General features: G+C 43.3%; 9 protein-coding genes across 11 annotated transcripts; 7 read left to right on the top strand and 2 right to left on the bottom strand.

Moving 5' to 3' along the window:
* The first annotated feature begins 55450 nt into the window (after positions 1–55450).
* On the top strand, positions 55451–57613 carry LOC127327684 (iron-sulfur cluster assembly protein 1-like). The gene is made up of 3 exons (XM_051354466.2): positions 55451–55928; positions 57121–57175; positions 57286–57613. The coding sequence occupies exons 1-3, from the start codon at positions 55601–55603 to the stop codon at positions 57413–57415; spliced, it is 513 nt and encodes a 170-aa protein (XP_051210426.1). The 5' UTR covers positions 55451–55600; the 3' UTR covers positions 57416–57613.
* Positions 57614–60683: 3070 nt separating this feature from the next.
* Positions 60684–62595, top strand: LOC127327683 (iron-sulfur cluster assembly protein 1-like). Its single transcript, XM_051354465.2, has 3 exons — positions 60684–61141; positions 62048–62102; positions 62205–62595. The coding sequence occupies exons 1-3, from the start codon at positions 60811–60813 to the stop codon at positions 62332–62334; spliced, it is 516 nt and encodes a 171-aa protein (XP_051210425.1). The 5' UTR covers positions 60684–60810; the 3' UTR covers positions 62335–62595.
* Positions 62596–71688: 9093 nt separating this feature from the next.
* On the top strand, positions 71689–72658 carry LOC127327502 (pterocarpan synthase 1-like). The gene is made up of 2 exons (XM_051354277.2): positions 71689–71892; positions 71974–72658. Exons 1-2 carry the CDS (start codon positions 71732–71734, stop codon positions 72323–72325), a joined length of 513 nt encoding a protein of 170 aa, XP_051210237.2. The 5' UTR covers positions 71689–71731; the 3' UTR covers positions 72326–72658.
* Positions 72659–75937: 3279 nt separating this feature from the next.
* LOC127327685 (large ribosomal subunit protein bL12c) lies at positions 75938–76684 on the bottom strand. Its single transcript, XM_051354468.2, has one exon. It carries the CDS (start codon positions 76601–76603, stop codon positions 76073–76075), a length of 531 nt encoding a protein of 176 aa, XP_051210428.1. The 5' UTR covers positions 76604–76684; the 3' UTR covers positions 75938–76072.
* Positions 76685–82060: 5376 nt separating this feature from the next.
* On the top strand, positions 82061–84541 carry LOC127327688 (protein AE7). 2 transcript variants are annotated; one of them, XM_051354473.2, is made up of 6 exons: positions 82061–82215; positions 83189–83379; positions 83473–83576; positions 83670–83769; positions 84105–84150; positions 84249–84541. In XM_051354473.2, the coding sequence occupies exons 2-6, from the start codon at positions 83233–83235 to the stop codon at positions 84347–84349; spliced, it is 498 nt and encodes a 165-aa protein (XP_051210433.1). In that variant the 5' UTR covers positions 82061–82215; positions 83189–83232; the 3' UTR covers positions 84350–84541. The 2 variants fall into 2 exon arrangements, with proteins under 2 accessions (XP_051210433.1, XP_051210434.1); XM_051354474.2 differs by having other exon boundaries at positions 83189–83356; positions 83471–83576.
* Positions 84542–84696: 155 nt separating this feature from the next.
* On the top strand, positions 84697–90372 carry LOC127327686 (FBD-associated F-box protein At5g56370). Of its 2 annotated transcripts, none has more exons than XM_051354469.2 (7): positions 84697–84851; positions 85851–85907; positions 86007–87360; positions 87454–89211; positions 89294–89428; positions 89541–89575; positions 89751–90372. In XM_051354469.2, exons 4-7 carry the CDS (start codon positions 88033–88035, stop codon positions 90079–90081), a joined length of 1680 nt encoding a protein of 559 aa, XP_051210429.2. In that variant the 5' UTR covers positions 84697–84851; positions 85851–85907; positions 86007–87360; positions 87454–88032; the 3' UTR covers positions 90082–90372. The 2 variants fall into 2 exon arrangements, with proteins under 2 accessions (XP_051210429.2, XP_051210430.2); XM_051354470.2 differs by having other exon boundaries at positions 85861–85907.
* Positions 90373–94057: 3685 nt separating this feature from the next.
* LOC127327687 (FBD-associated F-box protein At4g10400-like) lies at positions 94058–95254 on the top strand. Its single transcript, XM_051354472.2, has one exon. The coding sequence runs from the start codon at positions 94073–94075 to the stop codon at positions 94994–94996; it is 924 nt and encodes a 307-aa protein (XP_051210432.1). The 5' UTR covers positions 94058–94072; the 3' UTR covers positions 94997–95254.
* Positions 95255–97162: 1908 nt separating this feature from the next.
* Positions 97163–101207, top strand: LOC139829723 (FBD-associated F-box protein At4g10400-like). Its single transcript, XM_071824990.1, has 6 exons — positions 97163–97278; positions 98265–98360; positions 98454–100003; positions 100086–100220; positions 100334–100368; positions 100543–101207. Exons 3-6 carry the CDS (start codon positions 99119–99121, stop codon positions 100871–100873), a joined length of 1386 nt encoding a protein of 461 aa, XP_071681091.1. The 5' UTR covers positions 97163–97278; positions 98265–98360; positions 98454–99118; the 3' UTR covers positions 100874–101207.
* A 14640-nt stretch (positions 101208–115847) lies between these two features.
* Positions 115848–119716, bottom strand: LOC127327689 (uncharacterized). Its single transcript, XM_051354476.2, has 6 exons — positions 119200–119716; positions 117936–118022; positions 117441–117812; positions 117008–117109; positions 116184–116465; positions 115848–116068 (listed from the first exon to the last, which is right to left on the bottom strand). The coding sequence occupies exons 1-6, from the start codon at positions 119512–119514 to the stop codon at positions 116012–116014; spliced, it is 1215 nt and encodes a 404-aa protein (XP_051210436.1). The 5' UTR covers positions 119515–119716; the 3' UTR covers positions 115848–116011.
* Positions 119717–144179: the final 24463 nt, after the last annotated feature.

The following is a 144179-nucleotide window of genomic DNA, read 5'->3' on the forward strand; positions in this document are numbered from 1 at the left end:
CTCCTCATGGGAGACAGCAGCGTTGATGGAGATGGCGGTGGTGTCGATGGAGGAGCCTTCCGGGGGCACTTCCCCGTGCCGGCGGCGTGCCGGAACAGAGACTCCTGTCCCCCAGATCTTGGCTTCGCGATGGCGGCGGCTCTGGAAGGTTTCTCGTACCGTGGCTTTTTCGTATCGAGGTTTTAGGTCGAGGGGCTTCTTATAGGCGAAGAGGCGGCGTCAGAAGGTCAACGAGGCGACGACACGCTAGGGGGGCGCGGGCCACCCCCAGGCCGCGCCGGCCTACCATCTGGTGGGCCTGTGGCCCCCCTCTGGCGACTCTCGGGTGTTCTGGATGCTTCCGGGGATTCTAATATGCTGGGCGTTGATTTCGTCCGATTCCGAGAATATTTCCTTGCTAGGATTTCCGAAACCAAAAACAGCAGAAAACAGCAACTGGCCCTTCGGCATCTCGTCAATAGATTAGTTCCGGAAAACACATAAATATGACATAAAGTATGCATAAAACATGTAGATATCATCAATAATGTGGCATGGAACATAAGAAATTATCGATACGTCGGAGACGTATCAGCATCCCCAAGCTTAGTTTCTGCTCGTCCCGAGCAGGTAAACGATAACAAAGATAATTTCTGGAGTGACATGCCATCATAACCTTGATCATACTATTGTAAGCACATGTAATGAATGCAGCGATCAAAACAATGTAAATGACATGAGTAAACAAATGAATCATATAGCAAAGACTTTTTATGAATAGTACTTTCAAGACAAGCATCAATAAGTCTTGCATAAGAGTTCACTCATAAAGCAATAATCTCAAAGTAAAGGTATTGAAGCAACACAAAGGAAGATTAAGTTTCAGCGGTTGCTTTCAACTTGTAACATGTATATCTCATGGATATTGTCAACATAGAGTAATATAACAAATGCAATATGCAAGTATGTAGGAATCAATGCACAGTTCAAACAAGTGTTTGCTTCTTGAGGTGGAGAGAGATAGGTGAACTGACTCAACAATAAAGGTAAAAGAAAGGCCCTTCGCAGAGGGAAGCAGGGATTGCTATATTTGTGCTAGAGCTTTGGTTTTGAAAACATAAAGAGAGCATAAAAGTAGAATTTTGAGAGGTGTTTGTTGTTGTCAACGAACGGTAGTGGGCACTCTAACCCCCTTGCCAGACAAACCTTCAAAGAGCGGCTCCCATGAATTATTTTTATTTTTGGGTGGCACTCCTTCCAACCTTTCTTTCACAAACCATGGCTAACCGAATCCTCGGGTGCCTGCCAACAATCTCATACCATGAAGGTGTGCCTTTTTATTTTAGTTTTATTATGATGACACTCCTCCCCACCTTTGCTTTCTCAAGCCATGGCTAACCGAATCCTTCGGGTGCTGATGGCGTGTAACTCACACGTTCGTTGGGAACCCCAAGAGGAAGGTATGATGCGCACAGCAGCAAGTTTTCCCTCAGAAAGAAACCAAGGTTTATCGAACCAGGAGGAGCCAAGAAGCACGTTGAAGGTTGATGGCGGCGGGATGTAGTGCGGCGCAACACCAGGGATTCCGGCGCCAACGTGGAACCTGCACAACACAACCAAAGTACTTTGCCCCAACGAAACAGTGAGGTTGTCAATCTCACCGGCTTGCTGTAACAAAGGATTAACCGTATTGTGTGGAAGATGATTGTTTGCAGAAAACAGTAGAACAAGTATTGCAGTAGATTGTATTTCAGTAAAGAGAATTGGACCGGGGTCCACAGTTCACTAGAGGTGTCTCTCCCATAAGACAAACATCATGTTGGGTGAACAAATTACAGTTGGGCAATTGACAAATAAAGAGAGCATGACCATGCACATACATATCATGATGAGTATAGTGAGATTTAATTGGGCATTACGACAAAGTACATAGACCGCCATCCAACTGCATCTATGCCTAAAAAGTCCACCTTCAGGTTATCATCCGAACCCCCTCCAGTATTAAGTTGCAAAGCAACAGACAATTGCATTAAGTATGGTGCGTAATGTAATCAACAACTACATCCTTAGACATAGCATCAATGTTTTATCCCTAGTGGCAACAGCACAACACAACCTTAGAACTTTCTCACATCGTCCTGTGTCAATGCAGGCATGAACCCACTATCGAGCATAAGTACTCCCTCTTGGAGTTACAAGCATCTACTTGGCCAGAGCATCTACTAGTAACGGAAAGCATGCAAGATCATAAACAACACGTAGATATAACTTTGATAATCAACATAACAAGTATTCTCTATTCATCGGATCCCAACAAACGCAACATATAGAATTACAGATAGATGATCTTGATCATGTTAGGCAGCTCACAAGATCCGACAATGATAGCACAATGGGGAGAAGACAACCATCTAGCTACTGCTATGGACCCATAGTCCAGGGGTAGACTACTCACACATCACACCGGAGGCGACCATGGCGGCGTAGAGTCCTCCGGGAGATGATTCCCCTCTCCGGCAGGGTGCCGGAGGCGATCTTCTGGATCCCCCGAGATGGGATCGGCGTTGGCGGCGTCTCTGGAAGGTTTTCCGTATCGTGGCTCTCGGTACTGGGGGTTTCGTCACGGAGGCTTTAAGTAGGCGGAAGGGCAAGTCAAGAGGGGGCACAGGGGCCCCAGACCACAGGCCGGCGCGGCCAGGGGGTGGGCCGCGCCGCCCTAGGGTTTGGGCTCCCTGTGGCCCCACTTCGTTTCGTCTTCGGACTTCTGGAAGCTTCGTGGAAAAATAGGCCCCTGGGCGTTGATTTCGTCCAATTCCGAGAATATTTCCTTACTAGGATTTCTGAAACCAAAAACAGAAAACAAAGAATCGGCACTTCGGCATCTTGTTAATAGGTTAGTTCCAGAAAATGCACGAATATGACATAAAGTGTGCATAAAACATGTAGATAACATCAATAATGTGGCATGGAACATAAGAAATTATCGATACGTCGGAGACGTATCAGCATCCCCAAGCTTAGTTCTGCTCGTCCCGAGCGAGGTAAAACGATAACACGTATAATTTACGGAGTGACATGCCATCATAATCTTGATCATACTATTTGTAAAGCATATGTAGTGAATGCAGCGATCAAAACAATGTATATGACATGAGTAAACAAGTGAATCATAAAGCAAAGACTTTTCATGAATAGCACTTCAAGACAAGCATCAATTAAGTCTTGCATAAGAGTTAACTCATAAAGCAATAATTCAAAGTAAAGGCATTGAAGCAACACAAAAGAAGATTAAGTTTCAGCGGTTGCTTTCAACTTGTAACATGTATATCTCATGGATATTGTCAACATAGAGTAATATAATAAGTGCAATAAGCAAGTATGTAGGAATCAATGCACAGTTCAAACAAGTGTTTGCTTCTTGAGGTGGAGAGAAATAGGTGAACTGACTCAACATTGAAAGTAAAAGAATGGTCCTCCATAGAGGAAAAACATCGATTGCTATATTTGTGCTAGAGCTTTGATTTTGAAAACATGAAACAATTTTGTCAACGGTAGTAATAAAGCATATGTATCATGTAAATTATATCTTATAAGTTGCAAGCCTCATGCATAGTGTACTAATAGTGCCCGCACCTTGTCCTAATTAGCTTGGACTACCGGATCATCACAATGCACTGTTTTAACCAAGTGTCACAAAGGGGTACCTCTATGCCGCCTGTACAAAGGTCTAAGGAGAAAGCTCGCATTGGATTTCTCGCTATTGATTATTCTTCAACTTAGACATCCATACCGGGACAACATAGACAACAGATAATGGACTTCTCTTTTATGCATAAGCATGTAACAACAATTAATAATTTTCTCATATGAGATTTGAGGATATATGTCCAAAACTGAAACTTCCACCATGGATCATGGCTTTAGTTAGCGGCCCAATGTTCTTCTCTAACAATATGCATGCTTAACCATAAGGTGGTAGATCTCTCTTACTTCAGACAAGACGGACATGCATAGCAACTCACATGAAATTCAACAATGAATAGTTGATGGCGTCCCCAGTGAACATGGTTATCGCATAACAAGCAACTTAATAAGAGATAAAGTGCATAATTACATATTCAATACCACAATAGTTTTTAAGCTATTTGTCCCATGAGCTATATATTGCAAAGGTGAATGATGGAATTTTAAAGGTAGCACTCAAGCAATTTACTTTGGAATGGCGGAAAATACCATGTAGTAGGTAGGTATGGTGGACACAAATGGCATAGTGGTTGGCTCAAGTATTTTGGATGCATGAGAAGTATTCCCTCTCGATACAAGGTTTAGGCTAGCAAGGTTTATTTGAAACAAACACAAGGATGAACCGGTGCAGCAAAACTCACATAAAAGACATATTGAAAACATTATAAGACTCTACACCGTCTTCCTTGTTGTTCAAACTCAATACTAGAAATTATCTAGACCTTAGAGAAACCAAATATGCAAACCAAATTTTAGCATGCTCTATGTATTTCTTCATTAATGGGTGCAAAGCATATGATGCAAGAGCTTAATCATGAGCACAACAATTGCGAAGTATCACATTACCCAAGACATTTATAGCAATTACTACATGTATCATTTTCCAATTCCAACCATATAACAATTTAACGAAGGAGAAACTTCGCCATGAATACTATGAGTAGAAACCAAGGACATACTTGTCCATATGCTACAGCGGAGCGTGTCTCTCTCCCATAAAGTGAATGCTAGGATCCATTTTATTCAAACAAAACAAAAAAACAAAAACAAACCGACGCTCCAAGCAAAGCACATAAGATGTGATGGAATAAAAATATAGTTTCAGGGGAGGAACCTGATAATGTTGTCGATGAAGAAGGGGATGCCTTGGGCATCCCCAAGCTTAGACGCTTGAGTCTTCTTGATATATGCAGGGGTGAACCACCGGGGCATCCCCAAGCTTAGAGCTTTCACTCTCCTTGATCATGTTGCATCATACTCCTCTCTTGATCCTTGAAAACTTCCTCCACACCAAACTCGAAACAACTCATTAGAGGGTTAGTGCACAATAAAAATTAACATATTCAGAGGTGACACAATCATTCTTAACACTTCTGGATATTGCATAATGCTACTGGACATTAGTGGATCAAAAAAATTCATCCAACATAGCAAAAGAGGCAATGCGAAATAAAAGGCAGAATCTGTCAAAACAGAACAGTTCGTATTGACGAATTTTAAAATGGCACCAGACTTGCTCAAATGAAAATGCTCAAATTTAATGGAAGTTGCGTACATATCTGAGGATCATGCACGTAAATTGGCTTAATTTTCTGAGCTACCTACAGGGAGGTGGACCCAGATTCGTGACAGCAAAGAAATCTGGAACTGCGCAGTAATCCAAATCTAGTACTTACTTTACTATCAAAGACTTTACTTGGCACAACAAAACACAAAACTAAGATAAGGAGAGGTTGCTACAGTAGTAAACAACTTCCAAGACACAAAATAAAAACAAAGTACTGTAGGTAAAAACATGGGTTGTCTCCCATAAGCGCTTTTCTTTAACGCCTTTCAGCTAGGCGCAGAAAGTGTGTATCAAGTATTATCAAGAGACGAAGTGTCAACATCATAATTTGTTCTCATAATAGAATCAAAAGGTAACTTCATTCTCTTTCTAGGGAAGTGTTCCATACCTTTCTTGAGAGGAAATTGATATTTTATATTACCTTCCTTCATATCAATGATAGCACCAACAGTTCGAAGAAAAGGTCTTCCCAATATAATGGGACAAGATGCATTGCATTCAATATCCAAGACAACAAAATCAACGGGGACAAGGTTATTGTTAACGGTAATACGAACATTATCAACTTTACCCAAAGGTTTCTTTGTAGAATGATCAGCAAGATTAACATCCAAATAACAATTTTTCACGTGGCAAGTCAAGCATATTATAAATTTTCTTAGGCATAACAGAAATACTTGCACCAAGATCACATAAAGCATTACAATCAAAATCTTTAACCTTCATCTTAATGATGGGCTCCCAACCATCCTCTAGCTTTTTAGGAATAGAGGCTTCGCGCTCTAGTTTCTCTTCTCTAGCTTTTATGAGAGCATTTGTAATATGATGCGTGAAAGCCAAATTTATAGCACTAGCATTAGGACTTTTAGCAAGTTTTTGCAAGAACTTTATAACTTCAGAGATGTGGCAATCATCAAAATTCAAACCATTATAATCTAAAGCAATGGGATCATCATCCCCAATGTTGGAAAAAATTTCAGCAGCTTTATCACAGTGCGGTTTAGCAGCTTTAGCAAGCTTCGTGCAGTTTCGCGCTTTGTATTAGAAGTGGAAACATTGCTAACACCAATTCTTTTATTAGTATTAGTAGGAGGTGCAGCAACATGTGTAGCATTAGCATTACTAGTGGTGGTAATAGTCCAAACTTTAGCTACATTCTTCTCTTTAGCTAGTTTTTCATTTTCTTCTCTATCCCACCTAGCACGCAGCTTCAGCCATTAATCTTATATTCTCATTAATTCTAACTTGGATGGCATTTGCTGTAGTAACAATTTTATTATGATGATTTTCATTAGGCAAAACTTTCGATTTCAAAAGATCAACATCAGCAGCAAGACTATCGACTTTAGAAGCAAGTATATCAATTTTCCCAAGCTTTTCTTCAACAGATTTGTTAAAAGCAGTTTGCGTACTAATAAATTCTTTAAGCATGGCTTCAAGTCCAGGGGGTGAATTCCTATTATTATTGTAAGAATTCCCATAAGAATTACCATAGCCGTTGCCATTATTATAAGGATATGGCCTATAGTTGTTACTAGAATTGTTCCGGTAAGCATTGTTGTTGAAATTATTATTTTTAATGAAGTTCACATCAACATGTTCTTCTTGTGCAACCAATGAAGCTAATGGAACATTATTAGGATCAATATTAGTCCTATCATTCACAAGCATAGACATAATAGCATCAATCTTATCACTCAAGGAAGAGGTTTCTTCGACAGAATTTACCTTCTTACCTTGTGGAGCTCTTTCCGTGTGCCATTCAGAGTAGTTGATCATCATATTATCAAGAAGCTTTGTTGCTTCACCAAGAGTGATGGACATAAAGATACCTCCAGCAGCTGAATCCAATAAATTCCGTGAAGAAAAATTTAGTCCTGCATAGAAGGTTTGGATGATCATCCAAGTAGTCAGTCCATGGGTTGGGCAATTTTTAACCAGAGATTTCATTCTTTCCCAAGCTTGAGCAACATGTTCAGTATCTAATTGTTTAAAATTCATTATGCTACTCCTCAAAGATATAATTTTAGCAGGGGGATAATATCTACCAATAAAAGCATCCTTGCATTTAGTCCATGAATCAATACTATTCTTAGGCAGAGATAGCAACCAATCTTTAGCTCTTCCTCTTAATGAGAAAGGGAACAATTTTAGTTTAATAATATCACCATCTACATCTTTATATTTTTGCATTTCACATAGTTAAACAAAATTATTAAGATGGGCAGCAGCATCATCAGAACTAACACCAGAAAATTGCTCTCGCATAACAAGATTCAGTAAAGCAGGTTTAATTTCAAAGAATTCTGCTGTAGTAGCAGGTGGAGCAATAGGTGTGCATAAGAAATCATTATTATTTGTGGTTGTGAAGTCACACAACTTAGTATTTTCAGCGTTGGCCATTTTAGCAACAGTAAATAAAGCAAACTAGATAAAGTAAATGCAAGTAACTAATTTTTTTGTGTTTTTGATATAGCAAACAAGATAGCAAGTAAAGTAAAACTAGCAACTAATTTTTTTGTATTTTGATTTAGTGCAGCAAACAAAGTAGTAAATAACTAAGCAAGACAAAACAAAGTAAAGAGATTGAGAAGTGGAGACTCCCCTTGCAGCGTGTCTTGATCTCCCCGGCAACGGCGCCAGAAAATATGCTTGATGGCGTGTAACTCACACGTTCGTTGGGAACCCCAAGAGGAAGGTATGATGCGCACAGCAGCAAGTTTTCCCTCAGAAAGAAACCCAGGTGTATCGAACCAGGAGGAGCCAAGAAGCACGTTGAAGGTTGATGGCGGCGGGATGTAGTGCGGCGCAACACCAGGGATTCCGGCGCCAACGTGGAACCTGCACAACACAACCAAAGTACTTTGCCCCAACGAAACAGTGAGGTTGTCAATCTCACCGGCTTGCTGTAACAAAGGATTAACCGTATTGTGTGGAAGATGATTGTTTGCAGAAAACAGTAGAACAAATATTGCAGTAGATTGTATTTCAGTAAAGAGAATTGGACCGGGGTCCACAGTTCACTAGAGGTGTCTCTCCCATAAGACAATCAGCATGTTGGGTGAACAAATTACAGTTGGGCAATTGACAAATAAAGAGAGCATGACCATGCACATACATATCATGATGAGTATAGTGAGATTTAATTGGGCATTACGACAAAGTACATAGACCGCCATCCAACTGCATCTATGCCTAAAAAGTCCACCTTCAGGTTATCATCCGAACCCCTCCGGTATTAAGTTGCAAAGCAACAGAGACAATTGCATTAAGTATGGTGCGTAATGTAATCAACAACTACATCCTTAGACATAGCATCAATGTTTTATCCCTAGTGGCAACAGCACAACACAACCTTAGAACTTTCTGTCATCGTCCTGTGTGTCAATGCAGGCATGAATCCACTATCGAGCATAAGTACTCCCTCTTGGAGTTACAAGCATCTACTTGGCCAGAGCATCTACTAGTAACGGAAAGCATGCAAGATCATAAACAACACGTAGATATAACTTTGATAATCAACATAACAAGTATTCTCTATTCATTGGATCCCAACAAACGCAACATATAGAATTACAGATAGATGATCTTGATCATGTTAGGCAGCTCACAAGATCCGACAATGATAGCACAATGGGGAGAAGACAACCATCTAGCTACTGCTATGGACCCATAGTCCAGGGGTAGACTACTCACACATCACACCGGAGGCGACCATGGCGGCGTAGAGTCCTCCGGGAGATGATTCCCCTCTCCGGCAGGGTGCCGGAGGCGATCTCCTGGATCCCCCGAGATGGGATCGGCGTTGGCGGCGTCTCTGGAAGGTTTTCCGTATCGTGGCTCTCGGTACTGGGGGTTTCATCACGGAGGCTTTAAGTAGGCGGAAGGGCAAGTCAAGAGGGGGCACAGGGGCCCCAGACCACAGGCCGGCGCGGCCAGGGGGTGGGCCGCGCCGCCCTAGGGTTTGGGCTCCCTGTGGCCCCACTTCGTTTCGTCTTCGGACTTCTGGAAGCTTCGTGGAAAAATAGGCCCCTGGGCGTTGATTTCGTCCAATTCCGAGAATATTTCCTTACTAGGATTTCTGAAACCAAAAACAGCAAAAACAAAGAATCGGCACTTCGGCATCTTGTTAATAGGTTAGTTCCAGAAAATGCACGAATATGACATAAAGTGTGCATAAAACATGTAGATAACATCAATAATGTGGCATGGAACATAAGAAATTATCGATACGTCGGAGACGTATCAGGTGCCGTCCAACAATCACATACCATGGAGGAGTGTCTATTTTTGTTAATTAATTTGGGATTGGGAATCCCATTGCCAGCTCTTTTTGCAAAATTATTGGATAAGCGGATGAAGCCACTAGTCCATTGGTGAAAGTTGCCCAACAAGATTGAAAGATAAACACCACATACTTCCTCATGAGCTATAAAACATTGACACAAATCAGAGGTGATAAATTTTGAATTGTTTAAAGGTAGCACTCAAGCAATTTACTTTGGAATGGCGGAGGAATACCATGTAGTAGGTAGGTATGGTGGACACAAATGGCATAGTGGTTGGCTCAAGTATTTTGGATGCATGAGAAGTATTCCCTCTCAATACAAGGCTTAGGCTAGCAAGGTTGTTTGAAACAAACACAAGGATGAACCGGTGCAGCAAGACTCACATAAAAGACATATTGTAAACATTATAAGACTCTACACCGTCTTCCTTGTTGTTCAAATTCAATACTAGAAATTATCTAGACCTTAGAGAGACCAATTATGCAAACCAAATTTTAGCAAGCTCTATGTATTTCTTCATTAATAGGTGCAAAGTATATGATGCAAGAGCTTAAACATGAGCACAACAATTGCCAAGTATCACATTATCCAGAACATTTTACCAATTACTACATGTAGCATTTCCCGATTCCAACCATATAACAATTAACGAAGCAGTTTCAACCTTCGCCATGAACATTAAAAGCTAAGAACACATGTGTTCCTATGAACCAGCGGAGCGTGTCTCTCTCCCACACAATCATTTATTCAAACAAAAACAAAAACATACAGGCGCTCCAAGTAAAGTACATAAGATGTGACCGAATAAAAATATAGTTTCAAGAGAAGGAACCTGATAATTTGTCGATGAAGAAGGGGATGCCTTGGGCATCCCCAAGCTTAGATGCTTGAGTCTTCTTGAAATATGCAGGGATGGACCACCGGGGCATCCCCAAGCTTAGACTTTTCACTCTTCTTGATCGTATTGTATCATCCTCCTCTCTTGACCCTTGAAAACTTCCTTCACACCAAACTCGAAATAAACTCATTAGAGGGTTAGTGCATAATCAAAAACTCACATGTTCAGAGGTGACACAATCATTCTTAACACTTCTGGACATTGCTCAAAGCTACTGGAAGTCAATGGAACAAAGGAATCCGTCCCACATAGCAAAAGAGGCAATGCGAAATAAAAGGCAGAATCTGTCAAAACAGAACAGTCCGTAAAGACGAATTTTATTGAGGCACCAGACTTGCTCAAATGAAAATACTCAAATTGAATGAAAGTTGCGTACATATCTGAGGATCACTCACGTAAATTGGCATAATTTTCTGAGTTACCTACAGAGAATTAGGCCCAGATTCGTGACAGCAAGAAATCTGTTTCTCCGCAGTAATCCAAATCTAGTATGAACCTTACTATCAAAGACTTTACTTGGCACAACAATGCAATAAAACTAAGATAAGGAGAGGTTGCTACAGTAGTAACAACTTCCAAGACATAAATATAAAACAAAATTACTGTAGCAAAATAAACACATGGGTTATCTCCCAAGAAGTTCTTTCTTTATAGCCATTAAGATGGGCTCAGCAGTTTTAATGATGCACTCGCAAGAAGTAGTATTTGAAGCAAAAAAGAGAGCATCAAGAGGCAAATTCAAAACACATTTAAGTCTAACATGCTTCCTATGCAAAGGAATCTTGTAAATAAACAAGTTCATGAAGAGCAAAGTAACAAGCATAGGAAGATAGAACAAGTGTAGCTTCAAAAATTTCAGCACATAGAGAGGTGTTTTAGTAACATGAAAATTTCGACAACCATATTTTCCTCTCTCATAATAGCTTTCAGTAGCATCATGAGCAAACTCAACAATATAACTATCAAATGAAACGTTCTTATCATGAGTCTCATGCATAAAATTATTACTCTCCACATAAGCATAATCAATTTTATTAGTAATAGTGGGAGCAAATTCAACAAAGTAGCTATCATCAAATATAGGAGGCATATTGTAATCATAATCAAATTTACTCTTCATAGTAGGTGGCACCAAAAGGCTACTATCATTATAATCATCAAAAATAGGAGGCAAAGTATCATCAAAGTAAATTTTCTCCTCCATGCCCGGGGGACTAAAAAGATCATGCTCATTAAAGCCAGCTTCCCCAAGCTTAGAATTTTCCATATCATTAGCAACAATGGTGTTCAAAGTGTTCATACTAATATGTTCCATGGGTTTTTTAATTTTCGGATCAAACCATCCATGTCTTAAATCAGGAAATAGAATAAGAAGCTCATTGTTGTCCATTATGCCTAACTAGTGTAAACAAGAAACAAAATGATGCAATTGCAGGATCTAAAGGAAATAGCTTCGAGCACAAACACAACGGCGCCAGAAAAGTACTGTTACCTGGAACCGGAGTATGAGTGCCTTTTACCTTTCCTCCCCGGCAACGGCGCCAGAAAAGTGCTTGATGTCTACGGGAGCTTCTATTCTTGTAGACAGTGTTGGGCCTCCAAGAGCAGAGGTTTGTAGAACAGCAGCAAGTTTCCCTTAAGTGGATCACCCAAGGTTTATCGATCTCAGGGAGGAAGAGGTCAAAGATATCCCTCTCATGCAACCCTGCAACCACAAAGCAAGAAGTCTCTTGTGTCCCCAACACACCTAATAGGTGCACTAGTTCGGCGAAGAGATAGTGAAATACAGGTGGTATGAATATATATGAGCAGTAGTAACAGTGCCAGAAAAGTGCTTTGCCCAGGACTGGCGTGTGGTTGATGGTGGTAATATTGCGGACAGTACAAATGCAGTAAAATAGTAAACAAGCAGCGATAGCAGTATTGGAAACAAGGCCTAGGGATCATACTTTCACTAGTGGACACTCTCAACATTGATCACATAAATAAATAGATAGATGCTAGACTCTACACCCTCTTGTTGGATGATGAACACCACTAATTGTGTAGGATTACACGAACCCTCAATGCCGGAGTTAACAAGCTCCACAATATTCGATATTCATGTTTAAATAACCTTAGAGTGCACGACAGATCAACATAACCAAACCAAGTACTAACATAGCATGCACACTGTGACCATCACACTATGAAAGGAGGAATAGATCACATCAATACCATCATAGTAATAGTTAACTTCATAATCTACAAGAGATCACAATCATAAACTACGCCAAGTACTACATGATGCACACACTGTCCACATTACATCATGCAGGAGGAATAGAGTATTTTAATAACATCACTAGAGTAGCACATAGATGAATAGTGATACAAAACTCATATAAATCTCAATCATGTAAGGCAGCTCATGAGATCATTGTATTGAAGTACATAGGAGAGAGATTAACCACATAGCTACCGGTACAGCCCCGAGCCTCGATGGAGAACTACTCCCTCCTCATGGGAGACAGCAGCGTTGATGGAGATGGCGGTGGTGTCGATGGAGGAGCCTTCCGGGGGCACTTCCCCGTCCCGGCGGCGTGCTGGAACAGAGACTCCTGTCCCCCAGATCTTGGCTTCGCGATGGCGGTGGCTCTGGAAGGTTTCTCGTACCGTGGCTTTTTCGTATCGAGGTTTTAGGTCGAGGGGCTTCTTATAGGCGAAGAGGCGGCGTCAGAAGGTCAACGAGGCGACGACACGCTAGGGGGGCGCGGGCCACCCCCAGGCCGCGCCGGCCTACCATCTGGTGGGCCTGTGGCCCCCTCCGGCGACTCTCGGGGGTTCCGGACGCATCCGGGGCTGCGAAGAAGCTGCGCGTTGATTTCGTCCGATTCCGAGAATATTTCCTTACTAGGATTTCTGAAACCAAAAACAGCAGAATGAAAGAATCGGCCCTTCGGCATCTCGTCAATAGGTTAGTTCCGGAAAACGCATAAATATGACATAAAGTATGCATAAAACATGTAGATATCATCAATAATGTGGCATGGAACATAAGAAATTATCGATACGTCGGAGACGTATCATTGATCAAGTCTTGCCACCAAATAAATTTTACATAGCATAAGAAGAAATAGACCTCAAATCAATCATGTTACCTTGAATTGTATTGATATGGATCCAATCTTAATATTTTGATACCCTTCTTTAGGCTCATATATAGGACAATCAATAGCTCCCACTTTGATAGTTTTCACATTAGAAATTGTATTAACTCCACATACTTTATCAATCCCCTTGGAAAAATAAACAGTATGCTCCTTGTCATCAACATTGAAAGTAACTTTTCCTTTATTGCAATCAATAACAGCCCCTGTGGTGTTAAGAAAAGGTCTCCCAAGAATAATAGACATATTATCATCTTCAGGCATTTCCAACACAACAAAATCAGTTAATATCAAGCAGTTATTTGTAACTTGAACAGGAACATCCTCACATATACCAACAGGAATAGCAGTAGATTTATCAGCCATTTGCAAAGATATATCAGTCGGTATCAACTTATCTAAATAAAGTCTCTTGTAAAGAGAAAAAGACATAACACTAACACCTGCTCCCAAATCACATAGAGCAGTTCGAACATAATTATTCTTGATGGAACAAGGAATAGTCGGTATACCTGGGTCACCCAACTTCTTTGGAACTTTGCCATTGAAAGAGTAATTAGCAAGCATAGTGGAAATCTCCTCATTAGGAATTTTCCTTTTGTTAGAGACAATATCTTTCATATACTTTGAATAAGGAGGCAATTTAATAGCATCAGTCAAAGGGATTTGCAAGAATAAAGGTTTCATCCAATCGCAAAATTTATTATAGTGTTCTTCTTCCTTTTGATTTTAGTTTCTTAGCAGGAAAAGGCATTTGCTTTTGAACCCAAGGTTCCCTTTCGTTACCATGTTTCTTAGCAATAAAATCTTCTTTAGTATACTTTTTATTTCTAGCATGCTTTTCAAGTTCATCTTCAACCTCTTCTTTATCAGAAGCATCATTCTTATCATTATCTTTATCATGTTCATTACCACATTCAATTTCAGCATCAGAAATAGAAATACTATTAGGATCATTAACAGGCTCAGAGGATTCTACAACATTTTTATGCTTCTTTTTCTTTTTCTTAGAAGGAGCACTAGGTTCAATTCGTTGAGAATCTTGTTCAACTCTTTTGGGGTGCCCTCCAGGATATAGAGGATCCTGAGTATAAACACCACCTCTAGTTGTTACTTCATAAGCATGTTTTTCTTTAAAACTATTTTTTAACAAGTCATTTTGCACTTTAGTGAGTTGATCAATTTGAGTTTGAACCATATGAAAATGTTTAACAAGCATCTTAACATCATTGGAGGTTCTCTCCACAATATCATGCAAATTACTAATAGCTTGAGAATTTTCCATTAAATGATTCTCTACTCTCATATTAAAATTTTCTTGCTTAACAATATAATTATCAAACTCATCTAAGCATTGAGCATGAGGTTTTGAATATGGAATATCTTCCCTAGTAAAGCGTTGAAGAGAGTTTACCTCAATCATGGATGAAGGGGGAATTATCTTGCATAAATCTTCTATGGGAGGTAAATTCTTCACATCTTCAGATTTAATACCTTTCTCCTTAAGAGATTTCTTGGCTTCCCTCATATCTTCATCATTTAATTTAATCAAACCCCTCTTCTTCAATATCGGCGTCGGGGCTGGTTCAGGTGTAGTCCAATCATCATGATTCCGGCCTATTTTAGCCAATAATTCTTCAGCTTCGTCCGGAGTTCTTTTCCTGAAAACACAACCAGCACAACTATCCAAGTATGCTCTAGACTCAATGGTTAGTCCACTATAAAATATATCAAGTAAATCATGCTTTTCTAGATCATGTCCAGGTCGAGCTCTGATAAGAGAGCAAAATCTTGCCCAAGCTTCAGGCAATTTCTCTCCATCTTCCTGGTCAAAACTATAAATTTTCTGCAAAGCAATATGTTGAGCACTAGCAGGAAAGTATTTTCGAAAGAATACATCAAGCAAACCACTTGGACTATCAACAGAATCAGGAGGCAAACTATTATACCAAGTTTTAGCATCATCCTTTAATGAGAAAGGAAAAAATTTAGCAACAAAATAAGTACGCATCTTGATATCATCAGAAAACAAGCTACTCAAAGTAGAAAGTTCATTCATGTGTTCTACATCACTTTCTTTTTCAGTACCACAAAAGGGTGTTTTCTCAACAATAGCTATATCAGATAGATCAAGACGAAAATCATAATCCTTATCCTTAATGTTTATAGGAGATGTGGCAAATTTAGGATCAGGAGACAGTTTATATCTAACAGTATGTTGTGCAAGAAACTTTTTAATTTTACTTGCATCAGTAGTAGCATTGCATTTATCAATAAAATCATCATCAAGTTCCACATAATCTTCATCAGGATCATCACTAGAGTATTCAACAGACTCAGGTGAATTAACAAGTGTAGCAGTATTTTCATTAGGAGTTTCAGTATTTTCAATTTGTCTAGACCTAGCAATTGTAGCATCTAGAAAAGATCCCAATGAACCACTATCATCAAGCACAGCAGAAGCATCATCAAAATTATAAGAGTTTTCAGATTCAGCAGAAGTACCAGCATATGAAGCTTGTGGTGGTGAAACAAGTTGACTTATCACAGATGGTGAATCAAGAGCAGCAGAGGTACTCAGAGTTGTACCTTTTCTTGTAGTGGATGGTAATATGGCGACTTTAGGATCGCGAGATTTACCCATGATGGAGAATTTGCAGCGAACAATATCAATCCAAGTGAACTTCCAAATAAAGCTATGCTCCCCGGCAACGGCGCCAGAAAATAGTCTTGATGACCCACAAGTATAGGGGATCGCAACAGTCTTCGCGGGAAGTAAAACCCAATTTATTGTTTCGACACAAGGGGAGCCAAAGAATACTTGAAAGCCTTAACAGCGGAGTTGTCAATTCAGCTGCACCTGGAAACAGACTTGCTCGCAAGAGTTTATCAGTAGTAACAGTTTTATAGCAGTAGCAGTAGTGAAATATCAGCAGCAGTGTAACAAAGACACAGTAGTGATTATAGTAAACAACAGGATTAAAATACTGTAGGCATAGGGATGGATGAACGGGCGTTGCATGGATGAGAGAAACTCATGTAATAATCAAGCAGGGCATTTGCAGATAGTAATAAAACGGTATCCAGGTACTAAACAATCCATAGGCATGTGTTCCATATTTAGTCGTACGTGCTCGCAATGAGAAACTTGCACAACATCTTTTGTCCTACCAGCCGGTGGCAGCCGGGCCTCTAGGGAATCTACTGGAAATTAAGGTACTCCTTTTAGTAGAGCACCGGAGCAAAGCATTAACACTCCGTGAACACATGTGATCCTCACATCACCGCCTTCCCCTCCGGTTATCCCAATTTCTGTCCCTTTGGGGCCTCGGGTTCCGGACATCGACATGTGTATACAACTTGCAAGTAAGATCATAAAACAATGAATATCATCATGAAACAATAACATGTTCAGATCTGAGATCATGGCACTCGGGCCCTAGTGACAAGCATTAAGCATAACAAGTTGCAACAATATCATCAAAGTACCAATTACGGACACTAGGCACTATGCCCTAACAATCTTATGCTATTACATGACCAATCTCATCCAATCCCTACCATCCCCTTCAGCCTACAGCGGGGGAATTACTCACACATGGATGGGGGAAACATGGCTGGTAGATGGAGAGGCGTCGGTGGTGATGATGGCGATGATCTCCTCCAATTCCCCGTCCCGACGGAGTGCCAGAACGGAGTTTCTGGTCTCGAGACGGAGTTTCGCGATGGTGGCGGCGTTCTGGATGGCTTCTGGCGATTTCGACTTCCCGTCTCGCGTTTTTAGATCGAAACCCTTAAATAGTCCAGAGGGGGCGTCAGAGGCTGGCCGAGGCGGCCTCACCATAGGGCGGCGCGCCCCCCTCCTAGGCCGCGCCGGCCCATGGTGTGGAGGCCGTGGGCCCCCCTGGCCTGCCCTTCTGGCTCCGTGAATCTTCTGGGAAAATAAGCTCTTTGACATTAATTCTGGGGGATTTTCCTGAAAGTTGAATTTCTGCACAAAAACGAGACACCAGAGCAATTCTGGTGAAAACAGCGTTAGTCCGTGTTAGTTGTATCCAAAATACACAAATTAGAGGCAAAACAATAGCAAAAGTGTTCGGGAAAGTAGATACGTTTTGGACGTATCAGTATGTTGATTCTTACAGATGTTCGAGAAAATTGTTTCAATTGATGGCCCAGCAGCAGCTCACACAAGAAGGCGAGGCAATGATGTTGGCCACACATGGTGCGAGATGTGTAGGAATTGGTAGCATAGAAAACAAAAAATCCTACGAAACAACGAATAATCGCCAAGATCTAATCTAGAAGATGCATGTAATGACGCGGTAGCATGTAACAATGTGATACTTTGATTTGCGTACCATTGCAAATCGGGTGCAAAAAGCTTCAAGGTTGGTGTCGATGTAGACAATCACGATATGTTCAATCTTGGCGATCCAACTCGATCAACTCCATCGCTTGTGCGGTGGCTCCAAGGTGACGCACATGTACGGCTTGACGATATCGGCTCCTTCTTGTTCCAGCAAGTTGGAGTCCAGGTAGAGAGATTGCTCTGGTATCACGATGGTGTGACGGCAAACTTGGCGCAAATTCGGCAGGGCTTCGCTTGGACTATCTTTTTGGAGTTCGTCGGAATTAGGGTTCCGGTGAGATTCCGACAATCACCGGTGGAGGTCTGTGTACCAACGGAGGTAAACAGAGGAGGATAGAGGAGGACTCGGCGAGGATGGACGACGGCCGGAAGTCGGTGGTGGAGGGTGGCCAACAACAGCTTGGCATGGGGAGCTCTGGATAGTGTGGCTATTGTGGACTTGTAATGTTGTGGCCTGCCCCGGGGCTCCCGTATATAAAGGCTCGGACCCGAGAGACCGTAGGATCTCTGAATCCTAATTGGACTATCGGTCAAACCTTGCCAAACTCATATTGGAACCAAATAATGTGAAGTCCTCAAGTGAATCAGGATAGGAAGAGGAGAGAGCTCCTCCCTCCCACTCCCACAACGAGTGAGGGAGGGCTCTCCCTCTCCCACTCGGCCACAACGGCCAGCCGGCCTACTTGGTATGTGGGTGGGGCCCACCCGGCCCTAGGTGACGAGGGAATACCCCGGCAATGCCTACGTATTGTAGACTAGGGTTTTCGGGAAGAGCGACGATGAAGATTCCGGGGTCGAGATTAGGCACACGATGTACCCAGCTTCGGGTCCCCTCGGTGGAGGATCCCTACGTGCTGCTAGCAATCCAGTATATGATTATAGATGTGTTTACAGGGTGCCACCGTAGGTGGAGCTATGCTATCTATATTCTGTCTATCTGTTGTCCTCCTTATTTCGGGTGCCCTGGCTAGCTTTATATATGCAACTAGCCTAGGGTTTTACAAGAGTCCTAGTTGACTACTTCTTCGGGTTGCCTTGTTGGACCTTCTCCATATTGGGCCTTCTCCATATTGGGCCGAGCCAGGTATACTAATAATGGGTATCCGAAGGGTATGCCCATATCAGTAGCCCCCGAGTTTCTAGGGAAGTCGAAGACTTGCGTAGAAACTCCAAGCATAACCATCTCTGAAGTTGAAGAAAATATAAGGCGAGGTCCATGTCGTAGATCATGTGTAGCGTAGATGATGTCGATGATTCTTGAAATTATTTTTCTATCGGGTGCGCGGCAGCGCTCCCGATGAGAGTAGCCCCCGAGTTTCTGGGCAAGTGTTTGCACTTGGGCATAGACTCAAGTTGTACTACTCGATAAAGAACTTAACTATATTTCTCGAGGATTTGATGAAATCCATGTGCTCCCGATGGGAGTAGGCTCCACTCGAGTCGTAGAATCGAGGTGAGTCTACAAACCTTGATTGTCATAAATGTTGTTGAAGTTATTTTTCTATCGGGTGCGCGACCAGCGCTCCCGATGGGAGTAGCCCCCGAGTCTACAGCCAAGTGTTTGCACTTGGGTGTAGGCTCAACTTGCTTTTAATCGACTCCACAATTTTTCCTCTTTCTTTTATCTTATCAGGAGGGTGAACAATACTCTCGATAAGAGTAGCCCCCGAGCCTATGGGCAGGTGCTTGCACCTAGGCATAGGCTCGAGTTGTACTACTCGATAAAGAACTTGGCGCAGCCCCTCTTTTTATGGACTCCAGGCCGTTGCTATTTTTATTTGACATCCATATCTATATTGTACAGGGATAATGGTAATTGGGGCTAGTTCATCTGATGGATCAGGTACTAGTTAACTGCTCTAGTGGCAATCCGCAAAAACCTACTTCAAGATCACGTCCCTGGACATGATCTCGGGATACTGGTGCTAACTCGACAGGTGCCGCTTAAGGTCTTACCATCTGTCGAGCCCCAGTCATGTTTTATCGGGTCCACAGCGCGTCCGCTGGGATATTTCTTCACATCTGTTGATGTGGAAAAAACTAGCAGAGCGCAGTCTTTGGCGATGCCACGCCACACAGGACGGACCCGGGGTCTTACCTTCGCAGAGTTTTGTGGCATTTAGAGATTATTCGCGACTTTGGCGCTCTGAGAATATTTTGTCAAGTGCCTTGTTCGGCTGATGCGACGACCCATTTTGCGGGTTCTTCTATATTTTTCTCCGGCGTGATGAGAAAGCCGAATATATTGGGCTCTTCTATATTGTTGTCAGGCACATCGCTGATGCTCTTGCTCGGAACAAATGACGAGTCAATGGACCCGAAGATTTGTCTATCCTCTTCTCTCTTTTTTTTTGGCTCTTCTTTGTTGATAATTTCGTCGAGTTCCTCCTTCAGGAAAATTTCTTCGGGTCCTCTTTGAGGACAATTCTTCGGGTCCTCCCCGAGGACAATTCTTCGGGTCCTCCGTGAGGATAATTCTTCGGGTCCTCCTTGAGGATATTTTTTCGGGTCCTCCTAGAGGATAATTCTTTGGGTTCTCTCTTGAAGAAAATTTATTCGGGTTGTCTCACAGTTTCTCTTTTGTCAACCTGAGATGTATAGTAAAGAAGTATGGCGCTGCCCCCGAATGTCGGGTACGGCGAAAGTAAATGATAATTAACTTTATGTAAAACAATGGAACACTTAGCTTATTGGGAACGATGGAGTCGATACGATGAAGTCTTCGAGTGCCGAGAAGAAGTCGAGCTGAAGTAGAAAACACCAAATAGCGAAAATAAATGCCGCCATTTTATTGATGAAGAAATAGCCGAGTCCCCGAGCACTGCTGGGGTGATGTCATGATTGTTGCTTAGACGCCGTGTCATAGTTGTTACTCGAGGCGAAATCGTTGTCGAGCCCCCGAGCGTTAGGCCTGACGTCGAAATAAGTTGATGGAGTCACGGCGTCATATTTGGTGAAGCCATTTAAGATGAAGCCATAGACAATAATATACGAAGATGAATCCCAGATGAAGTATTTGAAATGAATCCATATTGAAGATTACACAATTAAATATGAATCATATATTGAAGATGAATTCGCCAATATCATAGAATATGAAGCCATTGACCCGAAGAATCCAGAAATAACCATATAAAATGAATCCGCTGATATCATAGAGGATGAATACATTGATCCGAAGAAAATAGTTCCAGTAATAACCATAGAAGATGAATCCATTGACCCGGAAGCGCATCGGGTAATATTGTATAAGTGAACCAATAATAGCCCAATGAAAACCAATCCAGTAATGCGAAGAAAATAAATCCACTGAGCCGGAGAAGATAAAGCCACTAAGTCGAAGAAAATAATTCCACTGAGCCGAAGAAGATAATTTCACTGAGCCGAAGAAGATAATTCCATTGAACCAGAGAAGATATTTCCACCGCAGCCCCAACTGTCGGGTGTTTTTAGTGTAATATTGTAATGGTGCAGCCCTGAGTATTGGATGTGACAAAAGTAAACAAATGATTGAATCTTGGAGGAAGAAGAAAACTTAGCTTTTTATCGGGTGCGGTGATACGTCCAAAACGTATCTACTTTCCCGAACACTTTTGCTATTGTTTGCCTCTAATTTGTGTATTTTGGATGCAACTAACACGGACTAACGCTGTTTTCAGCAGAACTGTTCTGGTGTCTCGTTTTTGTGCAGAAATCCAACTTTCGGTAAAATCCTCGGAATTTATGCAGAAGGTCCTATTTTCCCAGAATACTGACGGAGCCAGAAGGACAATTAAGGTGGAGGCCCGAGGGCCCCACACCATAAGGCGGCGCGGCCTAGGGGGGGCCCGCGCGGCCCTATGGTGTGGCCCCCTCGGCCGGCCCCCGACGCCCTCCTTCGGACTACTTATTGGCCTCGACCTAAAAACGCACGGAGAGAAGTCGAAGTCGCCAGAAACCCTCCAGAACGCCGCCACATCGTGAAACTCCGTCTCGGGAGCCAGAAGTCTCCGTTCTGGCACTCCGCCGGGACGGGGAATTGGAGGAGATCATCGCCATCATCACCGCCAACGCCTCTACATCAACCAGCCATGTTTCCCCCATCCATGTGTGAGTAATTCCCCCGCTGTAGGCCGAAGGGGATGGTAGGGACTGGATGAGATTGGTCATGTAATAGCATAAGATTGTTAGGGCATAGTGCCTAGTGTCCGTAATTGGTACTTTGATGATATTGTTGCAACTTGTTATGCTTAATGCTTGTCACTAGGGCCCGAGTGCCATGATCTCAGATCTGAACATGTTATTGTTTCATCATGATATTCATTGTTTATTGATCTTACCTGCAAGTTGTATACACATGTCGCTGTCCGGAACCGATGGCCCCGAAGTGACAGAAATCGGGACAACCGGAGGGAATGGTAGCGATGTGAGGATCACATGTGTTCACGGAGTGTTAATGCTTTGCTCCGGTACTCTATTAAAAGGAGTACCTTAATATCCAGTAGTTTCCCTTGAGGCCCGGCTGCCACCGGCTGGTAGGACAAAAGATGTTGTGCAAGTTTCTCATTGCGAGCACGTACGACTATAATTGGAACACATGCCTATTGATTGCTTTGTACTTGGACACCGTTTTATTATTATCTGCAAATGCCCTGCTATGATTGTTACATGAGTTTCTCTCATCCATGCAACGCCCGTTCATCCGTCCCCGTGCCTACAGTATTTTAATCCTGCTGTTTACTATAATCACTACTGCTGTCTTTGTTACTCTGCTTCTTGTTATTCCACTATTGCATACTGCTATAAAACTGTTACTATCGATAAACCCTTGCGAGCAAGTCTGTTTCAGTGCAGCTGAATTGACAACTCCGCTGTTAAGGCTTCCAAGTGTTCTTTGTCTCCCCTTGTGTCGAATCAATAAATTGGGTTTTACTTCCCTCGAAGATTGTTGCGATCCCCTATACTTGTGGGTCATCAAGACTATTTTCTGGCGCCGTTGCCGGGGAGCATAGCTTTATTTGGAAGTTCACTTGGATTAATATTGTTCGCTGCAAATTCTCCATCATGGGTAAACCTCGCGATTCTAAAGTCGCCATATTACCATCTACTACAAGAAAAGGTACAATTCTGAGTACCTCCACTACACTTGATTCACCGTCGGTGATAAGTCAACTTGTTTCACCGCCACAAGCTGGTACGTCTGCTGAATCTGAAAACTCTCATAATATTGATAATATTTCTGCTGTGCTTGATGATAGTGGTTCATTGGGATCTTTTCTAGATGCTACAATTGCTAGGTCTAGACAAATTGAAAATACTGAAACTCCTAATGAAAATGCTACTACACCTGTTAATTCACCTGAACTTGATTATTTCAGTGATGATCCTGATGAAGATTATGTGGAGCTTAATGATGATTTTATTGAAAAATGCAATGCTACTACTGATGCAAGAAAAATTAAAAAGTTGCTTGCAGAACATGCTGTTAGATATAAACTGTCTCCTGATCCTAAGTTTGCCACATCTCCTATAAACATTAAGGATAAAGATTATGATTTTTCTCTTGATCTATCTCATATAGCTATTGTTGAGAAAACACCCTTTTGTGGTACTGAAAAAGAAAGTGCTGTTGAACACATGATTGAGTTATCTACTCTAAGTAGCTTGTTTTCTGATGATGTCAAGATGCGTACTTACTTTGTTGCTAAAATCTTTCCATTCTCATTAAAGGATGACGCTAAAACTTGGTATAATAGTTTGCCACCTGATTCTATTAAAAGTCCAAAAGAATTGCTTGATGTTTTCTTCCGTAAATACTTTCCTGCTAGTGCTCAACATATTGCTTTGCAGAGAATTTATAATTTTGACCAGGTAGATGGAGAGAAATTGCCTGAGGCTTGGGCGAGATTTTGTTCTCTTATTAGAGCTCGGCCTGATCATGATTTGGAAAAGCATGATTTACTTGATATATTTTATAGTGGACTAACCATTGAGTCTAGGGCATACCTGGATAGTTGTGTTGGTTGTGTTTTCAGGAAAAGAACTCCAGACGACGCTGAAGAATTATTGGCTAAAATAGGACGGAATCATGATGATTGGACTACGCCTGAACCAACTCCAACGCCAATATTAAAGAAGAGGGGTTTAATTAAATTGAATGATGAAGATATGAGGGAAGCCAAGAAGTCTCTAAAGGAGAAAGGTATTAAATCTGAAGATGTGAAGAATCTTCCTCCCATAGAAGATATATGTGAGATAATTCCCCCTTCATCCATGATTGAGGTAAACTCCCTTCAACGCTTTACTAGGGAAGATATTCCGTATTCGAAACCTCCTGCACAATGCTTAGATGAGTTTGATATATATATTTTTAAGCAAGAAAAATTTAATATGAGAGTAGAGAATCATTTAATGGAAAATTCTTGAGCTATTAGTGAATTGCATGATATTGTAGAGAGAACCTCCAATGATGTTAAGATGCTTGTTAAACATTTTCATATGGTTCAAACTCAAATTGATCAACTCACTAAAGTGCAAAATGACTTGTTAGGGAATAATTCTAAAGAGAAACATGCTTATGAAGTAACAACTAGAGGTGGTGTCTCTACCCAGGATCCTCTATATCCTGAAGGGCATCCCAAAAGAATTGAACAAGATTCTCAACGCATTGAACCTAGTGCTCCTTCTAAGAAGAAAAAGAAGAAGAAACATAAAAATGTTGTAGAATCCTCTGAACCTGCTAATGATCCTAATAGTATTTCTATTTCTGATGCTGAAACTGAAAGTGGTAATGAACATGATAAAGATAATGATAAGAAGGATGCTTCTGATAAAGAAGAGGTTGAAGAAGAACCTGAAAAGCATGCTAAAAATAAAAAGTATACTAAAGAAGATTTTATTGCTGAGAAACATGGTAATGAAAGAGAACCTTGGGTGCAAAAGCAAATGCCTTTTCCTGCTAAGAAACTAAAATCAAAGGAAGAAGAACACTATAATAAATTTTGTGATTGGATGAAACCTTTATTCTTGCAAATCCCTTTGACTGATGCTATTAAATTGCCTCCTTATTCAAAGTGTATGAAAGATATTGTTACTAACAAAAGGAAAATCCCCAATGAGGAAATTTCTACTATGATTGCTAATTACTCTTTCAATGGCAAAGTTCCAACGAAGTTGGGCGATCCAGGTATACCTACTATTCCTTGTTCTATTAAGAATAATTATGTTAAAACTGCTCTATGTGACTTGGGAGCCGATGTTAGTGTTATGCCTTTTTCTCTTTATAAGAGACTTTACTTAGATAAGTTGATACCTACTGATATATCTTTGCAAATGGCTGATAAATCTACTGCTATTCCTGTTGGTATATGTGAGGATGTTCCTGTTCAAGTTACTAATAAGCTTGATATTAACTGATTTTGTTGTGTTGGAAATGCCTGAAGATGATAATATGTCTATTATTCTTGGGAGACCTTTTCTTAACACCGCAGGGGCTGTTATTGATTGCAATAAAGGAAAGGTTACTTTCAATGTTGATGATAGGGAGCATACCGTTTATTTTCCCAAGAGGATTGAGAAAGCGTGTGGAGTTAATACTATTTCTAATGTGAGAACTATCAAAGTGGGAACTATTGATTGTCCTATATATGAGCCTAAAGAAGAATATCAAACTCTCGTGATTGGATCCATATCAATACAATTCAAGGTAACATGATTGATTTGAGGTTTATTTCTTCTTATGCTATGTAAAATTTATTTGGTGGCAAGACTTGATCAACCTTGTTAACAAATACTTTTTATATGCATAGAGGAGGTAAACAACATCTCTTTCTTCCTCCACTTGCTCTAGTTGCTGTAGCACTTTTAATTTGCAAAGTTCCTTAGTTAATTGGAGATTTCAAAAATTTTCCTGGCCAGTAATAATAAACTTAATACCCAGAAATGTGCATTTTTCAAAGTTTTCAAAAATTCACAAAAATTATACCGTTGGTCCTATTTTTCGACGAGGCACCTGGGAGCACCAGAGGATGACCTGTGGGGCACCACAGGGTGCCACACCACAGGCCGGCGTGGCCAAGGAGGGGGGGCGCGCCACCCTGTGGTGTGGGCCCCTCCTTGACCCACTACTTCATCTCTTTCTCCCAGCATCTTCTCTCTCCCGAAAAAACTCGAACCAGCTTTCTCTCACTCGCGTTTTTGCTCAAGAGCTCAGGATTTTTCGATCTCTTTGCTCAGCCCAGATTTCTGTCTGAAATTTGGCACATTTGGTCTCCGGTATGTGACTCCTCCACCTATCCAAGTAGAATTTTGTTTGGTTGAGTATATCTTGAATATTTTGCTGCTGTAGGTAACATGTTTAGTGAGCTTGCATGCTTGTTCTAAGTTGTATAAACTAGTTTTGATGCATGATTAGTACTCTAGCAAGTTCCTATAGTAGTTCCCCTTGATTATATGTCACCAAATCAAATTTTATATTGTTTGTTGAAAATTTCAGAAAATGGAGTGGAGTAGATATCAACTTAACCAACAAGAATTGGAGGTCCAACAAGTTATGAGAGTGAATCGTGAAGAGGGAGTATACCCCTCTTACTACCCGTGCGCGGATTTCATGAGAAGCGCGGGAATATTGGAAGATGTTCGGAGTCTAATTTCTCGAGCAGGGCTGAGTGATTTTGTTGAAGGAGAGCCAAGACAATATGCAAAATTAACTATGTCTTTTGTGCAGGACTTTAAGTTCAATTGGTCGCGATCTAACCCCACGGTTCAGTATAAAATTTACAATAAAGCTGTCAACTTGCCATTCAGTGATTTTTGTGCAGCAATTAGAGTACCGCAATGGGGATCATGCGAGAAGATAAGGGGATCGCCGCAAGAACTCTTAAGCCTCTTCAAGATGATTTGCTATGGAAGGAGTTTCTCAGAGGATAGTGGTAAAATCACTAGCATTTAGCTCCCGGCTATCCGCTACTTTGCCTATTTCATTACTAAATGCGTTCTTGCTAGAAAGATTGGTGGTAAACTTTCTATCCCGGATTTAGCTTTTCTAGCTGCGGCACTGCAAAGTAGTAGGACTTATAATTTGGGGGCATTGATAGCTTATAGACTCGGTACTAACCGTGAGAAAGGTGGAATTTGTGGAGGTCTCATCGCCTCTCGTTTACTAGCTTTTCATAATGTAGAACCTCATAATTTTGATATTCCATTCTCCATAGAAAAACTTGACATAGCCTCTATGATTAAACATGAATTTGTTTCTGATTCCTCCAACTTGGGTAACCTGTTTTACAAGATAACATTTTATAAGAAAGTCTGGAGAATAACTAAGAAAACTGAGAAACTAGTAAGATTGCCTGCGCCTGTTCTGTCTAACCTTGATTCCAGGGAAGATTGGTCGGTCACAGAAGGTGCACTGGGTGCACACATAGAGGGAGGAGGCCATCATGCAAGAGACGACACGGAGACCGAGGAACACCTCGACTCATCGTCCAATGCAGCAAGTTCCTCGCATCAACATGTTGGGCATGTGGAGCCTCCACGCTTTTCTTCTGCACAGGAACTCTACTATGACTACGCCATGAATTATCCACCAGCGAGGAACAGCGACCCTCGTTGGGGTTGAACTCTACTTAGGCCAAAAGCCTAAGCTTGGGGGGAGGTATACCGGCATCACTCATTCTTTGCATATTATGATTGCTGGATACTTGTACATACTTGTTTAGTCTCTTTGAGTGGTTTTCTAATCAGAGGGAGATGATATTTGGGGAAGTGCTGCCTGAAAACAGATTCTGGACTGTTACTAGAAAAATTCGTGCGCACAGCCAGAACGTTATTTTGAGCTGCCAATTTTTGTGCAGGTTCCCCAGGTTGTTATCTAACTTTCATTTGTTGAACACTTTTCGAGCTGAGCAACGTAAGATTTTTGTAAAAATCGATTTCTGTACTGCTGTCAGGTTTTGGCAGATTTCTGCCATCTCGCTTTTCTGTGTTTCTTCTAGTTTGCTATTTCTTGTTTTTGCTTTGTTTCCTTTCCAAAACACAAAAAGACCAAAAATATTTCTGTTGTTTCTCTTCATAATTTGTTTGCTTTGGTTTCTTGCATTTGTTTCGCTTTATTTGCTATTGCTAGTTTGCTACAAGAAAACCCAAAAAGATTTTGCTTTGTTTGCTTGTTTCCTTTTGTTCTTGTTTCTAATTCGAAAACACCAAAAATATTTGCTGTTCTTATTTGGTTTGTAAAGTTCATTATGAGTTCAATGGTCTTCGGTGGCTGGAGCGTGGTTTTCATTTCATATTATCCAAGCTACACAAGTGAAAGGCAATAATGATGATCTACGACAATTGGATTGTGGTGAGAGGCTGGTATGAACTCTATTTGTTTTCATTTTTGTACATATACTCATCCATGTGAGCATGCTTAGTTGGTTCATGTGAAGTATATGTTATTTGAGAAAGTCTAGTAGTTTATGATCTCTCATGTTTAACTCCAATTTATTAATATGAGTAGCATGTCATGGATGTTTGCTTGCATTGTTTTATTCATAAGTAGGTATGGCATTGTGGTATCCTCCTCTGAATAATTCATTTATATCGACTTGGCACATGCTCACGCATGCATATGACTGAACCAAAGTCAATTAAGCCTCGATGATTTATATTGCTTCAGAGTTCTTGTATCACTTTTATGCCTCCGTTAATTTATTTTGCCGCAAGCATGATTATGACAGCTGCTCTCTTGATTTGTCGCTTCCTAGTCTATTGCTAGCCTTCACTTGTACTGAGCGGGAACGCTGCTCGTGCTTCCAAACACATGAAAACCAAGTTATTCCAAAGTGTCCACCATAAATACCTATGCATGGCATTTCAAACCATTCCAAGTAAATTCTCATGCGCTACCTTTAAAACCTTCAAAATGCTTCTCAATTTGTGTTTATGTTTCATAGCTCATGAGGAAGTATGTGGTGTTTAGCTTTCAACCTTGTCATTTACTTTTGACGGACTCTCATATGGACTAGTGGCACATCCGCTTATCCAATAATTTTGCAAAAAGAGCTGGCAACGGGATTCCCAGTCCCAAATTAATTAACTTAAATAGACACTCCTCCATGGTTTGTGATTGATGGACGGCACCCGAAGGATTCGGTTAGCCATGGCTTGTGTAAGCAAAGGTTGGGGGGAGTGTCATCATCATAATAAAACTAAAATAAAAAAGGCACTCCTTCATGGCATGTGATTGTTGGCAGGCACCCAAGGATTCGGTTAGCCATGGTTTGTGAAAGAAAGGTTGGAAGGAGTGCCACATAAGTATGCAAATAATTCATGGGAGCCGCTCTTGGGAGTCCGGTTGGCGAGGTAGTTAGTGTACCCATTACCATTCGTTGACAACGACAAACACCTCTCAAAATGATTTTACTCTTGATTTCAAAAATGAAAAGCTCTAGCGCATGTTAATCCCGGCTTCCCTCTGCGAAGGGTCAATCTTTTACTTCTATGTTGTGTCTCCATTATTTCTTTGAGCACTATCTTGAGAGCACAACTGTCATTCTTAGTATAATATGCTTGTCTCAAAATATGATTGATTGTGGTATAACTTTGATGCTTTTATCTTTGACAATCACTACTTCTAGTCTTTCTATGAACTCCAGAGGTGTCTGGGCATTTATATTTTGCCGATCAAATACGGGCAAGCGAGATACCACTTTATCATACTCTCTTATGAACATTGCAATCCTGCTTACGTACATGATTCATGATGCTTATTATTAATTGTTGGTACCTCTCCATGATTGACATAGCTGTTAGATGATCCTATTTGCATATATCTCATTATGAACTGCTTAAGTATTAGCCATAGCATGAGAATATATACATCATATGAGCAAATGTGTTCGTGAAAGTTCTTTTATCGCTCAGTTGTTAACTGAATTGCTTGAGGACAAGCAATAAGCTAAGCTTGGGGGGAGTTGATACGTCCAAAACGTATCTACTTTCCCGAACACTTTTGCTATTGTTTTGCCTCTAATTTGTGTATTTTGGATGCAACTAACACGGACTAACGCTGTTTTCAGCAGAACTGTTCTGGTGTCTCGTTTTTGTGCAGAAATCCAACTTTCGGTAAAATCCTCGGAATTTATGCAGAAGGTCCTATTTTCCCAGAATACTGACGCAGCCAGAAGGACAATTAAGGTGGAGGCCCGAGGGCCCCACACCATAAGGCGGCGCGGCCTAGGGGGGGCGCGGCCCTATGGTGTGGCCCCCTCGGCCGGCCTCCGACGCCCTCCTTCGGACTACTTATTGGCCTCGACCTAAAAACGCACGGAGAGAAGTCGAAGTCGCCAGAAACCCTCCAGAACGCCGCCACATCGCGAAACTCCGTCTCGGGAGCCAGAAGTCTCCGTTCTGGCACTCCGCCGGGACGGGGAATTGGAGGAGATCATCGCCATCATCACCGCCAACGCCTCTACATCGACCAGCCATGTTTCCCCCATCCATGTGTGAGTAATTCCCCCGCTGTAGGCCGAAGGGGATGGTAGGGATTGGATGAGATTGGTCATGTAATAGCATAAGATTGTTAGGGCATAGTGCCTAGTGTCCGTAATTGGTACTTTGATGATATTGTTGCAACTTGTTATGCTTAATGCTTGTCACTAGGGCCCGAGGGCCATGATCTCAGATCTGAACATGTTATTGTTTCATCATGATATTCATTGTTTATTGATCTTACCTGCAAGTTGTATACACATGTCGCTGTCCGGAACCGATGGCCCCGAAGTGACAGAAATCGGGACAACCGGAGGGAATGGTAGCGATGTGAGGATCACATGTGTTCACGGAGTGTTAATGCTTTGCTCCGGTACTCTATTAAAAGGAGTACCTTAATATCCAGTTGAAGGAGATATGCCCTAGAGGCAATAATAAAGTGGTTATTATTTATATCTTTATGTTTATGATAAATGTTTATATATCATGCTAGAATTGTATTAACCGGAACATTAGTACATGTGTGATATATAGACAAACAAGAAGTCCCTAGTATGCCTCTTAAACTAGCTTGTTGATTAATGGATGATTAGTTTCATAATCATGAACATTGGATGTTATTAATAACAAGGTTATATCATTATATGAATGATGTAATGGACACACCCAAATTAAGCGTAGCATAAGATCTCGTCATTAAGTTATTTGCTATAAGCTTTCGATACATAGTTACCTAGTCCTTATGACCATGAGATCATGTAAATCACTTATACCGGAAAGGTACTTTGATTACACCAAACACCACTGCGTAAATGGGTGGCTATAAAGGTGGGATTAAGTATCCGGAAAGTATGAGTTGAGGCATATGGATCAACAGTGGGATTTGTCCATCCCGATGACGGATAGATATACTCTGGGCCCTCTCGGTGGAATGTCGTCTAATGTCTTGCAAGCATATGAATGAGTTCATAAGAGACCACATACCACGGTACGAGTAAAGAGTACTTGTCAGGAGACGAGGTTGAACAAGGTATAGAGTGATACCTAAGATCAAACCTCGGACAAGTAAAATATCGCGAGACAAAGGGAATTGGTAATATATGTGTATGGTTCATTCGATCACTAAAGTCATCGTTGAATATGTGGGAGCCATTATGGATCTCCAGATCCCGCTATTGGTTATTGGTCGGAGTGAGTACTCAACCATGTCCACATAGTTCTCGAACCGTAGGGTGACACACTTAAAGTTGGATGTTGAAATGGTAGCACTTGAATTATGGAATGGAGTTCGAATATTTGTTCGGAGTCCCGGATGAGATCCCGGACATCACGAGGAGTTCCGGAATGGTCCGGAGAATAAGATTCATATATAGGATGTCATTTTATGTGAAATAAAATGTCGCGGAAGGTTCTATGGAAGGTTCTAGAAGGTTCTAGAAAAGTCCGGAAGAAACCACCAAGGAAGGTGGAGTCCACAAGGGACTCCACCTCCATGGCCGGCCAGCCCTAGATGGGGTGGAGTCCCAAGTGGACTCCACCATAGGGGGCCGGCCACCCCCCACATGGGAGGTGGAAATCCCACCTTTGGGTGGGAGTCCTAGTTGGGCTAGGTTTCCCCTCTTATGGAAGGTTTTTGGTTCGGGTCTTATTCGAAGACTTGGACACCAACACTTGGGGATCCACCTATATAATGAGGGGCCAAGGGAGGGGGCCGGCCACCCCAAGACCACAAGCTGGCCGCCCCCCTTGAGTGGCCGGCCACCCCCTCCCAAACCCTAGCCGCCCCCTCTCCTCCATAACTCCCGCGTAGCTTTAGCGAAGCTCCGCCGGACTTCTCCACCACCACCAACACCACGCCGTCGTGCTGTCGGATTCAAGAGGAGCTACTACTTCCGCTGCCCGCTGGAACGGGGAGGTGGACGTCGTCTTCATCAACAACCGAACGTGTGACCGAGTACGGAGGTGCTGCCCGTTCGTGGCGCCGGAACCGATCGTGATCAAGATCTTCTACGCGCTTTTGCAAGCGGCAAGTGATCGTCTACCGCAGCAAAAAGAGCCTCCTCTTGTAGGCTTTGGAATCTCTTCAAGGGTGAGACTCGATACCCCCTCGTTGCTACCGTCTTCTAGATTGCATCTTGGCTTGGATTGCGTGTTCGCGGTAGGAAAATTTTTGTTTTCTATGCAACGTTATCCTACAGTGGTATCAGAGCCGTGTCTATGCATAGATGGTTGCACGAGTAGAACACAATGTTTTTGTGGGCGTTGATGCTCTTGTTATCTTTAGTTTGAGTACTTTGCATCTTTGTGGCATAGTGGGATGAAGCGGCTCGGACTAACTTTACATGACCGCGTTCATGAGACTTGTTCCTCGTTCGACATGCAACTTGTATTGCATAAGAGGCTTTGCGGGTGTCTGTCTCTCCTACTATAGTGAAGATTCAATTTACTCTTCTATTGACAACATTAGTATCACCGTTGTGGTTCATGTTCGTAGGTAGATTAGATCTCTCTCGAAAACCCTAAACCACGTAAAATATGCAAACCAAATTAGAGACGTCTAACTTGTTTTTGCAGGGTTTGGTGATGTGATATGGCCATAATGTGATGATGAATATGTATGAGATGATCATTATTGTATTGTGGCAACCGGCAGGAGCCTTATGGTTGTCTTTAATTTTCATGTTGAGTAGTATTTCAAAGTAGTTGTAATAGTTGCTACATGAGGTGAACAACCATGAAGACGGCGCCATGAACCTTGACGCTACGCCGACAATGATGGAGATCATGCCCGAAGATGATGGAGATCATGTCCGTGCTTTGGAGATGAAGATCAAAGGCGCAAAGACAAAAGGGCCATATCATATCACATATGAATTGCATGTGATGTTAATCCTTTATGCATCTTATTTTGCTTAGATTGCGACGGTAGCATTATAAGATGATCCCTCACATTAATATCAAGATAATAAAGTGTTCTCCCCTCGTATGCACCGTTGTAACAGTTCGTCGTTTCAAAGCATCTCGTGATGATCGGATGTGATAGATTCAACGATTCATATACAACGGGTGTAAGCCATGTTGCACACGCGGAATACTTGGGTTTGCTTGACGAGCCTAGCATGTACGTACATGGCCTCGGGACAACGGAAACCGAAAGGTTGAACATGAGTCATATGGATGATATGATCAACATGTTGATGTTCACCATTGAAGCTACATCATCTCACGTGATGATCGGTTTTTGGTGTAGTGAATTTGGATCGTGTACTACTTAACAACTATGAGGGATGTTGTATTAAGTGGGAGTTCATTAGTAATTAGATTAAAACATGAACTAATTATCATAAACATAGTCTGAGTAGTATTTTGAATTAATTTTGTAGTATTGGCATCCGTTTACTACTATGCGCTAGTCTTATAATTGAGATAGAAATACTGTTAAAATCTGACAAGAAACTTTACGGATTGGTACCGTATTGTTAAAGAATCAAGAATTTATTAAGTCCTATTGCAAACTTTTAGTAAACCTCACATTGTTGATTCAAAGAGCTAAGGTTTCAATTAGTACCTAAAGTTATCTTGTCTCCGTCAAACTTGAAGTTCAAATTTGTTTGAAAAGTAAGGAGCTGAAAAATTTGGTTTTCAGAAATAATCAAGGTATGAGATATATGTGATATCTAAGACCTTATTGCAAGATGATAGAATATATATTTGGTGAGACTACATAAACTCATAAGTTTTATGAGAATGTATGAAGATTGAAGACGCCAGACGTCACAGTCCTCCAACTATTGGGGCACTAATAATATTCACATATCCATGAAGTTATCATCCTTAGTATGCACCGTTGCTAAGACTCGTCGTATCGAAGCATCACGTGATGATCGGGTGTTATAGATTCTACGTGTGCTTACAACGGGTGCAAACCAGATTTGCACATGCGAATACTAAGGTTAAACTTTATGAGCCTAGCATGTACAGACATGGTCTCAAAAAGTTGTCATGAATTGATGGATAAAAATATGAGTGAAATTGTTCATCATATTACAAAGTTACTAATAAGTGAAATCTAGAACACTTGTCATATGATGATCAACTTCAAAGTAAGAACCTCAAGGTTATTGGTATTTGACCAACAAACCTAGAAGTCATTGATGTTAAAGTGTTTTTCTGAATAATGAGGAAAGCTAAAAGAGAAACTGCAAAAGATATTTTGGCAAAAAGAAAGAAAAGACTAGAAAGTCTAGCTCAGGTGTATATAAATGATATACATGTTATGGTTGTATTCCTAGTTAGGTCACACAATGAAATTCTTAGGTATTTGTACCATATTGGTTGGTATGAAGTGTCATACAAAACAACGCAATACAAGAATACAATGGCCTACGTGACTGACAAGGAATATGATAAGAATGCACGTCTGGAACAAAAATAAAGTGTTATTATGTTCGTCGTTGGCATTCTATCTAGCCCTTAGAATTTATAATAAAGAACTTAATAATTGTTATTTTGCTCTGGTCAAATTAAAACAATGAGTTGTTCAAATTATGACATTACTCCATGTACGATGGATAAGTTATTATAAATCTTAATGGTGAAACACACATACATAACACTGACGCTAAAATGCCATAAGGCAAATGATTTGAATTCCACTTATTTGTGGAACCGCCATTTAGGTCATGTTAGAAAGGAACGCATGAAGGAACTCCATGCAAATGGATTTTTGGAGTCATTTGATTTTTGAATCGTTTGGCGCTTGCAAATCTTTTCTAAAGAGAATGATTAAAATACCGTTCATAGGCCAAAAGTTGAACGGGCAACTAACTTAGTGGAAAAATACATGATGATGTATGTGGTTCACTGGGCATGGTTGTGTGCGGGAGATTCTTCTACTTCATGAAAACTTTCAACAATGAATTGAGTATATATATGTGGATATATTCAATAAGAAAGAAGTTTGAAACATTTGAATGGTTTCAAATAAATTTCAGCATGAAGTGGAAATCATCGTAATAGAAAAGTCAAATATCTATGATTGGATCATGGTGAAAATATTTGAATTACGAGTTTTAGCGAACATCTACGAGAGTTATGAAATTGTTCTACAACTCACGTTTCTTGGAGTATCATAGTGATGATGAAGTATCCAAGAGATATATCCAAACTTTGTTGGATCAATGATGAGATAAAATATTAATGCCATTATATTTTTGTGGATTATGCTTTAGTGACTACCGCTTTTACACTGAATAGAGCATCATCATGATCCGTTGAAATGACACCATACGAGTTATGGCATGGGTATGAAACACGATAGTCTTTTCTTAAATTTTGGTATGCATAGCATAAGTAAATAAGTTTACAACCAAAATCGGATGAATGTCTTTGTTGGTTATCCCAGAGAATTGATTGGGAATTCTTCCCACTATGGAGACAAAAACAAAAGTGTTTGTCAATGTTTCTTATTTCCAAGAAATTGTTTCTAGTGAAGTTTTTGAGTGGGAGGACAATATAATTTGATAAGGTTTATGAACCTGAGCATAATGATCAGAGTAGCGCAGCATCAGAATTTGTTTCGGAAGCGGCCACGACGATCATGGCTCCCATGACTACAAAGTGTTTTAGCCATGGAGATCGAAGTACATATTGAACCTTGTAGGTATGGTTTATTTTGTGATCAAATAAATGATTTGTGAACAAAGGATTGATTTTGAACAATGATAAACCAACTACAAACAAAGAAGTTATGATGGGCCCTGACTCCGTTAAAATGGCTATATGCCATGAAATCCAAGATAGATGAATACTTTATGAAAGTAAATGGATCTATGAAATTAATAGACTTGGATGAAATATCCTTGAAGAAAGCTTGACTTGTCGAAAAATTGTTTACGACAAAGTTCAAAGAGTTGAATACGATAAGATTAGATCTTCCGTAGCAATGCTTATAGTCTATGTGGATTATTCTAGTAATCACTACATATTTCTTTTATGAGATATGCTAGTAGGATGGCAAAATACACTACTTAACAGAAGTATGTATACAAGATACAACCAAGAGTTTTGCTGGTCCGTGGAATACTAGATAGCTATACAAGCTTCAATTGCATGAAGTAAGTATCACGGAGTTGGAATCTTCACCAGATGAAATAGTCAAAGAGTTTTTGATTTCATCAGAGACGATGAAGAGGCTTGCATTTGCAAGAAATTAAGTGGGAGCGCTAAGACACATTTATAATACTTTATGTAGGTGACATATAGTTGGTTATAAATGATGTAATTATATACTTGATTAAAAGGTTTCATTGAGAATTAACTTCAATGAAAGGATATGGACTGAAACAAATTTAGTGTCAAGATCTATGAAGATAGATTGAAACACATAAATAAGTTTAAGTCGAAGTACATATGATGGATATTGAAGTAGTTCAATATAGAAATATTAAGAAAATGTTCTTGTCATGTGAAGGTTTAACAAGACTTGAGTGTATCTGACACTCAATGAGTAAAAACACATGAGTGATTATAGATCACGAATAATATGTACACAATCAGATATCATGTGCTATAAAATGTTATGAGCATATACCAGAATGATTCATATGATGATCATTGGACGACAGTAAGAATATCCTTGAGTACTTTAGAAGAACTAAAGATATATATATATTTTTGTATGAAGAAATGACAAACAAATCGCTGTAAGGTGTTACACCGATATTGGTTTTGTCACATATAAAATATAATTTCAATCTCAAATTAGACTAAGTGTTGTTTAAAAAGTAGCACAATGAGCTAGAAGTTGTCTATGCTAGATTTAGAAGAGTTCTAAATATTGTGACGGATTCTACAAAAGAAGGCAGAGTATGTCATTGTTTTGACAATGACAAAGGATGTTAAGTCAAGAGGTTCTTTGAGAACTTGGTGTAGTTCCGACGAGTCGTAACTTTGAAGCTATATTGTGTGTGACAATATAAGTGACATATTTCAGACAGCGGAATTAAGGTTCCACCAGAAGATCAAACATATATAATGCCAACTCATTTGGAAATGAGTGATGCGTTGAGACGCAAATGAATTACAAAATACATACGTTTCTGAGCGTGTCAGATCCGTTGACTAAAAACCTCTCCCGTGAGCAATACATGATAAAGCACCATAAGGCCAAGGTGTTATATCTTTACAAATGTAAACTAGATTATTGACTCTAGTGCAAGTGGGAGACTGAAGGAGATATGCCCTAGAGGCAATAATAAAGTGGTTATTATTTATATCTTTATGTTTATGATAAATGTTTATATATCATGCTAGAATTGTATTAACCGAAACATTAGTACATGTGTGATATATAGACAAACAAGAAGTCCCTAGTATGCCTCTTAAACTAGCTTGTTGATTAATGGATGATTAGTTTCATAATCATGAACATTGGATGTTATTAATAACAAGGTTATATCATTATATGAATGATGTAATGGACACACCCAAATTAAGCGTAGCATAAGATCTCGTCATTAAGTTATTTGCTATAAGCTTTCGATACATAGTTACCTAGTCCTTATGACCATGAGATCATGTAAATCACTTATACCGGAAAGGTACTTTGATTACACCAAACACCACTGCGTAAATGGGTGGCTATAAAGGTGGGATTAAGTATCCGGAAAGTATGAGTTGAGGCATATGGATCAACAGTGGGATTTGTCCATCCCGATGACGGATAGATATACTACGGGCCCTCTCGGTGGAATGTCGTCTAATGTCTTGCAAGCATATGAATGAGTTCATAAGAGACCACATACCACGGCATGAGTAAAGAGTACTTGTCGGGGAGACGAGGTTGAACAAGGTATAGAGTGATACCTAAGATCAAACCTCGGACAAGTAAAATATCGCGAGACAAAGGGAATTGGTAATATATGTGTATGGTTCATTCGATCACTAAAGTCATCGTTGAATATGTGGGAGCCATTATGGATCTCCAGATCCCGCTATTGGTTATTGGTCGGAGTGAGTACTCAACCATGTCCACATAGTTCTCGAACCGTAGGGTGACACACTTAAAGTTGGATGTTGAAATGGTAGCACTTGAATTATGGAATGGAGTTCGAATATTTGTTCGGAGTCCCGGATGAGATCCCGGACATCACGAGGAGTTCCGGAATGGTCCGAGAATAAGATTCATATATAGGATGTCATTTTATGTGAAATAAAATGTCGCGGAAGGTTCTATGGAAGGTTCTAGAAGGTTCTAGAAAAGTCCGGAAGAAACCACCAAGGAAGGTGGAGTCCACAAGGGACTCCACCTCCATGGCCGGCCAGCCCTAGATGGGGTGGAGTCCCAAGTGGACTCCACCATAGGGGCCGACCACCCCCACATGGGAGGTGGAAATCCCACCTTTGGGTGGGAGTCCTAGTTGGGCTAGGTTTCCCCTCTTATGGAAGGTTTTTGGTTCGGGTCTTATTCGAAGACTTGGACACCAACACTTGGGGATCCACCTATATAATGAGGGGCCAAGGGAGGGGGCCGGCCACCCCAAGACCACAAGCTGGCCGCCCCCCTTGAGTGGCCGGCCACCCCCTCCCAAACCCTAGCCGCCCCCTCTCCTCCATAACTCCCGCGTAGCTTTAGCGAAGCTCCGCCGGACTTCTCCACCACCACCAACACCACGCCGTCGTGCTGTCGGATTCAAGAGGAGCTACTACTTCCGCTGCCCGCTGGAACGGGGAGGTGGACGTCGTCTTCATCAACAACCGAACGTGTGACCGAGTACGGAGGTGCTGCCCGTTCGTGGCGCCGGAACCGATCGTGATCAAGATCTTCTACGCGCTTTTGCAAGCGGCAAGTGATCGTCTACCGCAGCAACAAGAGCCTCCTCTTGTAGGCTTTGGAATCTCTTCAAGGGTGAGACTCGATACCCCCTCGTTGCTACCGTCTTCTAGATTGCATCTTGGCTTGGATTGCGTGTTCGCGGTAGGAAAATTTTTGTTTTCTATGCAACGTTATCCTACACCAGTAGTTTCCCTTGAGGCCCGGCTGCCACCGGCTGGTAGGACAAAAGATGTTGTGCAAGTTTCTCATTGCGAGCACGTACGACTATAATTGGAACACATGCCTATTGATTGCTTTGTACTTGGACACCGTTTTATTATTATCTGCAAATGCCCTGCTATGATTGTTACATGAGTTTCTCTCATCCATGCAACGTCCGTTCATCCGTCCCCGTGCCTACAGTATTTTAATCCTGATGTTTACTATAATCACTACTGCTGTCTTTGTTACTCTGCTGCTGTTATTCCACTACTGCTACTGCTATAAAACTGTTACTACTGATAAACCCTTGCGAGCAAGTCTGTTTCCAGGTGGAGCTGAATTGACAACTCCGCTGTTAAGACTTCCAAGTGTTCTTTGTCTCCCCTTGTGTCGAATCAATAAATTGGGTTTTACTTCCCTCGAAGACTATTGCGATCCCCTATACTTGTGGGTCATCATGCGGCGAAGCCGATGTGGACGCAAGTCGCGCCTCGGATGCAGTCTGTAGTTACGCGGCGTCTAGCCGGAAGTAGTAGATGTGGCCGACATAGTCGATGAAGAAAACGCAACCGATGAAACAGAGACATGCCGGGTTTTAGCCGAAAGTTTTTGACCCGGCGGAACACAGTCGATGAAGTGGATCCGCGACGGGTAAGCCCCAAATATATCGAGTTCGCGATGCTACAAGCGAGCCCCCGAGTGTGGCGACTGTACACTGCGAAACAGTCGAAGTTTGTTCCGATTCAGTTATATTATGGCGCAAAAAACTGTACGCAAATAACAACACGAACCAAAAATATTTGGCCAAATAAATTTTGTGAATAGCAATTTAATTAGAAATATAGCACCTGGTTATTTTTGCCGGATGACGATCTCGCGACGACGAGTCCACGTTGTTCCTTCGTGAACTTCTTGCGGCTAGCTTGGTTGAATTCACGTGAAGAAGTAAGGACTAGTCCTTGTCCACCACGATCAAAACACGAGCAGGCATGCTCGCGTAAAAACAATGTCCCGCGGAAGGATCCGCTTTTGCTTGGCCTATTTTTTCTTCTCTCAGTACTTGATGCCTGCACATGCCTGCTGTAATGGAGACACAAATCACCGCGATCGCATCTCGGCTCCAGCGCTTGCTTTCGATTCTTTTTTTTTCTTTGCAGCACGCGGAGTGGAACGCCTGGATTGGAAATCATATGATGTACGTAGACGGATCAGCCGATTCTTCGACTCGGCCACCGCTCTGCGCGAAAAATTCTGGCCGGCCGCCACATGAGGTTGCCGATGAGAAACTCGATGATGTGAACGTTGATGATGATGATGATGATGGATCCCGCCCGGATAACGAAATCCATCCGCCGTGATTCCCACAGACGACGCCAATTGACGAGGGAATACCCCGATACCTACGTGTTGTAGACTAGGGTTTTCGGGAAGAGCGACGATGAAGATTCCGGGGTCGAGATTAGGCACACGATGTACCCAGCTTCGGGTCCCCTCGGTGGAGGATCCCTACGTGCTGCTAGCAATCCAGTATATGATTATAGATGTGTTTACAGGGTGCCACCGTAGGCGGAGCTATGCTATCTATATTCTGTCTATCTGTTGTCCTCCTTATTTCGGGTGCCCTGGCTAGCTTTATATATGCAACCAGCCTAGGGTTTTACAAGAGTCCTAGTTGACTACTTCTTCGGGTTGCCTTGTTGGACCTTCTCCATATTGGGCCTTCTCCATATTGGGCCGAGCCAGGTATACTAATAATGGGTATCCGAAGGGTATGCCCATGTCACTAGGCTAGGTGGTTTCCCCCTTCTAGAACTTTCCGGTACAGCCGAAAAATCCGGAACATTTTGGAACCATTCTGATACTTTCCCATATATGTTCCTATAGATTTATAGCCCTTCTGAATCCATCCGTGATATCCCCGAATCTATTCGGGACACCGAAAACACTGCACTTTATATCTCTTTATCCCTAGTGGCGTTGAACCTCAAGTGTGTAAACCTACGGGTTCATGATTATGGAGACGTACATGACTATGTCCATAGCCAATGGTTAATAGAGGGATCTGGAGATCCATATTAACCCCCACATATTCAACGATGATCTTATCGAGTGAACCACTTACTAGATATAGAGGTGCGCCTTGACGCACGATCCCGTTAAAATGCGTCGATAGATATGTCACTATGTGAAATCTTATTGGTTTGATTTTTCGAAAGCAACCAATACACAAAAACAATGTAAAGATCAAAGCAATGTCGGTCATTAAAAAGAAGTAACAAACGTAGAGAAATCGGTCCACATGTAGGGAATTAATCCACCATATATGTAGAGAAACGATATAAAAATTGATGCCCCATATTTAACACTTGTGATGCACTTGATAATTAGTTGAGAAAAATATTAGCAACCTATATACAAATCGTTAAATTTTTGGTTAGGTCAACCAAATGTGGGTACTAAGCGGTATTCATAGACAGCAAAAACATTTGATACAGGTATATCTCATACAATATGAATCCATTACCCAAAGATAAAAAGTCAACTTCAAAGAATAATTTTGGGTGAGACTGGAAGTATCTATGTAATCTATTTTCTTTGAATCAGTGTACAATTGTAATATGGATCTTGTCCAGTACAGTAGAGACCGGAAGTATCTAAATAATCTATTTTCTATGAATCAGTGTACAGTTGTAATATGGATCTTGTTCAGTACCGTAGTTATCCTAATTTGCACCCCCGAATATATACATACAACGGTAATATGGATTTTAGTGCATGCCTTGGCACGTGACCCCCTTGTTTTCTCTCGTCGCTCACCAGGTGGCGACAACATCGAGCAATCCAGCTGCATCAACCACTGATCAGGAAAAACAATGATTGGCCATCTAATACTAAAATGGATGCTGAAGCACAAAATATATCTGTAATTAGTCATTTGCTAAGTAGATGTAGAGTAAATTATGCTGTGCGGGTTGGGTAATACAGCCAATCAGGTAAATAACAAAAGAAATCGTTTTTGCAAATAGTGACGCCCAACGATTAGGCAGCGAGGTTATATTTACCTACACTTCTATCCCGTGTATAGAAAATAAGAAAACTTAAAGTATGTAGAGGCCACTAAGGGTGACTTATGGAGGCGACCGCAGGCGGTGGTTTCATCCCTTCCATGTAGGCTCGTAGTCCCGAGGCCACCGTATTTTCACCCAATAGAAGCAGTACCCATGGGACCTAGATGCTACGTTCCTCATACTTTCCCCATCTTTCTCACATTGTCTTCTTGCTGGTTCAGACCTTGGATTGATCCACGCCCGGAAGAACCAAAAACCAGATCATAGCCGCTCAAATCACTCATTCACACATCAAGCTGCTCAAGTCGCCAAGATCAGTCGCTACCGGCCATGGCAGTATTTCTCAAGCTCGCTACCTCCGCCCTGTCCAGCAACAAGCTCTCGCTTGCTGGATTTCGGTCGCCATGGCTGCGAGCCAACCTTCTCCGTCCTCGACCCGTCCTTCCTCTTTCAGCTTTGGCCGCTTCTCCGGCCTCACAACGTTCCCAAGCTCGAGCTAATTATGGCATTGATGTGTTCGAGATAGAGGAGGTACCCTCTGTTAGAAGAATATGCGTGTGTATTACCAGAGGGCCAAATGCCACAATATATAGTACATGTACAGGTGCAAATATGCAGGAAGCCCCCTAACATATGGGGAAACTACAATATACAGATATATACTCTAACACCCCCCCGCAAACTCATGGTGGATCCACAACACTGAGTTTGGAGAGTAAAAAGTCATGCTGCGCTCGAGTTTGTGCCTTTGTAAAGAAATCCGCTAACTGCAAATCTGAAGGCACATAATGAACCGCAACAACCTCATCCTGCACCTAAGCACGTGTATAAAAAGCATCAACACCAATATGCTTGGTCAGCTCATGCTTGACCGGATCACGTGCAATACTGATAGCACCTGTACTGTCAGACAAAAGTGGAGTGGGTGTCGTAACAGAGACCCCAAAATCTGCAAGCAACCACCGTAACCAGGTCACCTCAGCAATCAACAAAGCCATAGCCCGCAGCTCAGCCTCAACACTCGAACGAGAAACCGCTACCTGTTTCTTCGTCTTCCAAGCAACAAGCGAACCACCAAGAAACACACATGGCGAGAAAGTGAACGACGATCCGTAGGATCACTCGCCCACGTAGCATCCGAGTAGCACTGGAGCTGGAGAGAGCTAGAACGAGGAAAGAAAAGGCGACGAGTGATCGTGCCACGAAGGTAACGAAGAACACGGAGGAGATGACTGTAGTGAACAGTGGTAGGAGCTGAGACAAACTAACTCAGAATATGAACAGGATAAGAAATATCAGGACGAGTAACAGCAAGATAAACAAGACTCCCAACAAGATGACGATAACGTGTGGGATCAGGAAGAGGATCACCATCAGTAGGACGAAGCTTAACATTAAGCTCCATAGGAGTATCAACCGTGCGCTCATCCCCAAGAGCAGCACGAGCAAGAAGATCCTGAATGTACTTCTCTGAGAGATAGAAAAGCCATCGAAGTGGAGGAAACCTCAATCCCAAGAAAATAGCGAAGAGGACCAAGATCAGTCATGAGCGATCACGAAGACGAGCCTTTACAAAGGCAATATACTCAGGATCATCACCAGTAATGATCATATCATCAACATAGAGAAGGAGAAGGGTGCGTCCACGAGGAGAAGTGTGAACGAAAAGTGCTGGATCATGAAGACTAGGAGAGAAACCAGCAGCAGTCACCACAGAGGCAAAGCGCTCAAACCAGGCACGAGGGGCCTGTTTGAGACCATAGAGAGAACGTCGAAGACGACAAACCATCCCATCGGGAACAGAATACCCAGGAGGAGGCTGCATGTAAACCTCCTCACTCAACTCGCCATTAAGAAAAGCATTCTGAACATCAAGCTGGGAGACAGACCAGCGGCGAACGAGGCAACGGCAAGAAGGGTACGCACAGTAGTCATATGAGCCACAGGGGCAAAAGTCTCATCATAGTCACGGCCGTGCTCCTGCTGAAAACCACGAGCCACAAGACGCGCTTTATAGCGCTCAAGAGATCCATCAGAGCGAGTCTTAATTTTATAGACCCACTTACACGTGATGGGACGAACACCAGAAGGGGGAGAAACAAGATCCCAAGTGCCAGTGCGCTCAAGCGCAGCGATCTCCTCAGCCATGGCAAGCTGCCATTCAGGATGACGCTCGGCATCCCGATAAGAAGTCGGCTCGGAAACGACAGAGAGACCATACTGACTAGGAGAGTAACGAACTGGAGCACGACGCTGACGAACAGGCCGAGAAGGGGGAAGGTCATCTGCAGAAGACAAGTCATCAGAAGAAGAGGAAGAAGGGACAGAATCGGAAGGAGCCGAAGCCGGAGAACGAGGAGTACTAGGTGGACTAGACGAACGAGAGGATGGTGTCGAAGGGGGCGCATCAGAAGTAGGAGGGAGGGGAGGAGGGACAGCAGGGGGTGCATCCGGAAAAAGAAGAAAAGAGATATCATCCACCGGGTAAGTACCCGAGGTGGGGCGAGGATAGAAGGGACGCGTCTCATCAAATGTGACATCACGAGAGATGCGCATCCGACGACCAACAGGGTCCCAACAGCGATAGCCCTTATGCTCATCACTGTATCCGAGAAAAACACACTCAACAGACTGAGCAGTCAGTTTGGTGCGTTCGCGAGGAGGCAGAAGGACATAGCAGACGCAACCAAATAAACGAAGAGTCGAGTAGTCTGGAGAAACACCAGAGAGACGCTCGAGAGGAATGCCACCCTGTAGAGCAGCGGAAGGCTGAATGTTAATAAGGTGGGCCGATGTAGCGACAGCCTCAGCCCAGAAATGTGGCGGAAGAGAAGAGGCAATCATCATAGCACGGGTGGTCTCAAGAAGATGACGATGCTTACGCTCGGCGACGCCATTTTGAGCATGCGCGCCGGGACAAGAAAACTGAGCGAGGGTGCCCTCCTCAGCAAGGACACCACGAAGGTGCTGAGAGATATACTCACCAGCAGAATCAGCACGGAACACGCGAATGGGTGAGGAATACTGAGTGCGGACCATGGCCGCAAAACGCTTATAAATAGAGAGCACCTCACTGCGAGAGTGCATGAAAAACACCCAGGTGTACCGTGAAAAATCATCAATGAATAAGATATAGTATCGATGGCCCCCTTTCGAAGCGAAGGGAGCCGGACCCCAAACATCTGAATGGACTAAATCGAACGGTCGCTGAGAGATAGACACACTAGTAGGATAGGGAAGCTGAATCTGTTTGCCTAACCTACAACCCTGACAGTGTAACGACCCATCTCCAGAGACAGACCCCAGAAGGCCACGATGAACCAAAGACGACAGGCGAGAGTCACAAAGGTGACCAAGACGATGATGCCACTGCTGAAAAGAGCCGGTGACAGAAGCAACAACCGGAGGAGAACTGGCAGATGAAGTGGCAGTGGAAGAAACACGAAGCCAGTCTAACTCCCAAAGCCCCGGAGACTGACGGCTACGAGGGCCAGCTCCAACCAGGGCCTGTGTGCGACGATCCTGAACCACACAAGACTCAGCGTCAAGAATGACGCGACAACCAGAATCGGTGAGCTGGCTAGCAGAGAAAAGGTTCATCTGAAGGCGAGGAACATAAGAAACATCAGGGACAGAGAAAGAGGGAGTAGAAAGGGTGCCTGTACTAGAAACGGGAATAGATGTACCATCAGCCGTGACAACACGGACAGGAGAAATAAGAGACCGAAGAGCAGACAGGATAGAAGACTCAGAGGTCATATGAAAGGAAGCTCCAGAATCCAGATACCACGGGGACGTACCTGACTGTGTAGAAAGTGGTGGTCGCGCAGTGCCAGAAGAGCCGATCCACAGAACCAGCGGCGCCGGCGAGGAAGAATGCGGAGTAGCGAGCGGACCACGAAGATCCCTGAGAATGTCCTGATCAGAGAGTGCAACTGCAGAAGATCCTGAAGAGCCAGCCTGCTGACGATCCTGGAACTGCTGACGTAAACTGGGATCCCGCGTCCAGCAGGTGGAGGAAGTGTGGCCAACCTTGCCACAGTAGGTGCAATGAGGACGAGGGCGGAGACTCGGACCGCGAGGCTGCTGACGTAAACTGAAATCCCAAGCATCAAGCAGGCAGTGAAGCTGCGCTATCTCATGCGCAGAGAGGGGCGCGACTGGAGAGGTCGAAGTATAGTCAGGTGCCGACGAGGAGCTATCATCCACACGCACAGAGGCCACCAAAGGGGGTGACGGAGAGCAACACGCCGATGAAGACAGAGTCGGCAAAGCGCGGTCATAACCACGTGAAGAGGCCGCGAAAGTCGATGTAGAGCGGCAGGCCGATATAGAGGAAGTCGGCGAAGCGCGGACAGAGCCGCGTGAAGAGGCCGCAAAAGTCGATGTAGAGCGGCAGGCCGACATAGACGAAGTCGGCGAAGCGCGGCCAGAGCCGCGGGAAGAGGCCGCGAAAGTCGGTGAAGAGCGGCGAGCCGATGTAGACGGAGTCGGTGAAGCGCGGGCAGAGCCGCGTGAAGAGGCCGCGAAAGTCGGTGAAGAGCGGCGAGCCGACGTAGACGGAGTCGGTGAAGCGCGGGCAGAGCCGCGTGAAGAGGCCGCAAAAGTCGATGTAGAGCGGCAGGCCGACATAGACGAAGTCGGCGAAGCGCGGGCAGAGCCGCGTGAAGAGGCCGCAAAAGGCGACGAAGAATAGCTAGCAGTCATGCACGGAGGCAGCGGACAAATACCAAGTACCGAAGGTGGGCCCAAAGAAGGGACGGGATCAGCGGAAGACATAGCTCTTTTTTTTTTTGCTTTTTTTTTTTTTTTTTTTTTTTAGATCCAAGTCAACTTAGAAAGAACGACCAGGGGAGATGTGATGTGGTGCCTGGCGACGGGAAATCAGCAGCCGGGAGGAGATCAACCAGGGGAGATGGGATTTGGTGCCTGGCGACGCGAAATCAGCAGCCGGGAGGAGATCGGCCGAGCGGGTCGGCCAAATCGATCAGCAGCCAGCCGGCGGATCGGGGAGAACAGCAGGCGCAGCACGGAGCGGAGCGGATCGGCCGGCGAAGCAGAGATCGGGCGGGGCGGGCGGCCAGGGAAGAGAACGCGCGCGCCCGGAAAGAAGAGAAGGCTGGCACGGAGCGAATCGGCCGGCGAAGATGGCCGGACGGAGAGCGGCGGCCGGCGGCGGACGAAGAGCGGCAACTACGGCCGGGACAACGTACAAACTAGGATCAAGTTTTGCTCTGATACCATGTTAGAAGAATATGCGTGTGTATTACCAGAGGGCCAAAGGCCACAATATATAGTATATGTACAGGTGCAAATATGCAGGAAGCCCCCTAACATATGGGGAAACTACAATATACAGATATATACTCTAACACCCTCAACTCTTCCGCGCCCTCTCTCTCTCTATCTCTTTTTCTCTCTCTCGCTTTCTACTCCTTTTCCGCCTTTTTCGCTCAAAGAGGCAAACCCTCGTGCAGGAATTATACAAACGTAGAAACCGACAGCACACATGCAGTTCTGTGATTTCTTTCAAAAAAAAGGTCTGGGTTCTCTCTCTCATAGTCACATGTACCTCAAGTACACCAGATCCTGACTTTGGCCCGACAGCCAGCTCCCGCTCCTTCCAAATTCAGCAATCGCCAGGGGCTGATCGATGCGGGGTCGCGGACACTATTTTCCTTTACTACACCCTAACGATTTTGGAGGAGGCTGAAGCAGCCATGCTAGGACTGGCAGTCAAAGTTCAAGAATCAAACGGCGACGGGCATGCCCAGATTACTCCCGGGATGCCATCACATGATCAGGTCTGCCATGAGACTCGCCGAAGTTGTCAGCAGCAAAAATGGTACTAAAGGTGGCCTCTTTTTATGGCATACTCAAAATAGTATATTTTTTGAGATGGAGAACTACTTATGCCATACTCAGAACAATATATTTAGGGTAATCACGCTAACAAAAACTATAGGGTAAATTAAGAACTGGATACATAACTGTACATGTTCGGATTATTATTAAAAAATTGTTCTTGATGTTGCTTAGTAAGGTTAGCAAGTAGTGCAGACATGAGAGTCTGGACTCTAAATTAGTGGCCATCCGATTGGTGACAAATCACTATCTTGCAAACCAGTTTATACAATTAAAGAACAAAACAGTTTTCTTCTCCAATGTTACTTTTGTAGGAGCCTAGAAATAAAGAGCATTTGTCTGATGCATAAACTAAACAAATAAAATGCATTTTCTTCTTCATTGATTCTTAGAGGTAAACGTAGGCAAACAGTACTGTACAAACAAATTAATAAAAGAGAGTATTTAGGGATGCGAAAAAAGAGGCAAAAAGATAAAAGGATACCTATATCTTGCTATCTAGGTTTGTAGGTCATCGTGCACTTTTCCTCTTGCTCTATACAAGAGCTTGAGAATCAACTCCTCAAGGATTCTCATGCATCTATAAATACTTGCTTCAGTGTGAATAAACAGAGTCATTTCTGCAGCAGAAGCAAACACCCCACCGTTGCAATAGTTTGCATAGGAAAGGGATAACCGAATGTTACTACTGCAAACATAATATGTAGCTCTGAAATCAGAACACAGATATCTCCAATAGTGAAACTAACATACAAAGAATTAATGAACCTTTTTTTTTATCTTGAGTGCATTTCACAAGACAATTGCATAATCTTCCAAAAAGACATGTACTGCAGCATGTCTATCATATTAATGGCTTAATTAACTGTTATTGTTTTAATATATGTGTGGGCTCCATTGAAATAAACGTAAAACAACCTTGCAAGATAAAAGCATCAACGTGGGATAAACAAGTAAACCTTAAGAGGCGAAATATTAAAACTGGTAGCATAAACGGATCTATTATACTATAACTACGACAAAGTGTGGTTTTTACTCCCAATTACGCTATTTCAACTAAAAAATATAATAGAGAAAAATAGACATACAAAATAACTACATGTCTCCTGAAATATTCCAGTATTTATACAATGCACTGTATTGCATACACTAAATACGAGTAAATCACATGGTAACATAAATATGAATTGCATATGAGAATTACTCACACAAAAAACTGTCCTAACCTGTATGAATTGCATAGTAGAAAGACATTCAGTTTCAAAAATATTTGAGGCACTCCAACCATTCTGCAGCACTAATGTGGTCTTACATGTTCTCATTTCAGCCACTCCAAAACAGATTTATCGTTCTCTGAATTTAAGAGCATGTAAAAGCACAACACTACAATACAGCAACAGTAAAGATATCGACTAACTTTCATCTGAATCATATCGATTACCTTTACATCAATAAGATCAACCAAGTTATCTTTAAGTAAGCTCTGAAACACTCCTTTGTAGGGTGGTAATGGTCACTCTGAGGCCAAATAACCTGTCAACAACAAAGTTCAGAAGGTGTCAGCATGTTGGATGATTAAACTGGATGCAAAAGCATTTTGCAGTATTAGCATTACAGACCTTCAGAGTTCTCCTTTAAAAAAACCTTCAGAGTTCCATTTTCAGCAACCAATCGCCCAACATCATGTTAGATGATAAATTGGATGCACAAGCTTTTTCTAGTGAAAAGTTGAACTACCACAGAAGCATGTTTTCACACTCAACTCCTCGACGAAGTGATGCAATATGAGCTTCTCCGGCTTGTCATCCTGAAGAAAAAGCACAGCTAGATTTGCTAATTTCAGATGAGACAGCCGGCCAGATTTTCCTGGACAGTTTATCACACAATGTCCAACGCCAGAAATAAAGATAGTTTAGCATATTTAGATTGAAGGAAAAAATAGTACAAGCTCACTTCCTCATTTTACTTGGAAATCAAAATCTTCTGACATATAAACTACCATCGCTTCAGCTTTAAAATTTTACATGCTTAGTTCCTGATTTTATTTATGTATCACGCCTTTCTATCACAAAGGTAGCCTCCTCAGGTGCAGTACAACAAGGGATCATATGAAACTCCTCTACAGCTAAACCAATGGCATAACTCTAGAACATATATACAGAACAAAGACCCAATCCTTCCGGGTGAAGGCTATCGTGGATGCGCAGCCAGGGCTCCGTGAGGGGCCACAACACTATCATATCAACATGGATAAGAAAATGGTGAGCTAGAACAAACTACATACTAAAGAAACTAAGCAGAAGAGCAAGCTGGCAACCAAATTAATACAAAATTTTGTCAAAGCCTAAAGCTTACCAAGGATGGATCAAGAATGACCAAGAATTAGAGGACACCAACCTTAATGAGAATATCTAAGCTCTGATCCCCTCAAGTAAAACCCCAAATCTGCAGGTACCAAGACATTCCTAAACATTAGTGATGCTTATGAAATCGAGAAGCTGAGAGACTTACCTACAGGTCATGAATTCTCACTGCCTCCAGATCCTATATACAAAGAGTGGTCGCGGATTTTCATAGGAGAGGCATCAAGATGAAACACCGGTCTTCTTCATCCCAATAGTAGATATCCATGAAATTTCCAAAAAGGAATGTATACGCTGCCCTTTTCTCCCATTGACCTTACATTACCATGTCGCTGCCATCGACCACAAAGAAGAATAATCCGAGCACAATAACTCATGATAGTCACTCACTTTCTTCACATTATGGACCAAAGGGATTCGTACATTTTAGAAATCATTTCTTCAGATAAAATGTGGAACCAACAAAATTATTGGCCGAATATATATCTTTGAGGTCGTTGTCTTTCATCTAACTCAATGCAGTCATATCAACCTGAACACACAGTAAATACAAAGAAAAACAGTGAATTTACTAATCCAGTAACCTTACATGGTATAGAACAATGCCATACAACTCCAGAGAAAATGTTAATTATGGAAGGCATAACCAGAAGCCTTGTATGCTTAGATATAAGCAAACAATCAATGTGAGCACGTACCTGAAAATTATTTAATCTCTGATTGCACCCATGATTCCCAATTTGGAGTAATGAGAAGCACACACAGTTTATCAGTTTTGTATCAAAAGATAAACCCCATTATTTATCTAGACGCGAAGAGAGGCAATTTAAGCATGAACGAACTGCTTTTCAACTCCGATGAAGATCCATCAACCGGTGAGTGAGAGAAACATTCCACTCAAAAGAAGAACTCATATCTCATCAATAAAACCGGAGCCTTCCATATAATGAAATACCTGATGCAAAACAACAGAATTATTAAAATGATACATAGTAGATTGGAAGAACATTTTATGTATATTGGTGAATAAAACCATGAACCTTTACTTGAATCGGACCTTTAAGGTTAAATAGAGTATACCCATGCCAAGTACCAAAAAATCCATCATCATGATCCTTTAATGGAAATCTCGCATTGCATTTTAAGAGTAAAATATCTAATTACTGGGAAGTGCATATACTATTGGGCAATTATGATTTTAGTGGACATCATGAAAAGAACATCTGAGACTATAGACAATATGAGATGCTTTGCATATCTAATAGTGTACCAACTATCTCTAGATAGTGCAAGACGTTTTTCCCGAGGCCATGGATAATAACATGAATATAGACCTCCAAAACCCATTGCATCTTCTTAAGCACAAATCTGTTCTGAAACACATATCTAGACCAGCCAAATCTTTTCAGAAACACACATTCATATTACTTAAGAACCCACAAGCAAGACCAATCAAATTAGCAATCTTTGCACTTGATCAAGGGGCATATTCCACCAACTTTGGTGATCATATGATCCAAAGAACACCAAATCACTTACCCAGAAGTATGATGCAACACTCTAACATGTTCATAAATTCTATTATAACCTGTATATCAAGAAATCCATCTCCAAACATCAAAATCTTGCAAAAAAAAAAGGTACAAAGAACATATATGACAGCAACTAAAGCAATACCATATCATGTATTCCATGCATTGGTCCACATATCTGATCCAACAGTAATTTATATGGATTCCTTTATGTTCTAGCATACCTAGAAAAACACCAAATTTGAACCAGGTTGTTGTTGGGCTTGTTCTTGCTCACCAGCCCAGTCCTCAAGTCCCTGTCGATTTCCATAGGAAAAGCAACGAATTAAACACAACAATCTAGGTAATATCTAAGAAAAAATCATCATTAGAACCTAAATAAAAGGCAACACATTATTACCAAGAAAACCACCTCAGTAGTCCTACTTCCTAAGCTGCTGCATCAAGATGGGGATCCCGTGAGAGAGAGAGAGAAGAGGAGGCAGGGGAAAGTGAGAGGAGGGCAAACCTGCAGGTCCCCTTCAAATAAGAGGTGAAGGAGGGTATTTTCCTACGATGGTGGTCGTCGTCCTTGGCGACGGTGAAAGGCGGAGGGAGCTCCTCCACCACCGCCGCCGAGCTACTCTAGGCCGTCTCTCCGCCACCGGCTGCGCAATGCCGAGCTCGGCCTCCACGTCCCCCCGCGACCTATCGCCCTCCGCCCTGGCTGCCTCTTGCGTGCCCGTCGCCGGATCCTCCCTGAGCGCCCTGTCCGCGCAACCTCCTCCCGCGCCGCACCTCATCTCCCTCCGCCCCGGCCATCCGCTCGAGCCCGGCCGCGCGCTGGTCCGCCGGGCGACGCCCCTATGCCACCCAGGCCATGGAGAAGGAGAGACGCGCGGCAGCGGGGACGAGAAGAGGAGCGCACCGGCGCGGATGAGGAGAGACGTGTGGCGGCGGCGATTGGAGGGCGCGAGGGGAGAGGAGAAGGCCAGAGGCGAGACTGGATAGGGTTTGGCTGGTCGTGGCTGCCTTTTCCTCTCTTCTCCTGATATTTTTCTCTTCCTTTTACGGATCCAATCACAACGCGACACGTGGCCCAATCAGTGAGGCGGAGCGGGGTGAGCGCCCTTTCCTCGCGCGACTGGTGGCCTGTCGTGGATGGCCTGGGAAGGCTCCATGAGCTTGCGGCAATTATACTTTTAGATGTCATTCATATATAATTCCCATGTCATGCGATATCTTAGTTACCTGAGATTTGGTCGTTGGTTCCTTCATACCTAGTTCATATCTCGTTACCGGCAAGTACTCTTTTCTCATTATAATAGCGCACCCTCATGTGACCTAGTCACGGGCTTGCAACCGATTCGATGCGTATTACCGGGAGAACCCAGAGAATATCTTTCCTTTACTTGGATGGACAAATCCCACTCACGATAACATACAACCCAACATTATCTTATAGAATACATGCGAGATAGCTTTATGATCACCTAATAACGAAGAAAGTTATGCATTCTTCCAATATCGAGGAGTTGTATAATCTCATGGTCAAAGGAAGTATAAATGACAACGGGAAAGCTTCTCGATTGAAACTATGTAACGCGATCAATTGCTACGCTTTGATTAAGTCAAGTCCATCATATTATTCTCCTTAATAATATGACATCGCTAATAAGTGACACTATGTCCATGGCAATGAAAACCAATAACCAACACTTATTTCACGAACTAGTATATAGGCATACTAGGGACACATTTTGTTCATATTACACACATGTATTATGTTTTCGAATAATACAATAAGCATGGTATATAAACATTATCATGAACATGGATTGGTGATAATAAATATTTCTTTATTATTACCTCTTGGGCACCTAGTAGATGAAAGATTTGCAAAGAGACTCTCTGGGTGGAAGGGCAATATGTTATCTATTGGAGACATGGTAACATTGGCTAATGCTTGCTTGAGTAGCATTGCATTGTACATGTTATCCTTCCTGGAGGCACCCAAAAAAATTTATTAAGAAAGTTGATGTTTATAGAAAGAGGATGGTGTGGCAGGAATTAGATGGTAAGAAAACAATATGCTTACCTAAAGATTGTGGTGGCTTAAGGTGTGCTTGATCTCACTACCATGAATAAGAGTTTGCTATGCAAGTGGCTTTGGAAGCTTGAAAATTCGGCAGCAGTTAATTTCAAGGAAGTATCTGCATAGCCAGGGTCTCTCTCAAGCGGTTGTTGTTTCTAGAAGCTCACATTTTGGAAGAGTCTGATGAGCGTTAATCATATCTTCCAGCATTTCTTTGTTAGGGTTTTGAATAATGGAGAGAAAACCTTGTTCTGGGAAGATGCATGGGTTAATATTATACCCTTGAAGAATCAGTTCCCGAGACTTTTTCATCTGGTTTTTGATAAAATAGTAAGATCAAGAAGGAAGGTTGTGGCGGCGTGAGATTTAGGAGATTGATATATGGTGACACCCTAAGGCAATGGAACGAGATGGAAAGTTTAGTAGACAATGTTCAGCTAAATGGTGCTCCTGATGGCGTGAGATGGAAGATAGGAAGCTCTAGAAAGTTCTGCCAAGGATCTGTACTTACAATTAAGGTTAGAGAGTAATTTGAACATAAATTCATGTGAAAAATTTAAATTGCATTGAAGACAAAGATTTGCTTGTGGTTATTACTGAAAAATAGTACTTCGTATCTTTTCGGTTGCTTTCTCTTTTCTTGTGGTTATTCCTTCATTTCTTTTCTGTTTCTTACTCTTTTCCAAATTTTGTAGAACTTGTGGCGGTTGTCTTCAATGAAAATCGACGGGGGTTGTCTATTTGGTAAACCCAATTTCCACATCATTTGATTTGCAACATGATTCATGCTAATCATGAGTTGGAACTAAAATTTAATGATATCATGTGACTGAAAACGAAGTTAGTTCCCAATAGATTGAGAAATAATCACTCCCAAAAAAAAACCTACAAGTCAAGGTAATACCTTAAACACAAAAGTAAAACATGGGCAAGAGTTGTTGTCCCAGTGACATGAAAGGCCATATTTCCTCCAGGTGTCCTAACAGTCGTAGGCCATGAAGGAACCGCCATTCTCCTCTCATTGTTACACGCACACCCCGCGCAGAACAGCGTGACACCCGCCGGAACCACCCGCTGCTACCAAAGCTGCTCTGTTCTCTCCTCTCATCACCCTCTGTCTCCGCGACACGACGACACCAGAAGCGAAACAGAGCAGGAGAAAAACCCGGAGACGCCTCCTCGACCGACCGACTTCATCTCGCTCACCATGCTGCGAGCGGCGGGGAACAGGCTGCTGATCGGCGCGGCGGGGACCCGCCCGTTCGCCGGCGCCGGAGGTTCCTCCTCCTCCTCCGCGGCGGCTGCCGCGGGAACGAGGGGCTACCACGAGCGGGTGGTGGACCACTACAGCAACCCGCGCAACGTGGGGGCGTTCGACAAGGAGGACGCGGACGTCGGCACGGGCCTCGTCGGCGCGCCGGCGTGCGGGGATGTCATGAAGATGCAGATCCGCGTCGACCAGGCCTCCGGCACCATCGTCGACGCATGCTTCAAGACCTTCGGCTGCGGCTCCGCCATCGCATCATCCTCGGTCGGTAAGTCAGCGCCCCTACCCTACTCCATCGTGTCCGTCGTGGCGATTGAATCCGTAAATTGTGGTCCCAATACTGTCGACTGTGATCGTTCGTAACTAACTTCCTGAACATATCCCGTATCAGATAGATTAAAAAAAATGAAACCGTGTCTAGGAGGAACTAGACACTTTTTTTGATATAGTAGAAGCGAAACTCCGGTCGTTGGGGTGCACCACTGCGACCCCAACCACTGGGCTAAGCCCACGTCGTCTTATCAGATAGATTTTATTGTTCGGTGAATTTTTGTTTTATCGACCTACTCAGCGAATGTGCCAATTTTGTGACCATGGTTTCTAAACTCATGTTTATCTTACAAGGGTAAATTTTTTGTTTTATCGACCTACTCAGCGAATGTGCCAATTTTGTGACCATGGTTTCTAAACTCATGTTTATCTTACAAGGGTAAATTTACGGATACGTATGAGTCTAGCTAAGGCAATTGTGATTTATCTTTACTTCTTGCTGAAACTTCAGTTTCCAAGTAAGATCACAGGAAATTAGTAATTGGGATAATTGCTCACATACTCCATACAACTGTTATAAATCTAGCTATCTGTATTGGTTTTGCATGAAATCGAATATGAATTCAGATGTTGACAAGCAAATTTAGGTGCTAAAGCGATTTTTTTTAACATAGGTACTCCTGAACCCGATTAAACTTACTCCACTAATAAGTTACATAGTTATCCGGCAATCAAGTTAGAAATGTCGGGAGTTAGACTGTTCATTTGAAACTTCTGATTTTTGCCTAAGCTACATACTTTTTAATTTGGGTATAAAAATTGGCACTGACATACATAGGTGCGTCCTCTACATGCAAAAAAGAAATTGTTTGTAATTTTTGGAGACATAGAAACACCGACTTTTGACCTCCACTTTATCAGGTTCAGCAACACCTATGTTCCACCACGTACTTTGGTGCTGCTGAAGGCATTAAAGATCCAAATTCTTACATGTGCAGGAGAAAATTGTGTAGTCAAGTTTGCTGTCCTATGATTGTCCACATGGTTTTATCCTGCCATTTTCTATTTCTGTTTGGTGGATAATATGCACGTTATTTAACTCATAAAATTGGCTTACCTGCTTTGCATATGCTGAATCTCAGTATAAGATTGTCTCTATGATGATGTCTAATCAATTTTTGCACTCGCAGCCACTGAGTGGGTGAAGGGAAAGCAGATGGACGAAGTGATAGCGATCAAGAACACGTGAGTGAGCTAGCTGTTTAATTTGTTGGATACTATTGCTCTATGTCACGCTCTTGTCCTCGCAGGCTTTTGAAGCTTTTGCTGACCAGAATGTTTTGTTCGTTTTTCAGAGAGATCGCCAAGCATCTGTCGCTGCCACCGGTGAAGCTCCACTGCAGCATGCTCGCCGAGGACGCCATCAAGGCCGCCGTGAAGGACTACGAGGCCAAGAAGGCAAAACCGGCGAATGCAGATGAGTAGGCGACGTACGTGCAGCTCGTGCCATCTGAAACCCGGACTAGCTACAATAAAAATCCAGAAGCTACATAGCTCACTCTGACAGTCTGACGGATGAATATCATCAGACGCATGTGGAGCAACATAGCATGTACATATTATAAACTGCATAAACAGAGTGATGTTTGTGATGATCCCTGGTGCTGATAATGTTTTTCTTCATCCCGTCGGAATAACGAGCAATAAGGATTTTACGGTGTACTGTATGTTGTAATCAGTTGTGTTTGGCTTGGGCATGTCTTCCCCTCGGTGGCGCTGAGCTATCTACCCTGCATGCCTGGGGATTGTTTTTCATGAAGACACTACCACGCTTCCTCTGACGGTGGGAACGGTGGAGGCGGTGAGGGGTGGTGGCGACGGCGATCTGGTGGGGATGCGAAGACAAAGGGCGAAATGGGGTTTTTCTTGGAGCTATCTCACCGGCTGGCCATAAGTTTTCCTTTTTTGAAAGTTAAACACAAAAACAATTACTATTGGGCTACCTGTCAAGATGAGTCTAGCTTTGGTGTCATGAATAGTTCTTTTTTTTTTATATCAGGAATTGGTCAAAATTAATAAAGTTTGACTAAGAGTGTCTAAACGTACACTTATTTTTGAACATAAGAAGTACATAATACTTATGTCTAACATGTAAAAATAACCTAAATCTGAAAACATTATTTGAAGAACAAAAGAAATTTCATATCATTGGGAATAATGCTTCAAACTGAAAGCCCAATATACATTTGGTATTATTCGTTGCTTAGCTTTCATTATATCAACGTGGATTACCTCTAGAGAAAGCAATAAAAGCCGAATTTGTCAGTTTTTTCTCGGCTGAATTCGGATTTGAAGTTTTGCAATGTGATAGATACAAGCATAATTTATTTCATACATTTATTTTTTAAAAAGTATCTAGAGGTGCCAGCATGAACAAGCTGCTACTCACTACATCACATGGATGTGATGGTTGAGTAAGCCGTAACGAACAGACTTGTGCCTGAACATCTGGAGATTGGATTTCCATTTTCTTCTCCTTCCTCCATTCTCGCGAGCGCCGTTCATCGCATGGAGTTTTGATTTTGGTGTACTTCCTCCATGGATGGGACATCTTGAGGGATGTACCTGACCACACACAACATATCATAGTCAAGTAGTACACCATCCAAGGGTGTACCGAAGTTACATGTCGAGACTAGCGGATTTACCTCCTCGTGTACGTATGTGTTTGGCGCGTGCTCGAGTCAGGATTCCAGTTGAGGGACTTGGTGGTTTGATGGCAGTGGTGTTCGAAACCAATCCCGTATCATATGCTCTAGAAATATCTATTTGCTTATACCAAATCATGAACTTAAAACTATAATCATGATATTTTTTAGACCATAAGCATTAGATTGTCTCTATCTTGATATTTACCATACAATATAATTCATGCAAATGCTAAATTAACCCATGGATACACGCAATTTTTTCCATTTTTTTATCATGCTCACATTTCTAGGTATTTAATTCAAAGATATGTCCAATGTGTCAAAATGTAAAAAAAAAAAACTATAACCGATTGAACAAAATAAGGTTTTATATTACCATAGAGTGAGTGGATGACTCTATGAGAAATGAATTATTGTAACCCTGGAACATTATAATTAATATTTGGCAACGTCATTATTTGGATAATTATGCGATCCGGGTAATAAAATATATTCCAATTAAGATGATTGTTATAAAACAATTAGCTATAAGTAATTATACGAGTTTAGTATAAATATCATTTATTTCAAATACAATTTCAACTATTGCGCTGACTCCTAACACTAAGGGTTTCTCCTACTTTGATGATGTGTAAGCCAAGACAGTATATCACCCCTTGCAATTGTTGGTCAATGCATTTCCAAGAGCATATTTTAAGTGTAGTTCATTATTCGGTTTTGGTGGGGTAGATAACTCACGTTTGTTCAATTCTAAGAAACACGAAAATTAATAATTTGGGATAGTTTAGATGATTTGATATTTTTTATTTTTAAAAACTTAATACTTTGTTGGACCTTTTAGAAAAATGAAGATATCAAAAATTTGAATATCTTTATTTCATCTAAAATTATTTTAAAAGTTTCCGGCTGGTTCTCATTATAGCAAAACTATGGGGTCAAACTTCTCTAAGACTTAGTCATTTTGGAATATTATATACTACCTATTGCAGAAACAACAAGCAGCTAAGCAAACCAAATAAAGTAGAACAAGAGCTAAAATACCACTCAACTCGCCTAGTATAACTTTAACCTTCAAACGAAAAATCAAATTCACATCAACAAGTCACTGAAAGCATACTACAACTGGGCAACATGAGTGAAAAGTATCCAAATTAGGGGTCTTAACTCATGGAGATGATGTTACCGCTCGTCCTCATGGATCCCTTCTCGGAATCTGCTAAAGATTGAAAAAAGAGGCTTAAGAAAAAAATTGTCACGAGAAAGAAAAATAAACAAATTTCTCCAAATAAACTAAAGAAGAATTGTAAGGTGGTTTGACTAAGAAGGAAAAGAAAAATCAAGAAGCAAAATAAATTGTTTGAACGGGTCCAACGCGAGAATGAATCGAGCCTGCGACAATGACGACATAACATGTTGCGATGGTGCAGCCACATAAGAGAAGGAAACTTAGAAGATTGTAGGTGTAGGTACGTTGGTTCTTACATATGTTCGAGAAAATTGTTTCGGTTGATGGGTCAACAGCTGCTCACAAGAAGGCGGGGCAATGACGCTGGCCAAAGGTGGTGCTAGATGTCGGTTAGGGCCAGTGCTAGGTGGTGGTTCGACAAGTAAGCAAGCTGATGAAGTGGTCAACAAGGAAGGATGTCCCCGAATCTAGCAACTTCTTCGCACGTCTTTTCCCTGCTTGTCGTCTATGACCATGGCATGCTAGCCCATATGCTAGAAGGGGTGTGCAGCGCCACCAATAGTGGTCGCAGTGGGTGGGATAATAGGATTCGCCTTGTCAGCCTTTCTTTTAGCTTTCTTGCCTAAATTCTAATTCCTCTATAATAAGTATCGTGATTTAGATTTAAATTTAAATTAAATTCACAACACCTACAGTTCGAGGTAATACCATAAAACCCATATGTAGAAAGAACATGGGCAACAGTTTTGGGTCCATTGACATGAAGGCCATTACACGCACACCCCGCGCATCCACCACGTGGTAGCCCGCGGAACCATTGATATAAGCCCACCCGCTGCTAGCAAGCTACTCTGTTCTCTCCTCTCATCACCCTCTGCCTCCGCGACACGACGAGCCTGATCCCCGTCCGCACCAGAAGCGAAACAGAGCAAGAGAAAAACCCGGAGACGCCTCCTCGATCGACCGACTTCATCTCTCACACCATGCTGCGTGCGGCCGGGAAGAGGCTGCTGATCGGCGCCGCGGGGACCCGCCCGTTCGCCGGCGCCGGAGGTTCATCCTCCTCCGCGGCGGCGCCCGCTGTAGCGGCGAGGCGGGGGTACCACGAGCGGGTGGTGGACCACTACAGCAACCCGCGCAACGTGGGGGCGTTCGACAAGGACGACACGGACGTCGGCACGGGCCTCGTCGGCGCGCCCGCCTGCGGGGACGTCATGAAGATGCAGATCCGCGTCGACCAGGCCTCCGGCACCATCGTCGACGCATGCTTCAAGACCTTCGGCTGCGGCTCCGCCATCGCATCATCCTCCGTCGGTGAGTGACCACCCGTACTCCATCGTGTCCTTCGTCCTGGCTGAATCCGTAAATACTGTTGGGTACACTCTAGGTTCTGATCGGAATTAACTCCTATAAATATGCCGTACCTGATGTCCTGATTGGATTTTTACTGTCCGGGATTTTTTGTTTTTGTTTTATCGACTTACTCAGCGAAGATGTCAATTTCCTGACCGTAGTTTCTAAACTCATGTTTATTTTCAAGATTCAGTTTCATTTGCATTCATTTGTTCATTTTCTTCTCAATCTGATATGTACGTAAGTCTGTTAACGGAATTGTGATTTATCTTTACTTCAGTTTCTAAGAAAGATCACACGATATTACTCTTCAGGATAATTGTTCACAACTTCACATACAAATGTTCATAAAACCTGTTATCTTGTAAGAACTTCTATTAAGCTTGTTTTTTTTTGCAAAACACTAGCAGTAGGCGGCGCTTTCCTTTTATTTGTTGCACCTGCCTTGGATGCTTTTGGCCTATTGGTCTGTATTTCGTTATCTTTGAGGTAATGAAATTCGATCCCCAGTTGGATCGATTGGAAAAAAATAAATCTAGCTATATGTATGGTTTTGCATGAAATCGAGTATGAATTCAGAGGTTGACAAACAAATTATATGCTACTGAATGCATTAAGCATCTGTACAGCCAAAATTTTACATGTGGAGGAGCAATTGTGTAGCAAGTTTCCCTGTCCTATGATTGTCCTCACGGTTTTGGTCCTATCATTTTCTATTTCTGTTTGGTGGATAATATGCATGTTATTAACTCCTAAGGTGGCTTACCTGCTTCACACATGCAGAATCTCATTAAGCTTGTCTCTATTTTTTTGCGAATGAGTAAACCTGTCTCTGTTATGATGTTTGATCAAAAATTTCACTTGCAGCTACCGAGTGGGTGAAGGGGAAGCAAATGGACGAAGTGGTAGCGATCAAGAACACGTGAGTGAGCTAGCTGTTTAATTTGTTGTGTAACTCTGTACGTCAAGCCCTTGTCCTCGCGCGCTTTGAAGCTCTGCTGACTGGGTCATGTTCGTTTTTCAGAGAGATCGCGAAGCATCTGTCGCTGCCACCGGTGAAGCTCCACTGCAGCATGCTCGCTGAGGACGCCATCAAGGCCGCGGTGAAGGATTACGAGGCTAAGAAGGCGAAGCCGGCGAAGGCAGACGAGTAGGCCTCAGGCAGCTCGTGCCGTCTGAAGTCCGACCTGAAGCTACAATAAAAATCCAGAAGCTGTGCAGCTCACTCCCATGGATAAATCACCAGACAGCATGTAGAGCAACACAGCATGTACATATTATATGGTACTGCATAAACAGAGTGAAGGTGGTGATGATCCCTGTTGATGATGATGTTCTCTCTTCATCCCGTCGGAATAACGAGCAATAAGGATTTTACGGTGTACTATATGTTGTAATCAATCGTGTTTGGCTTAGCCATGTCTTCCCCTCCGTTAGTGCTGAGCTATCTGCCGCACATGCTTGGTAATTGTTTTTCATCAATACCCTCGCGTTTTTCTAAAATGGGACCTCAGCATTGACCGCTGCATCTAATGGATGCATTAGATCAAGGATCATTTAACATGAATCAACAAAGAACATGAAAACACCTTGTAGATGTGTTCAGAATGGAACCAACAATCCTGGTTAAATATAGCCCCAACACCCGCCATTAGTCGATTGCATTGTAAACTGTAAACCGTATTGTTTCGGGCGCAGCTCTTTAATCTAAAAAATATATCCTGGTTAAATATAGCCTGAACACCCGCTAGCAGTCGATTGCATCTAGAATCCGTCGATCCAGGGATGAAGATAAGGGGGAACTAGCCTCTCCTATGCTAGTGATTTTCATAGGAAAATTAGCCATGTAAGATCCTTGTTTAAACTAATTTAGCTAGTTTAGACCCTCACTACTAAGAAAACTAATTTAGCTAATAGCGCTTTTTTTCTCAAGAGTTGGTCAAAACTAGTAAAGTTTAACTAAGACGCGACTAAACATACACTTATTTGTGCACATAAGAAATAGATAATACTAACGTCTAACATGTAAAAGAAAACCTAAATTTGAATACATTATTTGAAGAACAAAAGAAATTTCGTATCATTGGGAATAATGCTTCAAACTGAAAGCCCAACATTTGGTATTATTCGTTGCTTAGCTTTCATTATATCAACGTGGATTACCTCTAGAGAAAGCAATAAAAGCCGAATTTGTCAGTTTTTTCTCGGCTGAATTTCGATTTGAAGTTTTGCAATGTGATAGATACAAGCATAATTTATTTCATACATGTATTTTTAAAAAAAATATCTAGAGGTGCCAGCATGAACAAGCTGCTACTCACTACATCACATTAATGCGATGGTTGAGTAAGCCGTAACGAACAGACTTGTGCCTGATCATCTGGAGATTGGATTTCCATTTTCTTCTCCTTCGTCCATTCTCGCGAGCGCCGTTCATCACATGGAGTTTTGGTTTTTGTGTACTTCCTCCATTATCTTGGCGAACCACCTCGACGCCAGTTAGCACAGTCTGATCGTATACAAAACGGTCGATGTCTTTATCCTCGATGCAAAAGGTTTGGGCGACGCAAAACTTACCCGCCCCCATGTAGGCCACGCTGATACTCGTCAGCATCCAGTGGCGCCAGTCGGGCTTGTCCCAGACCAGCCATTGATGCCGAAGCTTGGGCTGACGACCGCTGTCGGCGTCGTCCATGGAGATCGAGGAGAAGTCGACGGCGCAGAGGTGGCTGGGCGAGCGACCCGTGACGCCGAAGCAGAGGCCGTCGAGCTCAGGGACGACGTGGGCTCTGCCGCAGAACGGTAGCTTCCAGCGGCCAGCCTTGGTCCACCGTTCGCCCACCGTGTCGAAGCAGTAGGTGCCGAGCTTGTCCGCCATGGACGAGACGCAGATGGTGCCGTCCGGCAGCAGCGCGTAAGACGCGATGCAGGTATGGGAAGGTTCCCTGACAAACAGCGGCATTGGGAGCTGGCGCCACCGCCACACGAACGCGTCGGGGCAATTCCGCCCTATACGAGATGGAGAGGGGCTGCCGTAGACGAGGGCCTCGAAGCTGCCGCTTTTCTGGTCCATGACGTAGAGCGCGTCGTGGGCGTCGGGAAGCGCGCGACGGAGAGGGCTACTGGCAGGAGATATGAAACGCTCCCCATGGGCTCGCGGAGGCGGGGCAGCGTCTCCAGGGTGACGGCGCCGGCGTCGTAGAGGACGGCCTGGCCCGCGGCGTCGACGCAGACGATGTTGCTGCTCTCGTTCGCCACGCCGTAGAACGGCCAGAAGTCCATCCTGCCGTCGACCGGACGGGACTGCTTGAATTTGATCCGCGGCTTCGGCAGACGGGACCGGGGCAGCACCTTGGTGGACGGATCCGTGGCCGCCATGGCTTCTTGCTCTGCTTCCATTAGAACCGCTTCTTCCGTGGATCCATAGAAGAGGTCACTGGCCTCGACACGGCGCAGCGAATACGAACCGAGGACACGGCGGCGCGAATACAAATCGCCGTTGCACTTCTCCGTAACCACGTTGACGAACTGCCGCGCCTTCATTCCCACGTTCATCGTTGAAGAAGTTGCACAAGAGTCAGGAGAGACGGCGGCGGCAGATGTGGTGAGATCTATGTCTCATGTCTCGCGGGAGCTCCTCTTCCACGGCTTCCGCGTCAAATAAGGCCTCCCTGCATCAAACATGTATGTATGGACTGCATTTGGTACGGCCCATATAAATCAGGTACATGTTACTATTTCCTCACATCAAAATCAAGTCACCCTAGAAAATCAATATTAACTGTCACTGAGATATTTAGTATGGTTAGAGGGAGTACTAATCTGTTTATTAATATAGAGAAATGACCATTTTGTTGTAAACATGAAATGTTTATGAGTGTCACGGTAAATGTTTATGTATAAAGTGTGTGCATAATAGATTAGCAGTAAAAAGTATCAATTAATTAAAACCAGGAGCATAATAACATTAAAAAGTTTGGGGCAAAGAGATAAAATACAAATCCAAGGAAAAAACTTAAAGTACAAAAAATATAATAAAATAGAAAACAAAAAATAAAATAAAACAAAGGAAATAAAAAAAAGAAAATTAGACGCGAACAAAAAGAGGAACTCACCCTGTTTGGTGGGCCTACCTACGGTCTTCCACTAGTGCACTGAAGATATCCAACAATGCTTGCGATGGGGGTCAGGAAAGCATGATTTGGGCAGGGTGCCTGCAATCGCTCTCTCAGGGCATGTTCAATGTTGGTCACTTATTTAGATCGCTTGACCGAGAAAGCAGTATTTTGGCGGGGTGCCTTCAATCATTGTCTTAGAGCAGTTTGGGCAAAAATGGAAGATACAATTCTCACGATGTTGTTACTTACCATCGCCAGATCCACAGTTCAATGTAACTTAACACTTCATGAATTTTGCTAGGTCGCCTCGGTATATTATAGTTACATATCAATGATATGGCATGTCTTTAAGACTAAGAAGAAACATTAGCGAAATCTTTTTGTTGTACAAACATTACACTTAGATCACAAACATTTAAATCATTTTAGTTAAAGTTGAACCAAAATTATGGTGAACCTTAGGTTTTGAAAAAGTTATGCATGATTACTTGTAAGAGACTAATGGGGAAGCTATGACGGATCTCAAACTCAAAGTGTTGGATGGTGGATCTCGGCGCTGCTTTTCGCAAAAAAAAAAAAAAAAAAAAAAAAAAAAAAAAAAATCCTTTGGAAAGACACTTATGGAAGTATCACTTTGCTTTTTCAAGATAATTGGAATAGTGCTAGCGGATGTCAAGCTTTTGATATATATATTAGAAATTCAGGTAGGATTGAAAATTAGTTTTGACTAAAGCGAGCTTCTAATGGAATTAGAGGACAATGCTAGAAAGTTTTGCTAATGTTTTTAGTTATCAAATGCAAAGCTGATCTATTATTAGGGAATGTATACAAACCCTAGACACTATTAGGCTCTTAAGAAAAAATAAAATTAGCATGAAACTAGATTATATTTTTTTGACAACTGTACCGTAGGAAAATCCCCCACTGTGTAATTTCATATTAAGATAAAATATCTATACAAAGTTGCATAATGCAAGCAAAACAAAATTTTAATGGCCCATGTTTCAAGGACATGTGATTGCTTGTCCAGCTTGGTATATTTGAAAGGTGAGAAATGATCTTATTTTTCAGGATTACTTGGGTTTCTAATATGTATTAGAAATGCCCATGTCAAGCTGATCTTATTTTGATATATATCCCTCTTCATTCACTTGTTGGAAATTGCATTTTCAAGGCGACCTCGTGCTCCATCAATTCAAAATTAGATTATATCATAAGTGTCATAACTCGCAATGGCTGACGCTTATTTGGGTTGCGTCTGTTAGCCGTTTACCGCTCCCGCTTTTCCATGCCATGACTCTAAAAAATGCGGATCGCCTAGCGTAAACTCATGCGTAGACATTGTAATTAAGATTGGGATTGAGATTAATAAATATCAATTAGTGTCGTACCTATAAAGCATTCAAGTGGGGGGTGCAGGGAAAAATTGGGCCATTCACGCCCCCCCCCCACACCCCCCCCCCCCCCACCCCCAACATTGGCCCAAACACCCCCCCCCCCCCCCACCCCCACACACACACACACGGAAACGAGCCAAGCTCCGCCTGTACTTTCGATAGTCTTGGATTCTGATCCTTGAATTCGCTTTTAATTAAGCGCCCCTTTTACTTGTTTGTGTCTCTAGATTACTTGTAATCCCTCCGTTTTTATTTACTTCGCGTTTTGGCTTTAGTCAAAATCAAAGTTTGCAAATTTTGATCAATATTATAAGAAAAAATTATCAATATTTATAATACCAAATATATATAATATGAAAGTACACTTTATGATGATTCTAATACAATAAATTTTATTTTATAGATGTTTAAAAAAAGTGTAAACATATTTGATCAGAAGTTTATAGAGTTTGACTTTAGCTAAACCGAGAACGCGATGTATTTGCGAATGGAGGAAGTAAGAGCATGTCTAACAGGCCCCTTATAACCCGCCCACTCCGTAAAATTCCGGCGGGATACGGGGCAGCCGCGGTTTGGGCCGTCTAGCAGGCCCCGTATTCGGGCCGGCCCGTTTCGACGGAATACGGGGCCCAGGAAATCCGCAGCGCCGCCCCCTACTTATACTGGGCGAAGGTGCGAGTGAGGGGTTAACCCCTCACTCGCAACCCTTGCTCCGCCGTGCGCCGCCGCCTCCTCCATCCTGATCCGGCGAGCAATCCCCCACCTCTCGCGTCCGCATTCAAGCCGCCGCGCGCCATGTCCGTCGCCGAAGCCGCTGCGCGTGTACGGCGAGCAGATCGAAGCGATCCCGCTCGCCGGACACCGTCGAGGAGGCGTGGCGGCGCCAATGCAAGCGCTCCGCCGCGGGGAGTCGCTGTGCGGCGTGCCGTTACGCCGGCGCGCTTTACGTGCTGGAGTCGCTTCGGGAGTTCGCCGCGGGTGGGCGGTGGTACCTAGAAGATCCGCCGCTCAAGCCGATGAGCGGCGGCGAGTGGCGCGCCGACTGGGAGCATGAGCGCCCGTCAAAGGCGGCATGGGCGGCGCGCATCGGCAGCACCAGCGGCGGGGGAAGCGGAGGCGATCCGCGTGCCGGCGAGGAGGAAGCGGAGGAGGCAGAGGAGGAGGCGGCGTTCCTGCAGGCGGAGGCCGCCGAGAAGGCTCGGGCGGAGGCAGAGGAGGAGGCGGCGTCCATCGCCGCCGTGGCGGAGTTCGAGGCGCAGGAGGCTGCCGCCAGGGGCCGTTCGTGCCATTCGTCATCCTCGACGATTAGATAGGATCGCAGTGTAGAATCCGCTATGTATATATGATTCAGCGTATGATCCATGAAGATGAACTATGATTTTAATTTTCCCGGGGTTTTAATTTTTAAAAATACGGGACGAAATACGGGGTCGGCTAGACGGAATGGTTCAGCTAGACGCACTTTTTTGATACGGAGCGAAAAACTCGCGTTATACGGGGCAGAGAAATAAGGGACTTGTTAGACATGCTCTAAGAGAGTAGAGGCATGTGGAAGAGAAATACTACTTAAAATGGCCTGATGGTTGGTAGGGGCACCATTGTCATCTCTTTTAATCATTCCATTTATCATATGTCCATATATAAACTGTTATTAAGGGAAAATGCTTATACAAGAAAGTGGGGTTTTCTCTCGTTTGGCGTAGTATAGGAGTATTTGCTTAGATCACACACCGGATGGCATCTTTGAGCAAGCCGTAACTAACAGACTTGTGCCTGATCATCCGGAGTTTGGATTTGGAGGTTGTTCCTCCATTTTCGCGAACCACCTCCACGCCGTTGAGCACGGTAGCAACGTCAAAGGTTTTGGCGATGCAAAACCTGCCAGCCCCCATGTACGCCATGCTGACATTCTGCAGCCGCCAGCCCCTGGGCTTGTCCATGTCTGGCCAGTGGTGCCGCAGCCTCGGAGGAGGAGCCCCACCCCCACCGTCGCCGTCCATGGAGGAGGAGAGTTCGAGCGCGCACAGGTGGTGGGGCCTGATGTCTTGGATGCCGAAGCAGAGGTTGTCGAGCTCGGGGACGGCGTAGGCTCTCCCGTAGAACGGCAGGATCCAGCTGCCGGCCTTGGTCCACTGCCCTGTGGCCGTGTTGAAGAAGTAGGTGCCGAACCTGTCCTCGGCGCCGGAGGAGACGCAGATGGTGTCGCCGTCCAGCAGCGCGTAAGACCGGACGGTGCCAGGGCCATTGGCGTACGGCGGCGGGGGGAGCCGGAGCCAGTGCCACACGAACATGTCGGCGCAACGCGCCAGACGGTACTGGTACGGGGACGGCGGGGTGGGGTCGCCGTAGACGAGGGCCTCGAAGCTGCCGCGGATCCTGTCCAGGACGTAGAGCGCGTCGGGCCGCGCGGGGTCGTGGGCGCCGCCGGGGCGCGCGACGGATAGGGCCACGGGGCCGCTCGCCTTGCGCTTGTGGAGGCAGGGTAATGTCTCCACGGTGGCGGCGGAGCCGGCGTCGTAGAGGACGGCCCGCCCGGCGGCGTCGACGTAGAGGATCTTGTTGCCGTCGTCGTCGTTGCCGCCGTAGAAAGGCAGGAAGTCCATACTGCCGTCTGCCGGACGGGCAGTGTTGAACTGGATTCGTGGCTTCGGTAGAGGAGACAGGGTCATCTTCTTCGTGCGCCGATCCGTCGCCATGCGATTCTTGGCTTCCTGCTCTGCTTCTTGCGTGGATCCGTAGAAGAGGTCGCTGGCCTTGATACGGCACAGTGAACACAAACCGTCCATGTAATGCTCCGTGACCACATTCACGAACTTCCGCATCTTCATTCCCACGTTCGACATTGATGTGATTCCTTTGGATCTGTCTCCAAGGTCAGTAGCGGCTGGGCAACACGAATCAGTTGGAGAAGGATGGGGAGAGACTAGAGGGGCGGCGGCGAGGGGCCGATGAACGGAGTAGTTTCTGTTAGAAAGTTATTATACCGCTACCGATGTGTTTGGAGTTTCGACCTTGGGTTGGGCCAGAAATGCAGTCCATCTACTGCATAGTTTTTTTTTTCTGGTTTAGGGCCTTTTTCATTTTAATTTTCTAAATGGATTTTTGGGAACAGAGTACAACACGACACTCACCCTATAAACACGAACACACGCATATGCTATTCTCAGTGCATCTCCAGCAAGGCGACCTATTCAATCCTGGCCTATCCGAAACGGTTCGCACGGATAGGCAAACACCCTTGTCCCACCGGTCGCTGACCACTACCACCGCCGCCTCAGCTCCAGCACCAGCATTGACATTGATGGTGCTGGAAGCTGCGCGGGCATGGAAGGCCAACACTACTTAAATGACCAGATGCGCGACTGTCGCCGCCCACAACCAACGCCACCGCCTGCAAACTAGTGTCGCCACTCTCGCCGGCGATGAAGATGCCCATATTTCTCAATCAGACCGCCAACAATCACCGGGCGAGGTCGTCATCCCGCCGCCTCGGAGCAACCTTGCGCGCACCCGACATCTGCCGCAGCACCCACGTCGGCATATTTTGTCGGGCCTCAAGCCGCAACGTCACCAGCACTCAAGCAGCCTCCACAACAACTTGGCCGTAAAAGGCACTACGAGCCCTTGCATGAGTCCCTCCCCAAAGGATGGCAACTCAACAAGGACAGGATCCCCATGCCACGTGCGATTATGGATGGGCTAACACTTCATGAGGAGATGTGCCTCCACATCCAGCGGCTACCGCTAGCTCTACTGTACGACCACACCTACCCGCACGAGAATTTCTGCCGCGCATTTCTGGTGTGGGAGCACCAGGCACAGCGGGCGATCCGTGATGCGCTGGACTTCCAGGCCAGCGAGGAGTACGGTGTCATCGCCGCCGCTGCCAGCAGGGACGAGGAGGAAGAGGAATAGGACAATGACGACGAGGACATGGAGGATGAGGCGCCTCCCGCCAGTGTGAAACTAGAGGCCATTGTCACCGACGACTATGACAAGGATGCGGCCACTGCCACCGCTATGGAGTTGTCCAGGGCCGAGGAGGAGGCCAAGTGGTCCTGGCCCGGACTGGACGAGATCGTCCAGCTAACTGCCATGGTGGCGGACCACGTCGCATATCTACCACCACCACCACTTCCACCGCACGCGCCTCCGCATGCCTCGTGGGAAGGCCAGATGGTGCCGCCTCCTAGGCAGTACGTGCCACCAGCCACTCCGCAACTATACATTTGTTTGTATGCGGCCAGCGGGCCATGTGGCGAGCGCAGACACAATTGCCGGACCACGGTCCAAATATTGTCCGCGGACCGATCCAAATGGATAGAATCATACCATTTGGGTCGCTGGTTTGGGTCGGCTCGCTAGAGATGTCCTTATGAGCACCTCCGTGAGACTGAGCCAGCAGATCTTAAGGTTGATAAAGTCACCACATGCGCCACCTCGTTGTAGACTGACATGTCACCTACAACTAAAAATATATCCTGAAATAAATCTAGGTAATACAAACAGCCATTTAAAGTCTACGACTTGAACCTGGATGGGATGGTTCCACCATAACTTAACCATTAGAGCTAAGCTCAGTTTGCTTTTTAATGGAGTTTTGTTGAGGTTTTTTCTTATTATTAATCTAACTCACTGGTACTTGGTTGTCAAAATTTTAACAAATCTCAGACAATCGTCGTGGAACGGAAGGAGTACAAAACTATAGAGCTCGAGATAAGAAGGCTTCCTCATGTGAAAGCTTTTCCAACAATATGTGCTAGCTAGCGACTAGTGCCGAGGCCGGTTTACATAATGTAAATGCCCCCACATCCATAAATTATCTATTTTTTCGACGTATTTGCGTCAAATCATCGTTCAGGACAAGGAATACGTCCATGAGTTGTAGTGTCATCAACTGAAATACGATGAACACTCCAACCACCTCAACCTACTACCCATTGACGATTGACCGTTGTCTTGTTGGACTGCGGTATATCATCACCGCGCAAGAGCAAGGGAAGAAGCCACCAGCTGAGAGCTTGAGAGTTGAGACCATGGCCGTTGCTCGCGGCGTCTTCCTTCTTCTCTCATCCTCTCTACTGATCTGCGGCCCTGCGTCCGCCGCCGATGTAGATGTCACCCATCTCCGGTTTTACGTCCACGAGGTCGAGGTCGGCACCAACGCCACCGTCGTCAACGTCGCCAGCCCGCACAGGTAAACATCAGCAACACATACACCCAGTAGCATGCTCTGCTCTGCTCACATGGATCACTGGACATGCATATATATACGCAGGAACTCATCAAAGTTCGGTGACGTGAACGTGTTCGACAACATGGTGCGGGAGGGGCCGGACCCGACGTCGCGGCTGATCGGCAGGGCGCAGGGCTTGGCGGTGCACGCGTCGGTCGACGGCCGGAGCGGCCTCGTGGCCATCAACTTCGTCTTCTCTGATTACGACGGGTACAGCGGCAGCGGGCTCACGACGCAGGGACCCATGGGGGAGTCGGGCGCCTGGGAGCAGAGCATCGTGGGCGGCACGGGCAAGCTCCGCTTTGCGCGAGGGTACATGGTCAGCGAGCTCGTTGCATCCACCAACACCTCCATCGCCGTCGTCTTCGATTCCTACTTCACCCTTGCCGCATAGACGACTACATCCAACTCATTGATCCTTTATCAACATTCCCGTCACTTGGAGTCTTCTGGTCCTTGCCACATAGAAAAGTGCATCGTTCTAGCACGGTGTGATTTCTGTTTTCCATCACAGTTCAAAATGCCCCTAAAGTTCATACTCCCTCCGTCGCACTAAAAGTGTCTCCATTTTATCAAAATTTAGATATACTATATCCAAATTTTAATAAAGTTGAGATACTTTTTTTTGGAGTGGAGGGAGTATAAAGGATCCTAACTTGGAAAAAATATTATCGCAACAATAAAACTATACTACTTGGTTGTTGTTATAAAGGATCCTTTCTGAAAATTTCACTTTGTTCCACTCGTTGCATGCATAGGATTTGGCTGTATAATTTGAGCTACTACCCTCTTTTCTTTGCCTATGTTAACGATACTATCGGTTCCATATTGACTATTCCAAATGAAATGGCATGTCATCTATACTAAAAACAGTGAAATGATAACTATACAAAACCCATGTTCGCTATAAAATAGTAGAAATTATGACTATATTAAAAGGTCACGTCTAGATTTTAGGCGATTTAGACTTAACTAAGTCTCAGTCACGTGACGCCATCAAATGTAACTCATAATTACAGTTAAATCTAGTATGAATCTTGAAGCAAATTTAATGGCTTGGATATTTTTTTCACACTTACAACCCACTTGCAACTAGAATAACCTCAGCTGCAACCGACTTGCAATTAGCAAAAATCTCAGTTGCAATCGACTTGTAATTAGAAAAATCTTAGTTGCAACCGACTTGTAACTATCATGTCAGCATCAATTACGAGTCAAATCTAATGACCGTGGGAGATGGCTGAAACACAGTAAAAATTAGGCTCATGATTTCTAGCCAATAGAAAACGATATGACTCTTTCACTAAAAAATCAAAGTGTAACACAGCTGGCGCTACAACCAATCGCGCAAACGCGTACGTAATCGCACGTCTTGCAATCGGCTTAAGCATGTGCAGCTGCGCGAATACACACGTGCGAATGTGATATATACCGCCGTCGCTGCACGGCGATTGCTGAATGTGATTGCGAATTTGCGATATATACCGCCGCGTGTATAGATCGTCCTATCGGTGTGTGTACGGCTTCAGCAAAATTTCAACTGAACTCTTACGGTGACGAAATATTTTGTGTACGTTAAAACATGTTACCCATTTCGCTTCAATTCTTGTCAGCCTGAGACATGATTTTTTTTTAAATTCTACCGATCTATTAATAATCATCAACAACAGGACAAATATGCCTTAAGTATGCCAGAATATTATTACTAAAAAACTGGCTGAGTTTCGTATGAATTCGAACCAATTTTTTCGTGGTTTGTGGTGAAGGTCCGAAAGTTGTGATTTTCATCTATTGGTTTGTTGTTCCCTTTTGATTTAGTCACTCTGGGTATCAGGTTCAAATTTTCAAAGTTCTGTTTTTATAACGGGGACCGGTCCCGATAAACTTTCATTAAGTCAAAGCGATGGAGTTACAGTATACAAGAAGGACCCTAAAAATATTTAATATTACAATTAAATTCTATAATTTTGCATCATGGATCTTAGATCTAAAGAAGAAAACACGATCAGGTCCAACTCCATCCGACACGCTCGTGACGCATCCAACCATGGCGACCCCAGGGACAAGACCACTTGGGTCACCAACTCGCCATAGCGGATGCCAATCATGATGGAGCTGAAGGGTCTCTACAGTTGGAGGTTGATGAGGACCATGATCTGGCCATCGCATGTGCAAGTTTTCTGTTGAGGAGCTCAACGCAACACTCCAATCTTCCGCACAAGCTCCAGATCCCATCGAATCTAGACCGATTCCATGACGCACTACATTCCCGTCACCAAGACGGTAAGGACATCAACAGAGCCCTCCAATAGTCTTGTTGAAGGCATTGCTTTGGGAGCTCAGTCCTTCTTCACGGTGAAAACTCAATATCTCCGATCAGACGACGACAACGCTCATGCATTGTTTTTTAGGCGACGCTTTTGAAAAAACTTTTTGCGGTCTTAGTGTTGTCTTTATTGGTGGTTAGAGTGTTTTTGCAAGTGTTTCATAACCGCGACAGGTCTTTGTTTCTTTTTTTTTTATTGTGTGCATCCTTGATGTTTTTGGATATCTTGTTGGTTGATATCTTCACGATATTAATATTATATTCTTTTTTATAAAAGAAAGTGCCGTATGGCACGTGCGAGTGAGTTGGATTGGTTTGCAAAAATAGCGTGTCGGCTTCACTGAAATTTCAACTGAACTCTCACGGTGACCATTTAAATGTAATTTCCTCTGACAAATTCTTGAAAGACGAATAATCATGATTAATTTCGTTGGAATTTTTTGATTATTAGGGCTGAATCTTCAGATGGATTTGGCAAAATACCGGTCTAGTGTCAGAACCATACATACCATTAGCGAACTGTCGAAAGTGAAATTTGCATTTCGAGGTCTTCAGACTTTGACTTAGCACTCGTGTATGGAGGACAAGCTCACGGAAGTAGACTCGAGTTCCTGCAAATGCGCTTACCGTAACCTGACCTCTACAACACTGCAGCTACTCTGTCAGACATATCTAGGGTTCATGTCCAAATCTAGCAAGATCTATGAAATTAGTGGATGAATGGAGAAGATTCGAAGGGGATTACCTTGAGAAATAGATGGGGAACGATCTCCACAGACAGATCTGGTGATTTGGTGGTGGATTTGGTGGGGGGGGGAAAGGGGAGAGAGAGAGGAACCGCCGACCACCTCCTGTTCTTCACGGGAAGAAGAGAGGAGAAAGAAGATGGTGGGGCTGGGCGGGCGCGCGCGGCCGAAACTTAAGTGGATGTGTGGCGCCCTTGCCACGGGCGCGCCGGCGAGAAAGGCGCCACATATGCTGCCACGTCGGATCGGGATCATCAGCTCAGCGTCGATGGGCCACGTCGGATGGGTTTGTGGTGCCGGCAGCAGGGGCGCCATATGGGCATGTGTGGCGCCCATGGGAGGGGCGACACACAAAAGGGTTAGATGAGTGAAATAGTTTCGCCGGAGGGTCAGTCTGTGCTTTTCTTTAACTTTTGGGTTATTTTTGTGCAAATCGCCGTTGGATTGGTTTGCAAAAACAGTGTGTCAGCTTCACTGAAATTTCAACTGAACTCTCACGGTGACCATTTAAATGTAATTTCCTCTGACAAATTCTTGAAAGACGAATCACGATTAATTTCGTTGGAATTTTTTGAATATTAGGGCTGAATCTTCAGATGAATTTGGCAAAATGCCGGTCAAGTGCTAGTATGCCATTAGCGAACTGTCGAAAGTGAAATTTGAATTTTCAAAGTCTTCAGGCTTTGCCTTAGCACTCGTGTATGGAGGACAAAGCTACGGAAGTAGACTCGAGTTCCTGCAACTGCGCTTACCGTAACCTGACCTCTACAACACTGCAGCTACTCTGTCCGACACATCGATTTCCCGGGTCTTCAGATTAATTTCACATCGACCACCAGGCCAACCAACACGGATCACGAAATCCAGAATGAACAAACACCACAATGTGGTTGTGCGTGCCAATCCATCTGAACTCAGCTGGCCATCATCGAACTGAAGAAAAATAAACAGAGTAGAAAGACGCAGAATCTTGCAACCGGATACAATTACACAAAACGGCTTCTGGAGGAGAAGGTAAAATTTGGGGGAAATTATGGGAAGTCCTAGTAGTAGCTCAGCAATGCCAGGATCAGGCGATGGTGACCTTGGCGCCGACGGCCTCGAGCTGCTTCTTGGCGTCCTCTGCCTCGTCCTTGCCGACGGCCTCCTTGAGCTTCTTGGGCAGGCCCTCGATGAGGTCCTTGGCCTCCTTGAGCGCCAGGCTGGTCAGCGCGCGCACCACCTTGATGGTCGCGATGCGGGCGCTGCTCGGGACCTCCTCGATCACCACGTCGAACTCCGTCTTCTCCGCCGGCGCCTCCGCCTCCGCGGCAGCCGGTGCGGCGGCCACGGCTGCGGCCGGGGCGAACGACGCCGCCGACACGCCGAGGCGCTCCTGCAGGTGGTCCACCAGCAAACGGGCCTCCTCCAGGGTGAGCCCCGCGATGGCGTCCCCCAGCTCGACCACCTTTGGGGAGGCGGTGGTGGTGGTGCACGCAACGGCGACGGAAGGGCGCCGGCCGCGGCTCATGTGGACGAAAGGGTGTGACCGGGGGAGGGAGGAGGTGGCTGGTGCGGCGCGCAGGAGGGAGAAGGCCGAGGAGAGTGCGGTGGAAGCCATGGCCGCGGCGCCGAGTGTGGTTCTTGGATGCTCTGCTCTCTGGCTTTGGAGCTGGCAATGACAGAGGCGAAGAAAGAGGCGCGAGCAGGATAAGATAAGAAGACGGGTTACGTAGGAAACGAATGTGACATGCGTTAGCCACGATGGTGGCGCGTTCCTGGCCGTCGGATCAGTGATGGACGGTTGTCAGTACGGAAAGAAAAGGTCGCGGCCACAGCCCACCACTCGTAGTTTGCTGAACTCTCATCTCGTCAAGAATCGGTTCAAGCAAAAAGAAATGACATCTAGCACTCCAAAATCACCGCATCGAGAAAAGAATTTTGTTCGCGGGAGGCAACATGAGAAGGAGCACAGTGAAACAGAACGTTGGATTCTTATCTTTGCTTGCCATGCTCGGAAGGAAGAACCAAAAATTGCAGAGTTGGCAAGCTCCAAACCTCGCCTTGCACGCACTAACCTCTACCCAGCCTTTGAACTCACTCAAAGCATAAAACCCAATGCCGCTGGCTAGGCGCAGCAAACATAAGTACGCCCCCAATCGCCTCGTCTTGCCTCAATCACGATTCACAAATCAAGCGAGCAGCAATGTCGATCGTGTCTGCGGCCATGGCGGAGACAGGCATCATCATCCGCGCGCGCCGGTTGCGGGGCGCCTTGTCGTCAGCCGGCGGTGGAGGGTCGTACACGGCGGCGTTCGTGGTGCTAGGCGTGATCGCGGCGCTGCTGGTGATCTCCTACCTCGTCAGGCGGGTCTGTACCAAGAAGCAGCTGCGCCTGCGCACACGCAGGGACCGCGTCGCCTGCTACGACGACGGCAGCGAGGGCGGCTTGCCAAGATGGAGACTGCGGCGGTGATGACGTACGGTACCGGCCGTGGCGACGGCGGAGACGCGGTCGTTGCCTTGAGGTACGGAGACAACGGCATTAACGGCAGACCAAGTGGTGTCAAGGCGTGACTAGTCGAGGTTATGCACGGATGAGTATTCAGAAATAGGAACTTCCAAGGATATAAGGGAGGGTGACCCATTGTCTCAGTTCTTCTGTTTAACATAGTGGTGGATGCCTTGCGTGACATGATATCAGCAGCTAAGGCGAATGGCCACTTGCAAGTGTTAGTTCCTCATTTGGTCGTGGCATTAGTGCGTTACCAATTTGTAATATGCCGACGATACTTTTTTTTATGAATTTATTTATGAGAAAAATCTGAATTTGCTCATGTATTGCTAGGAAGCGATGCAGGCGCTAAAGTTAAACTGTAAGAAGAGTAATTTAATTGTCTTAGATGTTGACATGGAGCAAGAATACATGGTGGCAAAAAATTTCGGTTGTGAAGTGGATTCTTTAGGATTGACATATTTGGGGGTGCCAACATCTTGTAAAAAGCTCATTGCCTCCAATTTCGATATTATGGTGCCTAAAGTGTCGAAAAAGATCGGGCATTTGCAGCAAGTGTTGGCACTGGAGTAAAAAGTGTTGATTGATATCTCTCTTAGTGTTATTCAAATTTAAATTATGAGTTTTTATCATCGCACTTGTGGGACCATAACAAGTTAGATAAAGTGCATGTACTCAAACGAAAAATTATGGCATCATCGGCATACTGTAAACTAACAATACCACCTTCAAAAATATCAAACAACAAACCAACCTTAATTATCTCAAGACAGATGATGGTAGCCATGCTTATAACCATGATCCCAAGGCTGCAAAAATTTGGAACTCATACAAGGATATGTTGGGTATTTCTACAAACCTTGCTGTGAATTTCCAATTAGACAAAATTATTTAACCGCCTGATCTTATTCTTGATGAAACTTTCACTATGAAGGAAATAAAAATTGTGGTTAATGAAATGCATTGTGACAAAGCTCCTGCCCTGATAGATTCAATGGAAAATTTCCGAAAACATGCATCAAAAATGATTTCATCAAGCTTGTCAATGATTTCTACTCTGGTGAGCTAAATCTGGATAGTATCAATTATGCTTTTGTAACCATTATCCCCAAAGTAAATGATTGAGAGGCTATGAATGATTTTCGGCTTATTTTATTGGTGAGCCTGCCACTAAAATTTCTCACCAAGCTACTCGCCTATAGACTGAAAAGGAAATTATACTTATTGTCCAAAAAAATATGATTTCATTAAGGGAAAAACCATACATAAATGCATTGGATGGGCTTTTGAATACATAAACATTTGTCATCAATCAAAGAAACCTATTGTCATTCTCAAGATATTTTTTGAAAAATTGCCTCCGACAAAGTGGAATACTCTACACTAATTGAAATGCTCAAGGCCAAAGGATTTAGCCCTAAATGGAATTCCTGGATCACTACCATTCTTAACTCTCCTTCCACATTTGTATTGCTTAATGGAGTGTCAGGGAAAAAATTCATTGCGAGACATGTGTCAGACAGGGGACCCATTATCCCCACTTATTTTTGTCATTGTTGTTGATTTGTTACAAACCATCACTAATGAAGCTTGATAAAGATGTGACATTCAGTTACCCTTTGATAATGACTTTGGACAAAAATATCCCATCATTCAATATGCTGACGGACACCCTCCTTATTATGCATGCAGATCCTAATTAGCTAGATCACCTTACGATATTTCGTTGCAATTCACTAGTGATTCATATCAATGTGGATGACAATACAACACATAACCTATCTCTTTCAATTGGATGCAAACTAGCTTGAGAATTTACCTTTTGCATATATGTGGGACTTCCCCTTGGAACCACAAGACCGCCAGCTAGTGATCTCATGCCCATGGTATCCACGGTATCCAGATTAGATAATAACTATCTAGTATATCCTCTCTGATATCTTATAACGGAAGATTAACTTTCCTTAACTCTGCCATTAATGCCATGCCTATGTTTGTTGTGTGCTCACTAAAAATACATGTGACTATATTCATTCACTTTGACAAAAGTGGTAGACTATTTTTATGGAGAGGAAAGGATATCCGTAAATAAGTAAAATAGCTTGCAAATTGGAACTAGTTTGCAGACAAAAATACTAAGGTGGGCTTGGTGTATTGGACTTGAGATTGCAAAACCAGACCCTATTACTGAAAAACCTACACAAGTTCAATAATCATCATGATGTGACATGGGTTAACTTCATTTGGCAAGCTTATTTTAACAGATCCAACCATTATGTGATTGGCCCCAAAGGCGCTTTCTGGTGGCGTGATTGTTCTGCTATGTCGGACATCTACCAATAGTCTTACATCCTGCATGATCGGTAATGGAAAGTCATCCCTTCTATGAAAACATACATGGAAGGGATCTATCAGAGAAAATCTTTACCCACATCTGCACTCCTTTGCCAGAGATGAAAGTGTTACTATGAACAAAACAATGACATCTACTCATAAAAATACGTATGGACTGCTCTAGCTCCCTCTTTCAGTGGTTGCACATGAGGAATTACAAAAATCAAGAGGAATTGAACAACATTGAGACAAGCAACCATGACTATTGGAAATTTCTATGGGGTGATACAAAATTCTCTACAAAAATGTATACATAGTCTCTGGCAAGTATGCAACCCCCATTCCCATTTTGAACATTTGAAAACCTCTTGCACACCGAGATACTTTTTTTTGCATGGCTTCTCCTTCGTGGCTTAATACTAAAGAAATGATGCAAAGGAACAAATTCTTCATTGAATATACTGATTGTGTTCTCTGTGACATTTGCGATATGGAAAAATTTGCTACACCTTTTCTTTCAATGTGACTTCAACCAAAGGTTTTGATGGGCTCTTGGAGTTGAATGTAATACGGATCTCGATATTTATAATATGATCAATGATGATAAAGATAAATACTCTCAAGACTTCCTGATGGAAATATTGATTAATGGATGTTGGAGTTTATGGAAACAAAGGAATGATGCCATTTTGAGAGATATATATATCCTTCTATTCCTAGATGTATTATTAGATTCAAATATTTCTTCTCCATGTGCATGTATAAAGCTAGGCCGATTCTATGCAAGCATGGCTTGATACCTTATGGACTATAATTGGTACTAGATAGCATAGTTGTACATTGCCCACCATAATTTTTATAAAATAGACTTCCCTACCGTTTTGTGTCAAAAAACAAGAATAATACTATGTCTAGCCACTTACGTTAACATTTCAGAAAAAAATGCATATGAAACTAGATTGAAGAAAATGGGGGAAAGCGGGTCTGCCTGTTTGAGGCCTCCAGATTGACATCATTTAATCTCACATGAAATGAACCATTTTTATTGACACAAAAAATGAACCATTATTGAGAGTAATATCAATGCATTTTTCATATATATGGTCCAAAACCCTCTAAATACAAGCATTCCATGGAGAAACTTTTTTTAACACAATCATAAGATTACTCTTAATCCAATTGAAGAAGGTGTCTGCTTTGGTACACCCGCCCCTCCTCCCAACACACTGAGGGATGGGATAACTTCGTACCACTTTGGGAGAGGGTGTACCGAAGACATGCCTCATTTGATAACTACCCAGATTCGCCAGTTCTATGAAACCTCACAAAGAATCTCATGTACAGCAATAACACTTGTGAGTTTGTATCTGTCATCATTTGTGTCCTGCGGAGAGGATGATGCCACGACGTATTGGTGTCCTCAAGTTCCGTCTTTATCTAATGAAGCTCATTCAGGTATGGCTCCATCCAGAAACTTTTGAGTTTTGTCACCTATGTCTGACCAGAGTTAGAAATATCTCCCAACGCACTTTGGCGACGATCTCTCAAAATCTTGGTCGTCGACGTCTTCTAGTCTACATCGATGACTTGCCAGTTGCTGCTTCTACAAGGGCGTGGGTCATTCCAAGCTTTCTCTGATACGAGTGTTCCTACGCCGGAGGTTTAGAAGCAGCTCCGAGCTTTACTCACGGTGCACCGGAATGTAGAAGGAGAATGGTGCTGGCACTTTCAAGCAATGTTGAGAAAATCGCTTATCGGGTTCAACTCGGTCGGCTGACGATTAGCGATTAATAGGAAAATCGGACGATTAATCGGGTGATAAATGAGTTAATCGGACGATAAATGAATTTATCGGCTAATCGGTGACCACTGAATAGGGATTAATCGGGCGATTAATCGTTGAATCGGACGATTTTTTGAACAGTGCTTTCAAGTACTTGTGTTATTCTTATTTTTGCGAGGATGTTCTTTCAAGAGCTAGTTTTAGGTAATATATGATTTTAGGCATTTTTCCGAAAAAAGAGAGTATTATGAGTGGATCAATTATAACCTAGGTCTTCTCACAATATTCTTGTGAGTGGTCATAATCCTATCAGTTAATCAATAAAACTGTCTGAATTCATATTTTTTATATATTTAACAACATAATCTGTTTGTCTCCGCTGAGCAATGTGTACAAAACTGTCGAGGGCATCAGGGCAACCAGTTTTGGTTTTGGCTATAGCGTTGCTTCCGTCACCCGCGAATCGTTTTTCGTTTCCCATCTGGCTCGCTCGTTCGCTTCCCCCGTACCAGGCGGCGGCGTGAATCGGGGACACGGGGGCGGCCCAGGCTGAACCGCGGGCGGTGGCGGATCGGCGGCGGCGGCGGCGGCGTCTTTCCAGGTACCTCCATCCTCTCCCCTCTCTTCTCTAGTCTGCTCCTCCTCTCCTCGCTCGTCTCTTTCTTGGTGGGTGTGGGGAGGCGCCGGATCCGGCTGTCCAGCATCACTAATTTGATTTTGAAGTTATGTTGCCATTGTAACTGTATGCCTGCGGGCTGCGGCATGCCCATAGCTGTTTAAATAAGAGGGCCATTAGTTCAGTATTATCATCTCTCTAAGACGAATTGTTCGAGTGTTCGTTTATCGCATTGTCTAATTTCGATAGCAATCACTCGAAATGTGTTCCAACTGCTGCCCTTTTCTCATGCTACTCTCTACCTATCCCCTAGTAGCGTTAAACTTAGATATGCTATTTACTGTATATTAACAATTTGACATTGAGTAAAGAAGAGCACCATGATGCAGATCTTCAGCTTGTGATTAGGCTCTGTTTGGTTCATCATTATTTCCGTATCTGTGTGCTTCGCCACTGGCAGAGTAGCATATAAGTCGCATGCTATTTAGTAACCATATTTGAAAGATATTTGCGAATGGGATAGTTCAGTTTTCAGAAATATGAATATTCTTTAGCATTTATTGCCTATTGATACTATACATTGTGATTTTACTTAGGAATAAAGTTTCCATTGGGTGTTGTGGGCTTAAGTTTGCATCCACAGTTTGAAGAATAGGCTTTTGATAACCTTGACCCTTTTTTTTTCAACATGAACTGGTTTCGAAACATCAACCATCTGAGACCAACCTGTTGGCAGGTCAGATTTGGTTGAAGTTTTAAAAGAATTATTATTTAAAAATTTCGCGGAAAGGGTCAGAATTTTCAGTCCTACTTCAGTCTTGGTTGTAGTCTGTAAACATTTTACAAGATTAGTACCCAGTGGTAGATGTAGATTGAAAGACCAGATAGATGTTCAAAAGATGGAGAAGAGAAGGAATTAATACTGTTTTGACATATTTTTTATGCTTTCAACTTTCAGGACTTTGTCTGTCTAAGCCAAATTAGTGCATTGCAGAGAGAAAAATGGTCATGGAGTTGATAAATGCTAACCCTGTGGTACATGAGAGAAAAGAGAGACACACCAGACAAGCACCTGAAAGCACAGATGAAAGTGCAGTGGAGCTCATAGACCAGCTAGAAATATTTGATATCCTTTTTATTGTCTTCCCTGTGTGTATGCAGTGTAGCATGTTTTCCTGCTATACTTTTTTTCACTGGGTTCTGCTATCATAATTATTTTTGTACTCCTTAATATTCTTACAGCATATTAGAGATATAAAGGACCCTGAGCACCCATACTCATTGGAAGAGCTTAATGTGGTAACTGAAGACTCGGTCGAAATCAGTAATGAACTCAGTCATGTCAGGTAAGTTAGTATGTATGTTGGAACTTCTGATGCTACTGTTCAGGATTCTGAATGAAGTTAAGTTCTGAGGATTCCTTATTGCTTTGGTTTCAGGGTCACTTTCACCCCAACAGTGGAGCATTGCAGTATGGCAACTCTTATTGGCCTTTGCTTACGTGTGAAGCTCATGCGGAGTCTTCCTCCTCATTACAAGGTATGCTTTGGGTGTGGAGTACAAAAATTTCCTGCTATTCTAGATTCACACACAATCATGATTTTCCTATAAGGGAAAAAAAGGAAAAATCATGAGCTGCCTGAATAAGTTGCTGAATCGATAAGATATAATTGCAACATATGCAATTTAGGAAGTGCTGGAAATCTGTGCTAGACTTTCTTTTTGTGTCGACCACTTAGCTTGCTTCTGCTTTCATGGAACAAGTTTTCCCTTTTGTCTTCAGAATTCAAATAACTATATCTGTCTGCTGCTTACTGCTCATAGTTTGTTTTAATAACAAAATATGACAGCACATTAACTTCTGATCTTTGTAGGTGGACATAAGGGTGGCGCCTGGATCACATGCAACTGAAGCTGCATGTATGCGTTCTACGAGCTACTACTCCTTTATACCTTACAGTGACCACGTTCCCTTGCCTGGAATAATATCTCAGTTTTCTATTCCCTTCTTTTTCCAGTGAACAAGCAACTGAACGACAAAGAACGTGTTGCGGCTGCATTGGAAAACTCAAACCTGCTGGATACAGTTGAGGAGTGCCTGTCGCCAACTCTTGGTTGAGACGTGAATTAAAACTGGAATTGCCAATGCGTTGATGTGCTTACAGACTACCGTAGATTAATTTCATCCGAGATAAATACCTTGGATGGTGCAGGTCGTGTGCATGAACTTTTGGTGCCCTGCGCCTTTCTGTAAGAATGTTGCTGCTGCTTCAGCTCTTATATCATAATCTGTCTGCCGTTTTCCATTTTCTTGGAGAAACTGGGTGCTTTGCTGTTTTTGTACGTTCTGCTTGTATATTGAGTGATGATGTGGTGATCGATGCAATATCTCCAAATATGTATTATTACTCTTACCATAATTCATAGATAACATGCTTTCCTTATAAGATGTATTGTGTTTACCGAGCAGGATAATTGTTGGTTTATAACTCTTTTTCTCTGTCATTTGTTTCCCGAGAGACGGTGAAGGGGATTAGACGGCCGCTGGGCTGGGAGAGTAGTGGTGACCATGTCCTTACTTTGCTCTGACTCCTCCGCGATTCCACCGATGGCCATTGCAGGTACTCCATGTTTCCACATCTCCATTTAGGTAGGTGTTTTAGATGATCACGGTAGGTGAATTGTGTTGAACTCAATCCTGGCACAACAAGTTACATATGAAGCAATCCAAACATCAGCCAAACATACACTAGCCTTGTATCAGTATGCACGTTAAGCTTCATCTTTTCTGATTAACGTGCAGAAGCTCCGATTTCACTTTACTATTGATAGTTTAACTAGGAAAACTTTGACATACTCATCGACATGTTTACTTAGCTAGATCATGGAGCCAGGAAGTCTTTTTTTCTCTCGCCGTGCACGCTAACCAAGCAAAGTCCCTTTGTCACGGGCAAGTGGTCTGGGCTGGACTCCATCCTTCCGTAGGCTGTGGCAGCCAGTAGCGAGATTTCAGCACTACACTGCCTCTCCCTCGACGAACTACCAAAGCTCCTGCTTCTCTATCCCTAAAAAAAGCTCCTTCTTCTCGCCAATCCAAAATCGTGCTGCGCGTAGGCCGCCGGACATGAAGGCGGCGGTGGCGGCGGAAACGCGCGCTCCGAAGAGGCGCAGATCCGATGGACTTGACAACCAGCAAGTGCCACCCGAGGGCGGCAGCGGCGGCGAGGAGCAGGGAGGCCTCGACGCCCTAGACCTCATTCATTTAGGTGGCATCAAAAGTTATCTTTTCAGCACTATTTCTAATAATTTCATGATCTCATTATGTCATAAGTTACTGAGCATCATGAACTGCCTAAAAGGGAAAAAGAAGAAAAAACATATGCTGCCTGAATATGTTACTGAATCCATGCGTTTTTTAATAGTATGTTAGCATTATATACTTCTGGATGTTACTGAGCATCACACACAATTTAGTAAGGCCTGGAAATCTGTGCTAGATGTTCTGTTTGCGTCGACCACACAACTTGCTGCTGCCGTCATGGACATAATTATATTTACCTGCTGCTTACTGCTCATAGTTTCTTCTAATACTAGCAAAAATGACAGCACATTAATTTCAGATTTTTGTAGGTGGACATAATAGGTGGCGCTTGGATCACATGCAACTGAAGCTGCATGTATGTGTTCTACGAGCTACTACTTCTTTGTACCTTACAGTGACCACATTCCCTTGCCTGGAACAACATCTCAGTATGCTCTCATCCCTTCTTTTCCAGTGAACAAGCAACTGAACGACAAAGAACGTGCCGCAGCTGCGTTGGAAAATTCAAACCTGCTGGACACACTCGAGGAGTGCTTGTCACCAACGCTTGGTTGAGACCTGAATTACATCGGAAGCCTGTTCCAGACTACTGCAGATTAATTTTATCCAAGATAAATCCCTTGGGTGTCGCAGGGCGTGGGCATCGATTTTGGTGCTCTACGCCTCTCAGTAAGCATATTGCTGCCACCTCAGCTCTTTCTGTTTTCATTTTTCTCGCAGAAACTGAGTGCTGTGATTTTGTATGTGATGTGCTGATCCTTGCCATCACTGGAAAGAAGTCTGGTTACTCTTACCCTCGGTTATAAATGGCATGTTTTCGTTACTCCTCGTGTTACGGATTGACACATTTAACCTTGGTTATTAATGGCATGTTTTTGTTACTCCTTGTGTTTACGGATTGACACATTTACCATCTGAAGAAATGCTTACCATCCTACCCACCAAGCATGCTTGGCATGTTCTAGTGACTTGAATGTAATTGCAGCCTTTGCCTTGGTCTCAGAATTAGAACGCCCACTCTCTTGTGGGAGTATCCATCCATCCATGAATCTCCGAAGCTGGCATGGCGAACCCAGGTTCTTCCTTGTATACTTTAACTGTCTTTACCCTGCTTGAAGTTTCTGTAGCAGATGTCCAGGGGAGCGAACATACGTGTGTCTCAACATTAACCATCTCACACATGTCTATCGGGGGTCCGATTGGTTGAAGTTTCAAAATAAGTATACTTTTAAAATTGTCATGGAAGGGGCACTGGATGTCCATCCAACTTGAATCTTGCTTGTATTGTGCAAACATTTTACAGAAATAGTACCCAGTGTTAGATTTCGATTGAAAGGGAGGGTGCTCCGTTAGATGGTCAAAACTCCAAGAATAGAATGGCTTAATACCGTTGACATGATTTTCATGCTTTCAACTTGCGGGAATTTGTCTGTCTAAGCCAAATCAGTGCATTGCAGAGGGAAAATGGTCAGGGGGTTGATAAAGGCTAACCCTTTGGTACATGAGAAAAAAGAGTGGCGCACCAGACATGCACCTGAATGCACAGATGAAAATGCAGTCGAGCGCATAGACTAGCTAGAAATATTTGATATCCCATTTATTATTTTTCTGTGTGTATGTAGTGTAGCTTGCTTTCCTGCTATGCCTTTTTAAAATCTGGGTCCTCCTATCATAATTATTTTTTATTCCTTAATATTCTCACAACATATTAGAGATATAAAGGACCCTGAGCACCCATACACATTGAAGAGCTTTAATGTGGCAATTGAAGACTCAGTCGAAATCAGTGATGAGCTTAGTCATGTCAGGTAAGTTGAATATCTACATTCGAACTTCCGATGTACTATTCGGGATCCTGAATGAAATCAAATCGTGAGGACTCCCTGTTGCTTTGGTTTCAGGGTTACTTTCACCCCAACAGTGGAACATTGCACTATGGCTACTATCATTGGCCTATGCTTAGGTGTGAAGGTCATGCAGAATTGCGGACTCTTCCTCCTCATTACAAGGTATGCTATGGCCGTAGAGTACAAAAAATTCCTGCTATTCTAGGTTCACAAATCATCATGACCTGCCTAAAAGGAAAAATCACGAACTTCCTGATTATATTACTAAATCCATGAAGTCTCGGAAATAATATGTTAGTGTTGTTTACAATTCAGGATGTCCTGGAAATATGTTCTAGACCTTCTATTTGTGTCAACCGCTTAACTTGCTGCTGCCATCACGGAACACGTTTTTTTTTTCTTTTGCCTTCAGAATTCGAATACTGCCTACCCCAACTTGCTTGGGAAAAAGGCTTTTATGTTGTTATTCAGAATTCAAATACTGCAAACACACTTTGGAGACGGGGCATTTATCAGGGGCGGACCCAGGTATAGGTGAGTGGGGGCATAGGCCCCCACTCAATTTTTTTCAAATCCTCTAGAATTTATTCATATTTGGATGAAAAATGTGTGAATTGTGTGAATTTACGCTGTATGTTCCCCCAGTCAAATGTTTTGCACACGCTCAGACTTATTTCTCGGTCCGCCTTACCTGAATGTAATTACCTTAAAGATCTATGCACAATAAATGCAAGATACAGCCCAGCCCATACCATTCGTCCATCGCAAAATTACAATCGGGACCTTGAAAACCCTGGTTCCCCTTCCCCCTTCCACAATATCCAATCCCCTCACCACATCCTCGCCAGACCAAATTCCACCGGTACGCAGGTCGCCGGTCTAGAGGAGGAGGAGGAGGAGGAGGAGGAGGAGGAGGAGAAGGCGGCAATGCGCGCTCCAAAGAGGCGTAGATCTATTCGAGTCGACGGCAAGCAAGTGCCACTGGGTGCCAGCAACGGCATGGATCTGGAAAGCCTTGACGACCTGGACCTCATAAGCTGCCTCCCCGACGATCTGCTCGGCACCGTCATCTCCCTCCTCCCCACCAAGGAAGGTGCCCGCACGCAGGCCCTTTCCCGCCGTTGGCGCCCACTCTGGCGCTCCACTAGTGCGCCGCTCAACCTTGTGGCGGATAGTAGCCTCTCCGGGGACAACGCGCGCGTCGCGGTGGTCTCCAAGATCCTCTCCGACCATCCAGGCCCGACCCGCCACTTCTCCCTCCACATCATCTCTGTCCACAGCTTCCTGGTGAAGGTCGCCCGCTGGTTCCGCTCCGAGGCGCTCAATGGCCTCGAGGAGCTCAGTGTCACCAGCCTGAGGATCGACCGCTACCAGGTGCCGCCACACATTCTGAACCGCTTCGTGCCTACGCTCCGCGTGCTCATGCTCGACCGCTGCCAATTCCGTGACCTGGTCGCGCTGCCAAGTTTTTCGCATCTCAAGCAGCTCATCCTGTTTGACGTCATCATCTCGGAGGACTCTCTCCAATGCATGATATCCGGATGCACTGCTTTGGAAAGTCTTTGGCTGCGCAACAGATTTGGTCGCCTTTGCATCAGTTCCCGGACTCTTAGGAGCATCAAACTCTATGCATGTCGCTCAAAAGGAGCTGAGCTGGTCATTGAGGATGCCCCTTGCCTGGAGAGGTTGCTACCAAATTGTCCAAATGATGGTCCGGCGACCATCCGGGTGATACATGCTCCTAAATTGAGAATATTGGGTTTTTTGTCTGAAGGCATATCCACACTCCACCTTGGCACCACCGTTTTTCAGGTAGCATCAACAACAATTGAGCATTCGACATTCCGATATGCAGGCTATTGGTCTCATTTGCACTTGATTTGCTTTTCTCCAGAAAATGGTTGCAGTCAGCTTGAGAACCAAAATGCACACAATGAAGATTTTGGCTCTCAACTCAACTGGCGCTAATCTGGATGCTGTTATTGACTTCCTCAAGTGCTTCCCTTGCTTAGAGAAGCTCTATGTCGTTGTGAGTATTCATATTTGTTGCTGTAAATGTCAAAATCAGCATTGTGTCAGACTTATTATCCGGTGAATAAGTATTGTAACACCACTTTTATATCACTTTTTTCTATCTCCAGTTGCAGCCAAAAAGAGGTATGACTAACAGAAGGAGGTGAGATTTAGGCTCCCCTTTGTTCATTTGTTTTCATTTCATAATTTTGTATTCTGCTTTTCCGATGAATCCTTTTTAGTCTTGCTTATCTTACCTTACTTTCATAGTTGTGGTAAGTCATGCACGCGATACAAAGTTAATTATGAAGGAAATTAATATGCGATTTTCAAAATAGGGAATCAAAATTGTTAAAGTATGACCGACTTCATCCGATTGAATGCTTGGAATTCCATCTACAAAAAGTGGTGATTAAGAATTACGATGGCGACAAGAGGCCATGTGTTGACTATGCCAAGTTCTTCGTTTTGAATGCGAAAGTGTTGAAGCAAATAGAAATAGGGTATCTTAACAAGGAAAGCGACAAATGGATGTGTGATCAGCGTAGGCAGCTTCAGGTGGAGAATAAAGCTTCTCGAGATGCACAAATTGAACTAATAAGTGATAGATATGCCATTCCCATGAACCATGAGTATACCCATGAGTCAATGGCTGATCCTTTTGAATAGATCCTTGTATGGATGCTCCAAGTATGTTATATAGCCTTTGTGATTCTCTGTAAAATGATCTGCTTCATTCAGCAATGGAGTGCTTTGGACATATGGTGCCTAAGCCTGAGATTGAAATCCAGAGTTATGAACTCAAAAGACAGATGAATGTTACTAGTCTTTATGTGTTATGCTTAGTTGGCACTGTTTTGTTTCTCTCTTGGTTTGCTATCTTATTGTAAGCTACCTGAAGGCAGCTAATATATTTGTGTACCTATCACAGGCTGTAATGAGAAAAGGAGCCTTGCGTTAGTTATCTGAAATCCTGTAGTAGTATAAAGTTTATTTCTCTGCATGGAATTTATTATTTTTCTTGTCAGCGAGTCACTGAGATCACTATTTCAATTTGCCAACAGGTGGAATATCTTTTGGTTTTTGCTAGCCTGGCCAAGAATGCAGGGTTTGGTCTACAACGACCATTCCTTTCACTTAACATTATTTAGTTTATTACTCTCGTAAAATAGGATTAGAGTTCAAATGTTGTTTGCTCTGGTACATTTAGGTGGCACCAAAAGTAAACCTTTTGGCAACACATTTTGTCGATGGAAAAGGTTGCTATTGATTTATCAGTTTTTTATTCTTATTACATGGCTTGAACACCATAAGAGCAATAATGGTATATGTACTTCCGAAGGAGGTGACTGAAGAACCACTTTAATGGCATTGACCCATTAGGATATTCTTCCTATTACTTTGTGTTGAACTCCAATAACTGACCGCGTGTTCACCATCAACTGCGATGGGATGTTGGACACTATCTGAAGAAAATACTGTTATCCCACCCACCCATGCTGTGGCTAATTCTGCCAATTGCATATGTATGGCTGAATTAATGCAAGCAAGCTGTGGCAACTGGCAAGTAAAGAAAAGCAGAGTTTATGATGTGATAGGTGTGTACCCATTTGGACTGTGAATGCTGATATGTTCTATCGAGTGTGATTGTGTGAATGCAGGGCTGCCTTGGTCTCAGAACAGAGGAGCATGGATACTGGATGTCTGGCATCAACTACAGAGCATGCTTTGTTAATTTTGTTCGCAAGCAATGGCGGGTACATGAGTCTACATTACTGGCCCGCACCATTAAGCAATGCAGTCTACCCTAGCTCTTATAGAGAATGACGTCTCCGGCAAAACCTATTTTGCTAAAATAGCATTTTTTTCTTCTTCGGCGATGTCTCCGACGAGATTGATTTTTGCTACAATAGTATAATATTTTTGCTACCATTCTCCGGTGAGGTCTTGGGCGAAGTCAGTGTTTTCTGTAGGTGAAGCAGTTTTTTGTACAATCGTTGTTGATTTTGCTACACTCACGTTTATGGAAGCAAAAAAAAAATGGGATTTTAGTGGAAATAGATATTGCTGCAAACGAATCATTATTTGCTATATTGGAACATTATGAAAACAAAAGTGAGACAAGGGGAAGCTAGGTGGACATGTGTCAGCTTCTGGACCCTGAGGATGAAGATTTTTCAGCTGTTCTGTTTTTGTACGTTCTGATTGTATATCGAGTGATTATGTGGTGTTCGATGCAATCTCTCAAAATATGTATGATTACTCTTACCCTCAGTCATAAATCACATGCTTTCCTTATAAGATGTCTCGTGTTTACTGAGCAGGATTTATTGTTGGTTTATAATCTTTTTTTCTTTGTTAATTAATTCTTGAGAGACGCTGAAGGGGATTAGACGGCCGCTGGGCACTAGGAGTAAGGAGAGTAGTGGCGACCATGTCCTTACTTTGCTCTGACTCCTCCGCGATGCCTGCGATTCCACTGATGGCCATTGCTGGTACGCATTTCCGCATCTCCATTAGGTAGGTGTTCTAGATGATCAGCATAGGTAAATTATGTTGAACTCAATCCTAGCACAACTTACATATGAAGCATGCAAATCTCAGCCAAACATAAGAGCATCTCCAGCCGCGTCCCCCAAAGCGTCCCCCAAACCGCGCCGGATTGAGTGTTTGGGGGACGTGTTTCGTTCGTGCCGTGTTTGGGGGACGTCGCTCCCCAGTCGCGTCCCCCAAACAAAATTTCGGAAATTTTAAACTTAACGAGATTCGATTAAAATTCGTCCAAACTTACATAGATTCGAACGAAATTCGACTAAATTTAAACTAAACCTAATCTAGAACCACTTGCGGCGGCCGGAGGCGTCGTAGTACTGCTGGAAGTTGTACATCTCGTCGGTGACGACCTCCTGCTTGACGCGCTCGTCGACGGGCTCGTCCTTCACCAAGCCGCTTGGTCCTGCCTCGCCGTAGTCGGTGAGGTCCACCAGCGGTTTGCCGGAGTCGCGGATGGACAAGGCGATCGCCGCGTCGAGGTCGCCCCTCCAGGCGTCCTTGTCGTTCATGGACGCCAAGAATGCCGCCCGTAGATCTGGGCAGTCCTCGGGGTCGTCGCTGCTGGCGATGAGCCGCTGCTGCCGCTCGTACTCCGCCAGCAGCGCCGCCTACGACGGTTCCTCCGGCTCCTCCTTCACCTCCGGCTTCGGGATGAGGAGGGCGCCGCCGCGCCTCCCTTGCTGCCGCCGGCTGCCGCTTCCGCCACGCCTCGTGTTGACAGGCGTCGCCGGCTCCTCCTTCACCTCCCGTTTGGGGACGGTGTAGGGCGCCGACCTGTACAACGAGGACGGCGTCGATCGCGCCGGTCCTGAGGAAGAAGAGTGCGAGGAGGACGAGTAGGTCGTCCTCCTCGGCTGCCATTGAGGAGACGGCGGTGGTGACGACGGCATCTCCACCTTGGAGCGCCGTTGCGGATGCCGCGGATGACGTTCTCGAGGGCGCGCCCCGGAACGCCCCAGAACAGGGCGCATCCGTCCTTGTTCCAGCTGTTGGGCCGCCGACGAGCCCGTCGGTGCTGTGCATCTCGATGTCGTACTTCGCCTTGAAGTACGTCATCCACCAGGCGTCGTTGTCGTTGGCCGCCCACGTCGGATCCAACCGCTCCTCGGCGGTGAGTTGAGCCCGACGGGCCTTGATGGCGTCCCTCCATTGGTCTCTGCGCGGCTTCGGCGGCGGCGGAACGCCAATGCCGTTCACGGCCATCTTCCAGCCGCCGCTGCTTGGCAGCCGCATGTCCGGTGGGATTGGATACCGGGCGTCGCCTCCGGCACGGTGAGGCTGCCGCGGCCGAAGCCGTTCGCCGCGGCGATCTTGCGGGAGGACGAGCTCGACATTTTTGGATCGGACTGGACAAGATCTGGGAGGGGGAAGGCGGCGGCGACGAGAAGGTTTGTGAGCGGTGAGAACTGCAGGACGTCTTTAAACAGCGGCGGCAGCGGGTGGTTGCACGCAATAACGCCGGCGCGGACGGCCACGCGGCCATGCACGACGAGACGCGTCCCTGCGTCGCCTGGAAAAACATGGACGCCATTAACGTCGCTTGACCAAAGGTAGGCGACGGGGTTTTAGGCTTTCGAGCCGCTGACGCGTCGGGCCCGCGTCGCTTCGCTTCGCTTTTCGTTGTGTCCGGCGTGCCCAGTGCGTCCCCTGTGGGACGGGAACGGGCTCGGGGCGCCGGACACCGTATCGGGACGCGCCGGACAAAAATGGGCTTTGGGGGACACAGCTAGAACGATTTTTTTATCCGGCGCGCCCCAAATCCCTGGAGATGCTCTAAACTAGCCTTGTATGCAAGTTAAGCTTCTTCATCTTTTCTGATTAACATGGAGAAGCTCCGATTTCAATTTATTATTGATAGTGTAACTAGGAAAACTTTGACATACTCATTGACAGTTTACTTTGACATACTCGTTTTTATTTTGTCTCGCCGAGCCGTGCACCATAACCAAATTTCCTTTGTCATCTGGGCTGGGCTCCATCCTTCCGTGGGCCTTGGCACTTTGGCAGCCCGAGATTTCACACCACACTGCCGACGAACTACCAAGCTCCTGCTTCTCCATTCCCCAATCCCCCAAACCAAATTCCTGCTGCCCGCCGGCCGCCGGCCATGGAGGAGGCGGCGGCGGTGGCGGCGGGAATGCGCGCTACGAAGAGGCGCAGATCCGATGGACTTGACAACCAGCAAGTGCCACCGGGGGGCGGCAGCGGCGGCGAGGAGCAGGGAGGCCTCGACGCCATAGACCTCATCAGCGGCCTCCCAGACGAGGTGCTCGGCACCGTCGTCTCCCTCCTCCCCACCAAGGACGGCGCCCGCACGCAGGCTCTCTCCCGCCGGTGGCTCCCCCTCTGGCGCTCCCACATGGCGCCGCTCAACCTCGCCGTCGACCGCGACCTCTGCAGCGACCCATCGCGCGTCGCGGCGGTGGTCTCCAAGATCCTCTCCGACCATCCCGCCCCGGCTCGCCGCCTCTCCATCCACATCATCCCCCACCGCGGCTTCCGGGCCAAGGTCGCCCCCTGGTTCCTCTCCGAGATGCTCGCCGGCCTCCAGGAGCTCGAGGTCACCAACCCGCGCAGGAAATGCTACCCTCTGCCGCGCCACGCACTGACCCGCTTCGCGCCCACGCTCCGCCTGCTCAAGCTCAGCGGCTGCCGCCGGTTACGCGAGCTGCCGAGCTTTCCGCGCCTCAAGCAGCTAATCCTCTACGACGTCGGCATCTCGGACGACTCTCTTCAACGCATGATCTCCAGCTGCGCGGTTCTGGAAAGCCTTTCGCTGCGGAGCGTGAGGTTTGGCCGCCTTTGCATCAGTTCCCAGACGCTTAGGAGCATTGACCTCCATGCACTCCGCTCAAAAGGATTTGAGCTGCTCATTGACGACGCCCCTTGTCTAGAGAGGTTGCTACCAGGTTTTCCAAATGATGGTCTCGCGACCATCAGAGTGATCCGGGCTCCTAAGCTGCACATATTAGGTTTTTCTTGTCTGAGGGCATATCCACACTCAACCTTGGAATTAAACTTGCGAATGTAGAAGACAGGTGAATGTTACTAGTTGTTATGTGTTCTGCTTAGTTGGTACCGATTGTTCTCTCCTGCTTGGTGTCGTATTGTAAGCTGGTAGTACCTGAAGGCAACTAATATGTTTGTGTATCTACCACCTGCTCTAATTAGAAGACACATGCTTGTGTTTTTTTAATCTAAAACCATACAGTATAAAGTTTAGTTCTCCGCATTTAGTTCATTACATCTGTGTCAGCAAGTCAATAAAATCAGAATTTCAATTTGCCAACGAAGAAGCATAATGTTTTGTTTTTTCTAATTTAGCCAATAATGCGGTGCCTGGTTTACAACGGCCATTCATTTTGCACATTTAGAATTTGTTGACTTACATTTGTCATTACTTAGTTTACTGTCATGAAATAGTATGTAGAGTTTAAATGGTGATTTTTCTCATTCATTTAGGTGGATCAAAACTTACCTTTTCAGCACTGTTTTTAATAATTTCATGATCTCATTATGTCATAAGTTATGAAGAAGGAGAAGGCTGCACTTGATTTATCAGTTTCTTATTCATGGCTTGAATATCAAAAGATCAATTACTATATCCGTACTTCAAAGATGTCTAAATAACCAGTTTAATTGCAATGACCCATTATAAAACAAAATATTACTGTGTTGATCTCCAAAATAATCTATTTGTAGCTCCGAAATCCCCATACTAATGTTGGATTATAAGGATGCTTGGTTAAAATTGCTTTGTGTATTTTAAACACTAGCACCTTGTTCATGTCATCACTTTTCAGTTGAAGGAGTATACCAACTGATTTCCCACGAAAATAAAGTATACCAACTCATAATATGCTAAGAGATAGTTTTTTTTTCATTGTCAGTCTACCTGTATTTTCATTTCAAGGATGCATTATTTGTTGCTCCTACCAATTGGTAAGAGCGGTGTGCTGCTACTTTGGGTAATATGGTAGGTGTATCTGTTTGCTTGTGCTCTGTTTCGCTCTAACTGATACAGAATTTGTTTGCTCGCGCGAGCTGCCAATTAACACTTTGTCCAATGTGTCTTGCATAAGCACTCTGTTTGCAGCAAGCAAGCAGGTCCTAGTACACTGACACTACTCCACAATCACAGAGACCTGACAGTAACCTAGATGCACGTCCAAACCAAACAACTTTGATTGAACTCCCAACAAACAACGTATACACAATGACCCCTGAAATGCAGAGATGTTACATAGCTCAATCTAGTTTGTTCAAATCATATGCAAACAATAGCAGAGTTTGTTGTACTACGAGAGCTAAAAACTCAGGGATGTTACGCAACCAAAAATGATCTATTTCATTTGGCAATTTTTTGTTACCCGCTCTGGAGCAAACAAGAGTGGTGCCTAAAGCCAAGATTAAAATGTAGAGCCGCGAATGTACAAGGCACCTGAATGGTATTACTAGTATATATATGTGTGTTATGCTCAGGCAACTTATTAGCAACAGTGGAGCATTGCAGTATTGCAGCTAATATTGGCCTTTGCTTGCGTGTGAAGCTCAGGCGGAGTCTTGCTCCTCATTACAAGGTGTTCTGTTGGTGTGGAGTGCAAACATTTCCTGCTATTCTAGGTTCACACACAATCATGAACTGCCTAAAAGGGGAAAAGAAGAAAAAACATATGCCGCCTGAATATGTTACTGAATCCATGAGATTTTTAATAATATGTTAGCATCATATACTTCTGGATGTTACTGAGCATCACACTCAATTTAGGAAGTCCAGGAAATCTGTGCTAGATGTTCTGGTTGCGTTGACCACGCAACTTGCTGCTGCTGTCATGGAACAAGTTCTTCCTTCTGCCTTCAGAATTCAAATAATTATATCTACCTGCTGCTTACTGCTCATAGTTTCTTCTAATAGAAAAAATGACAGCATATTAATTTCAGATTTTTGTAGGTGGACATAATAAGGTGGCGCCTGGATCACATGCAACTGAAGCTGCATGTATGTGTTCTACGAGCTACTACTGCTTTATACCTTACAGTGACCACATTCCCTTGCCTGGAACAACATCTCAGTATGCTCTCATCCCTTCTTTTCCAGTGAACAAGCAACTGAATGACAAAGAACGTGTCGCAGCTGCGTTGGAAAATTCAAACCTGCTGGACACACTCGAGGAGTGCTTGTCACCAACGCTTGGTTGAGACCTGAATTACATCGGAAGCCTGTTCCAGACTACTGCAGGTTAATTTTATCCAAGATAAATCCCTTGGGTGTCGCAGGGCGTGTGCATCGATTTTGGTGCTCTACACCTCTCAGTAAGCATATTGCTGCCGCCTCAGCTCTTTCTGTTTTCATTTTTCTTGCAGAAACTGAGTGCTATGATTTTGTATGTTCTGATTGTATATCGAGAGATGATGTGCTGATCCTTGCCATAACTGAAAAGATGTCTGGTTACTCTTACCCTCGGTTATAAATGGCATGTTTTTGTTACTCCTCGTGTTACGGATTGACACATTTACCCTTGGTTATTAATGGCATGTTTTTGTTACTCCCTTGTGTTTACGGATTGACACATTTACCATCTGAAGAAATGCTTACCATCCTACCCACCAAGCATGCTTGGCATGTTCTAGTGACTTGAATGTAAACGTCATGGCGAACCCTGGTTCTTCCTTGTATGCTTTAACTGTCTTTACCGTGCTGGAAGTTTCTGTAGCAGATGTCCCGGGGAGCGAACAAGGGTGCGTCTCAACATTAACCATCTGACACATGTCTGTCGGAGTGTCAGATTGGTTGAAGTTTCAAAATAAGTATACTTTTAAAAATGTCATGGAAGGGTCACTGGATGTCCATCCGACTTGAATCTTGCTTGTATTATGCAAACATTTTATAGAAATAGTACCCAGTGTTAGATTTCGATTGAAAGGGAGGGTGCTCCATTAGATGGTCAAAACTCCGAGAATAGAATGGCTTAATACTGTTGACATGATTTTCATGCTTTCAACTTGCAGGAATTTGTTTGTCTAAGCCAAATTAGTGCATTGCTGAGGGAAAGTGGTCAGGGGGTTGATAAATGCTAACCCTTTGGTACATGAAAAAAAAGAGTGGCGCACCAGACATGCACCTGAAAGCACATGAAAATGCAGTCGAGCGCATAGACTAGCTAGAAATATTTGATATCCCCTTTGTTGTTTTTCCTGTGTGTATGTAGTGTAGCTCGCTTTCCTCCTATGCCTTTTTTTAATCTGGGTCCTCCTATCATAATTATTTTTTATTCCTTAATATTCTCACAACATATTAGAGATATAAAGGACCCTGAGCACCCATACACATCGAAGAGCTTTAATGTGGCAATTGAAGACTCAGTCGAAATCAGTGATGAGCTTAGTCATGTCAGGTAAGTTGAATATCTACGATCGAACTTCCAATGTACTATTCGGGATCCTGAATGAAGTCAAATCGCGAGGGCTCCCTGTTGCTTTGGTTTCAGGGTTACTTTCACCCCAACAGTGGAGCATTGCAGTATGGCTACTATCATTGGCCTTTGCTTAGGTGTGAAGGTCATGCGGAGTTGCGGACTCTTCCTCCTCATTACAAGGTATGCTATGGTCGTGGAAGGAAAAATCATCATGACCTGCCTAAAAGGAAAAATCATGAGCAGCATGATTATGTTACTAAATCCATGAAGTCTCGGAAATAATATGTTAGTGTTGTTTACAATTCAGGATGTCCTGGAAATATGTGCTAGACCTTCTATTTGTGTCAACCGCTTAACTTGCTGTTGCCATCGCGGAACAAGTTTTTTTTTCTTTTGCCTTCAGAATTCGAATACTGCCTACCCCAACTTGCTTGGGAAAAAGGCTTTTATGTTGTTGTTCAGAATTCAAATACTGCAAACACACTTTGGAGACGGGGCATTTACCATAATGTAATTACCTTAAAGATCTATGCACAATAAATGCAAGATACAGCCCAGCCCATCCCACTCGTCCATCGCAAAATCACAATCGGGACCTTGAAAACCCTGGTTCCCCTTCCCCCTTCCCCAATATCCAATCCTCTCACCACATCCTCGCCAGACCAAATTCCACCGGTACGCAGGTCGCCGGTCTAGAGGAGGAGGAGGAGGAGGAGGAGGAGGAGGAGGAGGCGGCAATGCGTGCTCCAAAGAGGCGTAGATCTGTTCGAGTCGACGGCAAGCAAGTGCCACTGGGGGCTAGCAGCGGCATGGATCTGGAAAGCCTTGACGACCTGGACCTCATAAGCCGCCTCCCCGACGATCTACTCGGCACCGTCGTCTCCCTCCTCCCCACCAAGGAAGGTGCCCGCACGCAGGCCCTTTCTCGCCGTTGGCGCCCACTCTGGCGCTCCACTAGTGCTCCGCTCAACCTTGTGGCGGATAGTAGCCTCTCCGGGGACAACGCGCGCGTCGCGGTGGTCTCCAAGATCCTCTCCGACCATCCAGGCCCGACCCGCCACTTCTCCCTCCGCATCATCTCTGTCCACCGCTTCCCGGCGAAGGTCGCCCGCTGGTTCCGCTCCGAGGCGCTCAATGGCCTCGAGGAGCTCAGTGTCACCAGCCAAAGGATCGACCGCTACCAGGTGCCGCCACACGTTCTGAACCGCTTCGTGCCTACGCTCCGCGTGCTCATGCTCGACCACTGCCAATTCCGTGACCTGGTCGCGCTGCCAAGTTTTTCGCATCTCAAGCAGCTCATCCTGTTTGACGTCATCATCTCGGAGGATTCTCTCCAATGCATGATATGCGGATGCACTGCTTTGGAAAGCCTTTGGCTGCGCAACAAATTTGGTCGCCTTTGCATCAGTTCCCGGACTCTTAGGAGCATCAAACTCTATGCATTTCGCGCAAAAGGAGCTGAGCTGGTCATTGAGGATGCCCCTTGCCTGGAGAGGTTGCTACCAAATTGTCCAAATGATGGTCCGGCGACCATCCGGGTGATACATGCTCCTAAATTGAGAATATTGGGTTTTTTGTCTGAAGGCATATCCACACTCCACCTTGGCAGCACCGTTTTTCAGGTAGCATCAACAACAATTGAGCATTCGACATTCTGATATGCAGGCTATTGTTCTCATTTTCACTTGCTTTGTTTTTCTCCAGAAAATGGTTGCAGTCAGCTTGACAACCAAAATGCACACAATGAAGATTTTGGCTCTCAACTCAACTGGCGCTAATCTGGATGCTGTTATTGACTTCCTCCAGTGCTTCCCTTGCCTAGAGAAGCTCTATGTCGTTGTGAGTATTCATATTTGTTTCTCTAAATGTCAAAATCAGCATTGTGTCAGACTTATTATCCGGTGAACAAGTATTGTAACACCACTTTTATATCACTTTTTTTCTATCTCCAGTTGGATCCAAGAAAAGGCATGAGGAACAGAAGGAGGTGAGATTTAGGCTCCCCTTTATTCATTTGTTTTCATTTCATAATTTTGTATTCTGCTTTCTGATGAATCCTTTTTAGTCTTGCTTATCTTATCTTACTTCCGTAGTTGTGGTAAGTCATGCACGCGATACAAAGTTAATTATGAAGGAAATTAATATGCAATTTTCAAAATAGGGAATCAAAATTGTTAAAGTATGACCCACTTTATCCGATTGAATGCTTGGAATTCCATCTACAAAAAGTGGTGATTAAGAATTACGATGGCGACAGGAGGCCATGTGTTGACTATGCCAAGTTCTTCGTTTTGAATGCGAAAGTGTTGAAGCAAATAGAAATAGGGTATCTTAACAAGGAAAGCGACAAATGGATGTGTGATCAGCGTAAGCAGCTTCAGGTGGAGAATAGAGCTTCTCGAGATGCACAAATTGAACTAATAAGTGATAGATATGCCATTCCCGTGAACCATGAGTACACCCATGAGTCAATGGCTGATCCTTTTGAATAGATCCTTGTATGGATGCTCCAAGTGTGTTACATAGCCTTTGTGATTCTCTGTAAAATGATCTGCTTCATTCAGCAATGGAGTGCTTTGTTACCACCCACTGTGGAGGAAGCCATGATTGCGGACGTATGGTGCCTAAGCCTGGGATTGAAATCCAGAGTTATGAACCTAAAAGACAGATGAACGTTACTAGTCTTTATGTGTTATGCTTAGTTGGTACTGGTTTGTTTCTCTCTTGGTTTGCTATCTTATTGTAAGCTACCTGAAGGCAGCTAATATATTTGTGTACCTATCACCTGCTGTAATAAGAAAGGAGCCTTGCGTTAGTTATCTGAAATCCTGTAGTAGTATAAAGTTTATTTCTCTGCATGCAATTTATTATTATTTTGTCAGCCAGTCACTGAGATCACTATTTCAATTTGCCAACTGACAGGTGCAATATCTTTTGGTTTTTACTAGTCTGGCCAAGAATGCAGGGTTTGGTCTACAACGGCCATTCCTTTCACTTAACATTATTTAGTTTATTACTCTCATAAAATAGGATTAGAGTTCAAATGTTGTTTGCTCTAGTACAATTAGGTGGCACCAAAAGTAAACCTTTTGGCAACACATTCTGTCGATGGAAAAGGCTGCTATTGATTTATCAGTTTTATATTCTTATTACATGGCTTGAACACCATAAGAGCAATAATTAATGGTATCTGTACTTCCGAAGGAGATGATCGAATAACCCGTTTAATGGCAATGACCCATTAGGATATTCTTCCTATTACTTTGTGTTGATCTCCAATAACTTACTACGTGTTCACCATCAACTGTGAAGGGATGGTGGACACTATCTGAAGAAAATGCTGTCATCGATCCCACCCACCCATGCTGTGGCTAATTCTGCCAATTGCATTTTTTTTTTGAAAATTGGTTGTGTATTGATTAAACAATAGTGTTTGGGTTACAATCAAGCAAAGCCGATCTCAACACGCAGGTTGGAAGCGAGCCTTGCATCATACCACTACACAACCCTCTACGAGCTAACTGACACAACTCGTGAGCAACTTGGTTACACTTTCTGCTAACTTTTGTTAAAATAACACGACGATCAGGTGGTTTCTTTATCTTAAATTCCTTTGCAATCATACACACCTCAGATCTGTCATTGTTGTCTTCCATAAACGCCTTCAGAATTGACAGACAATCAGTCTCGATAATGATATTTTGGTCCGAGTTTTCAACTGCTAAATTTAGCCCCTTTAAACATGCAACAGCCTCTCCCATTGCTGCTGTTTGACAGTTGGGAATAATACCCCATGCTGAGCAAACAGTAAGGCCATTCTGGTTGCGAATAACAGCTCCCCAAGTTCCTTTCCTTTCATCATTTAAGAAACTTGCATCTACATTGCATTTGATCCAACCATCCTCAGGTTTCTTCCATATTTCTTCCTCCACTTCCTTATCAGCAATTACCTGTTTAAATTTTGCATCTGGGACTATAGGGGATTTCCCTTTTCTATCAAGAGTTACTTCCCCTTTTGTTATACCCTGCAAAGTACATAGATAATTTTGTAGGAAACGAGCTGAATTTTCAACCGACGCATCTCCCTTCCCAAAAATAATATCATTCCGATGGTGCCAGGCCCTCCACCAGATGAACATCATTTTAACCCTCATATCTGCGCTTAGTTTATCGAGTGACACAAGCACCCAATCATCACCCGTATTTATTAGTTCAGGCTCTGTTGGTAGTTTCCAAGAATTTGCTAGAGCTTGCCTCAACTCTATAGCTCGTGTACATCTCATAGTTGCATGGAAACCCGTCTCTTCTTCCATACCACAGATGGTACAGATTGGTAGCACATTAGGCAAACGTCTGCTCCTGTTTACCTGGACAGTAAACTATTAGTAGCAAGTTTCCGGGTGAAAATTTTCACTTTGGGTGGTGCTTTCGAGTTCCAAAGCTGTGGCAACTGGCAAGTAAAGAAAAGCAGAGTTTATGTTGTGATAGGTGTGTGCCCATTTGGACTGTGAATGCTGATATGTTCTATCGAGTTAATGCAGGGCTGCCTTGGTATCAGAACAGAGGAGCATGGATACTGGATGTCTGGCATCAACTACAGAGCTTGATTTGATTGGTAACAACATCAGCGTGTAATGTTCTCTGCATAAACACTCTGCCTGCCAACAAGTGCTTTTATTTTATTGAACACTTCGTGACCCCGGCTGGTGAATAAGTGATACTTCTCATCTTCTTTTTGCCGCACTCAGTTTTGCTACGCCCTTCTCGGATCACCAAAAATATTCCACTTCGCAGCAGCATATGCTTGCTTTGGAAGATCCTTGCATTGCGCTCGTTCTAAATTTTCCAAGTGACAAGAAGGACGAGAGAGGCGATGGCTTTGCGGTTCGGCATGCTGGCATTCATCATGCGACGCCACCAAAGGTCGATACAGAGGCCACCCCAAAGGTTGGGTTGTACATCGGGGATGTGCACCCACTGTTCATCATTTTTGAATGAAGCCCCAAAGACGAAGAGAGTACCTACACTAGATGAAACGGTGGGAGACCGATTCCGTGGTTTGCTTGCAAAGGGGGACAAATGCCACAATTTGGCCAACCCCGTTTTGGAGTCGGTCGGCGGTCCAAATGAGATTTTGAGTGAGGAGCCAAGAGAAGAATTTTGCTTTGAGAGGAGTCCAAACCTTCCAAACCGTCTTATGCAAAAAGGAGGAGGTGGGGCCAATAAATTGCACCTTGTAGGCTGACCTCGCGGAGTATTGACCATTAGTCGTAAGGTTTCCAGAGATGTCATCATCCGTGTCCTCGAAGAGGTGAACTTCGTGAACCTTCACCCAAAGATCGATGAATTGGTGAAGGTGGGCCATTGTGAAGTTTTCATCCATAGCTATCTTCCCGACAAAATCGTTTAGCTTGATGCACTTTTCACTTTTTCTTTTTATAGAGGAAGTATAGATGAGAGGAGAAAAATCCTTAGGCTTCCTCCCGCCAAGCCACGGAGCATCCAAAAAAGGCATCTGTACTTCAAAGATGGCCAAAGACAAAGTTTAATCACAATGACCCATTATAAATTGTTTTATTACTCGGTGCTGATCTCCAAAAAGCAATCTACCTGTAGCTCTAAAATTTCCATACTAAGGTTGAATTCTAAGGGTGCTTGGTTAAAATTGCTTTGTGTTATATTTGGCCACTTGCTCCTCTTGGATATTTTAACGAAAAGCAATTTGTTCATGTTGTCACTTTTTTTTGCGAAAATTTCGTGGATCTATTAATAATCATCAATAACAATACAAACAGATTCAAAAGTAATAAAAATTACAAGTAGGTCTTTCAACCACCTAGCGACGACTACAAATACTGACACGAGCCGAAGGCGCGTCCTCGCCCCTTCATCACCAGAGCCGGGCAAAACTTATCGTAGTAGAGATTGTTGTAGTAGACAAACGAGAAATCGTCGTGCTAAGGCCCCAAAGGACCAGCGCAACAACCGTCGCCAAAGATGACAACCATAGATCGGATGTGGTGGTTTGTGTCGGTCCCTGTTGGGCGGGCGCGAGGTCTTGGAACTCTTTGTTGGGCGAAAGCTCTGTCTTGGCGGCCGGCCAGGACCGACGACGGTGACGCCCGTGGGCGCCACATACTTCTTGAAGGCGTCATCGAAGCGGGTGTTTCTTGTTCTCCGCTCGGGCTCTCCGGGGGAAATCCTAGATCCCTCGCGGGATCGGGCGTGGGCGGCGCTCTCATGTCGCTTTGCCTCTTGGGGCCTCGCTTTGGATGTCCACCGGACAGAGGGTTTTGTGGAGTGTTTTGGTGGTTCGGCGGAGGCGGGTTCGTCTTCGGCCAGGCGGGGCACGGCCTTGGGGCCGGAGTGGTAGTTGGAGCGGTGGCTCCGGTCTTTCGCCTCCGCCTGTTGCGTTGAGGTGTGGTGTCGACCTGGCTGGTCGTCGATCCGTGTGGAGCGTAGCCTCGGGGTTGGCGTGTGGTGTCGTGTTGTAACGGTTTTTCGGCCAGTTTTCCTCATAAACGGCCCAACTCTTTTCTCCTATATCAATGAAAGGCAAAGCTTTTGCCTCGTTTCAAAAAAAAAAAATCCAGGATTAGAAAACGTTGTCCGGCCACTACAAGATCAGAATTCAAAACAAAGTTCCCTTTTAATTAATTGTACCTTGAGGGTCCTCGGTGTGAAGAGGAGGAGGTTGGCGAGGTCGAACCCGACGGTGGCGATGAGGAGCGCAAGCTGCCGGCGCTCATCGGCCGTCGCCTCCTCCCAAGGGTGCCGAAGCCAGGCGAACGCCGCTGCGGAGACCGCCGTGCTTGCTGCGTTCAGCGCGAAGCACACCGGGAACACCTTCCCGCGCAGTCGTCCCATCGTGTGCCTCGGCAAGTGCCTTTCCCAAGAAAATGATTGAACCACACATACACACAGAGGAAAGCTCATGGAAGGGAAAAATTGGAGAGGTTAAGATACCGATGTACGCATACTTAATACCTAGCCATGACCTTATTTGCTATGAACGTACAAGAACATGACTGAGGCCGCCGACGAGGATGGCCCAGATAGTGGCGCCCAAGGAGGTGGCCAGGAAGAGGAGGTGAGCCGCCTTCACCGCCGTCGCCGCCGGCGAGCTGCTGCCTACCAGGCCGCCGCAGGACAAGGTGACGCCGACGGTGGCAAATAATACGAAGGCTGAGACGAAGAGGAGCCACATTGCGTACTACTGTACAAGACGGGGAAGACAGAGACACGCAGCCATGCAAGTTAATTATTGAAGGATATCAGCTCACTGTGTCATATTTGTTAGAAATAGATTAGCTTAGGTCTTAAGCTAACTAGGCAGTTACTTTTTGTCCAACAGCCACGTCCCTCCGAAGGGACACAACCTTCTAAACCATCTTTGTTGGCGCCTGTTCGCTGGGTATATATACCCCTCAATCATCAATGAAATGAATAGTTCATCTCTCATTACTTTTCCTCTAAACACGTTATCAGCACTTTGTCTCTACCGAAAGCATCTAACAATCCAAGAACAGAACTTAGAAGGAAGCCCGAACTGCGATCTTTTCCCTCACCGTTCGTGGCGGAATCATCCTGGACGCGGTCCCCGGCATGACTCCAATAAGGCGCTGCTTCCTCGATGGCCTACAACGCCGCGTCTGCTGGTGGCAGAGGCGACGACATCCAAGCGCGGTGGCGGAGCCCTCGCTCCGTGCTGCGATTTGGCGTTCACAGCCAGACCATAGCGTCCAAACGACGTCGGCGGCCTGAGGATGCGGTCATCCAAGGCACCGGCGGCGGCCAAAGGCCAGTGCGACGTTCTCTGTCCCGCAGCCCCACGCGCAGGTGCCCTTGCAGCGGGGCAATCCGGCGATGCACCCGCAGCCTTCGGCTCGGCCCTCTCGGCAGGGGTGGTGCCCGAGGCCACGACCCTGGCATGGCGGACGGCGCGCTCCAGCTTGACACGACGGCAGACGACGCGTTCCGCTGATTGTATCAGCGCAGCAAGCACCGCGAGAACGACCACCCGGCGCGGCTCCCCACGCCACGGGTGTCGCTGGTACGGCGGCCCACGGCCGGGCTCTCCGTCGTGCCGCCCGTCTGCCATGGCTCGAACCTCTCAGGCGGTGGCTTCTGTGAGCACATCAATTGATTTGTGCGGTTGTGACCACAAAGAGGATGACGATGGAGAACCTTATCTCTTTGTTAGTTTTCCATTTTAGTCCGCCCATTTATATCATACTCACGTAACAGCTTCTGCATTTTATTTTCTATAAAGCCGCTTGTCTTACAGTTACAGTCCCTAATAAAGCGGTCATATTGTTTGCATCTCCCGTAACAGTCTTTTCACTTTCTGTTTTGGTCATCAGATCAGTTTACATATATATAGTTCAACCATCAGTTTAACTGTAAATTAACATATGAGGCCTCCAAGTCTACATATAACCACAATTATATCATATTTTTGCATTTACATGTGTTACTACCGGAACACTATTGCAATAAAATATTTTATTTACACTCTAAGACCCATTTTTCTAGGATCTGATGCTCGTTCAATAGAATGCCTCTAGCATTCTATATAAATAGCACCTCTTGTACAACGAACTTTATTTTGCAATTGAAATTATTTTTTTGCAAATTTTAATATTAATTCAATGGAACTATAAAATGTCATTAAATGAATGACAATCTCAAATTTATATTTGAGAAACACATGGTAATAGACATGGCATCTTTATCCATCATTATTGTGAGGCATACATTTTGTCATCTAGACGACATCTCGACATCAATTCGACAAAATAATTACCTTTAAGTGTTTTTTTTTCAAAGATCTTAAAGAAAAGCATAACACAAGGTAACCAGGATTAAGGCGTCATATTACGCTTCCTATTTCCGTGAGACGTGCTTCATAATATGGTGATTATCTACAATGTGCCCCAAAAGCATCGAGTTTATTTTGAAACTCTTACTCCTTCGAAGCATTTTTGTTGTTTACTAAATTACTTTACTCTCTTAGTAAAGATAATTCACACATGATCATTTCATGCTTCTATTGCATTAGTAAAATGTAGGATCAATATCATTGGACGTGACAATAGTGTTGCATGTCTATCAAGACAAAGTCCATAATGAATAGCAACTTCTCATATACTACTAAAAGTTCTACATCATGTGGTGATAATCATATTCACCATGAATAACCAATGTCAAAAGTATATATATCTATGTTTTGGCGCTAAATGCAACATCACCCATCACTTTGGGAATGAAGCCCAACATCATTAATAGAAGTATCATTTAAGTACTATTTAATGTATCAACATTGAATGTCTATCCATATGGTCATCAAGGAATCACCTCGGCCATTAATATGGACATGGCTAGAATTTCTATCAATGGAATTCATTAAACTCACATTAGATGAGATAAATTGGATAAATATCAATTTCACTCTAAATCTTCATCATGGAGATATATGTTACATAAGCACAATGTGAATAGTTCTCATTCACTTTTGAGGAATCTAGCACATTGTAATTTTTTTTACTTATGCGGTCTATAAAATCAACTGCAAGTTGATTTTTTTGTCATCAGGCAATTTTAATGTATATCTGATTCAAAACCCTTCACGAACTTTACAACCTATTTTGATGGTAATGCAAAAACATTACCCTGTCAAATTCAAGCTATATGATGTCTTCTCATAAAGAATCATTAGATACACCTTACGGGTGATATATACCACTACTTGAAATTCAAATGGTACTCATAGTACTAATTATCTCAATGGTCTTGAAAAAAAACACGAGAAATCATTGTAAAGTAGAGGTAAAATGACAAGCAGAAACATAGTAGACCTATTAAAAGGGATTATATAAGATAACTATGAGATGTTATTTTATGAATCATTGTACATATGAAATCCCAATTTCCAAGCCTTTTGGTTGGGTTGTTCCCTAAATTCATCATCTAACACGAGTTCGACAGGATAATTTTGAAGGTCACTTCGATAATTTTGAAGCTCACTTCAATAAACACCAGAATATAATCTGGTTACGGATTGTACTTATATTCTTCATCATGAAGAAACCTTAAGTATAATCCAATAGAGAGATACAATCCTTCATAATAATAATTTTCTCTTGGAATAAAATTTCCATTAAATATTTGGGACTTCATTTTGACTCATAATTATCCCAATATTTCATCTAGCCAATAATCATACTACTAAATGTGGTATGTTTTCCATTAATCATGTTTCTCATACATGACATTTCAATGTATGAACTAAATTCATACTAAACTCTGTTGCGTACAAACTATTTTGTTTATCTTGATAAATTTAAGATTTGTCATAATCGCCTTGGTCACCCATTATTGCGATAATGCGGAAAACAAAATAGTGAAAATTTTGTTGGTCACAACTTAAAAGTTGCAAAAAAAACTCAAATCATCAGATTTTATGAGCACCTAATGTGTCATGAGAATTTTTTTTCTAAGTCTCTCACACTCCACTCAAATTTCTTGAACTTATTCAAGAAGATACTTGTTGACTATTCAACAACTATCTGGGTCATATAAGTATTTCATGGTATTAATAGACACCTCTAGTGGATGGTCTTACGTGGGTCTTTAATCTCCACAAATCCATGATTTTACTAAATTAATTGCTCAAATTATGAAATTAAGAGCAAAATATTATAACATATTGGTTAAACCAATACTAATATTTTTATCACGAGCATTTGTGATTTATTAAGTACCTGCGTGTACATACCCAGAATAGTGCAACTAAATTCTTTATCAAAAGAATCGAACTAATTAGATGACCACTGCAACAAAATTTTGATATACCAACATATTGTTGGAGACATGCGGTCTTACACGCCGTAAATTTAATCTAAATCACAACATTTGCTTATCATACTGCTTCCCTTTGCAGTAAGTACGTGGACATAAAAAAAAAGTATTTCCATCTGCGATAATTCGGTTCTATACCGATATCACCACCCCAACGTACATCATGGGCCCTCACATCAATTTGGGATCTATGTGATAAATAACTAAGGTATAATTTTTCAATATCCGTCAAATACCTTAAACCCTATCAAGGGAGTTATTGATAGCCCGTACGCTGATTGCATTTGCAATAAGAATATTTTTTGGTATTAGGGGGAGATTAGTACCACAAAGAATGCCGATAAATAAATAATAAATGTCATAGACTTTCAGTCCTTATATTCACGTACTTGAAAATCTGAACGATTCAGTCATAAATTTGTAACACATTGCAAATCTGCCACATACATTTACTCGTGACAAAAATGTCACGAAATCATATTATGCATGCAACCAATGTGCCAAAAGAGTGAAGGTACCTAATGTAACCACTTTCCTCCAAAATGAGAGCAAAAGGGGGAGAAAATTGGCCACATGAGACATAAATTCTCACATGCTTCCGCGGAACAGAGAAAATTATATTCTCAACAAGTAAATGTAGTTCAACCTCAAGTTGAATAACACATAGTGGATGCTCATCATCCAAACCCAGCACAAATGTGCACATAATTTTAAGTGTTGGGACATCGAAACACCTTGACTCCATTGTTATGGAAATCATGAGGAGTTCAAATATTTAATCACATTTCCACAAATATTATTGATTCAACAGAATCATACAACAAAGACTACATTTGTCGACAAATATATTTATTCTTAAAAATTGCTAAAACCTTTAGGGCCCTGAACCAAAGTCCATGGCAGAGTGCCTAATGCACTCATATATTGGTTCAACTAGAAGGATGCAATTGAATAAGAATAGCACTCACTCAACAAGGGAGGTATTTACCATTGTAATACCTATTCCTCATAAGCACCTTCTCTCTGGAAGACAAATGAATTTTTGTTAAAAACAAAAAAAAACAATGAGGTGGTGATAAAGTGAGGCTTGTAGCGCAAGGGTTCACGCAGAGACCCGACATCAATTATATATGATGTAACATACCCTATTGGTATAAGTGGAATTATGTTTCGATACTAATATTATTGGCAATTATAAATAAACTATCCATGTAGCTGATGGATGTAGTGATTACATAATCATATGGGTCACTCAATTTGGATATCTATATTAAAGTCCTTAAGGCTTATAAATCCGAATCCAAAATTAAATCGCAACATATGTGTAATAATACAAAAGTCACTCTATGACTTAAAATAGTCAAACACAAATTGTGTGGTACAATTGACTATAAGAGCTCCTTCTTATAAAGGATTACTCGTACAATGATGATTGCTTATATGTAGTCATAACCAAAATCCCTAATTGGATTCTACATGATCTTTGTATATATCAATGTTTTTATCATCAAAGTTTATAATATACATGAAAGGTCCTTGCAATCATATCAAGATGGAGATTTGGATTGAACCAAGTATTAACCAAGTTTATAACTTGAGTATATTCCTTCGGAATACATATCTATCAGTCTTTACATGTCCATAAAGTTTTGGAAAAATTAAATATGGATAAATCAAATCAAAGATACATATGGTCATACTATCCCTAACAGGGACACAAATTCATTCATACATTGTAGTAGTGATGAAGTGATATTGAACCTCTTGTTCCATATCTCAATACAAACTACATCATGAATGTGAATATTTTGTTGTCAACTTTTTAAAGTGCAAGACCCAACTAAAAGATTGGTGTAAGTAATATCCTCCGATATATTTAAGGCTCAAATGATCTTGATTAATTCCCTTGGGAATATCAAGATTTGACCATCGTGTAATCTACATTGGCTATAATTATCGATCCCGAAAATGCCATATCATAGACTGAATTCAATGAAAGAGCCTTATAACTAAGAGAACAAAATAAGCTCGACTGACCACATTCAAGATCATGTGGTTAAGATTCAACATAATCACCCACCATTATCTATCAGATAATAGAACTTGTATTGCTCAAATGCATAAGGGTTAAATTAATATTTTTCAAACTAGGAAGATAAACACTATGCAAACATATCATGCGAAAATCTAATAGATTGTTTTACAGATTTTCATACTCATGAATTTAAGTTCATGGATTGGTGTGAGACAACTTTTAGATTTGCAAAGTTCAGGGGGAGTAAAACTCCCAAATTATAACCCGGTGATGATCATTAGATCATATATATTGTACTCTTTTTCCCTTAATGAGTTTTCCTAATGGTTTCTCATAAAAGGTTTTTAATGAGACAATATAAATACAAGTGTCTAGATACGCCACATTGCTTTCTCCTTGTTTTTCCCCATTGGGTTTAAAAGGAGTTTTTGGTGGCACATCATATTGCACTCTTTGCAATATTTATATGTTGTACCTCCTATTTTCCCCACTGGAGTTTTTAAAGGAAGTATATAAGGCATATTATTGATCTCTAAACTCACTAATGAGATTTTTCCTTATCAAGGTTTTGCTCATATGAGTTCTCAAGAGACAATAATCTTTATATGTTGTATTATTTTCTCCTTATTTTCCAACAGGGTTTAAAGGAGTTTTAACAACATATCACATACGACTCTCCTCATATTTTTCCCAATGGGTTTTTGGGGGAGAGATTCTAAAGATGATAGAGTTTACAAAGAACAACAATGTTTACAAGGGCATCCTCATGGATACGCAAGAAGACTTCAAAACTATACAAGAAGATCTTGAAGATTATACAATGGATTTTCAAGAAACGGTGTTGTCCAAGGGGGAGTGTTAGAAATAGATTAGCTTAGGTCTTAAGCTAACTAGGCAGTTACTTTTTGTCCAACAGCCACGTCCCTCCGAAGGGACACAACCTTGTAAACCACCTTTGTTGGCGCCTGTTCGCTGGGTATATATACCCCTCAATCATCAATGAAATGAATAGTTCATCTCTCATTACTTTTCCTCTAAACAATATTAATAGCGCATGGTTCCCACGAGCACCGTATACGTATGGTGTAGTACACCATACCTATCCAGCTCTATAATATGCCGCAAGGAGCTCTTCCTTGCTATATAACACCACTAGTAGAAAATAGAGTTTTCGTAATTAACATTCCAGGATTTAGGATAAACGCGGGCTAGATTGTGCATTGCATCGCAAAATAGGGAAAATTTGCACGCTTAATTACATAACACTTAAGAGGGACCGAGGTTTCTCTCTCGTTGCAATTAGGGTTTAGAGTAACGAGAGTGCTATGAATTTCGACATGGCCTCTTTTGAATCCAGGGTCTTGGAAGGAGTTTGAATTTGGATTTCAAATTTGAATTATGAATAAGAAAATATAATATAATTGAAACCATATTTCATAATTCAAATACATATAAGATGCATACAACATTATCCAAATTTGGATAATCATAGGGAAACTTTGAACTTGATCGATAATTCACACAAATATACATTGTCTTTACATAGTTCAGATTATTACAATAATACTGATCACAAACAAACATGATATAATGAAAAAATGAAAATTATATATGAATACTAATTTTCCTAAACTAAAACTTCTCAGATCTTCTCAGACCTTCCTAGACGAAGGCGACGCCGACGGTGGCAAATAAGACGACGACTGAGACGAAGAGGAGCCACATCGCGTACTATTGTACGTATCACCACTACTTATTGATACAGCCACGCAGCCATGCATGTTATTGCAGGCTCACTATGTCATATTAATAGGGCATGGTTAACGCCCGCGATGTGGACTATACCACGAGCACGCAAGGAGCTCTTTCTTAGGACAAACGCGGGGTACATAGATTTAGCAAAGGGTTGAGCATTGCATCGTAAAAAGGACGAAATTTTCGCGCTTAATTACATAACACTTCAGAGGGATCGAGGTTTCTCTCTCGTTGCAATTCGGGTTTAGAGTAACGAGAGTGCTATGAATTTCGACATGGCCTCTTTTGAATCGAGGGTTTTGGGAGGAGTTTGAATTTGGATTTCAAATTTGAATTATGAATAACAAAAGAATATAAGAAACTATAATATAATTTAAAGCATATTTCATAATTCAAATACATATAAGATTCATACAACATTATCCGAATTTCGATAATCATAGGGAAACTTTGAACTTGATCGATAATCCACACAAATATACATTGTCTTTACACAATTTCAGATTATTACAATAATATTGATCACAAACAAACATGAAATAATGAAGAAATGAAAATTACATATGAATACTATTTTTTCTTGACTAAAACTTCTCAGATCTTCTCAGACCTTCCTAGATGAAGGCGACGGCGACGGTGGCAAATAAGACGACGGCTAAGACGAAGAGGAGCCACATCGCGTACTACTGTACGTATCACCACTACTTATTGAAACGCAGCCATGCATGATATAACTGTGTCGTATTAATAGCGCATGGTTCAGTGATGTTATTGCAAAGACCGAAAAGTCGGGATGCTCCCATACATCGCTTAAAAGCGATGTCAAGGGACCGAATCGCTTAAGGAACAGAACCTGGGCTAGCCCATTAGCGTCGTGGTCGCTAGACCTCTGGTCGGTCGGGACTCGGATCGGTGGATACCATCGTTATTGTTTTTTGGTGTTTTTTAAATATTTAAATTATAAATAAATGTTCGAATTTAGAAATTGTTCAGAATATGGACCCATTCCACTGTGCGGCCTCAAAACGCGTATTTTCGTTTCTTGAAAGAATTGAATAAAAAAATCGCATGTTTTGGAGGAATGTACTCATGTGTGTGCCCACTGATATTTGAAAATGTGCACCTTAGAGAAAAATAACAAGTTTTACACCGAACAGGCTGAAGAAATCCTGTAGCTTTCCAAAAGTCATGTAACTTAGTACCGCGGACACCATGTAACTTAAGAAATTTGTAATTATAGTTGAATTTGAAACTGTTTTAATCATGTTTTAATCAAATCGCTTTATACAGCTAAAACCGATGCCCAACAACAGTCTCGCGGACACTTTGTCAACTACGTGTCGGAGATGGCGGCAACGATCTATAACATTTTTATTTTTTGAGAGAAAGCAACGATCTATAACAAGTGTCGTGAGCTCGTCATTTGAGTGGGCTAGGTTTGTATCTGAAGGTGGCCCAGAAAGCCTAGCTTACTAGTCCTACGGGCCGAGTTCACAGCGGATTCGGTCGGAGCAGGACGGAAAGTCGAATTCAACCCCTGAATCGGAGTCCCATCCTCACGCGCGCGCGCGCATCGATCCATCCAGCCTATTTATAAGCCGGATTCAGCCAGCAGATGAGGATATCCTGAAGCCCGCACGTACTCGATCGATCCACCGATCGGCAACGCCAGCAGAAACAAATCAACTGACGCGCGCCTGGATCGATGGCGATCGACAGCACCGCACCGGCGCCGACGACGGACCGATCTTGCTCCTCCTCGTCAGCAGCGTCCGACACGAGCGGCGGCGGCGGCGAGCTCCGTCCCACGGGAGATAACAAGACGACCGTGTCGGAGGTGATGTGCCTGAAAAAACTGCTGCAGAACACGCCGCCTGAATACCTCACGCTGTCGCTCCCGCGTCCACGCTCCGCCCCCGCCGCCGCGGCGTACCGGCGGCCGAAAAGGACGGAGGAGGTGTCGCTGGCCGGCGTGGACGCGCCGCGTGACTACCTGTCGCTCTCGGTCACGCCCTCCGACAATCCCAAGCGCCGCCGTGGCCCAAACTACGTGAGTGGTGGCGGCGGCTCTGTTGCCGCGGACGCCTCCACGGCCGCGTCGACGGAAGGGGCTCTTGTGTTAGTGGAGTCCGCGATCCGGCCGCCGCCGCCTGTGCAAATCCCGGAAGCATGTCTGCCTCCTAAGAGCCGCCCAGGCCGAGATGTGAGTGCTGGTGGCGGCTCTGTCGCCGTCGCGGACGCCTGCCCGGTCGCGTCGACGGAAGGGGCGCTCGTGTTAGTGGAGTCAGTGATCCGGCCTCCACCACCTGTGCAAATTCCGGAAGCATGTCTGCCTCCCAAGAAGCGAAAACTTGCAGCGGCTAGTTTCGCTCTAGCGACCGCTGTGAACCACGATGATGGTGCGTCGGCGTCGCGATCTTCTTGGCCACCCCATGACGGCGCTACGCACTCCCCAGAAACAGTGGCCATCCACCCCATCGACGCCGTCCCGCTGCAAGCGGTGTACGTCCACGGCGGAGTCTCTCACCCGTTCAGGCTAGGAAGCAGCACCGGAGAGATCACAACGAACGAGACGGCCGAAGGGCAAGCAAAGAAAGATGCCTAGTGTAGCGTAGGGTGTCTGAATTTTTAGGGTTCAGTAAAAGGGTTCCCCCAATTTCCATCAACGAAACCACAAGTTCAGGGTGTCTGATTGTGCATGTTCAGTTTTTGCTTACAAATGGATGGATAGCAAAATTGAGGTGATGAAACCTAACTGTGATGCAAAATACCCCCTCTGTTCAAAATACGTGCAAAAACAGTCACCAACATGATAATAAACATTACAGGATTTTGTCAGTAAATGTTTTTCGTCACAGACAAAACTTAATGCTTCTTTTATCGTGTCATTATCTGTTACAGGGGTAGTAACAGTAACAGAGAGCAGCATGGCAATTTGGCAAAAAAGGCTAATGAAAGCTCTACACATTCTCAGCCAGCATCATGCACGGCCCTTCTCTTTCGCAAATCTCACTCGCAGCCTACGCCCCCTCCAAGTCTGCACAACTCAAAGCCAAAACATAAAACTTTGTCATGATATCGGTAAAACCAGGTTTGCTTCATCGGGTTAACATTGGGAGGGAAACCAACCAAACAGTGCCTTGAGTACTGACCTGGTTGTTCAGGTACCAAATGGCGTGGTCCGATGCTTCCGGTGTTGCCATTGTGACGAAGCCGAATGCTCTCACTCCGTGGTGTTTAACAACTTTAGCGTTGATCACTTCACCATACTTGCTGAACAGCTGCTTCAGACTAGAGTTGTCCGCTTTCCACGGAATGTTCGCCACGAAGATCTTGAATGAAGACAGGGATCGACGGGGAGAAGGTTCTTCGTCTATCCGGGCAACCCTAGTAGCAGATGCTTTGTTCACGGTCATAGGTCTGCCATCCATCTCCTGTTCACAGTCATTTTTCACATTCTTTAGGATAGAAATTGCACATGTCACTGAATTAAAAGACCTCTCATGTAAATAGCATATGAATGAATAAGCTAGTAAAACAAAGGAAGAGGCCGATTAGGTTGTCTTCAGATTAGGTGTTTCTGAAATCAGAAGCTAGGGACTGTAATGTTTTTCTAGAAAGCTGCCATGAAAGAATGAGAAGCCAGTACCACATCACATTATCATAGAATCCTATTACAGGAAATGTATGCAAATGCATACTGAGACCAGACGTCCATACAGACTGCAAGCATATAAATTACTTGCTCAGCGATGAGCACACTAGATAAAGCTAAGATATGATAAAAAGTACCTTTTAACTTAAGGAATAAGGAGACTAACCGCATCAAGTTATCAATTATATTTTTTTGACTGAAAGGCATTGTAGCGCTGCTTTTCAGTGATTAATATACAGGAAGTTCGAGTTCAAAGCAAACGAAAACTGTGTAAAAAAATAGAACATAACGAAAAACTGTCGGTTTATCAGTTATACTTACGCGGCGATGATATAACTCCACAGCCTTCTCAGCCTCCTGAACAGTACTCATGGTGACAAACCCATATCCACAGCTCTGGCCTGTTTCCCTGTCGTAGATGATCTGTGCAGGGACAAAGTAGATTTCCGATTAAAGAGAACACCCATACAAGTCCTTATAGCTGCATTGTCTAACTGCCTAGCAACAACACTGACGAAACAGATATCGCAATGAATAGCTACCGACTATAACATAGTACACGAGCTCACCAAGTAGCCAATTAGAAGTTTCAGCACCTTATACAACAGGGGAAGTCAGAAATGCGTAATGCTGCTACGATAGTTGCATGGCTATTTTTAGTTTTGCATACGTTGCTGATGACAAGAATTTGAGGCAGTAGTGTCGCCACACATAGATGACCGGACAAGGACAATGAAGAGCCAGGAAGGCTCACCTCCGAGAACACGACGCCTCCAGCATAAACGAAGAGCTGTGCAAGGTCCTCGCTGTCAATGTCATAGGGTAAGTTCCTGACACACACTGTGGCCTCCTCATCAGGCTCGAAGTACTCCCCCTCATCCTGCACCCTGTACTCCTCTGGTGTGCACCCCTCGTAGTATTCCTGTTGTCTCCCTGTTGGCGTTGTTGTGTGCACAACATTCCTGTGTTTTTCCAGATAAGGCGCTGGCCGATTTTTGTACTTGAATACTTGCCTCAGGGTTTTCCACTTTGTTTCCTTGTCGGTGGCATGACAATGATCATCATTCGAGAGCCCTTTGCCCCAATACTTGCATGGAGCAGGAGCATCGCAGACAAAACAGTAGCACTGCAATTGGAGAAGAGCAATGAGATCATGTTACAAAAACTCAACCTTCTACTCTGTTATTACTATCATTGTAATCATATTGCCAACAGATGCCATAAGTAAGTGAAAATGCTTGTTACTTACCATGCTGCAATGTTTCACGTGAGATGTGGTGCTAAAGGGCAATTCAGAACATGAATGGCGTGAGTGAGGGAAGTCCTTGCACGCTATCTGCAGAAACATACCATCTAACTGCAATTTAACTGATAAAGGAATGCTACCACAGTCCACAGGTAAACTGCAGTCGCATAGCTTCCACAAAAAAACTCCTCCCTTATCTCTGTCGAGTTTGACATGCACTAAAAACTGCAGATGTTCATAGACAGTATGGGCTGGACAGGGTAAGCAAATGAATCATAGATATGCACTTAAGCAGAGAATTCCTTGTCAGAGGTCGAATAACGCATGTTTATTCTTGGAGAATACAGTGATGCACCTTTGACCAGCAAGATATTATCTAAAATCAGAAGGTGTGTGTTATGACGTAGTGAAAAAATGAGAACAGGCATCTGCAATCTGCGGAAGCATACTATCTTATTATAGTCTAATTTATAAAGCAACGGAAAATCATGTAAACAGTAGTCATGTAGTTTCTATGAAATATAAAAAGCCTGCTTATTTGTCTCTGTCGATTTGACATGAACCAAGAACAGAAGATACTCATAGACTGTAAGAACAGGCAGGCAAGGAGCCATATTATGCACTTAGAGCTGCAGAACACCTCCTTGCTACAAGTTTAATAATGGATGCTCCTTTAGAAAATCCGATGATGCATATATTCAGCCGATTTAGTATTATCTGAATCAGAATGAATTTACTGCAGCAGCGAAAAGCTATACATATTAACGCATGTTCTGCGGAAGCATACTTGCTTATTGTAACCTGATTGACAAAGCAATGCTAAATCGGGTAAACTGTAGTCATATAGTTTCTATGAACTACGAAAAGGCTGCTCATTTATCTCTTCCGAATTTGACATGAACTAAAAACTGTACCGCAGATACTTATAGACGGTAAGAACAGGCAGGCAGGGAACCATGGCTTGTACATAAGCAGACCACTTCCTTGTTACAAGTTGAATAACGCATGTTGTTTGCAAAATCCAACGATGCATGCCTATATTTAGCCGATTGAATATTATCTGAAGCGGCAAGTATATACGTTTTTCAGCAGCGGAAAGACCGATACTTCTGTAAACAAATTTGCGATTGAATTCTAAAGAAGTCGCAAATATACATGTTATGCATAGGCGCATAGCAATGCGATCATCTCTACAAAAAATTCATACGGATCAAAACGGAAGGAGCTTCCTTTAAAGAAAACTGAAGGAGCAAAAGGCAATATATACCTCGCCTTTGACGGCAACGATCTCCACCTCGTCCGACGCGCCATCCCTCCGCGCATTTCTCCCCTTGGCACCCGAAGCCGCTACTGGCCTGTGAGGGTCACCGTCCAGAACCACGCAATCGTCGTCCTCTCCGTCCTCGTACTTGACGCCGCGAACGCCGGCGGACCTGCCCTTCTTCTTCCGCGGTACCGGCGCCGGCGATGCACCGAGCTTGGCGACCCACCCGAGGGGGCCGGGCGAGACGGACAACTTCCCGGAGCACCCCTCCTCCTCCTCGTCGGAGCTGATCTCCACCACCTCGCGCGGCAGCCCCATCCTCTCTTCTCCACGTCCTACCAACGGTGCAGACGCGCCTGCGCTCCAGAGAGGAACGCAATGCTGCTGCGCGCGGCGGATTGGATCTGGCGTGGAGAGCGCCGCCGCTGGGCTTGGGCGGGGAAAGTGGGCAGTGATTCCGGAGAAGGCAGCGCGGTATCCGTTGGTGACGACTGCGCGAGATGTGGGGCCCGCACGCAGTTAGGGGCAGTTTGCTTTCGCCCGCTCCAGTTTTTGAAACTTTGAATTTTGTACTAGCAACACGCGAACACCAGTATAGTAGTATGGCAGAAGGTACATACACGTATAGGCGTACTGTACAGACATTCTTAAGGCTATGCTTTGCGTCCTCGGTCTATACTAAAATTTCCGTTCCTTTGAACGTATTTACTTTCAATCGTATTTTACTTAATGGCCTGTTTAGGTTGCAAGATTGAAAATGCAGGAATAGAAAAAATCGTAGGAATTTTTTCGAGCAAAATAGAGGATTGTAAAAAAGAAAAAATAACTACATAAATTGTTGTTTGGATAAAAGGCAGGAAAAAACACAAGAAAAGTGCCTCGATCCTACACGCCGGTTGGAGTGGATGTTCAAATTCATATGAAACTGAGGTATAGGAATCAAATACTAGAAGAGTTTTTTGTCTAGGGGAAAAATATGGGGGTTTGTGGGGTAGTATCCGGATATTTTCAGGATTTCGTAACCTCCCCCTCCCTGCCCGCTAAAACCCCTTAACCCATGAATACACTAGAAACAGTAAGGCCTTATGGAACTCCTGCTCGGTTTTATATTGCAAAACGGATGATTTTTTTTCTTCAATCGGTTTTAGAAAAGCTTTTAGTTGTGCAACGGGCACCGAGGAACTTAGGGACAAGTGTGGCTGTTGCATAACCATAACCCACATCCAAACGCATGCCTACACACTATTTTCGCTAGGATGTGGATGAAAGAAAATTAGTTGTGTAATCTGGATGTGGAGGGTAATTAGTTGTTACACACCAATAAACCCAAATACCCATTAAACTAACTACTCAAGTTTCCTGAGCGTAGACCGCGGCAGGGCACCGCGAACTACACTAACTAGCTAAATTTTTTATGCCTGCCTAATTTCCTCCTGCACTCCTATCAGGGTGGGCATTCGGTTTTAACCAAAATTTCGGTTCGGTTTTTGCGGTTTTTGAACAAATTCGGTTTTCAAAAATGGTAACCGAAATTGGCATGAAAATTTAGGAAACCGAATATTCGGTTAATCGACAAATTCGGTTCGGTTTTTGGTTAAAACCGAATGAACCTACTCACTTGAACAAATGGTAGGCATCACCGAAGAAAGCAAATAGTGATTGACATATCAACACAAAAAGCATCAGCTGCGCAAGAAATCGACAAATGAGCACCAATCGTGGAGGGATGCTATTTGGTAGGCTGCGGCACTCGTGGTACAGGTGCATCACTCGTGAGCGATTAAAATGGGTAGCTAAGACTTCAAGCGACGTGTTCTATTATGCAGGCTTCACACTATATTCAGAAAAAGCTAGTACATCAAAGACCAAAGTCATACATTGAATGAATAATTTTTGCAACATCAAACACAATTGGGCTTCTATGGAATGATCGGTTTATGCACAAATTGATGGTAGGTTACTCAATTCGGTCTATTCGGTCTTGTTCGGTTGGTGGGACTAAAAACCGAATTCTACCAAATTTAATTCGGTTAGTATAGATGGAAACCGAAAAAATAGCGGTTAATGGAAAAACCGAGATTTCGGTTAGTTCGGTTTCGGCTTCGGTTCGGTTTTCGGTTTCACGGTTTTTATGCCCACCGAACTCCTATCCACCGTCAAGACCACCTCCACCTCTGACAAGAATCGCAACCAAAACACCATGATCTACGCCTTCCCCCGCCATGTTTTTGTACTCATACTTTGGTCACAAACAAGCGTGTTCCCAAAGTTTTACATCTACCTTGTTGCTACAAGGTGGTACACCATCGTTGCCTACAATGAACTCCCGAATCTCACCAGCTCCGATGGACACCATTAGTGTGTGCCTATCCTACGTCACCACCGGCCAGCCATTTATCTCCGCTAGTTACCCATGGGTTTGCCCACATCCATTGGGCAGTATCAAAAAAAATGGCATGGGAAATCTTACATCTGATGGGCATGGGTAATTTTAGATTTTGGTTTGGATAACTCGTACCCTTCCCAGCGATAGCTTTAAAAAGGAAGTAGATCAAGTGGTTCTTATCATTGGCTACACCGCTTGGAAGTGGTTCTATCCTTGGGGAAGTTTAGGGGGAGATGTTGTTTGCGGTAACCTAAGAGGATATCTTGAATGGTGCTTCTCAAATTTTGTGGAGTACTCAAACAATTGCCTTCTTTAAGAGAAAATGTTGGCATGTTTGGCTTTCACCTAGGAACCCCTAGCTAGGGGATTTCCTCGTATTATAATTTTTAGAAGGTTGTTTTGTAAAGTTTCTCCACATGGTGCATCTTGGATTATGAAACTATATTTTATCAAGATTAATTCATAAAATTAGTGCCACAACTACACTAAAGAAATCTTTAACTTTTCACAAAAATCCAGGCATTTTCTCCCTATACTAAAATGAATCTCAGAACGGGGACTTCACAGTTTGAATTGTGCACCTATAGACTATGAACCTTTGTTGTTTCTTTGCAAAATGCAAAAATTGACACCAAATCCAAAATTTTCTTTGCAAAATGCATGGAACATATGGAGGGATGATATGGACTCTCATCTACCATCAAACAACACAATTTTCAGTTTCTATGTTTCCGTTAAAGTACCTTGCATTGGATACTTCTTTACTGGATGCCATGGCCATTGCACCGAGTCGTGTTCTTAGATTTTGTGGTTACCACTGTGGTTCAGTGATGGTATGCAATGGTCGTGGAAAGATTAATGAGGCAGGACAAGGGTGACACAACAAGATGTTTTCTAAAACCATTCCCGGAGGGGAAAGGCTCCCATCATGAATTTTACTTCAAAAGAACATCTGTGACGAAGTTTTGTGCATGTCTTGACGAGATATAGTCACGCCATAGACTGACGTGTAAGTTTTGAACTAACTCCTTACATCACTATTCCAAAATTCGAGATCACAGTTTGCATTACATATTAATTGTTCAATGTGATGATTGGTTTAAATATCTATATTTTTTTGGCTTATGAACATCCTAGATCTTCCACATGATGATAAGTACAATAGAGGGCCTAATGGTGCATGGTAAGCCACAGGGTGTGGCAATAGACCATACAACGGTGAAGCATATGAAGGTGGGATCAATTCCAAGGGTACTCTAGATAGCTCTGTCTTCAAGGCCCGGGAATAATACGTGGTTCCGGTCCCATTATGATGTACACATCAAGGGTATAACGTTGTAGTAGGGATGTGTTCTTTATACAGATTTGTTTGTGAGTTTAACCTATTGAATGGAGGATCAAGCCAAGAATTTAACTTCCCTAAAAAAAATCCAAGAATTTAACCTTGTAAGGAACAAAGTCACATACAATTTTAACCTTGTCATCGCAGAGCTGGTAGTTGAGAGAGAGAGAATGCCCCTTCGTCAATAATCTCGATCCATCCATGAAGGGCCTAGAGTCAGGCCGATCATCAAGACAAACCTTGTAACATGGAAATAAACAACACTAATTTGGGTTAGTCTTGAGACTATATTGCCAGACCTTGTGAAGAAGCCGTATTGATTTTGAGGGTGGGAGGAAATAGCTGGGAAGTAAGTAGCTAATACCTAACCAGAAGAATTTTCCCTGCATGTTTTCGACCTCACATGCATTTTGTGATTACGCAAAGAGTTAAAAAAAATTTAACTATGTTGGTGAGGAAGGAGTGGTAAAGTAGTTGATCTCTCCGAGGTAGGTTTGTTGAGTCCAAAATTTTGTAAGAAATATTTATTCCTTAAAAGCAAACATTTGGTATCCCTAGGTTTTTAGCTCCTATAAAACACCAACTTTTCCCGAAGCGCAAAGCATGTCATAGTTGATGAGACATTGTGTACCCATGCATGTATCTAAGGTTGCCCAAAGGAAAGAGAGGTTTTTTTGTCATATTTTGATATATTGCTTTCACAGAGAAGGAAGCATGACATAAAACAAGTATAGGAAGACTGTACATGACAGAAATGGGAAGAACTACTTTGTGAACTTTGTTTAGAAGAACCACTGAATTAGTTGTCACTCTTAGAGAAAGTTGAAGTAAATGACAGAAGGTGGTTTGTCAAGGGGGAGACAAAGGTGGGCCAAGGTATGTCTGGCGGTAGAAAACATGTATGTGTCGAGGGTGTTTGCCATGACATGAGAACATAGGGGGTGGAAGTTTTTTTTGTGATAATTAATAGCAAGATCATTCACAAACACAAAGTTTTCAAGGATTTTCCGATGGTGAGTAGAGGAACAAGCAAGGATTAAGGTATCGCTGGCATATTGTAGGACATGGCATTCAATGTTGGGGACAATGAGGTGAGAGAAAACTAGGTGAGAAGATTGTCGCATCATTTCATGGATCAGGCCGACAACAATTAAAAGTGTGGAGATAGAGGGTTTACTTAGCGAAGACTGATAACCCACAAGTATAGGGGATCGCAACAGTCTTCGAGGGAAGTAAAACCCAAATTTATTGATTCGACACAAGGGGAGGTAAAGAATACTTATAAGCCTTAACAACTGAGTTGTCAATTCAGCTGCACCTGGAAAAGCACTAGTAACAGGGGTGATGTGAAAGCAGCAGTAATATGAGAGCAATAGTAACAGTAACACATCAGCAGTAACAATAACACAGAGGCAATGGCACCAGAAAATAGTTGATACTACTTCCAATGACATATAGAACGAGTATATGATGATGAGAGATGGACCGGGGTTCCCAGCGATCTACACTAGTGGTAACTCTCCAATAACAAGTGACAAGTGTTGGGTGAACAAATTACAGTTGGGAAATTGATAGGATTGAAAGCATTAAGACAGAACATCAAGATTATTAATTATGTAGGAATGTTTTCCATATATAGTCATACGTGCTCGTAATGAGAAACTTGCACGACATCTTTTGTCCAACCAGCCAGTGGCAGCCGGGCCTCTAGGAAATCTACTGGAAATTAAGGTACTCCTTTTAATAGAGCATCGGAGCAAAGCATTAACACTTGGTGAAAACATGTGATCCTCATATCACAGCCTTCCCCTCCGGTTGTCCCAATTTCTGTCTCTTTGGGGCCTCGGGTTCCGGACAGCAATATGTGCAAACAACTTGTAGATACAATCTAAGCAATAATTATAGAGCGTAAATCTAAGATCATGCCACTCGGGCCCTAGTGACAAGCATTAAGCATAACAAGATTGCAGCAACAATAACTTCACAAACTTTATAGATAGACTAATCATAATGTATCATCCATCGGATCCCAACAATCACAACACCGATTACATCAGATGGATCTCAATCATGTAAGGCATCTCATGAGATCATTGTATTGAAGTACATGGGATAGAGAGTACCAACTAGCTACTGCTAGAACCCGTAGTCCATGGGGGAACTACTCACGGAGCATGATGGAGGCGGTGGCGTCGATGGAGATGGCTTCCGGGGGCACTTCCCCATCCCGGCGGCGTGCCGGAACAGAGATTCTGTCCCCGGAATTGGAGTTTCGCGATGGCGGCGGCGCCCCTGGAGTCTTTCTGGAGTTTCGTCAATTCATATCGCGTTTTTAGGTCGAAAGGGGTCTTATAGGCGAAGAGGCGGCACAGGAAGGTGCCTGGGGCCTCCTCACCATAGGCTGGCGCGGCCAGGCCTAGGCCCGCGCCGCCTTATGGTGTGGTGGCCCTCTGGCCCGCCTCCGACTCTCCTTCGGTGTTCTGGGGTCTTCCGGGAAAAATAAGATACTGGGTCTTTGTTTCGTCGAATTCCGAGAATATTGCCCGAACAGCCTTTCTGGAACCAAAAACAACAGAAAACAGGAACTGGCACTGTGGCATCTTGTTAATAGGTTAGTTCCAGAAAACGCATAAAAACATTATAAAGTGTGAGCAAAACATGTAGGTATTGTCATAAAACAAGCATGGAACATCAGAAATTATAGATACGTTGGAGACGTATCAGCATCCCCAAGCTTAGTTCCTACTCGCCCTCGAGTAGGTAAACGATAAAAAGAATAATTTCTGTAGTGACATGCTACTTACATAACCTTGTTTATACTATTGCAAAGCATATGAGATGAATGCAGTGACTCAAGGCAATGATCTATAGTTGCTAACAAATAGATAACATATAGCAAAACTTTTCATGAATAGTATTTTCAAGACAAGCATCAAAAGTATTGCATAAGAGTTAACTCATAAAGCAATAAATTCAAAGTAAAGGCATCGAAGCAACACAAAGGAAGATATAAGTTTCAGCAGTTGCTTTCAACTTTCAACATGCATATCTCATGGATAATTGTCAACACAAAGTAATATGATGAGTGCAAATAAGCAAGTATGTAAGAATCAATGCACAGTTGACACAAGTGTTTGCTTCTAAGATGGAAGGAAGTAGGTAAACTGACTCAATATAAAGTAAAAGAAAGGCCCTTCGCAGAGGGAAGCAGGGATTAAATCATGTGCTAGAGCTTTTTAAGTTTTGAAATCATATAGAGAGCATAAAAGTAAAATTTTGAGAGGTGTTTGTTGTTGTCAACGAATGGTAGTGGGCACTCTAACCCCCTTGCCAGACAGACCTTCAAAGAGCGGCTCCCATAATGTAGTTTATTTTTATTTTTGGGTGACACTCCTTCCAACCTTTGCTTTCACAAGCCATGGCTAACTGAATCCTCGGGTTCCTTCCAACAATCACATACCATGAAGGAGTGTCTATTTATTGTAGTTTTATTTAGATGACACTCCTCCCCACCTTTGCTTTCTCGAGCCATGGCTAACCGAATCCTCGGGTGCCTTCCAACATTTCACATAACATGGAGGAGTGTCTATTTGTGATTAATTGGGGCTGGGAACCCTGTTGCCAGCTCTTTTTGCAAAGTTATTGGATAAGCGGATAAAGCCATGATACGTCTCCAACGTATCTATAATTTCTTATGTTCCATGCTTGTTTTATGACAATACCTACATGTTTTGTTCACACTTTATGATGATTTTATGCGTTTTCCGGAACTAACCTATTAACGAGATGCCGAAGTGCCAGTTCCTGTTTTCTGCTGTTTTTGGTTTCAGAAATCCTAGTAAGGAAATATTCTCGGAATTGGAGGAAATCAACGCCCAGATCCTTATTTTTCCCGGAAGCTTCTAGAGAGCTAGAGAGGGACCAGAGGAGAGGCCCAGGGCCACCACACATGGTGGCGGCGCGGCCCAAGGGGGGGCGCCCCCCTATTGTCTGGCCCCACCAGGGCCCCTCTTAGGCTGCCCTTCCGCCTACTTAAGGTCTCCGTCGCGAAAACCCTAGACGAATAAGCCACGGTACGAGAAACCTTCAAGAGCCGCCGCCGTCGCGAAGCCAAGATCTGGGGGACAGAAGTCTCTGTTCCGGCACGCCGCCGGGACGGGGAAGTGCCCCCGGAAGGCATCTCCATCGACACCACCGCCATCTCCATCACCGCTGCTGTCTTCCATGAGGAGGGAGTAGTTCTCCATCGAGGCTAAGGGCTGTACCGGTAGCTATGTGGTTAATCTCTCTCTCCCATGTACTTCAATACAATGATCTCATGAGCTGCTTTACATGATTGAGATCCATATGATGAGCTTTGTAATCTAGATGTCGTTATGCTATTCAAGTGGATTTTACTTATGTGATCTCCGGAGACTCCTTGTCCCACGTGTGTAAAGGTGACAGTGTGTGCACCGTGTGGGTCTCTTAGGCTATATTTCACAGAATACTTGTTCATTGAGTTATGATTTGAGTTGGATGTCTCTATGAAATTGTGGTGTGTTAGTACCTCCTATGAATGCTCACAGTGACAGCGTGGGGTGTTTATTAGTACTTGGGAATACATCTTTAAGGTTTGCCTACATGATGAATTAGAGTACTTGGGATGTTTACTCGCTGCCATATTTTATTCAGATTGCTATTACCACTCATATACATCCATATTACTTGTATTTCACTATCTCTTCGCCGAACTAGTGCACCTATACATCTGACAAGTGTATTGGGTGTGTTGGGGACACAAGAGACTTCTTGTATCGTGATTGCATGGTTTCTTTAGAGGGATATCTTTGACCTCTTCCTCCCTGAGTTCGATAAAACCTTGGGTGATTCACTTAAGGGAAAACTTGCTGCTGTTCTACAAACCTCTGCTCTTGGAGGCCCAACACTGTCTACAGGAAAAGAAGCCAACAGTAGACAGCAAGCTATTTTCTGGCGCCATTGCCGGGGAGGAAAGGTAAAAGGCACTCACAGTCCGGTCCCAGGTAACTAAGTTATTTTCTGGCGCCGTTGTAAGTGCTTGAAGCTATTTCCTTTAGATCCTGCAATTGCATCTTTTTGTTTCTTCTTTTTCACTAGCTAGGCATAATGGAAAGTAACAATGAGCTTTTTAAGCTATTTCCTGAGCTAAGACATGGATTGTTTGATGCGAAAATTAAAAAACCTATGGAACCTTATTTGCATGCTAGTAGCAATAATATTAGTATGAACGCTTTGAACACCATTGTTGCTAATGATATGGAAAATTCTAAGCTTGGGGAAGCTGGTTTTGATGAGCATGATATTTTTAGTCCCCCAAGCATTGAGGTGAAAATTTTCTTTGATGATACTTTGCCTCCTATTTATGATGATTATAATGATAGTGGTCTTTTGGTGCCACCTACTATGGAGGATAAATTTTATTATGATTATACTATGCCTCCTACACTTGATGAGAATAATAATGATAGCTACTTTGTTGAATTTGCTCCCACTACAATTAATAAGAATGACTATGCTTATGTTGGGAGTAGTAATTATTTTATGCATGAGACTCATGATAAGAATATTTCATTTGATAGTTATATTGTTGAGTTTGTTCATGATGCTACTGAAAATTATTATGAGAGAGAAAAATATGGTTGTAGAAATTTTCATGTTACTAAAACACCTCTCTATATGCTGAAAATCTTGAAGTTGCGCTTGTCTAGTCTTTCTATGCTTGTTGCATTATGCTTCATGAATTTGTTTATTTACAAGATTCCTTTTCATAGGAAGTGGGTTAGACTTAAATTTGTTTTGAATTTGCTTCTTGATGTTCTCTTTTGCTTCAACTACTATTTCTTGGGAGTGCATCATTGAAATTGCTGAGCCCATCTTAATGGCTATAAAGAAAGAACTTCTTGGGAGATAACCCATGTCTTTATTTTGCTACTGTTTTGTTGTGTCTTGGAAGTTGTTACTACTGTAGCAACATCTTCTTATCTTTATTTTATTGCATTGTTGTGCCAAGTAAAGTCTCTAATAGAAGGTTGATACTAGATTTGGATTTCTGCGCAGAAACAGATTTCTATCTGTCACGAATTTGGGCAAGGTTCTCTGTAGGTAACTCAGAAAAATCTGCCAATTTACATGCGTGATCCTCACATATGTACGCAACTTTCATTAGTTTGGAATTTTCTCATCTGAGCAAGTTTAGTGCCCCAAAAAAATTTGTCTTTACGGACTGTTCTGTTTTGACAGATTCTGCCTTTTATTTCACATTGCCTATTTTGCTATGTTGGATGGATTTCTTTGTTCCATTAACTTTCAGAAGCTTTGGGCAATGTCCAGAAGTGTTAAGAATGATTGTGTCACCTCTGAACATGTGAATTTTTGATTATGCACTAACCCTCTAATGAGTTTGTTTCGAGTTTGGTGTGGAGGAAGTTTTCAAGGGTCAAGAGAGGAGAATGATATATGATCAAAAAGAGTGAAAAGTCTAAGCTTGGGGATGCCCCAGTGGTTCATCCCTGCATATTTCAAGAAGACTCAACCATCTAAGCTATCGACAAATTATCAGGTCACCTCTAGTGAAACTATATTTTTATTTCGTCACATCTTATGTACTTTACTTGGAGCGTCTGTGTGCTTTTATTTCCGTTTTTGTTATTTTCATTCTCTGAATAAATGCTTGTGTGGGAGACACACACGCTCCGCTGGTTCATATGAACACATGTGTTCTTAGCTTTTAATGTTCATGGCGAAGGTTAAAACTACTTCGTTAATTGTTGTATGGTTGGAAACAGAAAATGCTACATGTGGTAGTGGTATAATGAAACACTTGCATAATCTTGTAGATCATTGAGCTTTGATAACTTGATTCTTTGCAAACGTTTTGAGGTATTTAGATGGTAAGGCTTGCTGGATAAATAAGTTAAATTAGTAGTGGATTGTTGTCTTTAAGCTTGTGCCGTACTACAAACTCTATTTAAATAGTTGAAGGTGTAGTTGGACTTGATAGCTTTCCATGTCTGAGAGTTCATCGTAATAACAAAGTTGTGCTGAAGGTCGAGGGAGCTAGCGGGGTACTTGTGCCACCGTGAACGGCCCTCCTTGGAGTAAATTTTAATCATGCTCTTAATGATGAACCTGCTAGTTGTTTGCAATAAGCTTGTGAGTTCTTTTTGACTAATGTTAAGCTACGGTTTTTGGCACTTCCACCATCCAAATTTGCTAGCCTCTTCGGTACTGTGCATTGCCTTTTGCTCACATTGAGAATTGTGCATACTTCGCCAGTACATCCAAACCCGTGGGAGGACTTTCTCTTGTTCTCCTACACATAAGCCATACATCTTCCTCAAAACAGCCACCATACCTACCTACCACAGCATTTCCATAGCTGTTCCGAGATATATTGCCATGCAACTTCCATTTTACATTACATTACATGTTGTCATTTGTTATTTATATATTGCTTTGCATCATCCTATACAGCTGATGTGTGGTTTACCCATGTTACGCTAGATCATTGCACATCCTGCTACACTGGCAGAGGCATACAGTTTTATACACCATGTTTTATTCATTATGAGTTATTTGTACCAAAAAGTTGAAGGAGATATGCCCTAGAGGTAACAAAGAGTCCCTAGTAAGCCTCTTAACTAGCTTGTTGATTAATGGATGATTAGTTTCATAATCATGAACATTGGATGTTATTAATAACAAGGTTATATCATTGTATGAATGATGTAATGGACACACCCAATTAAGCGTAGCATAAGATCACGTCATTAAGTTATTTGCTATAAGCTTACGATACATAGTTACCTAGTCCTTATGACCATGAGATCGTGTAAATCACCTATACCGGAAAGGTACTTTGATTACATCAAACGCCACTACGTAAATGGGTGGTTATAAAGGTGGGATTAAGTATCCGGAAAGTATGAGTTGAGGCATATGGATCAACAGTGGGATTTGTCCATCCCGATGACGGATAGATATACTCTGGGCCCTCTCGGTGGAATGTCGTCTAATGTCTTGCAAGCATATGAATGAGTTCATAAGAGACCACATACCACGGTACGAGTAAAGAGTACTTGTCAGGAGACGAGGTTGAACAAGGTATAGAGTGATACCGATGATCAAACCTCGGACAAGTAAAATATCGCGTGACAAAGGGAATTGGTATCGTATGTGAATGGTTCATTCGATCACTGAAGTCATCGTTGAATATATGGGAGCCATTATGGATCTCCAGATCCCGCTATTGGTTATTGGTCGGAGTGAGTACTCAACCATGTCCGCATAGTTCGCGAACCGTAGGGTGACACACTTAAAGTTGGATGTTGAAATGGTAGAACTTGAATATGGAATGGAGTTCGAATATTTGTTAGGAGTCCCGGATGAGATCCCGGACATCACGAGGAGTTCCGGAATGGTCCGGAGAATAAGATTCATATATAGGAAGTCATTTTATAAGATTTAAAATGATCCGGAAGGTTCTATGGAAGGTTCTAGAAGGTTCTAGAAAAGTACGGAAGAAACCACTTTGGAAGGCGGAGTCCCAAAGGGACTCCACCTCCATGGCCGGCCAACCCTAGAGGGGGAGGAGTCCCAAGTGGACTCCGCTAAGGGGGCCGGCCACCCCCCCACATGGAAGGGGGGAATCCCATCCCAAGTGGGATTCCCACCTTGGGTAGGTTTCCCTATCACATGGAAGGTTTTGGGTTCAGGTCTTATTCGGAGACTTGTAGTCCAACACTTGGGGCTTCCACCTATATAATGAGGGCCAAGGGGAGGGGGCCGGCCACCCCAACAAGCACAAGGTGGCCGCACCACCTCAAGTGGCCGGCGCCCCCTCTCCCCAAACCCTAGCCGCCCCACTCCTCCACATCCCGCACGCTTAGCGAAGCTCCGCCGGATTTCTCCACCACCACCGACACCACGCCGTCGTGCTGCCGGATTCAAGAGGAGCTACTACTTCTGCTGCCCGCTGGAAAGGGGAGGTGGACGTCGTCTTCATCAACAACCGAACGTGTGACCGAGTACGGAGGTGCTGCCCGTTCGTGACACCGTGATCAAGATCTTCTACGCGCTTTTGCAAGCGGCAAGTGAACGTCTACCGCAGCAACAAGAGCCTCATCTTGTAGGCTTTGGAATCTCTTCAAGGGTGAGACTCGATAATCCCCTCGTTGCTACCGTCTTCTAGATTGCATCTTGGCTTGGATTGCGTGTTCGCGGTAGGAAATTTTTTGTTTTCTATGCAACGAATCCCTACAGTGGTATCAGAGCCAGGTTTATGCATAGATGGTTGCACGAGTAGAACACAATGGTTTTGTGGGTGTTGATGCTCTTGTTATCTTTAGTTTGAGTACTTTGCATCTTTGTGGCATAGTGGGATGAAGCGGCTCGGACTAACTTTACATGACCGCGTTCATGAGACTTGTTCCTCATTCGACATGCAACTTGTATTGCATAAGAGGCTTTGCGGGTGTCTGTCTCTCCTACTATAGTGAAGATTCAATTTACTCTTCTATTGACAACATTAGTATCAACGTTGTGGTTCATGTTCGTAGGTAGATTAGATCTCTCTCGAAAACCCTAAACCACGTAAAATATGCAAACCAAATTAGAGACGTCTAACTTGTTTTTGCAGGGTTTGGTGATGTGATATGGCCATAATGTGATGATGAATATGTATGAGACGATCATTATTGTATTGTGGCAACCGGCAGGAGCCTTATGGTTGTCTTTAAATTTCATGTTGAGTAGTATTTCAAAGTAGTTGTAATAGTTGCTACATGGAGGACAATCATGAAGACGGCGCCATTGACCTTGACGCTACGCCGACGATGATGGAGATCATGCCCGAAGATGATGGAGATCATGTCCGTGCTTTGGAGATGAAGATCAAAGGCGCAAAGACAAAAAGGCCATATCATATCACATATGAACTGCATGTGATGTTAATCCTTTTTATGCATCTTATTTTGCTTAGATCGCGACGGTAGCATTATAAGATGATCCCTCACTAAAATCTCAAGATAATAAAGTGTTCATCCTTAGTAGCACTGTTGCCAAGACTTGTCGTTTCGAAGCATCTCGTGATGATCGGGTTTTGTAGAATCAACAAGTGCATACAACGGGTGCAAGACAGTTTTGCACATGCGGATACTAAGGTAGCCTTGACGAGCCTAGCATGTACAGACATGGTCTCGGAACACGTGATACCGAAAGGTAGAGCATGAATCATATGGTTGATATGATGAACAATTTGAGTGTTCGCCATTGAAATCACACCTTGTCTCGTGATGATCGGACTTAGGTGTGGTGGATTTGGTTCGTGTGATCACTAAGACAATGCGAGGGATATTGTTTTGAGTGGGAGTTCACCTAGATTTTTAATTATATTGAATTAAAATTTGAACTCAATTTGTCATAAACTTAGTCTAAACTTTTGCAAATATATGTTGTAGAGATGGCGTCCCCAATCAATTTTAACCAGTTCCTAGAGAAAAAAAAGCTTAAGAGCAACGGTAGCAACTTCACCGACTGGTTCCGTCATGTGAGGATCTTCCTCTCTGGCGGAAATCTGCAATTTGTGCTTGATACACCGCTAGGTGACCCTCCTGCAGAAACTGAAGCCGATGAAGTAAAAGCTGATTACGCGACTCGGAAAACTCGGTACTCTCAAGTTCAGTGTGCCATCCTGTGCAGTCTGGAATTCGATCTTCAAAAACGTTTTGAGCACCACGATCCTCATGAGTTGATGAATGAGCTGAAAGCTATATTTGAGACTCATGCGGCCGTGGAATGCTATGAAGCATCGAAACATTTCTTCAGCTGTATGATGGAAGAAGGCAGCTCCGTTAGTGAGCACATGCTCGCTATGACCGGGCATGCGAAGAAACTCAGTGACTTGGGAATAGTGATTCCTAACAGACTGGGGATTAATTGTGTCCTTCAATCACTGCCACCAAGTTACAAGAACTTTGTGATGAACTACAATATGCAGAACATGAACAAGGAGTTACCTGAACTCTTTGGCATGCTAAAAACTGCTGAGATTGAGATCAAGAAAGAGCACCAAGTGTTGATGGTCAACAAGACCACCAGTTTCAAGAAACAGGGCAAGTCTAAGGGAAAATTCAAGAAGGGTGGCAAGAAAGCTGCCACGCCTCCTATGAAACCTAAGAACGGCCCTAAGCCTGATGCTGAGTGCTATTACTGCAAGGAGAAGGGACACTGGAAGCGTAATTGCTCCAAGTATCTGGCTAATCTGAAGAGCGGCCTTGTCAAGAAAAAGAAAGAAGGTATATTGATATACATGTTATAGATGTTTATCTCACTGGTTCTCGTTCTAGTACCTGGGTATTTGATACTGGTTCGGTTGCTCATATTTGTAACTCGAAATAGGAACTAAAGAATAAACGAAGACTACTGAAAGATGAAGTGACGATGCGCGTTGGAAACGGATCCAAAGTCGATGTGATCGCTGTCGGCACACTTCCTCTACATCTACCTTCGGGATTAGTTTTAAGCCTAAATAATTGTTATTTTGTACCCGCGTTGAGCATGAACATTATATCTGGATCTTGTTTAATGCAAGACGGTTATTCATTCAAGTCTAAGAATAATGGTTGTTCTATTTTGATGAATAATATCTTTTATGGTCGAGCACCTGAAAAGAATGGCTTATTTCTGTTAGATCTCGATAGTAGTGATACGCATATACATAACATTGATGCTAAGCGAATTAAATTAAATGATAATTCTACTTATATGTGGCACTATCGTCTTGGTCATATTGGAGTGAAACGCATGAAGAAACTCCATACCGATGGATTACTTGAATCACTTGACTTTGAGTCACTTGATAGATGCGAAGCATGTCTAATGGGAAAAATGACTAAAACTCCATTTTCTGGTATGATGGAGCGAGCTACTGACTTATTGGAAATCATACATACCGATGTGTGTGGACCAATGAGTGTAGCATCGCGCGGTGGTTATCATTATGTTCTAACCTTCACAGATGATCTGAGTAGATATGGGTATATCTATTTCATGAAACATAAATCCGAAACTTTCGAGAAGTTTAAGGAATTCCAAAGTGAAGTAGAAAATCAACGTAACAAGAAGATTAAATTTCTACGATCTGATCGCGGAGGTGAATATCTAAGTTATGAGTTTGGCATGCATTTAAATAAATGCGGAATACTTTCACAATTGACACCGCCGGGAACACCACAACGAAACGGTGTGTCCGAACGTCGTAATCGAACTCTCTTAGATATGGTTCGTTCTATGATGTCTCTTACTGATTTGCCATTATCATTTTGGAGTTATGCATTAGAGACAGCCGCATTCACTTTAAATAGAGCACCATCAAAATCCGTAGAAACGACACCGTATGAATTATGGTTTAATAAGAAACCTAAGCTGTCGTTCCTTAAAGATTGGGGTTGCGAAGCCTATGTAAAGAAGTTACAACCGAACAAGCTAGAACCCAAAGCGGAGAAATGCGTCTTCATAGGATACCCTAAGGAAACTATAGGGTACACTTTCTATCACAGATCCGAAGGCAAAAATTTTGTTGCTAAGAACGGAACCTTTCTTGAGAAAGAATTTCTCACTAAAGAAGTGACTGGAAGAAAAGTGGAACTCGATGAGATTGATGAATCTATACTCGTTGATCAGAGTAGCGCATAGGATCGAAGTTGTACTGTACCGCCTACACCGAAACAGAGGAAGCTAATGATAATGATCATGAAACTTCGAACGAGGAAACTACTGAACCTCGCAGATCGACAAGGGAACGTGCCACTCCTGATTGGTATGATCCTTGTCTAAATGTCATGATTGTGGATAACAATGATGAGGACCCTGCGACGTATGAAGAAGCGATGATGAGCCCAGATTCCAACAAATGGCAAGAAGCCATGAAATCCGAAATGGGATCCATGTATGATAACAAAGTATGGACTTTGGTAGACTTACCTGATAGCCGCAAGGCTGTCGAGAATAAATGGATCTTCAAGAGAAAACAAATGCTGATGGTAATATTACTGTCTATAAAGCTCAACTTGTCGCAAAGGGTTTCCGACAAATTCAAGGAGTTGACTACGATGAGACTTTCTCACCTGTAGCGAAGCTGAAATCTGTGAGGATTTTGTTAGCAATAGCTGCATTTTTCGATTATGAGATTTGGCAGATGGATGTCAAAATGGCATTCCTTAATGGAGACATTGAGGAAGAGTTGTATATGGTACAACCCAAAAGTTTTATCGATCCTAAAAATGCTGACAAAGTATGCAAACTTTAGCGTTCAATCTATGGACTGAAGCAAGCATCAAGAAGTTGGAACCGACGCTTTGATAAGGTGACCAAAGACTTCGGGTTTATACAGTGTCATGGAGAGGCCTGTATTTACAAGAAAGTGAGTGGGAGCTCTGTAGCATTCCTGATATTATATGTAGATGACATAGTATTGATTGGGAATGATATAGAACTATTAAGCAGTGTAAAAGGTTATTTGAATAATAGTTTTTCAATGAAATACCATGGTGAAGCATCGTATATATTAGGCATCAAGATTTATAGAGATAGATCAAGACGCCTAATAGGGCTATCACAGAGTACATACCTGGACAAGATTCTAAAGAAGTTTAGAATGGACGAAAGTAAGAAAGGGTTCTTACCGATGTTACCAGGCAAGGTCTTGAGTAAGACTCAAGGACCGGCTACGGCAGAAGAAAGAGAAAGGATGAGTAATATCCCCTATGCCTCGGCAGTAGGATCTATCATGTATGCCATGCTATGTACTAGACCGGATATAGCACATGCTGTTAGTTTGACTAGCAGATATCAAAGTGATCCAGGAATGGAACACTGGACAGCGGTCAAGAATATCCTGAAGTACTTGAAAAGAACTAAGGATATTTTTCTTTGTTATGGAGGTGACCAAGAGCTCGTTGTAAGCGGTTACACCGATGCAAGTTGGAACACTGATCCTGATGACTCTAAGTCACAGTCTGGGTACGTGTTTATATTGAATGGTGCTGCAGTAAGCTGGGCAAGCTCGAAGCAGTGCACGGTGGCGAAGTCTTCAACAGAATCAGAGTGCATAGCGGCTTCAGAGGCTTCATCAGAAGCGGTATGGATGAAGAGGTTCATTGTAGAGCTCGGTGTGGTTCCTAGTGCATTGGACCCACTAGTCATTTACTGTGACAACATGGGTGCTATCGCTAATGCACAAGAACCAAGGTCACACAAGAGGCTGAAGCATATCAAGCTGCGTTACCACTCGATTCGCGAGTACATCGAAGATGGAGAAGTAAAGATTTGCAAAGTACACACTGATCTGAATGTAGCAGATCCGTTGACTAAAGCTCTCCCTAGGGCAAAGCATGACCAACACCAGAATGCCATGGGTGTTAGGTATATTACAATGTAATCTAGATTATTGACTCTAGTGCAAGTGGGAGACTGAAGGAGATATGCCCTAGAGGCAATAATAAAGTGGTTATTATATATCTTTATGTTTATGATAAATGTTTATATACCATGCTATAATTGTATTAACCGAAACATTGATACATGTGTGATATGTAAACAACAAAGAGTCCCTAGTATGCCTCTTAACTAGCTTGTTGATTAATGGATGATTAGTTTCATAATCATGAACATTGGATGTTATTAATAACAAGGTTATATCATTGTATGAATGATGTAATGGACACACCCAATTAAGCGTAGCATAAGATCAAGTCATTAATTTATTTGCTATAAGCTTTCGATACATAGTTACCTAGTCCTTATGACCATGAGATCGTGTAAATCACTTATACCGGAAAGGTACTTTGATTACATCAAACGCCACTGCGTAAATGGGTGGTTATAAAGGTGGGATTAAGTATCCGGAAAGTATGAGTTGAGGCATATGGATCAACAGTGGGATTTGTCCATCCTGATGACGGATAGATATACTCTGGGCCCTCTCGGTGGAATGTCGTCTAATGTCTTGCAAGCATATGAATGAGTTCATAAGAGACCACATACCACGGATTGAGGTAAAGATTACTTGTCAGGAGACGAGGTTGAACAAGGTATAGAGTGATACCGATGATCAAACCTCGGACAAGTAAAATATCGCGTGACAAAGGGAATTGGTATCGTATGTGAATGGTTCATTCGATCACTAAAGTCATCGTTGAATATGTGGGAGCCATTATGGATCTCAAGATCCCGCTATTGGTTATTGGTCGGAGTGAGTACTCAACCATGTCCGCATAGTTCGCGAACCGTAGGGTGACACACTTAAAGTTGGATGTTGAAATGGTAGAACTTGAATATGGAATGGAGTTCGAATATTTGTTAGGAGTCCCGGATGAGATCCCGGACATCACGAGGAGTTCCGGAATGGTCCGGAGAACAAGATTCATATATAGGAAGTCATTTTATAAGATTTAAAATGATCCGGAAGGTTCTAGAAGGTTCTAGAAAAGTCCGGAAGAAACCACTTTGGAAGGCGGAGTCCCAAAGGGACTCCACCTCCATGGCCGACCAACCCTAGAGGGGGAGGAGTCCCAAGTGGACTCCCCTAAGGGGGCCGGCCACCCCCCCACATGGAAGGGGGGGAATCCCACCCCAAGTTGGATTCCCACCTTGGGTAGGTTTCCCTATCACATGGAAGGTTTTGGGTTCGGGTCTTATTCGGAGACTTGTAGTCCAACACTTGGGGCTTCCACCTATATAATGAGGGCCAAGGGGAGGGGGCCGGCCACCCCAACAAGCACAAGGTGGCCGCACCACCTCAAGTGGCCGACGCCCCCCTCTCCCCAAACCCTAGCCGCCCCACTCCTCCACATCCCGCACGCTTAGCGAAGCTCCGCCGGATTTATCCACCACCACCGACACCACGCCGTCGTGCTGCCGGATTCAAGAGGAGCTACTACTTCCGCTGCCCGCTGGAACGGGGAGGTGGACGTCGTCTTCATCAACAACCGAACGTGTGACCGAGTACGGAGGTGCTGCCCGTTCGTGGCACCGTGATCAACATCTTCTACGCGCTTTTGCAAGCGGCAAGTGAACGTCTACCGCAGCAACAAGAGCCTCATCTTGTAGGCTTTGGAATCTCTTCAAGGGTGAGACTCGATAATCCCCTCGTTGCTACCGTCTTCTAGATTGCATCTTGGCTTGGATTGCGTGTTCACGGTAGGAAAATTTTTGTTTTCTATGCAACGAATCCCTACAAAAGTGTGTTGTCATATTAGGTTGTTGCCCCTAAAAGTGAAAAGAGCCATGGAGGCCATCAAAAAGAGAAAAAGAAAAGAAAGAAAAAAATAGAAAAGAAAAAGAAAAAAAAGAGAATAAAGAAAAAGGGGGCAGCATTACTATCTTTTATCCACACTTGTGCTCATGTTTTAGCACCTGCAGTATTCATAGTCATCATTTGTGCTCATGTTTAGCACCTATATTCCATATGAGAGAGTTTTCATGTTTTACTAGTATAACTATGTGGGGAATTTACACTATAGAACTTGGGTTGTATATCCCAATGATGAGCTTCCTCAAAAGTGCTCTAGGTCTTCGTGAGCAACCAAGTTGGATGCACCCCCACTAGTTCCATTGGAGAGCTTTCATACACATATAGCTCTATGTGCATCCGTTGCATGGCAATCACTACTCCTTGCATAGCTTCGATCATAAGACTTCCTCTTGTCTAATGATCACTTATAGCTTTGTAAGACTTTCTTCCATTTGGCCTTCCAAACCCCCATTAACGTTCTTTATGCCATAACATCCTGGTGCCAATGCCAAATGCTTACGCTCACCGGTTGAGTAGACTTCGAAACAGTTGATTCATGACGTTCATGTTTATGTTTACTTGACTGAATCCTTCTTATGTTGTGAAAATTTACTTGATGCTTGGAATGAAGGATAGAACTTCTACGCTGAATACTTAACACATCTTTAATGAACTTTGTACGGTTTCATGTCTTTGAAGCAATAGTTCATGAAAAATTCTAGCTTGTTTAACTCTTGCATTATCATCTCTTATATCAATATAGACATTTTCTTTGAGTGATTTGATCTCAGTTCATATGCTTTACATTATTATTGGATCGAGATTATGTTGGTAGCATGTCACTTCAGAAATTATCTTTGTTATCGTTTACCTACTCGAGGACGAGTAGGAACTAAGCTTGGGGATGCTGATACGTCTCCAACGTATCTATAATTTCTTATGTTCCATGCTTGTTTTATGACAATACCTACATGTTTTGTTCACACTTTATGATGATTTTATGCGTTTTCCGGAACTAACCTATTAACGAGATGCCGAAGTGCCAGTTCCTGTTTTCTGCTGTTTTTGGTTTCAGAAATCCTAGTAAGGAAATATTCTCGGAATTGGACGAAATCAACGCCCAGAACCTTATTTTTCCCGGAAGCTTCCAGAGAGCCAGAGAGGGACCAGAGGAGAGGCCCAGGGCCACCACACATGGTGGCGGCGCGGCCCAAGGGGGGCGCCCCCTATTGTCTGGCCCCACCAGGGCCCCTCCGAGGCTGCCCTTCCGCCTACTTAAGGTCTCCGTCGCGAAAACCCTAGACGAATAAGCCACGGTACGAGAAACCTTCCAGAGCCGCCGCCGTCGCGAAGCCAAGATCTGGGGGACAGAAGTCTCTGTTCCGGCACGCCGCCGGGACGGGGAAGTGCTCCCGGAAGGCATCTCCATCGACACCACCGCCATCTCCATCACCGCTGCTGTCTCCCATGAGGAGGGAGTAGTTCTCCATCGAGGCTAAGGGCTGTACCGGTAGCTATGTGGTTAATCTCTCTCTCTCCCATGTACTTCAATACAATGATCTCATGAGCTGCTTTACATGATTGAGATCCATATGATGAGCTTTGTAATCTAGATGTCGTTATGCTATTCAAGTGGATTTTACTTATGTGATCTCCGGAGACTCCTTGTCCCACGTGTGTAAAGGTGACAGTGTGTGCACCGTGTGGGTCTCTTAGGCTATATTTCACAGAATACGTGTTCACTGAGTTATGATTTGAGTTGGATGTCTCTATGAAATTGTGGTGTGTTAGTACCTCCTATGAATGCTCACAGTGACAGCGTGGGGTGTTTATTAGTACTTGGGAACACATCTTTAAGGTTTGCCTACATGATGAATTAGAGTTCGTTATCTTGCCAGAGAGTAATTCAGAATAGCATAGTGAAGTGTTTATATTCCATTATGATTGCAATGTTGAGAGTGTCCACTAGTGAAAGTATGATCCCTAGGCCTTGTTTCCAAACATCGAAACACCGTTTCCAACAAGTTATGCTGCATGTTTACTCGCTGCCATATTTTATTCAGATTGCTATTACCACTCATATACATCCATATTACTTGTATTTCACTATCTCTTCGCCGAACTAGTGCACCTATACATCTGACAAGTGTATTGGGTGTGTTGGGGACACAAGAGACTTCTTGTATCGTGATTGCAGGGTTGCTTGAGAGGGATATCTTTGACCTCTTCCTCCCTGAGTTCGATAAAACCTTGGGTGATTCACTTAAGGGAAAACTTGCTGCTATTATACAAACCTCTGCTCTTGGAGGCCCAACACTGTCTACAGGAAAAGAAGCCAACAGTAGACAGCAAGCCACTAGTCCATTGGTGAAAGTTGCCCAACAAGATTGAAAGATAAAACACCACATACTTCCTGATGAGCTATAAAACATTGACACAAATAAGAGGTAATAAATTTTGAATTGTTTAAAGGTAGCACATGAAGTATTTACTTGGAATGGCAGAAAAATACCATGTAGTAGGTAGGTATGGTGGACACAAATGGCATAGGTTTTGGCTCAAGGTTTTGGATGCACGAGAAGCATTCCCTCTCAGTATAAGGCTTTGGGCTAGCAAGGTTGTTTGAAGCAAACACAAGTATTAACCGGTACAGCAAAACTCACTTAAGAACATATTGCAAGCATTATAAGACTCTACACTGTCTTCCTTGTTGCTCAAACACTTTTACCAGAAAATATCTAGACCTTAGAGAGACCAATCATGCAAACCAATTTCAACAAGCTCTACGGTAGTTCTCCACTAATAGGTTCAAACTACATGATGAATGAGCTTAAACATGATCTACTTGAGAGCTCAAAACAATTGCCAAGTATCAAATTATTCAAGACAATATGAGGCATTTTCTGTTTCCAACCAAATAACAATAAGTTCAATAGCTTCCAACTTTTATCATTGAACATTAAAAGTAAAACGAAGAACATCAGTGTTCATATGAAAAAGCGGAGCGTGTCTCTCTCCCACACAAGGATTGCTAAGATCCGATCTTATTCCAACAAAAACAAAACGAAAATAAACACACCGACGCTCCAAGTAAAGCACATAAGATGTGACCGAATAAAAATATAGTTTCAATAGAAGAAACCTGATAAATTGTTGATGAAGAAGGGGATGCCTTGGGCATCCCCAAGCTTAGACGCTTGAGTCTTCTTGAAATATGCAGGGATGAACCACGGGGGCATCCTCAAGCTTAGACTTTTCACTCTTCTTGATCATATATCATCCTCCTCTCTTGACCCTTTAAAACTTCCTTCACACCAAACTTCTCATAAACTTCATTAGAGGGGTTAGTACTCAAAAAAACTTTAATCCACTTTAGTCTTGTAGTGACACATTGCAAGAACTCAATAAAACATTAGCTACAGCTCTCCACGTCTAGAAAGCCTTGCTTAAAGTCCACAAGAGACAATGCAAAAAAAAAACAGAGACAGAATCTGTGAAAACAGAACAACCAGTAAAGACGAATTTTTAAGAGGTACTTCCGTTGCTCAAATAAGAAAACTCAAAACTAATGAAAGTTGCGTACATATCTGTGGAAGACGCACGTAAATTGTCAGATTTTTTTGAGTTGCCTACAGAGACCCTGCCCAAATTCGTGGCAGATAGAAATCTGTTTCTGCGCAGAAATCCAAATCTAGTATCAACCTTCGATTAGAGACTTTACTTGGCACAACAATGCAATAAAATAAAGATAAGGAGAGGTTGCTACAGTAGTAACAACTTCCAATACACAACAAAACAGTAGCAAAATAAAAACATGGGTTATCTCCCAAGAAGTGCTTTCTTTATAGCCATTAAGATGGGCTCAGCAATTTTAATGATGCTCACATGAAAATAGAGAATGAAGCAAAAGAGAGCATCAAGAAGCAAATTCAAAACACATTTAAGTCTAACCCACTTCCTATGCATAGGAGTCTTGTACACAAATAAATTCATGAAGAACAAAGTGACAAGCATAAGAAGATAAAACAAGAGTAACTTCAAAATTTTCAGCATATAGAGAGGTGTTTTAGTACCATGAAAATTTCTACAACCATATTATCCTCTCTCATAATAATTTTCAGTAGCTTCATGAACAAACTCAACAATATAACTATCACATAAAGCATGTTTTTCATGATCCATAAACACATAATTTTTATCAAGCTCAAAAATAGTGGAATTAAAACTTTCAAACCCACTTTTATCAATAATATAACAAGATGATTTATCAATCTCAAGAGATATGGGACTCCTAGATAAAGTCAAGACTTCTCCAATCCCATTTTCATTAGTAGTACAATTAATATTATCAAGTAACATAGGACCATCATCTAGAGCTTTATCATAAACATTTGCTACGCAAAACTCTTTAGTACCATGCATTTCGACATCAGGCACAAACAAAGCATTATCATAAGATTTATCAAAATAGCATGGATTATCATAAATAACAGTAGCATAATTATTCTCACAAGTTTTACTCATAGGAAATATTTCAAGAGAATCCACAGGAACATAACATTCAACCTCCTTTGGTAAGCATGGAGGACAATCAAATAGTGTAAGAGATAAAAAGTTACTCTCATTAGAAGGTTGGCATGGGTAGCTAATCCATTCTTCCTCCTTTTGTTCATCACTCTCCTCTTCTTTTTCATCCAATGAGCTTTCAGGTTCATCAATTTCCTCCTCTTTTTCATCCAATGAGCTTTCAGGTTCATCAATTTCTTCTTCCACAGGTTCCTGCAAATTGTGAGTGCATTCTTGTGCATTAATGAGTCTCTCTTTATAATCAATGATATAAGGATTATCACTGTAACTTTCTATGCAAAAATTAAGGATAGAAGAGACATAATCTTTAAGGTCCTTACAAACAACACAAGTTTCATAGTTTTTAGCCATGAAGG

The sequence above is a fragment of the Lolium perenne genome, chromosome 1, assembly GCF_019359855.2.
Source record: "Lolium perenne isolate Kyuss_39 chromosome 1, Kyuss_2.0, whole genome shotgun sequence".
Taxonomy (NCBI): Eukaryota; Viridiplantae; Streptophyta; class Magnoliopsida; order Poales; family Poaceae; genus Lolium; species Lolium perenne.

Excerpts from the sequence above, each read along its gene's own strand:
- LOC139829723 (XM_071824990.1), top strand. The coding sequence starts at position 99,119 with ATGCGTGCTCCAAAGAGGCGTAGATCTGTTCGAGTCGACGGCAAGCAA. Across the intron at positions 100,004-100,085 it reads TTGGCAGCACCGTTTTTCAG|AAAATGGTTGCAGTCAGCTT; the intron begins GTAGCATCAACA and ends GTTTTTCTCCAG. Across the intron at positions 100,221-100,333 it reads TAGAGAAGCTCTATGTCGTT|TTGGATCCAAGAAAAGGCAT; the intron begins GTGAGTATTCAT and ends TTCTATCTCCAG.
- LOC127327683 (XM_051354465.2), top strand. The coding sequence starts at position 60,811 with ATGCTGCGTGCGGCCGGGAAGAGGCTGCTGATCGGCGCCGCGGGGACC. Across the intron at positions 61,142-62,047 it reads CATCGCATCATCCTCCGTCG|CTACCGAGTGGGTGAAGGGG; the intron begins GTGAGTGACCAC and ends TTTCACTTGCAG. Across the intron at positions 62,103-62,204 it reads GTGGTAGCGATCAAGAACAC|AGAGATCGCGAAGCATCTGT; the intron begins GTGAGTGAGCTA and ends TTCGTTTTTCAG.
- LOC127327686 (XM_051354469.2), top strand. The coding sequence starts at position 88,033 with ATGTTCCCCCAGTCAAATGTTTTGCACACGCTCAGACTTATTTCTCGG. Across the intron at positions 89,212-89,293 it reads TTGGCACCACCGTTTTTCAG|AAAATGGTTGCAGTCAGCTT; the intron begins GTAGCATCAACA and ends GCTTTTCTCCAG. Across the intron at positions 89,429-89,540 it reads TAGAGAAGCTCTATGTCGTT|TTGCAGCCAAAAAGAGGTAT; the intron begins GTGAGTATTCAT and ends TTCTATCTCCAG.
- LOC127327687 (XM_051354472.2), top strand. The coding sequence starts at position 94,073 with ATGGAGGAGGCGGCGGCGGTGGCGGCGGGAATGCGCGCTACGAAGAGG.
- LOC127327689 (XM_051354476.2), bottom strand. The coding sequence starts at position 119,514 with ATGGGGCTGCCGCGCGAGGTGGTGGAGATCAGCTCCGACGAGGAGGAG. Across the intron at positions 117,813-117,935 it reads ACGTGAAACATTGCAGCATG|TGCTACTGTTTTGTCTGCGA; the intron begins GTAAGTAACAAG and ends CTCCAATTGCAG. Across the intron at positions 117,110-117,440 it reads GAGGCGTCGTGTTCTCGGAG|ATCATCTACGACAGGGAAAC; the intron begins GTGAGCCTTCCT and ends GTCCCTGCACAG.
- LOC127327502 (XM_051354277.2), top strand. The coding sequence starts at position 71,732 with ATGGCCGTTGCTCGCGGCGTCTTCCTTCTTCTCTCATCCTCTCTACTG. Across the intron at positions 71,893-71,973 it reads AACGTCGCCAGCCCGCACAG|GAACTCATCAAAGTTCGGTG; the intron begins GTAAACATCAGC and ends ATATATACGCAG.
- LOC127327688 (XM_051354473.2), top strand. The coding sequence starts at position 83,233 with ATGGTCATGGAGTTGATAAATGCTAACCCTGTGGTACATGAGAGAAAA. Across the intron at positions 83,577-83,669 it reads AATGAACTCAGTCATGTCAG|GGTCACTTTCACCCCAACAG; the intron begins GTAAGTTAGTAT and ends CTTTGGTTTCAG. Across the intron at positions 83,770-84,104 it reads GTCTTCCTCCTCATTACAAG|GTGGACATAAGGGTGGCGCC; the intron begins GTATGCTTTGGG and ends TGATCTTTGTAG.
- LOC127327685 (XM_051354468.2), bottom strand. The coding sequence starts at position 76,603 with ATGGCTTCCACCGCACTCTCCTCGGCCTTCTCCCTCCTGCGCGCCGCA.
- LOC127327684 (XM_051354466.2), top strand. The coding sequence starts at position 55,601 with ATGCTGCGAGCGGCGGGGAACAGGCTGCTGATCGGCGCGGCGGGGACC. Across the intron at positions 55,929-57,120 it reads CATCGCATCATCCTCGGTCG|CCACTGAGTGGGTGAAGGGA; the intron begins GTAAGTCAGCGC and ends TTGCACTCGCAG. Across the intron at positions 57,176-57,285 it reads GTGATAGCGATCAAGAACAC|AGAGATCGCCAAGCATCTGT; the intron begins GTGAGTGAGCTA and ends TTCGTTTTTCAG.